This window comes from Hibiscus syriacus, unplaced genomic scaffold (assembly GCF_006381635.1).
Source record: "Hibiscus syriacus cultivar Baekdansim isolate YM2019G1 unplaced genomic scaffold, ASM638163v2 tig00110954_pilon, whole genome shotgun sequence".
NCBI classification, from domain to species: domain Eukaryota; kingdom Viridiplantae; phylum Streptophyta; class Magnoliopsida; order Malvales; family Malvaceae; genus Hibiscus; species Hibiscus syriacus.
This window is the reverse complement of record NW_024062931.1, coordinates 396278-540456: the sequence shown is the minus strand read 5'-3', so window position 1 is coordinate 540456 and position 144179 is coordinate 396278. Positions and strand designations below refer to the sequence as shown.

Genomic DNA, 144179 nt, shown 5'->3' with positions numbered 1-144179 from the left:
ATTATTAGGGGTTGAAGACAAAGGCTATTTCGATGGGGGGTAAGTCTTATATTTTTCTTATATTTCATTTTGATTAATTTTTTTTAAATATTTATGTAATTCACTAATATATGTCTTTTTTTGTAAAACAACATATTGATGCGTGGGTGTCACACGTCTTCTAATAATAAGGAAACTGAGGAAAAATAAAAAAATACGCGATATACAATTATGCCGACGTCTTTTCACGTAGTTCATTTGAAGAATCAACGACAGGAATCATATGTGTTGGCTAATGGACAAGCTAAACTTTATCTGCATGGTGGGAGGTCGATAAGGTTAGTATTTATTTTTTTTAATATTTTAAAAGGTGTTCATAAATAAGTGCGCAATTGAATTATTACTTATGATTGCAGGTGTTTATCCCTGTTTTGGAACGTACTCATTGGCTTCTCGTCGAGCTTCAGCTCCCATCCCTGAAGACAATAGTATATGACAGTATGATAAATTACATATCATTGTTTGATTTGAGAGATATTATCAAGGGATGGAGCTCTCATTTGGCTAAATTCTTGGATGCGATTAATTATTGGACTTATTCTGGAAACAAGAAGCCAAAGAAGTTCAATATTACAGTTATCAGAGACGAGACCCCGTCACAACAAACGCAGGAAGCCAAAGGGGATTGTGGTCCTCTCGTATGCATGTGCTTGGAGCGTTTGACGACAGAAGTACACAGTTTCTACCTCCCATCGATAGAGATAGAGGTGCAGTAGGCTTGTGGTTTCGGCATTTTATGGCTAGAGCGATATATGCGAGACGCTGCAGTATCCATAAACAATTGGTAAGTCAAATGCAAGTGTTGTTAAGTACCTAGAATTCAATAATTTGCTATTTGTTGGTTTTATATGTGTAGAAAGTGTTGTTTGAGAAAATGTTTGGTTTCTGCAGGTTAATCCTGAAGTGAGCTGCGTGAAATTGATGTATGGGTGCATAAACAGCTGGGGTACACTTTTTTTATTGTTTAATTGATTCTTAAAAGTCTAATTTTTTTATAATTGATGAGGAAAATAAGAATTATTAATTTTATTTTTTGCTTGTTTAATTGATTTGTTTAATTGATGTGTAAATAATTCTTATTTGTTCTTGTTTAATTGATTGAAATGTAAAAGTTGATTCGTTGATTTCAATCTGCATCATATTGAAGGCAAAAGACCTGTTGAAGGTACACTTTCGCAACGCTAAACTCAAAATCGCAATGCGATTTTATCGTTATCGCAATGCGAAAGCCAAAATCGCAACGCGAAAGTCAATTCGCATTGCGATAGTCTAATACGCTTTGATATTTTCTCATTGAGATAGTCAAATTCACGTTGCGATAATCAAATTCACGTTGCGATAGTCAAATTCGCGTTGCGATAGTCAAATTCGCGTTGTGATTTTTGCGTTGCGATAGTCAAATTCACGTTGCGATAGTCATATTCGTGTTGCGTTTTTTGCGTTGCGATAGTCAAATTAGCGTTGCGATATTGAAATGAATGTGTAATAAGTGATAACAACTGAACATATCATAGCAATGTTCAAACTCAAGTTACTAATACATGCCTAACTGAAAATGTTAAAAGTTTACACATAAAATACACATAATAGTCAAATTCGCGTTGCGATATTGAAATGAATGTGTAATAAGTGATAACAACTGAACAGATCATAGCAATGTTCAAACTCAAGTTACTAATACATGCCTAACTGAAAATGTTAAAAATTTACACATAAAATACACATAATAGTCAAATTCGCGTTGCGATATTGAAATGAATGTGTAATAAGTGATAACAACTGAACAGATCATAGCAATGTTCAAACTCAAGTTACTAATACATGCCTAACTAAAAATGTTAAAAGTTTACACATAAAATACACATAATAGTCAAATTCGCGTTGCGATATTGAAATGAATGTGTAATAAGTGATAACTGAACAGATCATATCAATGTTCAAACTCAAGTTACTAATACATGCCTAACTGAAAATGTTAAAAGTTTACACATAATACAACGTTTGCATTTAAAAACCACCTAAGTTAATAGTCCCAAAAGGTGAAGCCGGTTGTGATTGGAATTTTGATTTTGATTACGATTTTGATTTCCTTTTGCTTGACACCATATGAGCTTTGGATTTTGATGAGGATTATATTTTGGTAGAGGAAAAGATGATTGTGATGGCACTGGTGATCCACATGTCAACCTTGTATGACCACTTTCCTTGCACCGACTACATGTCGATCTCTTCTTCTCTTCACCCTTAGACGGTATACGATCGTGACTTTTTGGTCGGCCAGGTAGCCTTCTGTCAATGGCTGGTGGCAAAACTATTTGTAAGTCATCTGGTATGTCACACTCAGAAGGATGTGGAATAGGGTAGATAATCTCGGCATAAGTCTGTCGATATACTTCTGTAGTGTAGCAATCCATAGCGTATGCGCTTGAATCATCTTGGTTTAGATGAAGAGCAACTTTTATAACATGGCCACACGGATAACCAGATGTTTGCCATTTCATACAACTACACGTCTTTGCATTTAGATCGACAAGCCCATTTAAGTTATTATCCAGTACTTCAAATAAAGTGTTTGAACATGGTTCAACCTCCATGTCGTTGACTTCACAACACGTTTTGTTATATTTTTTTCAGTCCATGGTGTAACACGATGTTCCAATGTTCCTGTAAATTTAAATAAATAATACTTAGTAAAATATATGATAAGTTACGAATTTAAAGAAATAATACCTGCATGGTTTCTTTTCTTGTAGTACCACTGTTGAATAGAGGCTCGAAAAAACTCCATTAACATAGTAATGGGTAATTTCCGGGAATGACGACTTAGAGCGTTGATTGATTCTACACTATTAGACGTCATGAAACCATATCTTGCTCCAACTTGATGTACTCTTGACCATCTTTCAAACCCGACATCTTCTAGTGTTTGAGCACACTGAGGCAAAACACGTCTTAAACAATTTATATGCTTATTAAAATCCACTTCCCGATAAGCTTTTACAACCTTCCAGTATGTCCATTTGTGATTTTTTATACCAGTAGACCTTGATTTTAGATTTCTATACAAATGAACACCACAAAGTCCATGAAAAGCATCTCGGAAACACCTTCTAACAACGTTGTCAATTGAGTTTTCCCTATCGAATATGATTGTCAGATTGCTAATAGGACCTATGCAATCCCTAAGATGCCCCATAAACCATGTCCATAAATAAGAGGTTTCAGATTTGCCAACCCCGTAAGCTATTGAAAATATCCCATTGTTAGCATCCATGACTACTGCTAATAAGTTTACTCCAAGGTATCGACCTTTCAAATGTGCTCCGTCAACTATAATAACTGTGTGCAAGCAAGTAATAAACGAACGAATCTACAAAATAATATACACAAGAAATATAATCATTTAAATGTGAAATTCATGTAACTAAAAAAAATGAGTCAACAAAATTATATTGATTTACTAACCGCAGCACCAATGGCGATAAACAGCAACTCAAAGCGTCCATCTCTATCTGTTTTGATATGAGTTACCGACCCAGGATTTTTCAGCTTTAAATTGTGACAATAAGCCGGCAGTTGGGCAAACGATGCTTCTGGCGACCCCCTCAACAATTCCAAGGCATAACATTTGGCTCTCCAAGCTTGAGAATATGAGATACTAATCTTGAACCGAGCATTCATGTCAGTCATAATTTCATGTTCCCGTTATACCCTGCCATTCAAAAACATTAACTCAGCCAGAAAACCACCCAACACCTTTTTGTTTGTCTGTCTATGGTGAGGAAAAACTTGGGTTCTTGAACATGTATGTTTATCAATAAAAGTCCTAACTTGAAACATTTCGCAATCTTTTATCCTCTTTGCAATCATACACCACGTACAGTTTTTGTCAATCATATACCTTGTTTCGAAACAATCTTTGCTTGATTTGTTAACTTTTAGTTGATAGCCATCTTCCACACATTTCGTATACAAAGCTATCTTCAAGTCTTCCTTTGTATCAAAACAATCATCTTTCTTGGTACGAATAATTTTTGTGTAACAATCAACTGCTATCTTTACCAACTCTTCTTCCGGTATCTGAAGTAATTCTGGCATTTTCCAGTTATACTCCCGTGGCATTTTCTTCGGGACTTTTCTTCGGGGATTTCTTCTTCTTCTTTTTCTTCTTCAAGGTTATATGAATTACAGAATGGATGTTCAACATGTTCATTCACAGTCGTAACTTCCTCCTCATTATCATCAACAACAACTTCCTCGGCAACGGCTGTTTCATCATCAAAATTCGGGTATTGACCAATATCAAAATCATTACACGCAGGGTCTGTTTCTTCTTCTGAAACATCATCAAAATCTGAGTATTGACCAAGATCAAAGTTCGGGTATTGACCAAAGATCAAATTTCGAATACTGACTAGTACTTACAATTTTTTCTGTTGGCTCATCATCGTCTAACTGGTCAATACGAAAACTGGAATTTGGCGCTGAAAGTTGATTGAGATTTGGATTATGGAAAGGTTGTGGGTTTTGAGATTGTGTTTGGTATTGGAAATGTGGTGAAACAACATTTTCTTGGTGATGAAATTGTGGTGGAACCATTAAATTTTGAGCACCATAAAATGGGGTTGAAAAACTTAGTTGATTACTACCCGCTACTGACCCAACTTCACTACTTCTAGGTTCAACAACATACAATGTAACATCATCTTGCGAAACACTAATGTAAGCAATGAATCGTTCAACATCTTATTGTCGGTTAACAAATAAACTTTACATTTTCTCTGATAAGATAGCCTAAATCCACTTAGGGGCTCTAAATTCAATTTATTTGCAACACGTAACATTAGAGTTTAATAAGTTAACTTTTTTAATGACAGTTTTAGTTGAAGATTCATGGGTAAAGGCATATATTGTAAAACACCATGAACATTCTCCCATGACCCTCCAAAACACAAATCTATCCAAACATGATCAACATTAGACGATTTCATTATTGTAAATTAATTTACTAAACAAACGAGTTGCGAAACTAAAACCTGTTGCCGGATGGGAAAGGATGTCATTGGATATAGGATGTCGTTGGATATAGGAACGGATGTCGCCAGAGAGAGTGATAGATGGAGATGGAATGAGTTGCGATTTAGGGATTTAGGTTATGAGTTGCTGCTGCTGTGTAGTTATATACCCAAAACATTTGTGTTGCGAAACTAAAACCTGTTGCGAATTTGAAATTCAGTGTTGCGATAGTCAGAATCGCGCGTTATGATTATGTATTATCGCGTTGCGATAGTCATAATCGCATTGCGATTTTCTAAAATCGCAACGCGAATTTGGAAAATCGCAATGCGATAGTCATAATCGCGTTGCGATAGTCAGAATCGCATTGCGATTTAGAGATCGCATTGCGATTTTGTTGGTCATTTTGGCAAATCGAAAAAAAGTTGGTCAAAATCGTATATTATAAGGCATTTTCGGTCACTGAGGTTATTTTCTCTATATATATATATTAGTATGAATTATGAAAAAAAATGACAAATAATTGTAATAGGTTAACATGTAATCGAACCATTAATAATGGTTAACCGTTAGTGGTTAACCGTTTCTTAATGGTTAGGTTACGGTTAGAAATATCTCATAACCGTTATAATAGTTAACCGATTATTTAGGCTAAACGGTACGATTAACCGTTTATGAACATCCCTAATGGATACTCATTAATTTTGTTAAATAGACTAAATTGATTACAAACAATAAAATAAAAAATAGGAAAAAACAATATTTTTAAAATTATAATATTATCAAGTTTTCTTCTTTATGTTAGTTAATATGCTCTTAATACAAGATTGTTCAAGTTAGGTATTTTTGTTATTAGGATAGGTGAATTTTTCTAAATTCATCCACCGAAGGAACCAGACATGATAATTTTTTATCATACAGCTCAAGCAAAAGTCAATAGAATAAAACGGATGCAAACAAATACCTATAAAATAAATCTATATGTTATCCCCACGTATATGAATGATTCCCTATGTAAGAAAAAAGCTACCCGATCCATTTTACGAAGTTGCAACTATAAATTCCAAGGATTTCTATTTTTACAGGTAAATGCTCAATACCCAAGTAGGCGTACAAAGTTCTGAGTTGAACGTGATTATATGCTTTCTGAGTCATCTTAGGCATTAGATTCACCTTTATCCAACAAAAAAAATATATTGATATTTTTTACACACAAAGGATTTATTTGTTACTAATATAATCTAGCCTTTAGCTCTTCTCTAGTACCAGTATAATGTCGAAATAGAGTCAATCAACGCTATCTGGCTCAAAATAAAGATTTAATAAAATGGGATTTAGATAAAAAAAAAAGATCAATTCATTACGAAAAAATGATTTTCAAGCAAATTCATTACTTAATCTAGAACAAAAATATAACAAAAAAATTGAGAAAAACAAAGGATATGATTTTTTATCATATAAATCTATTAATTATCAAGATAAAAGCAACTTGCTCATGGATCACCATTCACGTAAATAAGAGGGAAGGGATTTCTTATAATTAGAAAGGGTCCGAAAAAACTTTCTAGTTATAAATTGGGTATAAAAGCAATGGGAGATGCTTGGTTACAATTTCGAATCCGTTATTATATGTTTGCTCTAATTTTTATTGGTTTTGATGTTGAAACGGTTTTTCTTTATCCATGGGCAATGAGTTTCGCTGCATTGGGGTACTTGTATTCATAGAAGCATTCATTTTCGTGCTTATCCTAATTGTTGGTTCAGTTTAAGAATGTCGAGGAGGTGGCTCACAAGCATAAAAAACCAAGGATTTTCAACTTTGTTTTAACTCTCTCTCGCCTTTAGAATTTTTATTATCCAAATAAGGCAGAGGTAACTTGAGTTACTTAACCAACGGGCTGTTGGTTGCCAGTTGCCCTTCCAATTGTCGAGAATGAATCGTTTTTACTGAGTTGATTTATTTCACCATTCTCCATTGCTGACATTTAAGCACTGTTTTTAAAAGGAAAGTATTGTTTTGAACTATTCAAATCACAAGCAGAATCAATGTCCTTTTTCCCCTGCCGTTAACTACAAAATAATAGAAAGGATTAGTTTTTATCAGCGCCTTCGTCAAATGCAGCAGAGTTCACTCGAAAATCCACCTGCTTCTGATGCTTCGATCGCCGGCGTTCATCGAAATCTTCCCACCCTTCAAACTATTCAAAGGAAGGTCTTAATCAGGCATCTCAAATGAGGTCCACTTTAACTAGTAGCTATAATATAGGAATTGAAGTATAACCTCACGCAGGAGATCCATTGTGATTTCAGTGTTGTGGAGATCCAGTGTGGCGAGCTGGAGGCGATGTTTGAATAAGGTACAAGGCAGGGATTTTAGGCCATTATTACTGAAATGCAACGCCTGCAGCCATAGTAAAGACAATGCAATAAATACACTACTTGTAAGCACTTATTTTAAGGAGGGAAAGCTCCAGACATGAAAACCAACTATTTCTATGGACCAGCTACCCATGTGAATGACCTTAATTTGGTGCAAAATTAGTTAAGCAGATGGAAGGGGATTTATTTCTACTTTTCTAGAGTTGCTACAGTTGGCTGAGATTACAACTTTTTAATTGAGGATAATCCATTTTTTATCCGTAAACATCTACTCATTTATTAATGTTAATCTCAATCATTCATTTTCAATCATCCAATAATCCAAGAAAGGTGTAAACTCAAAACTTTCATATTGCGTCAACGGATCCTACCCATTTTCTGAAAGATCAACGTGAAACATATTAAGCAGTTAAGTTAAACTATGCATTTGAATTGTTACGTGTATAATAGCTAGGTTATATTAAAGACAAGGGCCAAGAATCCTACACCTCAACAAGAGACCCACATTCACCAATGCATGCCGGAATAGTGGTTATTCTGAATAATATAAAACGGGTAACACCAACCAAAACACAAGTGAATGTGATTTTATCATGTATTGAAAAGAAGCCTATGTTACAGCCCTTTAATACATCCTAATGAAAACATCACTTACCGATTATTATCGGCCTTCAAAACTTCAAGCCGAGTCAGGAAGCCTATTTCATTTGGAAGGCTAGTCAACTTATTATTGGCAACATGAAGCTGCCTTAGAGAAGTCAGAGAGCCAAGTCCAGGAGGTAAAGTGGTCAACCTGCAGATCGGATTTGACATTAACATTTCTGTTACGTGGGAATGCAGTCAAATTACGAGTAATATAACGAGCAACCTAAAGATTTTCCTACTTCATAGAGTTTGCTGTATTGATCATTTTGTGCCAGTAATAAAGCTCTAATCAAAGACCATGAGCTCAGTAACCCTTGTAAGAACAATGTAGCCCAACAAATAACCAATGAATTATGCTTAGTACAGAGAGCAATGAGGAATTAAATGACACCTGGGAGGTAAGCAAAATGATGGGTATAACATTTCGGGGTGAAAAAAAGCATTTGCAAGGAAATTTGAATATTTGGGGAAAACAAGGTTGTGGAAGCTGGAAATTGAGTTCCCATCTTCGCAGGAGGTGTATGAACCATTTTAATGTCAAGTTTTTCATATGTCTCTTGGAATATTAGGGGTATGGGGAGGAAAAAGAATATAAGAGCAGTGAGGAGTTTGATTTTAAAGAGGAAGACATTTATTGTGTTTCTGCATGAGATAAAATTGGAATCTGTGAATCAAGCGTTGCTAAGGAAGTTTGGTGGGAGAAAATTAAAAGGTTTGGTCTCGTCTCCTTCAGAAGGGGCAGCAGAGGTTTAATTAGTCTTTGGGATGAAAATTGGTTCGAGATGGAGCATCAGTTTATTTTCAAAAGGTTCATAGCAATGAAGGGCAAAATTAAGGATAATAAAGAGGATTGTTGTGTTTTTAATGTGTACGATCCTGCCGTTGAATCAGAAAAGAGAGCTTTTTTGAGGAACTTCTAATTTTCTTATAACAGATGGAATGTTCTTTATGTGGGGGGATTTTAACTCATATTTGTCCTTGGGGGAGAAAGAATGGAAATCACATAACATACATTCAATGAGAATGTTAACAGAGTTTATTTTTTAGGCTAAACTAACAGATCTTCCTTTATCTGGAGGGAATTTTACGTGGTGCAACAATAGGGATTCCCCCGCTTTTGTCAGACTCGACTGATTCTTGGTGGATTCCATATTCTTGAGCATTTATCTAGATGTTGTTTATATTCTTCTCCCTAAATCGCTATCAGATCATAATGTGATTCTACTAGAAATGAATGTGGTTAGTTGGGGTTCAAAATCGTTCAAGCTTTTTAACTATCTGATGGAAGAACATAGTTTTCTGGAAATTATGGAATCAACATTGGAAGAGTTGAAAAAAGATAAAAGGAGAAGAGTAATTGCAAACATGTTAAATGAATCGAAGAGAGTAATTAAAAGTTGGACGAATAATAGACTTCTCTTGCTGTCGGGAAGGATTTTAGAGCTAGAGAAGTATATTTTTGATATGGAGGCAGATATACAATAGGGGTTAAATTCAGTATTGTGTGATGCTATTGTGAAGGCAAAGAAGGATATAACTCCCATAGCTCATATATGTCTCGTAATACGAGCCACATATATCACATCAATTCAATTGACATTTGTTGAACTTAAATACTTAAAATTTTTGTTTCATTTAATATATTCCTTTTTAAATTTAAATTTTTTCATTAATCATATACATTTATAAAATAATGTTTGATCATTGAAAACTAATTTGATTTCAGTCAGTAATTAGGCAGTTCAGTGTTGTTTCATATCCAAATACAACTGCATAATACTGCTTGATTTTAAATCATTTAAAATATAACATTTATACTATTCACTCATAAATAAGATTAATACTAAAATTAGACAAAACTAAATAAAATAACCCTAATTACTATTACAATCCCTTTTAAAATAAATCTGATAAAGCAACCCAACAGATATAATGTACATGCCACTAATAAGTCAAAGTTATGATGTCTTACTAATACTATCGGTAGGTTTGATTTTGCAAAAGATGTTGGCAAGCTATTCACTTCATGACCTCTATTTTATTCGAACCTACGCATGAAAATCATCACACACTAAGTAAAACTTAATGAGAAAGAAATATAACTAAAGTGATATAAAACCATAAATTTCATAATATATAAGAAATAAATTGTAATTTAAATAAAAATATTAAACTTCCAAACGGGTTAGTCAAGCCGTTTTTCCTCCTGAAAATCATCATCTCACATTTTTATCAAAAATCATGTAAGTCATCATCAAATATCATGAATAACTTTTGTTCTTTTCATTCAAACATATTTTCCTTTGTTTTCTATTCTATGTTCTTTTCTTTTATATATTTTCATAATTTTCACACTTATTGTTATAACTCAATGTATATGTAAGAGAATATAAGGTACATGAGTTTAAGGTGCGTACTAGGCACAACACGGTGTCGGATCATAACTGAAACTGTAATATGATGCACTTCAGTGCAATCATAACCTGAGCACCAATTGTGTTGAACATTGGTACATGAATGTACCAAAGCTGAACTGATAACTGAAAATTGTACACTAAATGACATGTCAAATGTACTTATGACTCTCAATGCAACATATAACCGGCTTATATGTATCATCATAGAATCATTTATTAATATGTGTCTGATAACTGTAAAATATCTTATGTCTGTAAATATTTGATAACTGTAATCATCTGATATCTGTAAATATCTGATAACTAAAAATCATCTGATAATTGTAAACATTTAGAATTCATCATCATAAATATCATAATTGGGCAGTTCATACCCAAAATCATTCATAGAACTTGATAAAAAAATTATGGAAATATTTCATACTGAAAATTTATAAATCATACTGAAAAATAAAATGAGGTTAACTTATCGCAAGTCGTCCTCGACTATAATAATCGAATAAACAAACTGCATTCACTTCAACACTTTATTTATTTATTTTTTTAATCAAAATATAAGCCTCACTAAGATTTAGATTTAAATCCTTTGCCTTCCACTATTTTCAATACAAAATTTATCAAAATTTCATATTATGGCAGTTTGCACTACATTCAAACAAATATTATTATGTATTAATTTATATACTGAAAAATTATTCTGTTTGCACCAATAAAAATTAGACTCGAATATGAATCTAACCATATAAGGAACTTTGTCTAGTTCTGCTTGTACAATTTATAGAGAATTTTCAAAGTTAACTAATAAAAGTTGTTTCGAGCATAATCTGCTGCCATGTTTTCTAACCTATCACCTATTAAAAATTCATATCTTTTTTGTATACCCATTGAAATAAGTTTCTATTTGTTCTAAACAAAACTAAATTGATATAATAATACAATGATATAATATTCATTCTTCAATTTTTTTTTTTAGAATTTCTGGTGATTTTCTAAACTTTCTGTTCAGAACATAATGTCTAAGCATATTTCACCAACTTGCATTATTAACTTATTCACTAAATCTATAAGCTTACCAATTGAACATATAGGCTTGAAGTACACTTATCATACACTAGGAGTCACTTCTTAACGCAACTCCGACACTGACTCATCGCAAGCCAATGTTTGTCTCGATAACATAAATACAAGTTAAATGCACTCACCTGGTCTCCTTAGCTTGCAATCTTCCTTAGAATTTCTCATTTCATCCTTAAGTTTTTCCTTAGCTTTAATAATATTTGGTCTTGATTTCAAGAAATCAATCTAAATGAACATCATTACCAAACATATACAAATTTCAGCAAAATGTTAGAATCTTACTAACATAGGCATACTTTGGAAAATAAATTCTTAAGAAATTTTTCAATGCTCATTCTATATAATTTCCATATCACAACATAAATGTTGACCTTAATACTTATAATTGACCACTCAAGTTCCTTTTATCCCAATTTCACATAACATTTTCACTTAAGCTCCCAACATTTCTGTTGAGTTAATCGATTGACGAATATGGCCAAGAGGGGGTGAATTGGAAATTAAAATTTTGATGGAAGCTTTTGCAGAAAATTGAAAGAAATTTACACAGCGATTTAGAGTGATTCGACTTTCTCAACCAAAGTCTACGTCCACTACCTTAGCTATCCACACTAAGGATTTTCCACAAATTCACTCATTTGTCTTTCTTTTGAGGACAAAGAGTAACCTTACAAACCCTCAAGAATTATACCCCAAATTCTTGAGAACACTCTCTCCCAAAGAGAACAATACAAATTTGCAAACTTACAAGGAAATCCTCACAAGGTAGATTGTTTGCACAATTCTAGAACAAAGAAAAGAACACTCAAGAATGAACACAATTGAGCACAATAAGTGTTCTTGAAAGCAAAATGAATATTGAATGAAAAATAGGCTTAAAATGCTCAAATTGAGGTTTGATGCTTTCTCTTTGATTCTCTCTTGATTCTAGTTGCTTGATGTTTCTTGTTATTGATCAATGACTTCTAAGCTTGCTTAAATACACCTTGAATCACTTATGAACGTTGGGGATCATTAATGAAGTTTTTGGAGACGTTTAAGTGTGAAAACAATTAATATTTCTTCTTGGAGCGTGGGGGGAATCGGTACCCCTAATGGGGAATCGGTTTCCTAGGTGTAAAATTCAAATATTTCGACCGTTGAACAGTGGGGGGGAATCGGTACCCCCTGGGGGGGAATCGGTTCCCTCCGAGCATACTGGAATTCTCAGAGCCAAACCATTCAGGGGAATCGGTACCCCCTTGGGGGGAATCGGTTCCCTCTGAGTAATCTAGAATTTTTGGCTTTGAAATGGTTCGAAATATTTTTGTAAAATCGTTTTGAAATTATTTTAAGATTAAAACTTAATTTTACACTTGAGTAAAGATTTAAAATGAACTTTGAAATACTTTGAGTAATATTTTGATATTCGATTTAACATATCGAATATGCTTAGAAAAATTATTTTCAAAATTAAAATTCTTTTAACTTAATTTGTTATATCGAAACATCAAAATGTTTTTAACACTTTCATATTTTTATTTAAACTTCAACTTTTACAAGCATTCCAAAATAATCCAATTTCACATCCTAATTTCAATTCCAACACTCAAACATTAATTTCTAGCATATTACATCAACTATTGAATAATTACACAATAATCCAAAACTTTTCCAAAATTATTGATTGGTCCCCTAATTTTTCAAAAATTATAGAATAGTCCCTAATTTTTTCTAAGGCTTGTAGAATACTTCCTACAATCAAAACCCCAACTTAGTTTCATCAAAATACATCTTTCCCCTAAATTTAGGGTTTGACCAAAACTTTATTTGTTCATATGACCATGTACAATTGATTTTAATCATCAATCATGCTTGGAAATGATTCTACAACCTTCAAAACGCAAAAATCCTTTATTAATTCCATAAACCCTAATGTGAACATAAACACTAGAATTTGGGATCTTTGAACACAAACCAAATTAGCAAGAAATAATGGTACCAAATGATAACGTTTTTCAAATAAAACAATTTTCTATTTCACATCATGATCCAAAAACCAAAGGAAATTGCTCAAAAATGGAAAATAAAATTTCTCTTACCTTGGTATAAAGAATCACGAAATGTTGGCTGAAAAATGGCTTGGTTTCATGAAATTTTGGTTAATTTCATATTAGTTTAGACTTTATTTAAACTTAAATGAATAAAACATTCATTTAATGAAAAATGCTCATTTTACCCTTAATGAAACTTGATATTTACCTTAATACCAAGCCACATAAACCTTATCATCTTCCAAAGTAAAATATGGACAAAATATGTTTTCCTTTACAACTTTGCCCATGCCATTTTCCAAAAATTTCAATCTTGCCATTTTTCATCCAATGGTCCAAATTGAACATGGAAATAAATTCTCAAATTCAATGCTCCATATTATTTTCCATCATTTTAAAATGTGGAAATAATATTTTTAATCCTAATTTATCATCCTTCAAATTTTCTAAAAATTTCTGTTTGATCCGATTTACCGAATTTTTACTGGACTTTAACACTTTTTAGTTTTTGACACAATTTTCATATCAAAAATCTGATTTCAATAAAACTCCACTTTCAAGAGTAAACTATCCATTTATGGAATAATTTTTTTGGGGAAAATTACCACTTAGATCCCTAAATTTTCCCCAATTTTATAGTCATGAATTTTTTAAATATTGCATTTTAGTCACTAAAATTCTACTATTTGGTCAAATCAGAAAAAATACAATGTTCTGAGAAAATTTTCTCTGATCTAAAATATGGAAATAATATTTCCAACCATTTTCTAACATCATTCAAACTTTCATAAAATTCTAGCTCGATCATATTATCTGATTTCAATACCAAACTTTATCGCTTTATAACTTTTAACACAAATCTCGTACAAAAAATCTGATACCCAAAAAAATTCTTGTTTTAGGCCAAACTGGTCATTTACGAGCTAAAATCTATAACTTTTCAAAATTACATTTTTAGTCCCTAAACTTTTACAAAGTTTATACTTTAACCCTCAACATCTTATTGATCAAAAAATACTTTTTTAACTGAAAAAAATGATAGGACTTAAAATGTTTAAATATAATAGTTTAAGTACTTAGTTTGATCAAAAAAATAATTTAGGTACTTAAAATAAAAAAAATACATAATTTGAACATTTATTTTTACTTTAAGCTTTACATCAACTTACGACATTATATTGTATATTATTATTTTTATGTTGTCATCCCACTCGAATTCATTTTATTTTTCAGATATTTTGTGTTACACTAGACGCAATGTTTTAGAAATACCTGCAAGAACTCATTTTATGAAAAATTTACTGAAAGTATTAGATGACTTAATTCATTTTTTAGTCATACGTGTAAGTATTTTCAAGAGAGATGGTTCGTTAATCTTGTAAATCTGAAATGTTTTAATGTTCGTCATTCTTTATTTGTTTTTGGATTATACATTAAAAATTTATATAAAACTCTTGTTCATGTGTCGTTATCGTTGTTTGATCTCGTATTTTTTTAAATATGTGTCTTTGACATGCACCGCAACCGAATATATATATATAAGATTCTTATAAATCTTTACCTTTTGACTTTTTTCTTTCTTCAATTCAAAAATTAATTTGTAATAGGTGTTAATTTAAAAAATATATAATATTTTAGTTAAAAAAGTCTATGAAAGATATAGTAAAAAAGGTCTTAGCCTAAAAATATATAATAATTTTTTTAAAATATATTGTAGACACATTTTCATCCTTATGTTATATGTTATAAGAGAGTACTGACTATTTTTAAATTGTGTTTGGGGCTTCAACTAAATTTGTTTAATAGCAGAATTTTCGGTATAAATGTTGATGAAACCTGCATCAAAGAGTGGTCGGCTTCGATTGGATGTTCAGATGGAATCTTTCCAATAGAGTATCTTGGACTTCTCCTTGTTTCAACGAAGAATTCGGTTACTTTGCGGGAACAAATAATCCAAGATGTTACCAGAAATTGGAAGGCTGGAAAACAAATATTATTTCTCTTGCATGGAGGGTTGTGTTGGTGAAGTCGATTTTAAGCGCTTTGCCAATTTATTTTATGTTGATGTTTAGAATGACGAATAAGATTCTAAGGAAACTGAATTCTATTCTGGCAAACTTCTTATGGGGGTTATCTCATAAAAATTGTATTCATTGGGTAAAATGACTGATTGTGTGTAGACTTAAAGTTCAATGGGGTTGGGTCTCATTGATTTAAACCTTATGAATAGGGCTCTCCTAGGGAAGTGGGCATGGAAGTTTGCTGCGGAAAAGGAGTCTTGGTGGAAGAATTTGGTGTGTTACAGGTATAATTTGGATAGTAGATCAATTTGGATGGATAATGTGGTACCCTATAAGTCATCTTGGATTTAGAGGGGAGTTGTAAATAACTCTTGGGTGAATGTTTTTAGAATCATTTTCAATTACGATTCGGAAAAGGGAATGATTTTTTTTGTTTGAAATGTGGATTTGTAATGTCCCTCTTAGGTTGAAATTTCCTAGGCTATTTTCTCTTTCGTTAATAAAGAAGAAGAAAAATCCAAGTTTGGTTTTTTAATACAGGGGGATGGTGTTGGGATATTCAGTTGCGAATGAATTTATTGGATTGGGAATTCAAGCAGTGGGTTGAGCTTTCGTCATAATTAAGTAATGCTAGTATTCGAAATTATGCGAATGATCATTGTGTGTGGACGGGCAATGGGGAGGGCACTTATTCGGTTAAATCATGCGTCAAATTATTGTCAAGAGGGTTTGTTGTGGATCCGATTCGGTCAAGGCTGGTTTGGATCGGTTATGCTACCCTAAGAGTGGAGGCGTTTATGTGGCAGGTTTTGCATTAGAAATTGACTATTAAATTTGAACTTATCAAGTGTGGTGTAAGTGGGATAAATAACATTTTATGTCATCTTTGTTTTTGCATCAAGAGACAGTTTTTCATCTGTTTTTTTATTGTTCTATTGCGTGGGGGCATATGGGTGAGTTTCTTAAGGTTGTGGAATCTATCCTCGGTCCATCTATAGAATCCTAATGCCTTCTTATCTTCTTGGGGAAGCCTAGTTCCTAAGTCTATTATTTGGAATTTTATTCCGGGAGTTGTCTTGTGGGCAATATGAAAGTGCCGAAACTAATTGGTTTTCGAGAAAAGAAGTCTTGATCTTAAACATTTATTCTTTATTTCTAGATATAAAATAGATACGTGGTTTTTTGACAAAATTTCCTAATATTTCAGCTCTCTTAGGTTGCTTTGTTGGTGACCTGAAGTTGGCTGATTCAAGTAATTCGTCCATGAAGGTATACTCCTCATCGGTCTCGTGGAGTCCCCCACCCTCGAGTTTCTTCAAAATTAACGTGGATGGGGGAGTGAGAAGTAATTGGAAAAGCAGTGGAATTGGTAGAATTCTTAGAAATGAAGAGAGCAAGTTGATGGGTTCCTTTTCGGTATCTATTGGTCTAGGTCTGCCTATTTTAGTTGAGTTGAAGGCCATTAAACTGGTTTAGCTATGTTTGTGGAGTCAGAGTGGTGTAGAAAGGGTCGGTTAATTATATAGACTGATTATGCAATTGCAGCGAACTAGATTAAGACTCTGGAAGTGTGCCCTGTCGTGTTTTCACAGCTAGTTAGAGAAATTGTCAGTGTTGTATGGGAGCATAGTGTTATTATTAGGTTTGTAAAAAGGGTTATGAATTGGGAGGCTGATAGTTTGGCTAAGTCGGGTATAGGGTATTTTTTTTGTAACTTTTTGTTTGGATGATGTGTTTATATAGAGGATTGAGGTTAAGTTGGTGGGCGATGTTTGTAATATTCTGTTGTTGTATGAGGTGTAATTTCTTTTTGGCAATAAAATTTGTGGTACTTTTCCTCCGTCCAATGTCCACTGAAGTACTTATGTACAGCGATGGTTACGAAGGGGGTTTTTAACGAGACCTATTTTCTTATATAAAAAATCACACTACTGATCTATGAGCTTTTATCAATGTTCCGTTTTCATCCATGACCTTTAGAAGTCACAATTATTCATCAAAAAAGAAGCTTTTACCTGGCATTGTAAGTAAAATCATAGGAAAGTATATTGGGATCACAATTTGAATCCAACGAGGAGTAAAAGGATGATAAGAAGAAGAGAATAAACTCACTGGTTTTGAGTGATGGATAGAATAACATTTGTTCTAAATATTTTTAATCATTTGACAATAAATAGTCAATTACTTGTTATAGTCATTAATGCTCGAATCCATGATATTTAGGAACAACGATGTTTCCATTAACTAGTAAAATATAATTGTAATATATTAAAATAAAGGCTTAAACTAAAAATAGGAACTCAAACTATACTTTTTTTTGTTCAAGTACTTAAACTATTTTTTGTTCAAACTAATTCCTTAAATTATTATATGTAACTATTTTTTAAATACTTAAATTATTTTTTGGTCAAAATAAGTCCTTGAACTATGACTCATTTTTGTTTTAAAGCCCCTAAATTATTTTTTGATCAAAGCAAGTATCTAATTTTGTGTGACGTGTCAACATCTTATTGATCAAAAAATACTTTTCTAACTGAAAAAAATTATAGGACTTAAAATGTTTAAATATAATAGTTTAAGTACTTAGTTTGATCAAAAAAATAATTTAGGTACTTAAAATAAAAAAAATACATAGTTTGAACATTTATTTTTACTTTAAGCTTTACATCAACTTATGACATTATATTGTATATTATTATTTTTATGTTGTCATCCCACTCGAATTCATTTTATTTTTCAGATATTTTGTGTTACACTAGACGTATTGTTTTAGAAATACCTGCATGAACTCATTTTATAAAAACTGTCCTGAAAGTATTAGATGACTTAATTCATTTTTTAGTCATATGTGTAAGTATTTTCAAGAGAGATGCTTCGTTAATCTTGTAAATCTGAAATGTTTTAATGTTCGTCATTCTTTATTTGTTTTTGGATTATACATTAAAAATGTATATAAAACTCTTGTACATGTGTAGTTATTGTTGTTTGATGTAGTATTTATTTAAATATATGTCTTTGACATGCACCGCAACCGAATATATATATAAAAGATTCTTATAAATCTTTACATTTTGGCCTTTTTTTTCTTTCTTCAATTCAAAAATTAATTTGTAATGGGTCTTAATTTAAAAAATATATAATATTTTAGTTAAAAAAGTCTATGAATAAAAAAACAAGGGTTAACGATTGAGAATTAAGATTATATATAATCAGATATTATCTTATATTTATCACGTATTAATGAATAAAAAAAATGTTAGTGATTGAGATTTAAGATTTGAGTTGCAAATATGTATTTACAATTTGCACTTGAAATTATAAACCTTTTTAAGTATACGCAAGTGAGAATCCAGATTGAGAAGGAATCCGATGAGGCCATCAATCATCATGTGGCACTCTTTACTTTCTTCTCCAACCATGTGAAACTTTTCAGACTCCACTCACTTTGGTTGGGCTTTTTCGGAGAAAATATTGGTTCAGTCCTTTGGATTAGCAGGGAATAATGGTCCCCAAACACAACATGTCGGGATTAGTCAATCTTGAAATTCTCAATTTCAACTCGTAGTAGCACTTGATAATGAAGAAGATGATGCTATTTGTGCCAAGAAACCTGCAAATACATAACTCCCATCTGCTGGAAAAATGAATGAGCTGCATGACTTAATTAGTTAGAAGCTTAAGTGAGATTTGAATGGAGTATGTTTATGTACAGAATGACATAAATGTTGGCGCAGCAGCAAGTACGGTAGTACTCATATCTCATTTTCTACTTCTACCCACACCCTTAACCCTAATAGGGTGATACTTTTTTTCCGATTCCAATGATTCGTCTTGACTAATTCAGATCGAGTCGCATCACACACTTGATTTGAGAAGGTGAGTCTCCTAACGGAGATCTTTTGCATATACAAATATTTGAACTCGAAATTTTGCTTAAGCGATATCAAGTTGCTTATCACTTGAACCACACCACTTTATTATTTATAGGGTGATATAAGTGATAAAAAATATTTATTATTTTAGAGATATGAGTCCAAGCAATTATGATTGTAGAATATATATATATATTATTAATAGATTAAGAAAATATTTTTTTGATTAATCTGATGGTGGTTATTTTGTTGTTGTAATAAAGTTTAAGTTAGGGATGATTCTTCAGTTTAGGGTCAGGACATTCTTAAGACCCAATTATGATTTACATAAGATAATATATTATAGAAACTCTAATTATTTGACAATAAATACTTAAATACCTCGACAATTGATGTCGCTTAAACTTGATATCTCTAGAAAAAACAATAATGCAAACTAAGAAAATATCTAAACAATATATTACCTCATGATTACCGTATATATTTAAAAATAATAATCAAAGGGTAAATATATATTTTGACATATAAATTTAATTTAAATGTTTAATTTGATATTTAAAATTTATAATACTTAATTTTGATTTTGAAATTTAATTAAATATCTACATGTTTTCATGTAATTGAATATTTAAATTTAAGTTATTGATTTAAATTAATATATGAATTCAATTTTTTTATCTAATAAAAAAATTGATAAATAATTTATTTTAATTTATTTTAATTAAGAAATAAATTCAAATACCGATTTAAATAAAAAATAAATTAAAAATTTAATTAAACCTCATTTAAAGCTAATAAACTAAACCCACCCTCTCAACTACCTCCCCCAATAGACCAACCGCACACCCTCCAGAGCAGAGCAAGAGCCAAACCTAGAAACACTGAATAACAAAAGAGAAATCTGCACTCATCTTTCAATCATTGCTCTTCTTCCCAAAACCCCAAAGTAATCAACCAAAACTCTTCTGAGTTTTTCAATTCCTATCGAGTCTTGTTAAGGTGAAAAAAATTGATCTTTATTTCAATTGCTAACAAATGTGGCGGCCGTGGAGCAACGAAAAACCACCGGTACGGATTCGTAACACGCCGTCTCCTTTCTCATGTTCTTCTTTCAAAGATATCCAACACCTTTGCGCGGATGATTCTTCTCCTTCTGCTCTCTCCTCCTCCTCCTCAGCCAAAAGAACCGCCCGTGTTTTCCACCGTGTCCGAGTCGTCAACTCTCTCCTCCGCTCCTGGTCCCCCGCCCGGCCAGAGCCCAATGGGAAATTCCCGGTACCGGTTCCGGATCGATCCTTTTGATCCCGGACTCCGATAAGGGCATTGTGGTCTACTTCACCAGCCTTCGAGTGGTTCGGTCGACGTTCGAGGATTGCAAGACCGTTCGATCGATCCTCCGAGGATTTCGAGTATCGATCGACGAGAGAGATTTGTCGATGGATTCCCGGTTCTTAAACGAGTTGAAAGGGACCCTTGGTAAAAGCCAGTTGACCCTGCCGCGGGTTTTCATCGGAGGGAGATACTTGGGAGGGGCTGAGGAGATCAAACAGCTACATGAGACGGGCGAGCTGAAGAAGTTGATGGAAGGACTGTCGGCAGCCGAACCCGGCACCTGCAGCGTTTGTGGCGGTTACAGGTTTGTATTGTGCAACGAATGTAACGGTAGCCGTAAACTGTTCACTGAAAAATCGGGGTTCAAGACTTGTACGGACTGCAACGAAAATGGCCTCATCCGGTGCCTTTCTTGCTCTTATGCACCCTTCTAAAATAACTTTGTTTCTTTTTCCACTATAAATTAATTTTAGTTTTGGCTTTTGATCCATTTTTGGGGAGAGCGGGTCTTAAACAGAAAGTGAAGGTCCAAGCTATGGGTCTGTTGCTTTAACATTGCATAAGATGCCAAGAAGTAAGAGCTAACCTTTTTCTTCTTCTTTTTGTTATTTCTCTTGTCTTCTTTTCCCTATTTTGTAGCCTTAAAAAGTAGTAGTGAACTTTGAAGAAAGGAGAACAGTAGCATTTAGCAGGCTTACCTTTGTGTAAAATTGTAATTGTTTTTACTATCAATGGTAGAAATTTTCTCTTTTTTTATCGCCATCACTGTCTTCGAACTCGAACTTTGATATATCGTAATTGCGGAGAGATGGTTTTGTTTACTAAATGTGTAAGTTCCTCAGCTTTACTATTCTTTACCACTGTTTTCGACTTGGCCTGTTGGCTGTTAGACTCTTGTTATTCCGTTCTTTGTAATGTTGTAGAAGAAAATATCTTGCGGTTTCTCCGGGAAATAGTGAGTCATTCAACATTCCAGCCAGAAAATCTGGGTTCCTGCATGTTACCGAGATTCTTTCCATGATTCGTAGGCTTCACGGTGAAGAGAAGAAAGCTGGTACGGAGAGTTTTCCTGTTTGACTCATTTTGGTTTTGGGTTTTCTTGTTTTATGTGAGCCGTTGATTCTAAGGCAAACAAATATGCATTAAAAGAATATCGAAGAACAAGAATCAAAGTTAGTGTTCCATTACATATCCTCCGAGACTATTACTAAATTCTCCAGTCTGAGAATAAAATACAATGATCAGTTCAAGTTTGAATTGGTTTTTAAGTTGCCTGAATTGAGGTCTGAATTGGTTTTTTTTAACATTTTACATCTTCGTTTTGATTTCTTTCTTTCCTCATATTCTTGAAGCATTTATTTTTGTTTGTCTTTATGGCATGGTAGATCGTCTAGTTATGATACTTTGACGCTTCGTGTTGCATTCATCACAACACATCTCTTGATCATGAAAGGTCGATGGTATCAAATAGTTAGATCCCCTTTCGAAATAGTTTGTTGATACATTCATGACCGTTCGCAGAACAATCTCTCATGCTAATTCTCTCAATCTCCATGCTTACATTAACATTGCGTCCAAGTTTGAATAGAAACGAAGAGATTATTGATAGTTAAGGGGTTTTTTTTTAATATGAAACGTGTATTTAATTGATAGTTAAGGGTTTTTTTTTTAATATGAAACGTGTATTTAATTGATAGTTTTGTTTTCATTTTTCTTCACATCCTTTAGGTTTTCATGTTGAGATTACGTTGTATCTCGTCTTTTTATTTAACGAAAACTTAACTTTTTGATTAAAAAAGTCCGGCTAAATAAACTATATTGTTCCATATGGAAATTTTAACTTACGTTGGCCTTTTATCTTGGAATCTTGTTTGTGACAGGACTTGTATTTTACTACTTCCATGGTTGTTCCCCGACTGCAACTTGAATGGCAAGACAGCTATTTCCAGCAATAGCAGAAACACTGCCTTTTCTCTCTGATAACTTCAAATATCAGTAAACCCCACGCATGTAAAGATGATAACTTTGAATTTACACCAGGTTCAACCATTGTGATTTTAACATCTTGGTGGAGGTAGTTTAGAGAAAACTCAATACTCAAAACATGTTGGTGAATCAATTGGGAATGGGTTGTGCTTGATGCTGGTGGATAAAACCTTGAGAGAGACTTCAAATGTAATAGATTAGCCTTCAAAAACATTTATGAAAACCCTTCAAACTTTGAAACATAATAAACTAGTAGCTTCCATTGCTTCTCTCTGACTGCATATTGAGACATAACCCAGCAAGGTTACGACAGATTTTCTGCATAAGTTTGGGACATGCATTTGGTCAAGGTTGAGAAAGCAGAGGAGTATCTCAGATGCTTACCAATAATGGAAATCTCAAATTTTTATATCAACTCCAAAACTGATTTGATAAATCCAAATTCAAATCCAATTTAGTTAAATTTGATTACAAAAACCAATAACCTAGACTTGAATTATCCGAATTTGATACCGATTTAAACTGAAATGATTAGAGCTTGAAATTAACAAAATTTGAAATGATTCAAACCTAAAATGAACTTGATATTCGGATGTTCAACACTTTCAAAGTATCATAGAGGGATTACAATACCTTACACGTACTCATCCGGACATTCCTTTCGGTGCAAGTAAAGTTGTACGATATATGTATTTACTTCATTGGATTGCAGTCAAACATATTCTGAGATAAGATATTTGAAAGGTAAGTTAGACTATGGATTGATTTTTACTCCTAATGCAACTATGAATCTTACAACTTACTATAATGCTGATTGGAATAACGATTGATGATCGTAGATAAAAAGTTACAGCTATCTTCATACTATTGCTTTTGATATTTTGTATGTAACCATTTCTCTTTAAATGTGAAAAACAGGGAAAATGAAATGTGTTTCTCCTTGTTAAGCTCGTTTTCTGTAGATATTTTGCAGATCTAGTTTTTAACGCCTGATACACTTGAAAAGAAAGGGTGGAGGGGAGAGAAGCATGGAGCATGAATGAAAAATATATATTACAAACTCAAGAGATGACAAGTTCTTTAATGGCTAAATCGTTTCTTGTGTGGCAAGGTAGACCTGATTCTGTAGGGCTGCTCGTACTTTTAAGCAGCTCGCTCTGGGTCCTCTTTACGCGGTGAGGTCATTCAGCAGCTAGGTGTGAAAGACTCCATAATTCTTTTCCTTGTAACTGACAGCCAAATCAAATAGTTCATCAAAAATGTAACAACAGTACTGCCTCTTACATTTCTTGTGGATTGATGGCTCGGTCTCGTGCTCTATTATACAGATCAAGCGTGTCTATATGATTCGGTTCCAAGCAGAGTGCAGCTTCACAATCACAAAGAGCTGCATTCATATCACCCATTGACTCATAAAAAGCCGCTCGAAGATGAAGTATTTGCAGGTCAGGCTTGAAAGCTATGGTTTTTGTAAGCTCCTCAAGTGCTTCAGTTTCTCTTTGGTCATCCATTAACACTAATAAAGTAATCATGTCAGTACTTTGAAATATATATATATATATATATATATATATATATATAATAAAGTAACAAATTGTAATTAAATGTATTGTGCCCTTTCTTATGATGATAATCATTGTAATTTTAGGCTATGGAAGTCATAAAGGAGACTTGTTTAGAATGATTGGTTACATACACCTAATTAATCTAAAGAGTGCAAGCAATTTATTTCTCACATTCTTAACTAGTTTTGTTTGTATGCAAGGAGTTGTGTCGGCAAAAGAACCATAAGGAAAAATCTGGGTCTCGTACCTGAATCAAATTTAAAAACTGAGGAAAAAGAAATTGAAAATTACCAGCTGCCCTGTATCTGTATGGATAAGTTCTTAGTGGATCCAGTTTAGTGGCCATGTTGAGATCATTCTTTGCCATCTCACGATCAGAGTATTCGGATCGTTTTTCGTATGCCGAGGCGTTATTATGTGCCTTCTCTATTAGTTTGGACATCTCGTCGTATGCAGCTTTCCGCTGATTTCTTAAAAAATATATGCGTGCTAAGCCTTGATGAGCTCTTGTGTGCTTGATTTCAAGGGCATTCATATAGCAGGTTGCAGCTTGATCTAGTTTCCCACAATCCACAAGTATTGTGCCTAAATTATTGAGTGCCTGAAAAAAATATCACCAAAAAACAATCAAATAGAATGAAAATGATTGCCAAATGAAGTCCAAGTAAACATTTACTTACTTGTCCCTTCCGAAGACCATCAGAAGGGCACCGAAGGGCCTCCTCCAGAAGCTGAATGACATAAGAAGAAGACTTGGGATCCAAACTGGAGTCTGCTAATGTGTATGCTTTCAGGAAAAAAGCTTCAAATGACCGCTGAATCGAAATGGACTTCTCGGCTCTTGCAAGAGCTTCTTCACGATGATCAATGTCGTATAGAATCCATCCTTCATAAACTAATTTCTCATGCTCGGAACTAGAAAGGTTACGGGCCAATCGCAAACATCGCATAGCCGCCTTCTGACAATTTAGCCTGCAATCATATGTCTATTCTCTTAGCTTAAATAGGCACATTCCCATTAATGTAAGACAGCACTGAATTACAATGGATTTCAGAAAAACACAATTGACATTCTAAAGACAGAAGGTTCTAGAAATGCAACAACCTTATTAAAAATCCACAGAGAAACAAGAATTGCACTTCAATAATAATTTCACTAAACAAAAACTTGATAACAAAAAGCTTACCTCAAAAGTAGAAGAGATTGCCGAAATTGAAGGAGGCCTTTTCCGGGATCATTAACCAGCATCTGGTGAATGACTGCTAGAGAGCCAATATCATCTACGGAAGACCATCGATCATAAAGCTGCATCCAGCAATCAACCTGACTTCCTTGCTGAACCTTATGGTTCAGGAGCTCAATCAACATATCCCCTCTCACTTGCTCATGGAACATTTTGTAATTTGGCTCCAGAGTTAACAGTGCTCTGATATCTCTCAAAGCACTTCCATAATCCTCAATTGCTATGAAGAACCAAGCTCGCAATTCTAGGCAATCTGGTGCAAGCTGAATCCGATGATTCTATCAATTTCTGCAATGGCAGCCCTAGTTTGATTCTCCTCTACCTTTGAGACTGCTCTATATTTATATGGGAATGGCAGGATGGGGTCCAATTCAGTTGCGGTGTCCAAATCCACAATCTTTTCCTTCCCAACGTTGTATAAAGACCTTTCTTGGTACATCCACCCAACAGCTTTATACTCCGAGATAACTGAGTTCATCAACCGGTAGGCTGAATATTGTTGCCCTTGCTTGTACCTGCATCTTGCCATACCAGCCAAAGAATAAACGTGACCCGACTCACTAGCTGCTTCAAAACAACATTGAGCACTTCCGTAGTCGTTCCTCTCGAGCAACGCACAACCCAGTTGATGCAAAGCTAGAGCCTGCTGCCACTTTTCAGAGGCGCATTCTCTCAACCTTTCTAACAGCATTAATGTTGCATTCGACACCATATTCTCTTCCATAGCCACCTGGCTTAGGAAATAATACAGGAGGAAAGAAGCATGCCCTGCTGAGGCCAATCTCTCCCTAGCCCCAAAGCTACAAAATATTTTCATCACATTGGGGTTGTAAAGAGAACCTGGGAGCTCTCTTAGCAACACTTGCAAACATGAAGCTATTAGAACATTTGCCCTTTCCTGTAATCCGTACTCGATAAGATCCAAAGCATCCTCCATGGAACTGACTAAAGAAGCCAAATGAATATCACAAGCAGACTTCATTTCCTCACAGCAAAACCTATTTGCAAAAGATAAGAGCTCCAGAACAATCTCAGGAGAAAACGAGTCCACCCTCCTAGTCCTACTGTACAAATCCACAGCTCTCATTCCCAATACAGAGATATCATTTTGTGAAAAATCGATTTTATAACTTTTCACTCCATGAAACTCCCGTATAGCATTGCCTTAAATGGGCTCGAAAGTGCAGCAATTTTAAATCGAACACAATTAATTTCCTCATTGCCAACACAAAAGAAGATATCATCATCTTCTTTCAATGTCAAAAGCTCATTCCTCTTATATATTTGTACATCTGTGGACTTAGTACACCCTTGATAACACTTGCAATGGTCGTAAATCGAATTTGGATCATACCCGGATACCAGGGCAGCCTTAGGACACTCAAGAATGAACCTACTACAATCCATTGGTGATACACCGTCAAGATCATCTTCTCTCCTCTCATACCTTAACCAAGCCGATAAAACTAACTTCGAGTGCACATCAAAGGCATGTTGCCTTGCAGCGCGGAGGCACCTTCTCAGTAACTTAGGATCACCAAGGCTACTCAAAACGGAGTACTGCTCAATGCATATAGACAATTTCCCGGATTCCGAACAGGCCTTGAACGTGCGATAGAGGTCGGCTAAGGCTTCTACCAGCTGAATGGGTTTCAAGTGAGGTTCTATAGGCGGTTCAAGAAGGTCAGTTCTAGGGAGTCCAAAAGGAAGCAGTGTTTTATCTCTTGACACGGAGCAGGCCTTGTTGGATTTGAGTTTTGAACCTATAAATTTGACTCTATGATTACTGATACTGCTGGATGTGGAAGAAGAGGCAGTAGTGTTAACAACAGTGGTATCTGGTGGATTCAAGGCATGAACTTGAGTGCTTTTGAAACTTTCTATTAGCTTAAGACCACGCATGTTTCTATTCACTATTATACCATATGTTAGTTTTCCTTCACTCACTATCTTCTATTCACATATAAATACTTATTCTAACTCAACTCAAGAATCAACAAACAAAAATAAACGAAAAAGCTTTTTTTAAAAAAAGGGGGTTGTTGTTTACCTCCTTTCTCTCATTCTTCAAGCATAGAGGGAAGGAAAGAGAGAGGGAAAGTGATGCAGTGCATAAAGCAGAGAACTTTGCAACAAGTTTTAATGTCTGAGTTTCATTCAGATTCTTCACAGTTTTTTCCTTCCCTCAATCTCTTCCTGATGGAAAATGATTTGTTTTTTTCACAGTGAAGCCTTATTGCTATTATTATTATATTATAGTTTGGCAGTTTTGGTGTTGGGGTTACCAGAAAGAAAAGTGGTTGATTTGGTGTCTACCTCCAACGCCAAAAAAAAGCACCAGTGTGCTGTGTGGAGCCAGTAGCCACTGGATTTACTTGGATACTCTAATGGTGTTATTAGTTTGGATATACTGATGAGTGATGATACAATAAAAGTGGATGGACTAAAATTATATCAAATTAAAATGAAGGGATCAATCCCTGAATTTTTAGCATAGAAGAGGAGTAAAACATAATTAGACCACGTGAATGTTAACCACGTGAATTATTAACATGATCAATTAATTTACCCTTTTCTTTCATCCATGAAGATTTTTTCAGGTCTAATTATGATTTTACTCCTACTACTATCTTGAAATTTAGAATTTTCTCTCTATTTCAATTTGGTATGATTTGATCATCTATTTTATAATGTAATTAACATGATCAAATTGATAAAAGTATTATTTGTTGTTGTTGAAGTAGTAATTTGGGTAAACTAACAATAACATTATGTAAAATTGAAGCAAATGGATTAATCTGAAATTTAAGCATAGTAGAGGGGCTAAAATTAGAATTAAAAGTTTTTGTTACGTTGATTGGGTGAATGATCAAAGGATCAGTGGAACATGTCCGGTATGTTTATAATTTAGTCATGATTACAAGTTGGGATGTATTATTATACAAAGAAAAAGTCTTAATAAAAAAATAAGTGTCTAAATTATGCTTCGATATACATTTTAGTACTTAAAAAAAATTTCGCTAAAAATAAGTGTATAATATTTTTTCTGTTATACTTTTGGGTGCATACAATTATATTTTAAATTTTTCAATTTTCTAATAATAAAGTATTTTTTCAAAAAAAAAAATCAAACCCCCTTTCCCTTCTTCGTCCCTCTCCCTCTAGTCACCCCACCTCCTACGAATAATAGTCACCATTGGTTGGGTTTTTCTTAGAACTAGGAACACAACAATGGCGGTCGTGTAATGCACGGACAGTTGTAGGTGTCAATATCGTCGGAAAATTTAAATGAAAAACCTAAAAATCCGACGACCATTCGCGACATTTTTCACGATGATCAGCGCAGTTTCATTGTGGATGGAGGATTGGATTTTGATCACGACAGTGAAAGATTCTGATGATGTCAACAGTGAAAGCCACGATCGACGGTATCCGATCAACGACGAAAAATGTAAAATTTGAGTTTTTTTGTTTTCTAATTATAATATAAAATTTTTAAAATAAAATAATTATTTAAATTTTATATGCGTAATACACATTAGATAACGGTCAAATTTAACGGTTGTTACGGTCTAAACAAGTAGAAGCGTAACGTTGAAAACTTTAAACACTTATTTTTAATGAAAAATTATTAGGTACCAAATTGTATTTTCAGACGTAATTTAGATATTTATTTTTATATTAAAACAAAAAAATGGGGTGGGGTCCAAAACAGAATATAGGTAGGCAAGGAGCCAAGAAAGTGGTGCTAGCCCCCCATGTGAGGATTCTGCATCGCTCTGTGTTATTTGATTGAGAAAATAGAAAGTGGAGCAGACCAATTTGCAGCCATTTTCAACTCACCCCCCTGCATTGTTAAATCAAGGATTTTGTGAGAATCTTTGCAATTTTTATACTTGTGATGGCCACGTTTCCGGGTTTCGAAATACTCATGTTAGGATAGACAAGTATATGTCTTAAAAATTAGAATTTTCTTTTAGTTATTTATTTTTATTGATTATACTCACTTTACGATTTTATTTATATTCACTCACATATAAAAAAATTTATATTATTAATATATGTTTATTTTTAAAAAAAAAATAATTTTGAATCATCACTAATTTTCTTTGTTGGACCAACTTGTTGCTCGAGTTCCATAATGCCCCAAAGCAACCTGTTGTTTATAATGTAATATCCAACAAAACCAATCGTGTAAATCCAAATTGGGCAATGTGCGTGAGCAATGAAAGCCTACACACTTCACGCATATGCGCAATCACGACGACTACCACGATCTGCCCTAGTAAATCCTCGAGTAATGACCTTTCGATTTCGAGCTTTGTCGCCGGTAGTCATTCCAAACTGAGACTGAAACTTCGTTCCCCATTCACCACTATAGTTACAATTTGATAAAACCTCGAGTAGTTCTTACACTTTCAAATAAAAGATGGTTTGTAGCCCAACCTGGCTTGTTGGCGTGTAAACAAACGAACGTGAATAAAATTTTATATTCGTTTAATTAAATGAAAGAACACGAACAAAGAGTTTATTCGTTTGGGAGCGTTCGATAATCCGTTTATTTATGCTTGTTTAAGTTAATTTGTTTATTCGGTGCAATCTCTAAACATGTTTGAAATATTGAGACTTAATAAATTTTAACCTTAAATCCATTAATATTTTAAATCCAATTAATTTTAAACCCAAATAAAAAAATTCTCACAAACTAAGGTTATTTGAAAAGAAAAAAAAACTCTTCTCAAATGTAAACTCAATCAATTTTATGTTTGTTTACGTTCGTTTGTAATCGTTCGTTTGTATTTGTTTACGTTCGTTCGTTTGTGTTCATTTACGTTCGTTTGTTTATGTTCGTTTATCATTTTAACGAACAAATATGTATGCGCACGGACATGCTAAATTTCTTAATGATCGAACATCAACAAAAAAATTTGTTTATTTAGTTGTTGTGTTCATTTGTTTGATTGGTTAAAGTTAAATGAACGAGCATTAACATAACATTCATTCGTGTTCATTTGGTTCGTTTATAGACCTACTGACTTGTAAAAGATTCGTGTCTAACAAGTATTTAGCTTAGTAAAACCTTGCAACAAGTGAACTCGTGTTTAACCACAGTCATCCATTTGGTTATAAGAAATACGTGATATTTTTATTTTCATTCTCTTAGAAAATGGAAAACGTTAAAAAAAATGTATTTGGTTGTAAAATTAGAAAATAATTTTTAGAAAATAAAAACATAAATAATTGAAAATATGAAAACATAAAAAAATTGATATCGGTGTTTTCATTAAAATTGTTTTGTAAATTTGAAAAATAGGAAACACAAAATCTAGATTTTTAACTTAACTTACACAGGTTCAAATCCTTCTAACAATAACTTAACTTACATAGATTTTTAACTCGATTGAATTTATTCAAAGTTTTAAAAATAATTCGAAGTTCATAAAACTTGAAGTTGAACACAAAACAATTTTTCTAGGTAAGTAGTATCGATATTGTTCTTACAATATCAATACCGTATGAACAATATTGATATTGTTCTTGCAATATCGATACCAAAGGTAAGAGAGATATCAATACTCTCATGGCAATACCGATACTACATTGTATTTTCAAATGTGTTCAGATTCCGGTAAACAAATATAATATCAATACTCAAAGGACCAATATTGTCTTTCATTTTGACCACTGATTTCAATTTCATCAATCAGTCTATATAGCTATTTAAATATTGTATTTTTTAAGTAATTGAGGTTCTTAGCTAAGTGGTTTAAGCGTATGCAGTCTAATTCTTGTGTCTCAAGTTTAAGTCTTGCCTTTTCCATTTATTTTTTTGTCTGAAGTAATGGTAACATGTGTCATCACTTTGTTGATGAAAAAACAATGGATTAAATAAATAATAATTAATAAAATATTCTCAAGTTAGGCAGTGACACGTGTCACAAACTAATTGGAGATAATATTTATGTAATTGAATTAAAATTAAAATTAAATTAATAAAATGTGTAAATATTAAGGACCAAATGTGTAAATATACCAATATTTTAATTACCACGTCACCTCTTCCTTTACAAATTAATGACTAGTGATTTAATTGAAACATTTAAATAATTGGATGGTTTGACTAATGAAATTGAAACATTGATGGTCAAAATAAAAGGAGACAATAGTTAAGTGGTCACTCTTATAATTTACCCTTTTTTTAAATCGACATAATTTTCTATTTTTTTATAATTAAAGGACACAAGAAAAACCTATTCTATAGACCGAGGACTATTGATATATTTTACCCTATATTATTTTAGAGCAGTTTATTTCTAGGGTAAACTACACGGGAGACCACTAAACTATGGTCAAAAACCAATGACCACTGAAGTTTCAATTGAATCAATCAAATCACCCAACTATTTAAATGTTTCAATCAAGTCACCGACTGTTAATTTTTAACAGAGGTGGTGATGTGTCCGTTAAAATATTTTGGTATAATTCATAATTGATCCCTATAACTTATATATTCTTTCAATTTGATCCTAATTTTAATAAATTAAAATAAATTGTAAGTTAAGGTATTTTGAAAAATATATTTTAACTGATGATAAAGATAAAATATATATTTTTAGAGTAAAATATATTGGTTCAATGACACATGACACCTCCTGATTCGATGTTTAAATTTATTTTAATTTATTAAAATTAAGATCAAATTGAAAGAATATACAAGTTATAAGGATCAATTGTGAATTATACCAAAATGTTTTAACAGACACGTCACCATCTCTGTTAAAAATTAACGGCCGATGGCTTGATTGAAACATTTAAATAGTTGGGTGGTCGGATTGATTCAATTGAAGCTTCGGTGGTCAAATTAATTTTGACCATAGTTAAGTGGTCTCCCGTGTAGTTTACCCTTAAGGTGCGTTTGGTTCACGGAATGTAAGATTACTAATGAGAATAAAAGATTACCAGGGAATTGAATTACTGGGAATGTTGTATTTTGTGTTTGGTTCGTTTAGCAGGAATATAAGATTACCGTGTTTGGTTAAAGGAATAAAAGATTATTGGAATATATATTTGATCAAATTGTCCTTATTATATATTTGTTTTTTTAATAAGTTGAGAAATATTTATATATTTTCTTTAAAAAATTTAAATTCATAAAATTTATATATATATTTTTTACAAAATTGAAAATATAAAAAGGTTTAAATTTTTTTATAGAAGTTGGAGGTCTCATTAAAAACTCCTTTGTATTCGTCCACATACTAAGAAGTACGTTAACGAACATTGGAAGGAAGAAAAGAGTACCTCATATTTTATTGAATGAAACACCCATTACATAAGAAAACACGAAATACCCTCAAACGGGGATAAACATCATTACAAAAAATATAATCACCTAAAACTCTCGCCTCTTGACCACAAAAATCAAGAGGCAATCACCATATACCTAAGATAAACCTCTATCAAAAGGTTTAATGAAAGGGTAAAATTTTATTTTAACCCCTGAACTTCATATAAAATTTTAATTATAGTTTTTTTTGTAAATCTAAAATAGTTTAAGGATAAATTTGTAATTTAACTTTCGAAAAAAATTTATTATTCAATGACAGAATAAGGTTAATTTTGAAAGAAATTTTTTTAAGGACATTTTAGTCTAACACGTCAGTAATATACCCAAAAACTTAACTATTAGTAATATAAGATTACCGAGAATGACATTACCAAACGGACCAACCAAACACATCCTTATTTCTAACATCTTAGCCCGTTAGCCGGCGATAACAGTCTAAGAGACCCAAATTTACTAATCGTTTCACTTTTCGGTCAATAGACCCCTGAAAACTTCGCAGAGAACCAAGGCCTCCGGCTGCCGTAGTGAAATTTCTCAAAATCCAGTAATGTTCGACACTTGCGCCGTCTTATTTTCCAGCTCCCTCGCTCTATCTGTCCTCCGGGTCTGGGAGGAGACCGCCAATCGCCTCTCTGTTTGACCAGGTTAAAATTCCGTCCGCATCTTTTCATTATCTTCGTCATGATTTCGTGCTGAAAACATTTCGTTTTCAATTGGCAAATGCTGACTTGGATAACTCTCTCCGTAGTCCAAAATGTTTGGCAGCTTACGAGGTTTTTTTTTCATTTATTAATATTTTACTAGATTTATACAGATCCATCGGCGAAAATTATACTCTTTTTTTTTCATTTTTTAAGTAGTGTCGTTAGTTGTTATAGATAATACTTTTTTAAAATATATAATAATTATTAAAAAATTTATATCTATAGATATATTTTTCTCTTGAAGTTTAGTATGTAGAATTCTTTCATTTTGGCTAAAGGTCAAGGGAGATATTATCTGTTGCGGTTAATAATGCTATCTGAAAACTCGCTGGCGGCTGACTTGTTCGCCGCCATGGTTTGCTGCGCCGTTATATTCGCTTTTCTCTTACTCTGGAAAGAGACTGCCAGACGAGGCGTAGATCAGGTCAGTTATATCGCTAAAAAATTCCCAAGTTTAGATTTTGGTCCTTGGATGACTCCATTAGTTTCTGGTTTGCCCAAACATGGTGTTATTGACATCTATACTTGGCTTGATTTCCTTCCCTTGACTATTTTTATAGAATTGTCACTGGATCTAAAACGAAGTTTGATATAATTCATCCATCTAAAATTCTAGTTTTTAAGGACAATTGCCCTCGATTTAGTAAAGCTTATGATTTCCTACTGACTTTTGGTTCTGGATAGCGATGTGATTTAAATGGAAAATAACAGTGAAACAGCGATGTGATTTCCTACGGCCATCTATGCTAGGATGTGATATAATTCATTCTTTTGTGAAGGACTTCTTTGTTTTGTTGTTCAGAAACTGAATCGGAAGCTTGTGCATATAAGCATCGGTCTAGTTTTCATGCTTTGCTGGCCATTATTCAGGTAGTATCCTTAGCAATACACACTAAATTGTTTGCCATGTATGGCCTTGAAAAATAGCTAATACTTATCATTACAGTCCGGGATTTCGTGGAGCAACTTTAGCAGCTATTACTCCTGGTGTCAATATTGTACGGATGCTTCTTATAGGTTCTGGAATATGGAAAGATGAAGCCACTGTGAAGTCAATGAGCAGACATGGAGACTACAGGTTCGTTTGAAATCGAAAACTTGATGTCTATGTTATGAATATCAGTAGTTTTCTTACTTGCTAGCAGTTTTATCTTGTTGGGTGTTTTCTTTCAGCCAAACTAATGCATCAAATTGTATATGTGAAGTTTTTCCTTGAGAGTTCTTGTTATTTGATCATCTGAAAATGAAATTGAGTCTTTATTGGATTCATATATTATTTATCAATTTTTAGGACTTCTTCAACTTGACCTTAACTTACTCGCTACATCAGGGAACTTCTTAAAGGACCCCTTTATTATGCTATAACGGTTACTTTGGCTTGTGCGGTATACTGGAGGAATTCACCTATTGGAATTGCTGCAATATGTAACCTTTGTGCCGGCGATGGTAACTGTTAATTAATTTATCTCTTTCGTCCTTTTTTTCTGTCTTGATTTAGCTCGACTCACAACCACTTGAGATGAACTTTTCAAGTGCTTAAAAACACTGAATGGGATGGTTTATCTTGAATTTCTATGATTCTATTCAATCATGAAAAGTGCAAAACTTTGTCATAGTTATTTTTATCTGTACAGGTTTCGCAGATGTTGTAGGAAGGCGATTCGGTAAACAGAAACTTCCTCACAACAGGAACAAGTCCATAGCTGGTAGTGTTGCAATGGCCACAGCTGGTTTTTTGTCTTCTATAGGGTAAGTTTTGTGTCGATTTTCTCTTTCAATGTTAAGTATCAACACGATGGAGCATTCGTATTAAATGCCAAGCAAAAATGTAACAGGTATATGTATTACTTTTCCTACTTCGGATATATTCAAAAGAGTTGGGGGATGGTTTTAGGTTTCTTGATTGTGTCTCTTGCCTCAGCCCTGGTGGAGTCCCTTCCGATTAGCACCGAGCTTGATGACAACCTTACGGTTACCTTAACGTCGATATTAATCAGCAGTCTCATTTTCTGATTTAAGAATCTGTGTAAAACTTGTAAGCTGCACAAGCATTGTTTAATGCTTATTTTCCTGACAATTTACTATGAAAAAAATGTTGTAACTTGGCACGACATTAAAACACTTGAAATATTTTGATTCTACTGATGGCATTGAAGTTCCAAGTATGATTGTGATGACAACGTTTGAGGCTTAATTATCATCCATTAATTTATTGTTTTATTTTTTCGTTCTTTACATCCTGTTGATGATGCTAGTTGAAATAGGGTGAAAATATGATCTTAGTCCTTTTATTATACTCAAACTTTGAGAAATTATTTTATGGTCTCAGCTCACCACGTTATCCATGGTCCCAGTTAATCACATTCATCAATTTTAAAAAATTTTAAATAATATCCGCTTTTATTTACACATAGGAAAGATGTATTATTACTTGAGACCATGGATGAGGTGGTGAGTAAAGTGACCCTAATAATTTTTCCTCAAAATTGAGAGTTTTTCTTTATTCATCAACTTGGCATAATCTGATAATCAATTTTCATAATATTATAAGTTAGTTCATGTTATATTATTTTCGATCAAATATTGATGTGGAATTTTCTTCAAAAATCTATTTCTGACGCACTTAATAAATAAATGCCAGTCCGATGAAAAGGGTATTTTCTATTTTTTTTAAAAAATACATCATCATTTTTGTTGGTATAAAATTTTGTATTCATATCGGTTGATTAATTCGAATTAAATATTGTAGAGGTTTATTAGGGGACAATCTTTCAAACTCAACTTGTTTTATTGACAATGTCGGGATTTGAACTTTAGTTATTATTTAAAGAATCTAGTGTTTCATTCTACTAGAGTAACATGTGATTAATGATTAATTAATAATATTTATAATTTAACTATTTAGATTGATTAATAACATTGAAAACAGTATAAGGACTTAAATTAAGCAAAGTAGAGGGACCAAAACTAAAATATAACCTAGAAACAATTAGAAGGAAATTTTAATCTTGAACCTGAGAATCAAAACTCCGGTTAAGTTGGAAAAACCACATGCATGCGACAAAAAGAACTCCGAGTGTTGAAGATTATCATTCGAGAATTACACGATTGAGATTCGTCAATCTCTGGTTTTTATATAAATCTGATGATTACGACAATGGTACATAACTTGAGAAAATAAGGAACTTACTCTTCACAAAGGAAATTTCCCATTGATTCTACTCGGATAATCTTCTTCTTCCCCCTCGTCTTCAGCTTTACCCTCTTCCCCCTCGTCTTCAGCTTTACCCTCAACGCCGATCACGCTCTGACCCCTCGAAGACACCAAACTACTGGTCCTCTGCCATGGAACATTATCAGAGTCCGAAGCATCTTCTTCGGACTCTGAGCTTCTACGGCATCTAGGGCGAGGACAAAAGAGAATGTAAGCAAAGAAGAGAGCAAAAGTAAGAATGACGATAAGTAGCCAAATTTCGCCATGCAAAGCGAAGTGCTTGTCGTGCGACAGGCTTAGTTCAGCCGGAGCCTGCGATTGTGAACCTAAATGCTCCATTGATGGTGATAATCGAAAGCTTGCTTCAACCCATCCTTCACATGGTTGTTTTTATATATGTCTTCATCGTATGAAACATAGACTTTAATTGCATAATATGGAACAAACAGTTCACTATAAATCTCTTGTCTTCTATTTCACTGCCTATTTTTGTCAAACTGAAAATCATTGTTACAATTATAAACAAAGGATTGACTTTTTGAATTATAAACAATTTTCCTTTTCTTCTTTGTTTTGGGTTCCTTAGCCTCATTTCACCAATAATTTAGAAGAAAAAAATATTATCTTGCTTCTTCTTTTATATATTTATATATAAATTATTCTGTGAATTACTTATAATTTTTTAATAAAATATGAGATAAAATTTTAATGCGAAAGAATATTAATTTCTGAAAGTCTATGAAGAAATTGAAAACCCCTTTAAGAATTCACTATGAAAATAAGAGGCAAATAATGTATTAACAAATAAACAGTTCATAAATGATTCGATAAAACTGTGATTAGATTAAACTATTTCGTTTTTTTTTTCTTAGGAAGGAAGGAAATTTAATGAAAAATAGATAAATAAATGTGAACAAAAGTAAATTGCCCTACAGGGGACAAAGAATAGTTGTATTTGATTTACTCATCGCTTTGTTGGACAAGGGAGTCATTGTCACATAGGTCCATAGGAAGAAGATGGGCTATATGCCTATTAAAATACTCACGTTATCTTCTCTGTTCTAATAAAATAATTGTATTTAAAATTTGTAGTATTATAAATCCTAATATTTTAATAACTAACGTTATATAACTTTAAAATTACTTATGGATTATTATTTAATAAAAAATAATTTTATAAACAATATTGAAATAATAATAAATATATTCATATTATTTTAAATTTTTAAAATAAATAAATATAACATTTATTCTTATCTTCAAGCCTACCTGCCGATAACGTACCATATAATAATTCAATGGGCTACTCGTTCACCAAACAGAAAGTCTTAAGTGTACAACATTTCCTAAGAAGAAATTACAAATATCAAACTTTAAAAAAATATTTTACAAGGAATATTCTTTTTGAAGGGAAGATTCAATTATATTCCAATGGCATCCAACAATACATCGTTTTTAATGCAATTTGGTTCATCATAGGAGAACCAGAAAGGATTATGCAATGAAAGTGCCCATTTTGCCAACGAGTGAGCAGCTATGTTAGTGCTACTTTTTTACATTCACAACCTTAAATCCTTATTTTGCCAGAAAGGATTATGCAATGAAAGTGCCCATCAACATTAATTTTGATTGTTCCATTAGTTGGCCGGTCCCCATCCAAGAGATCCCGCAACAAGGGTCCTACCCGCTATCACAACAGCCCTCGAATTCACTTCTTTAAATTCTGAGGCAAGATTCCAAGCGGCGTTAACATCTCTATCCTCCGTCCATTCCTTATTATGAACCCACCTATTCCGACAATTCCAAATACTCCACAGCAGCACCACAAGACTTGAAAAGCCTTCAAGATCGAGAATTGAGGCAGCCATTCAATGCACGAGGAGCCTTGCAAATCAATGATTGACATTGACAATCCTGAAAGAGCAAGTGTGACCTGCGACTTGGGGCAATTTTTTAGAGCATGAATGGTTGTCTCCAAATCCGAGTTGCAGGGGGGGCACGTCCCATTAGCTAAACCTGCATTCAAAAGTTTTTCAGCCGTAGGGAGAGCATCATGGCAGCATGTCCAGCCAAAGACTTTGATCTTAGGGAGGGTGGACAGCTTTGGGAGAATTCTCCAAACCTTCTCCCTATTTCTAGCAGTACCTTTCTTCATTAAGATCCAATTGTAACCAGACTTCGTAGAATAGCAACCCGTACTATGATGCTCCCAAATAAGTCTATCTTCAGAGGTTGGGGAGATCATCGTATTAAGAACTCTGTAAGCATCATCATTAGAGAAAACCGTTCTAACTTTCGCTTCCTCCCAACATGCTTAATTGATTGACATGAAATACTTGCATCTAAACGGAGACTCTACATTATCAACGTAGCTCGAAGATAGCTGAACCGATGCTGATTTGCCCCAACAGTCAAGGAAAATTTGGGCTGCTCCTTGGGAACCAATCCTCCAAAACATTCCATCTTTAAGAACCTCTTTCGCCTTGAAGAGACTTGACCAAGCGTAAGAAGCTTTATAGCCTGAGCTTCGACAAAACTTGAGCTTAGCCTTGAAGACACGATAAAGCAACGAATTAGGATCTTGAATAAACTTCCACTCCTGATTCCCCAACATAGCGAAATTGAAGGATTTAAGGTCCCTAAATCCCATACCACCATCCCTCTTTGCTCGGCAGACCTTGTCCCACGAAACATGAGCCCATCCTCTTTGGTCTTGCTTCCCAGACCACCAATAAGCTCGAATCTGAGAAGTAATAGAGTCAACAACTCCATCCGGTAACAAATAGCATGACATAACGTACGTAGGTAGAGCTTGAATGACCGATTTAAGGAACGCCTCGCGCCCTCCATAGGAAAGCATGTTCTTCGTCCACCCTTGGATTCTCTTCATTGTTTTATCTTTGATGAACCCGAAAGCATTTGTTTTGTTTCTCCCTATAATGAGTGAAAACCAAGATAAATACTCGGATCCTCTTTCTCCAAAACCTGAAATTCTTCAATGATTCTCCGACCGTGTTCAAGTAAGGTGTTCGGGCTGAAGTATATGATTGATTTATCGAAGTTAATCTTCTGTCCTGAGGACTGCTCATACATGTTCAGAATTTCCTTAAGTCTCCTTGCTTCAGCTGGGGAATTCCTGATAAATAAAAGGCAATCTTTCGCATAGAAGAGATGATTAACTCTTGGACCTCAGACGCTTGCTCTAACCCCTTTAATTGTACCATTCTTTTGAGCCAAAAAAAGCAATGCCGAAAGCCCCTGCACACAAAAGAGAAAGATATATGGAGATAGGGGTCACCTTGTCGAAGCCCTCTCTCCGGTTTGAACGAATCCGAGAGTAGTCCATTGATGTGAATACAATAAGTAACATAACAAATACACCTCATAATAAGATAAATAAATTTGTCATCGAATCCCATACGTTGCATAACACATTTAGCAAAAGACGACTCGACCCTATTGTATGCTTTTTCCATATCCAATTTAATAGTTGCTCATTTGTTATGACCATTATCAGAACTTTTAAGGTAGTGAAACATTTCGTGGGAGACTAAAAAATTATCCTAAATACGTCTACCCGAAACAAAGGTGCATTGGTTAGGGGAGATACAACAAGGCATGACATGTTTTAAACTATTAACAATAGCCTTAGACACCACCTTATAGATGATCGTGCATAAGCTAATCGGTCTAAAATTTTTCATTGATTGGGGAGAATCCGTTTTCGGAATGAGTACAATGACAGTTTGATTAACAATCTCAAAAGAAGAACGACCATTAAGAAGGTCGAGACAAAGAGACACTACATCATTGCCAGCAACATTCCAAAAGGAGCGAAAAAAACTACCTGGAAGACCATCAATTCCAGTGGCTTTGGAAGGATTGATTTGGGGGAAGGCTCTCAGCACTTCCTCGGAGGTGAACTTGGCACACAGTTTAGAATTGTCCTCCAGTGAAATACATGAAGAGATGGCGTTGAGGATTGCTTCAGCTGGTTCAGCATTGGACGACCGGACAAGAGTGGAGAAATAACTGGTGGCAACATTAAAGATGTCCGCCGTTTGATCAACCCAGCAACCATTATCATCAACCAGCCCTTTAATCAGATTCTTTTTTTTCTTCCGTTGGCTCTAGCGTGAAAAAACTTTGAATTTCTATCTCCGTTTTGCAGCCACGCCACCCTTGATTGTTGCATCCAATAAACCTCATCTTTGTTAATAAGATCACGCAACTATTCTTTAGCAACCATAAGATTTTCCACAAAAACGTCGTTGATAGGAGAAGCTTCAAGCTGGCTGATCCGAGCCCTTAATTCCACCTCATTTCTGTTAGCATCACGCTTACGTTTCCTTTGCCAAATAGAGAGTCTCGAACCCACTACAATAATTTTTCCTGACAAATTCGATCAAACCTCCTTGACCAACGCACCACAATTATCTTCTTTAGCCCAGCACGCATCAAATTTAAAGTAATCGCCCCGTTTAAATGAGCTGCTTGAATCCCCACTGCCTTGAGAATTAAGCAGCAGTCCAGCATGATCGGAAATAGTAGAATACTCCGTTAAAACGCTGAAATTGTTAAAAAGTTGGAGCCACCTTGAGTTCGCCACGAACCTATCAATTCTTTTCCTCGTATGTTTAGAGGCATGTCTACCGTACGACCATGTAAACCATCCCTTAGAAGGCTTCAAATCGCACGAATGAAGAGCTTGTCTAAAATCTTCCATATATGTATTAGATCTCCGTCTTCCTCCTTGCTTTTCATTTGAGAGGAAAATCTCGTTAAAATCGCTACCCACAATCCAAGGCAGGCTCGACTTGTTCTTAAGTTGTTCAAGGAGTCTCCAATTATAACGTTTCCTAGCTCTATCACTCCAGCCGTAAAAACCTGTAAATAGGAAATGAAATTGATTCCAAACGATTTCTGCATCAATGTGAGAATTGAGAATCCAAGCAGAGAAACACTAACATCTTCCTTCCACAACATGAGTAAACCAGTCAATCCTCACTCCTATCAACAGCAAAACAACCGAACATTCCCAACCTGATTCGGATTTTCTCCGATTTATTTTTCCGAAGGCGCGTTTCACTTAAGAAAACAAAAGGGTCCTTTTTAGAGACGAATCTCTTAAGCTCCCGAACTGTTACTGGGTTTTCAAGCCAGCGACAATTCCAGCAGAAGATAATCATGGCTCTCGGCGGGGCTGCATAGCAGCCTCCACCGCTGGGTTCAGGTTTTTTCCATGGTCACAATGACCCTCAGCCTTGCTTTCTCCCTCAGAGTCCAGTTTCGGGATAATTGAGTTAGAGTCTTCATCTTTCCCAGAGACGGATCTCTTGATTTTCTTCTTACTAACTTGCATGACCCCGATCTTCCGTTTTCCACTATTAGCAGCCGCAATAGCAGCCAAATCACTCAAAGGTTGATTCACTTGTTCATCAGAATCATTAACTTTCTCCTGCCCGCTTTCAACCATGTTTCCAATCCTCAATGAACCTTCTTTATCATTTCGTTCTGCTATGCACTTGGATTGGTCACTGTGGGTCCCATCTTCAAGCATTGCCACGACTTGTTTATCTTTCCTCAAAATGCCAGTTTTTGAAACCTGGTCTCTTGGGCGGGAGGATGATCCTTGATCTAAGTAGATAAGCCCCCCCTTTTTTTGGACCTTTAAATCCATCTGCGTTCTTAGCTTTTTCAACTCTTCGCCAATCTCCATATTGAGGAGGTTCATTCTGATCAGGAGAATAGGCAGAACAGTCTGATAGAGAATGCCCTGTTATCCCACAGTTGTGACAAAATTTGGGGAGACGTTCATACTTAATGAGACAAATACGAGGTCGTCCATCAATCTTAAAGCCCGTATTAACGCATCGAATAAGAGGGAGAGTGCTATCAAATTTTACCTGTATCCTTAGGTAATCTCCAAGTCGTCATTCTCCTTTCCTAAGGTCGACAGCAACGATTTCACCGATGGTGTTGCCAACTTTTTCTCCCATCTCTTGATTCATCAAACCCAGAGGCAACCCAAAAACCCTCAGCCGGGTTTTTAGAGGAGAGAAATCGTATTCCTCAATACCCAAGAAAGGATCATACTGACATAGGGAAAAAAAAGACGATTTAATCAAACTGAACATTTTCTTCCTTTAATTGAATATCTTTTTTTAGCATTGTTTGTTTTATATTTTTTGAAGTGTCACCCTTTCGATTGAGGTGACGAAAGACGTATCCCGGGGACGCGTTTTATCTGATTTTACGTTAAGTTGGATGTCACGTGTTTTATTAAATGTCTTAAATGCACATCTGATTTATATTTCAGTTTTATGTTGTGCAAAGACTCAATCCCGAGACAATTGTTGAGTTTGAAACTCAACATCATTACGTGAATGATCGAGTGGTTCGTGATCGCTGTCAATTCTACCGTGTCTTTTAGACTTACCTTCAGTGTATTAATGTAGTCAAGTACTGTAAACCAGTTGTCCAAATTGATGGTACTTTCTTGTATGAAAAATACAAGCAAGTTTTATTATTGGCTGTGATCCAAGATGGAAACCGCAATATTCTTCCTGCTACGTTTGCCCTCGTTCAAGGATAAGACACTGAGTCTTGGGTTTTTTTCCTTAAAAAATTACATTTACATGTTGTCACCAGGGAAAGAGTATGCATTATTTCAGACCGAGGAGCCGGGATAAAAGCAGCAATGGACTCTTTGGATACAATGTATAGACCTCCACATGTTCAACATTGTTATTGTGCCTGTTATATTGCTGCAAACTATTACGGAAAATACAAGAAGAGCGATGAACGCCAATTAGTCGTGCGGATGGGTATGTTACTTTTCCCCAATTTTTCTATCATTTTTGTATTACTTATTTATACTTCATATTAACTATTACATATTCCTAATGGCTTAGGCTACGAACTCTTACCTCAAAGGTTTGAGTCGATGCTGCAAGAGTTGTTTGGCAAAAATAAAAAGGGGTGCGAGTACATTCTGGACATCAGCAAAGAAATGTGGACAAATGCGTATGACGGGAGGTATCGCTATGGTCATATGACAACAAACTTGGGTGAAGCAATAAATTCAACCTTAAAGGGGGCGCGTCATTTACCAGTCACGGCATTGGTCAAAACGATTTATTTTCGTTTGGGTCAACTCTTTGCAAAGCTCGGTGGACAAGCTCTTACTTGGATGCAAAACGGTCATATTTACCACCCAAGACTAGTAGCTGATTTACAGAAAAAAATGGCTGCATCAAAATGGGATGTTGGTTATAAATTTTTCTCGCACCCGTGAATTGTTTCGTGTAACCGAAATGCCACCTCCGTTGTAAGGGATTGAAGCTAACTCTTTCAGAGTTAATCTGCATGAGAGGTGGTGCGATTGTGGTTTCTTTCAAGCACTCAAATATTCATGCTCTCATGTCATTGCAGCTTGCTCACATTCGCATTTGGACTACAAAAATTATGTTGATCTCGTATACCAACTTTCACAAGTATTCAAGGTATATGAATTTGAGTTTTCGCCCATAGGAAACGAAAGAGACCCAGATGAGATTCAAACTTGGCTTAGAATTGTACCAGATCCATTGCTATTGAGGGATTCAGGTCGTCCAAAATCTACTAGAATACATTGTGATATGGATATTCGGGAGAAGTCAACAGAACAAAAACGATGTGGGCATTGTAGAAACATCAGACACAATAAAAAAAATGTACATCTCTATTATCATCACATAACCGTTAACCCTTATGTAACCTAATATTTTATTTAAATGAATGTTTTTGTTTCAAATATTTAAATGTAATTGCATTTTCTATAATTTCTCGATGTATAATAATAATAACAAATTAAATGTGTAATTATACTAATTTTATTAACTTATGCATCAATATTTTGGTTAAATAATAATAATAGATGACTATATTAATAATATTTAAATAATTAAGTAATAAAATTAATAGATCGATAATCAAAATAATAATATAACAATACGTGTAATATAATAATTTTATACATTTTTCATATAACTACAATAAAATAAAAATTAGTTTTCATCTGTTGTTCTATCCGATTAATGTGGATAATACACTACACCTTTAACACACATTAAAAAAATACATTCGATAATTATTAAATTATAACTGAAACAATTTACATAATATATTACTAATTTATAATAACAATAAAAATAAAACTTTTATTATTAAAAAAAATACCACGTGACAACTGAATCAACAAAATTAAGTAAAGTGCATCTCTAGGGATACGCCTTGCACACGTGGTATTCAATTCAATGTAAAATCAGATAAAACACATTCCTGGCCTTTCAACACCTCAACCAAAAGAGTGTAAATTCAAAAAATATAGAATAAATAGTGCTAAAAAGAGATATTCAATTAAAGGATGTCAGTTTAATCAAATTACCGCTAAAATATCCGTTAAAGATCCAGGGAGTACGCCTAAGAATATTATCTTTATCCTCCGCAACAACAAACTTGAAGAGGAAGATATTCGGCTTTAAGCAGCTCGTCTCCACAAGCTTTTTTGCACCCCAAATTGCTTTAAAAGCTTTAATCACCGTGTCACCTACAACCGGTTTAGGAGATAACAGCTTTGCCAGAATCCACGTATCCATCTCATCCCTCACCTGATATTCCTGCATAAGAGGAGTTTCCACCACCGTTGCTTCAGCATCAGTGAACTTTAGGTTCTTCATAAGATCCATAACTTCATCAGCCATTGGAAGGGGAAAACTATTAGAAGGAAAATAAGGGAGTGAACCGCCTAAGTGGGAGAAGCAGAGCCAGATTAGATGACAAAAACCAGAAATTTTGCGTTTTAGAGAGAAGATACAGTGCTTCACAATCCATAAAGTTATTGAAAAAATGAAATAAAGAATTCCAAAAGTATTCTTGATAGTAAAAACTAGAGGCAAACATTTATGAAGAAGGTCGACCGTAGCTTCCCAGTTCGGTCGATCAACGGGGATATTGCTTCATTCTTTCATCTACAACGGACCTGAAATTTGTACACATAAATGCAATATGTGTACAATTGAGGTGGCTTTGATTTTGCACGTTGAAGAAAGGGGCTGAGGTGGACGTTTGACCACTTATGTCCCACACATCACATGATTGACCAGAAAACCAGGAAAGGTGTTGTCCTCGACTCCACAGTCTTGACTTGTCACGCCCACATTTGGAGGCGATTTTCATATCACCGGTATTATTGTCAATCTAATACCGGTTAGATTATTTTCGATCTAACATCCTTAGCAGGAAAGTACACCCCTTGAATCGCGCTATATGCTGATTTGGCGCCACATGGTATAGCGCGCCCCTGCCCCGCGATATACGGTGATCTGGCGTCACGTGGGTATAGCGCGCCCCCTGATCCGCACTATACCTGATATCTGACACGTGGGGTATAGCGCGGTGCAGGGGGCGCACTATACCCCTAAATACACAACCCTTCACGTCCCCATCTCCCTATAATACTCCATCCTCAATCACTTTTATCACATCAAATTCTCTCAAATTCTCTAAATTTCTCTCAAATTCTCTCTTTTTAATGTATTTTATATTTTTATTATTATGTTTTTATTTATTAATATTTTATTAATAATTCTTGTGCAGATATATAATGGAAGTCAATCTACTTTGTTTAGATAGAAATCATATATCTCTACACTTTGCTAATACGGTAACATTTTAACGTTTTAATTTAATTTAAATTATTAGTAATATTTAGTTGATTTATTTAATGCATGATTATTAGATTAAGAATTAAATATCTCGACACTTTATTGATACGGTAACATTTTAACGTTTTAATTTAATTTAAATTATTAGTAATAATTAGTTGATTCATTTAATGCATGATTATTAGATTAAGAATTAATTTTTGTAATTATTTATTTTTAGGAGAATGACCGTGTATTAGATCCTTTTATTAGGAATCTTAAGTTAGTGATACTCAGCCGTGTCTTGCCGTATTTAGTAGAGGCTGGATTCGGTTACATAAGTAGATATCAGAGTCATTGTAAGATAGAGCCAGACCTGATTTCTGCCTTAGTAGAGCGGTGGAGGCCGGAGACCCACACATTCCATCTTCCGTGCGGAGAGTGCACGATCACGCTTGAGGATGTTTCTATGCACCTGGGGCTTCCGGTGGATGGAGATGTGATATTGATGATAGCTTCCGGTTCTTGGACTACTTTGTGTCGGGATAGTCTAGGACGTGTCCCAGAAAATTTTATTGGAGGTAGGATACCGTTAAATTGGTTAGATGCCAATTTTCGGGAGTTGAGCGCAGATGCCTCTGAGGATGAGGTTAAGATGTATGCACGGGCATGCATACTGCAGCTGATAGGAGGGTTGTTGATGCCAGACAAATCGCGTAACCTAGTTCACTGTATGTGGTTGCGACATCTTAGCGACTTTCATCTCGTCGGATCATTCAGTTGGGGCTCGGCAGTTTTGGCTTTGTTGTACAAGGAGATGTGTGGAGCCACTGACTACAGGCGTAATGCTATCGGCGGATGTCTCCTTCTGCTGCAGTCTTGGGCATGGTATCGATTGCCCTTTTTATGTCCAGTTGTGAAGAACCATTAGTATTTCCACTACTTCTGAGGTAATTATAAACATGATTTTGTATATTAATAATTTTATACATCGTATAACAATTTTTTTCCTGAATAGGTGGTCTACTGATAGGAAAAATCATCAGGAGCTACCTGATGATTTAGAAAAAATTAGGGTGTTAATCGATCAGAAGACTGGCACACAGGTATGAATTTTAATGTTTAAAATTGATTTTAGAATATAGTTATATAATTAGATTATTATTTTGATAAAAATTATATATTATTTTTTTTAGTTTGAATGGGTGTCATATTCTACTGATGATGTGAGGGCGGTAATCCCACCTGAGTTGAGGGGTCCATCAGATGTTTAGATGGCGATGGTCCCTCTGATCTGTTATGCGATCGTCGAGTGGCACTCCACTGATCGCGTGCTCCGGCAGTTTGGTTGTTTTCAACCAATTCCGGAAGCACCTCGCAATTTGGACGAGTTGCATAGCTTAGATAGACGCGGCAAGACAGATACAGATTGGCTGGTGAGGCATCATGGGTGGGTCGTGTTGTGGGAGGATCGACATCGGCGCCTTCCCCATAAGAGCTCATTTATGACCTTTTGATGTATGCTGAGGATTATTATGAGTGGTTCAACAGTAACGGGAAACGTTTCTACTTCCCGAGGATGCACGAGGGCAGACCTTTCCACGACGTTGACAGAGACGCTCACCGACACAGCACCATCGTCCCTCGACTAGTGGATGGAGAGTAGGTGTTTCCGGTTCATCCTCAGCTGCACCAGCATGACCTTCCCAACAGCCACCGCAGCCATATATGATGCCACAACCATATATGATGCCGCCATCGCCTTTCCATTACCAGATGCCACCGCCGCCGCCTTCACCTGGTTTTATGACCCGGCCACCACCACCGTCACAGATGACCCCTCCTGGAGGCTATTATGGTTCTATGTTTGCAGATCTGACTTGGGGTTCATATGCTAGATATTTGGCGGGTTCATCCTCATCACCCATGGCCGCAGCACAGACACCTCCTGTACAGTTTTCACACTCAGCGATGTCTGGGTTTTCCCAGTTTTCCCAGTTTTCATATGCCGGTGGGATAGTCAGTCATACACCTCCAGGGTCCTTATTCTATGGAGGTACTTCATCGTCATCAGCTCCTTATCAACCTGATGTACCTGCTCAGGACGACGACGATGACGATGACGACGATGACAATGGTGACGATGACGATGATGATGACAGCGAGGAGTCAGAACCAGTGATACGAAGAAATCCTCCTCGAGACCGACAGCCATCGCCATGCGGAACACATTCGCAACGTAGGCATCGATAGATTTTTTGTTTAATTGTAATTTTTTATTATTTCTCATTTAATACTTACTTTATTTTGTTAAATTTGTTGGACTTTTTTTAATATATTTTAGTTAATTTGGTTTATTACCATTTAGTATCAGTTATTGTAATTTGGTTATCATTTACCATTTTATTCTTATTGTAAGTTTGTTGTATTTAAATATCAAATTGTTATTAGTTTGATAAAATTTAATAATTGTGTTCATTTTTTTAATCTTCATCAGCGATTATCGAATGGTATTAACTTGAAGTAAATGCAAATTAAAATACAAGAATTATTATTTGATAAACAAATACATCATTTCCTCATCAACTGTTACTTGATGACAACAGAAGTGGACATGTTTTTCTAGTGTGTCATGGGTTTCTACAATGACCACATCTTCTGTCTTGTCTAGATATTTCTCAAATATCCATATCGCAATGAATTCGATTGGATTTTGGACGACCACGCTCCCTCAATAAACTCGGATTTGGTACAATCGGAAGCCAATCTTGAACCTCATCAGGGTCTTTATCATTACCTATGGGGGAAACTCAAATTCATATACCTTAAAAACTTCAGATAGTAGGTATACGAGATCCACAAAATGGTTATAGTCTTGACGTGTATGCGAGCAAGCTGCTATCACATGAGAGCATGGATACTTCAGAGCTTGAAAAAACCCGCAGTCGCACGCTCTGTCCCTTAGATTTACTCTTAGCGACACATCTTCAATCCCTTGAAGAGGTCGGGGCAACTCTGTGACACGAAACATTTCATGCCTTCTAGAGAAGCTTGTTACAGACATTCCATTTGATGCAGCAATTTTTTTATGTAGATCTGCAACTAATCTAGGGTGATAGACATGACCGTCTTGCATCCAGGTTTGAGCTTGTCCCCCCAGCTTCGCAAAAAGCGCCCCCAAACAAAAATATATAGTTTTTACCAAAGCCGCTATAGGTAAGTGACGTGCACCTTTAAGGTTGAATTGATTGCCTCACACGTCCATATCGACACTTATCGATTAGGCTGATGTATTCGTAACCTTCCTCGTTCTTCGCCCGCAAATCTTGAAGCATTGATTCAAACGTTCGAGGAAGTAGTTCGTAACCTGATCAAAAAATGTATAACTTACTAACTTGCTTTCACTTACCTATGCGCACAATTAATTGACGCTCATCATTCTTCTTGTACCTTCCATAATAGTTCGCAACAATGTGTCGGAGACAATACATATGTTGGACAAAGGGTGGTTGCCACACTGGACCCAAAGACTCCATTGCTGCTTTGATCCCAGCTCCGCGATCTAAAATGACATAATTTTTTCCCTCGTGATAACATGTGCACGTAAATTTCGGAGAAAAAAAGCCCAAGAATCTGTATCTTCTCCTTCGACAAGAGCAAAAGCAACTGGAAGAATGTTGCGATTGCCATCTTGGACAACTGCCAATAATAAAACTTGCTTGTATTTTCCATATAAGAAAGCCCCGTCGATCTGGACCACAGGCTTGCAGTATTTGGCAGCATTAACGCATTGTGGGTAACTCCAAAAAACCTGGTAGAATTGGCATCGATCGCGAAGAACTCGATCATTATGGTATGCATAAGAGGGTTCGAAGTCCACAATTGTCCCATGATTCAACGTCCGCACCAGCCTAAACCAACCTGGAAGTTCGTTGTAAGATGCATCCCATTCGCCATGAAGTTTGACAATGGCATTTTGTTTTGCCAACCAAGCTTTTTTATAGGAGACGGTGTACCCATACTGCGACTGTATAGCTGAAATCAACACTGCAACAACTATATGAGAGCTTGCTTTTACCATGGGCATGATGGCTTGGCATATCACTTCAGAGTCCAAGTTCGGATGATCTTGGCTGACCCCTCCAGTACAACATGTGTGAGGACCGTTGTATACTGTTAGTTCCCATATGTTGTTTTTCCTCTTCATTTTCGATACGTGAACCATCCAATTGCATCTGTTTTCGCGTCGGACACAGTAGCATACATATTTTTCGGTCGTCGATCGGTTGACTCTAGACTTAACAGAATTACGGATATTGTAATTTTTGATAGCCATCATCGCTTATTCTTTGTTTGAAAACTCCATGCCTAAAGATAACTCACCATCATTTATTGATGAGTAATATACATAGTCACCGAGATGAGGCATATCCGCAAATTCTGGACCGTACATTGCACATAATCATCTTCATACATGTGTGCAGGAGGGTCAGTTTGTGCCATATTTCCTAGAACTTCATCATCATCGGAGTTGAATTGCGGTGATTCTGGGTGAATGAATAGTCTAGTCTCAGCACCATCCACCAGGCTCACGAAGCGGTTCTTCTGGTGGAGATATGGTTCCTCCATGCTCTCCACATTTAGGTCGAAGAACCTACTACTTGCACGCCTTCCCCTTGAACTGGAAGGCATATCGACATTGAGATCGAAAAAGCTCGCAGTCGAATGCCTCCCCTTGGAGCTTGAAGCCATCGTGTCAAATGGAAACTGCACAGATGGTTGCGTCGATGGCATCTCCATATTAAGGTCAAAGGGATTTGCAGATGAATGCCTTCCCCTTGAACTGGACGCGGTGTTGCCATACGCATTGTTCATGAACCCACCTCGGTACATATCATAAGGAGTTGCAGATGAATGTCTCCCCATTATGGCATTAAAATCATTACACATTATTGTAGTCGAGCTGTCAACTTGATCAATTGTTCAGCCAACCCATAGTGTGAGCTTAAAGATTGACCCGAACAACACGCACTTGAACAAATGTGCATACATCTCAATAGCGGCGTCTGAATAATTACTTTGAGCTTCAACCATCATTTGAACATCATTGTTCGAAAGTTCGAACGTTGTATAAGTTAATGGCAACAATGATGTTGGAAATCTGTATTGCAACGCGACATCTTCTGTTACTTCCAACATGAATCTTCCTCGAAATCTTCGTTATTAGCTCCTCAAGAGTTATGTTTCTCTTGAATGATTTTAACACGCTCATTTGATACGAAAACAACGCTGGTTTCATCTTCTCGAATTTCACCATCATAATAAACAATAGCTGAAAGTCGCGCCATTCTTTGAGTTTAAAAGTGCGACAATATATATCTGCAAAAAAAAATAACTTAAACAAACTTGATTAAATAAATTATATATGAACGAAAATATAACATAATAAATTTTTACACATCAACGTAAATAATTAAATAATATAATTTATATTTACCTGCACCGCAAACTATTTCGACGTATGCTCCACTTTTCAATTTTACAAACATAAAAATTAATTGAAAATAATTAGTATAATATTTTTTCAAATAATGATAATAAAAAATAAGTATAATTAAAAAATTATAACAAAATTACCTTATAACGAAAAATCACACGAGCTTCTAAATCAAATTTGAGAAGATTACGAGAATTATTACTCGTTGACGGAATTGTTGTATTAATTTATAAGAGAGAGAGATGCGAGGAGTGAGCCGGATGAGAGTATTTATAAGTATATAAGGCGCGGTACCTGTACCGCGCTATATTATAAAATATATAGCGCGGATTAGGACCGCGTTAAATATAATTTTGGTACGACGTATAGCGTGGCCCCTGATTCGCGTTATACCCCTATGTGGGATATAGCACGCCACGTGGCGTATAGCACGTATCAGGGGGTGCTATATCTCACGTGTACCCAGTCAGCGTATAGCGGTTCAGGGGGCGCGCTTTCCTCCACGTGGCGCCAAATCAGCATATAGCGCGGTGCAGGGGCGCGCTTTCCTGCTAAGGATGTTAGATCGAAAATATAATATGACCGGTGTTAGATCGGTAATAATACCGATCACCGGTGATATACCGGGAAAATCACCACATTTGAATTCATACTATAATCTATGCTTCATGATGAAAGCCTAATAAAAAAAATGAAGATTGAAAATTATACTCTCTTAATCACCTGGATCAATGAGTAGGAGAAAGATGATAACAAGTTTCCAAAATGTATACAAAGAGTGGTGGGATTTATGAGCATTAACATGAAAAATCCTTTTCATATTTCTCAAACTTGAAGCTCACTGGTCACTAGGGTTCGATGAGGAAAAAACTTTGCGCTCTGATCTGTTCCTACTCAACATTCTCTTCAAAGAGAGTGTCAAAGAAGATGATGATGCTGGAAGATTATCATTATCATCAATGGCGGCAACAACTTGATGATGACCAGAACCGGATGAATCATTAACATCCTCACCATTCAATATTTCCAACGAACTCACTTGAGAATCCGCATCACGCACAGGAGCTCTGCAAACGGGGCAATTCGAGTGAGAGTGCAGCCACATGTCGATGCATTCGACATGAAAACCATGGCCGCACTTGGGTAAGTTCCTTCCGACTACATTATCCACGAATGGACTTAAACAAACAACACACTCTAAACCAAGCTTGCGTTCTTCCGCTTTGTAAACAAACATTGATGAAATGGCCTAGGGATCGAGACCCTTTGACAGGGTGCTCGGAAAGTAGCGTCGAGTGTGAAGGCGGAAGCGGTCGGGTTGGAAGTGGGATGGGGAAGAAGATCGACTTCTTTGGCGAGCTTGAGCCAAGTATCATTTGGCGTAGACATGGGAGAAGCACAAAGAGGATTACGAGGAGCAAAGAGACGATGGCAGCTAGCAGTACACTGCCATCGTAGGAAGAAGGAGCTGAGGAGATGAGAAAAAGGATTTGAGGTCTCCTCTGGAGATACATAGAATGGATAACTATGACATCACAAATTGAGTAAAATACCATATCTTAGAGAAATGAAAACATTAATGGAAGGTAATATTTATAAACGATGATGTTACATATCCAGATGGTTACGTGAAAATTAAGTCGTTTGTTGCCATGGGTGATTAATAATGGGAATTCCCTTCAAATATATTATTACATATGGAGATTATCATATGTAGTGTGTATTTAAGAATGAAAAGAGAGAGAACAGGGGTTTGGAAATGGACTCGTGTCGCGAAGGCAACGGCGGCCTGAGGAAATGGGTTATAGGGTCCATCAAGTGATTGGTTTAGGGAACCCATTCCCAATGCCTAAAGGGGTAATCTTTTTGTGACATTTGAGTTCAATTGCTCCCTTCACCAGTTTTGGTGACAAGAGGTGAAGGGTCAGTTCATTTGGGACCATAAGCCCCATGTGAACCCAACCAGACTGAGCTTCCCTTTTGACTCCCACCTTTTTCGGCCAATTTACTTTTCTTGACCCTATCCCACCACCGCAATGTCCTCCAAGGCTGTCAGGGATTGGAACCTGCCGTTAACGATGTGGCACTTAAAAATATTTTGGTATAATTATAGAATCGGTCCATATTACTTATACATTCTTTCAATTTGATCCTCATTTACTAAATTAAAATAATAACACTTCTCATCATTCGATTAAATGACTAAATTTATTTTAATTTATTTTTAACTTAAAGATTTATTTTCCTTTAAAAAGATTGAAAGAAAATAAACCATTTACTTGTTGGTTGTTACCCTACGCTTTCTCATATAATAGAGCAACCCTTCTCCCTCTCTTTGAGAAATAGTTTTTTTTAACAGGATATTTCATTTATCGAAAGTCGTATCAACAAACGTCTTGTCAAGTACAGACTGAACAAATACAATTGTAACTATCGAAATAAATATAACAATGATCGATTATCTAAAGAGAAGGTGGGATTTGAAAGGAAAAATGGACAAAATTAAACCATTGGGCCAAGACATCCATTCTATTATTTTTATACAATAAATAATATATCTTGTAGCTTAGTAATTTTCTTTTTAGACAACAAATAAAATAATTAATAAATAAAATTTAAGAATATTTTTACATTAACAAAAAAATACAAATATATATATATTTTAAAATATATTAACTTAAAAATAAATATAAAATATATTTTTAATATGAATATATAAGAATATATTTTTAAAATATATTAACTTAAAAAATTATTATTATACGAATATAATCGAACATATATATTTTTAAAATATATTTAAAATATTATTATATAATATTTTTTAATACGAATATAATAGGATATATATTTTTAAAATATATTGACTTAAAATTTTATTATTTTAATATGTTTTATATATTCGTAAATTTTTAATGTAAAAAATTCATAATTTTTATTTATTATTTATTATTTTTGTATAAAGAAAAATTTACTAAAATACAAGATATATATTGTTGTATAAAGATAATCAAATGGATGTTTTGACCCAATGGTTTGGTTCTTTTCATTTCACCTAAGGGGCCCTGAATTCAAATCCCATATTCCCTGTATAGATAGTTTAATTGAAGCATTTAAATAGTTGGATGATCTGTTGATCAAATTGAAACATCGATGATCAAAATAATTTTTGACAATAGTTAAGTGGTCACTCGTGCAGTTTACCATTTTCAAAATATATCTAAATATTTAATTTATAATCAAAATTTGATTAAGATAATATAATATAATTTGAGTTTAAGTTTTATTTTCATACAAGAATTTAACTTGCAAACTTATTATAATGAAGCTACCATAAATTGCTTAAAGCCGATTTGATTTGATGATATATGTGTTAAAACTGAAATTATGGTATCATCTCACTTTGGATTCTTTATAAGTAGGAAAAACACTGTTATTTACACTTGTTGAAAAACTTATATATCATGTAAGAGTATTTTTAACTAATCATTAGTATTCGATTTATTGATCACAATATAAATCAGATATTACAGGCGATAGTGACTCTCCCAACCTAATTTACTCTATTTGTAAACGGCAGAGTTCGAACATTGACCTTACTTAAGAGATATAGTGTCTGATCCTACTAGATCAATTGGTTGTAAGAGTGAATTTTTAATTTTCAAACAAATTTTTTTGAATTGATAAAACAATTTTTAATAATTTTCAATAATTATTTTTAAGAGATTTGAGAAAATTCAAACTGATAAAATGGTAGACAACACAATTAATCGATTTTTAGAACCATAAATGACCTCATCGAATGATATTTACACTTGTGGAAAACTTAGACATCATCTAAGAGTAATTTTTTTAATTAATCATATTTTTATCTATTGATCAATTAATTCAGATCGAGTATTAATCAATTAAGTAATATTTTTTAATTTTTAAGAGATTTTGAGAAAACGATATGAATTACCTAGTTTTAGAAGACCCATCCGGGAGTCGAATCGAGGTCGCTGGATTTAAAGTCACTAACCACTGCACCATGGAGCCATTGGGAATTTTGAACAGTAAACTCTTAATTTTTTTAAAATCAATTTAATCTATACCTTTTTTATTCAATTAAATCTTTATAAAAATTTGAATCAATTAAAATCTTAAACTAAAAACTATATCAATTAAATTTGTTTATTCAATTTTAACCTTGAAATCTTAAATTTGGAGTTGATACTATCAATTATTTCTATAATTTTTTTAAATTATAAAATAAAATTTTTAAATTTTTAAAAAAGTGAGGTGACAATATCATGTAATGACACATGATACAACTTTTTTTTTTTAAAAAAAGTCTATTAAAATTATCGATCTACGTTATTATATTGTTTTTTTTATAAATAATACTATTAGCAGTTTTGTCTTTAAGGGTAATGAACTAACGAGACATCAAAAAATACATTGGGCTAGAACATGTGTGTGGCTATTGCTTGTGATCACCAGAGTTGCTTATATCCTTCAATTCTTGGAATGCACGAATGGTCTCTGCATCAAAACCACCTGCGAACTGAAATCTTGAAATGGTTGGTTAAAGGCTAAAAAAAGAATTTAGAAAGCAAAACGAGGATTTTGGTCGAGACGATTTTTGAAGGGTTACCTGGTGAACTCTGTATGCAAATCGAACTCCTTGAAGCAAGAGATTGTTTTCTTGCGAGCATTGGTCGGATTGCAGTTCTTTGGTTGTTCTTTTCATGTACTCCCTCGCCAGCCTCAATGAGCTGAATTTCATCTGCAATGCCGAAAAGAAAGATACGATGGATATCTCACCTTCGTTAGTGTTATATCTCCGGATATATCTTCCACATATTTCTCAGTCTTCACACAAATCTCTCCGTTGGTCGGAGTCTTTAAAAACTCATGTCTTTCTAGCACGAGTCCTCAAATGAACTACAGTGTGTAGACGAGACTTGGACAATATCTCTTAGAAGTTCATGTGACTTACCGGAACGAAATTAGGTCTAATCACCAGATAATTTTTAATATGATAAACCTAAAATGACGGTTTGAACCTTGATTTTTCACCCAAAATGAGTGAGTTAAATTTGTTCTCCTCAAATTAGCTGAGGTTAATTTTGTTAGTTGGACGATCCCTTTACATGCACTTCATAGTTGAATATAGGGTCTACCTACCTGACCAATCAAACCAGTTTCCAACATCCATTCCCACGGGATCTGCAAATCCCTGTACTTTTACTGCTGCTTTCTCTCACCCTTTCCATGTTGTTCACACTTTGCTCCAACCTGCAAGTTTTTGTCAAATTCTTCGCAGTTAATTTATACTGTTGATTCGAAGTGCCCAAGTTTATAGCAAGTAAGACAGTTTATACATGCTCGCCTGTCTTGCAATGCTTGCATCCTTTTAAACTCCGAATTGAATGGCTCTCTGGGGTTGGCTTTGAACGATGATACTTCCGCTTCCAGGCTCTTTAAGTCTCGGTAGCTAAACGCAGCTTCCCTCAGAGCATCGGCTTTTCGCTCTGGCCAATGCGGGAAATGCTTCAGAACTGCCCTCTCGTCCACCAGGGAAGATAGTTCTTGATCTAACCATTTCACGAATGCTTCCACGTCTATGTCTTGAATGCCGCGGTTTGGACCTCCGAGATCAAGCGATTTATGAAGTCCTTCTTTTTCGACGTCGGATTTGATCTGTTTTGTGATCGAAATCAACATTTTGTAAGAAAGAGAATGAGTGTTTTGGATTTAGGATGTGAGAGGCAAATGTACTTACAGCTGAAACGTAGGTTGATCGTTTTCAATTTCACCTATCATGTTCTTAGTAAATGCGAGCAATGGGGTTGCTGCCGTGTTGGTTTTGTTTTCGGTGTTGGCATCTTTCCTCGTTAGAGAACGATAAAGCTCCCCGACTTCGGTACACGACGGACTGATCTCGAGACAGATAACAATTTCGGTGGCAATGGTGGCGCTGGCGGTGCCGGTACCGGTACCGATGGCGCTTTAGCTTTGCTTTCACTTACTTCCTTTGGGACACAGAGATAAAAGGATGACGAGGCCTTGATGGCGGTTTTGGTGTTTCTAATTGCCTTTCTTTTCTCATACCCGATTCCTGGAAACTCGGCCTTGGATATACACTTTCCAATCCGGCAAATCCGACGGTTTCTGCAGCGACGCATTCGTAACGCAGTCGTCCTTCAAGTCATGCAACTTCTTCCAAAGCAATGATTTTCTCTCATTGTCATGTGCCTTGAGGGAACTGACCTGCGCTTTCAAACGAACTACCTCCTGTTTCAGGTCCTGATTTTCTTTCACCAATGAATCATTTATAGCCAAAGAAGCGAGTTGTTTCTTGAGGAGGCTGATCGGTTGATGGAGTCCCGATTCATCGTCTCCGAGTGGCATTTTCTCCTCTGTTTTCATCAAAATGAAGAGATAAGAAGAGCTCGAGTATATATCAATTTTGCTATTATTTTTCAACCTTTTATAATTAGTTTTGAAGCAAGCTAGGATTAGCGGCTTAGCTAAGGCTGATGTGTTGTATTTGCATGAGCTTGGTGGCACTAAATTAAGTGGCTACTGCATTGTAGTTGTCCTCTGAAAGCCATGTTAGGTGCAACATTCAGTTCTGGTCAAATGTTACCTTTAGACTCCTGTTGTTTAATTCATTCTATATTTCCCTACATTATACCGAAATTGTTTTTTGTCTAATTCTACTACAGATAGTCCCTGTACTTTTGTCAAACCCTTTTTCATTCCAAGTGTTAGCTCCTATGTTTACATTGCATTGCAATTGGCTGGAGTTTGCTTGAGAATGAAGGGTAAAATTAAAGGGAAAAAAGAGAGAATATTGATTATTACAGCTTACCAGAATAAATGTTTAATTTTACTTGAGGGTTTTCCCTTCCTTTTACATTCACATGCATCTCTATTTCTTCTAGGAAAAGAAAAGAAAAGTTGGGTCTATCAAGATTTGTTCTTGTAGATGTTAGTTTTCTCTTCCTTTTTAATCTCTACAGGTCTAACACTTATTTTAGCCCCTCTACTATTGAGCTTCAGGATATAATCCCTTTCTATATTGATTTTTTTCCATTAACCAAGATAACTAAGAGTGTTATTAATTTGAATCTACTAATAAAATAAAGGGACCAAGCTGCGATAAATTAAAACAAGCAGATTAAATCTCGAGTCTCGATCATATCAGTGGGACTAAAATCAGGATTAGACCTAAAGAGTAATTATATTGAAGTAGGGGAAGGAGAAAATATGAGAGAAGCAAAGTGGAGTTTTCAGGGGTGGTTGAATCAGATTAATGACGGGTAAGGACTTGGAATTTGTAGCACAACTTTGGGATTAATATATAAAAAAACACCCCAGAGGCATGCAATTAATTTATATTTCATAATGGGGAAGAGGGTCTACATTAACAGATCAGACTTGGTTGTAAGGGATACCCTATTTTTGCACAGGGTACATGCTTCCATCACCATCTTTAGGTCATAAATGAATGAGTTCCCTAATGACCAGGGAAGATAATGGCAAATGCCCAGTGACAAGGGGAACATTTGGTATTCATTGTGGGTCAAATTCAATAAAAAGTTCCTTGTATGTTTAATCCCTCTATTGTATTGTCATTATTTCTAATCTTTTTACTTTTCGAAATATGTGTTTTTTTATTAATTTTGTTAAATAATTTGATGTGTTTTTTATAATAATAATAACTGGTAACTTGATATATAACTTGACATTTTTATAATTAGACACGTATATATAATTTGTTTCTTTCTTTTAAATTTTATATTTTTAATTTTTTTCAAAATGTATATTTTTAATCCTTAGTTAATAATAAAAAAATAATAAAATCATTAATGATTTTCATATAATATTTTTAAGTTATTTGCTACTTGTGATATAGCATTTATTTTTGGGTTAGGATCTAATTACACCTGATATACACCCTTTTAGGATCATCGGATGAGAGAAAATCGAAGGTTGAGATTAACTCTTTGTTTTTTCTTCTCTTGATATCTTCTCATTTCCTACTATTAATCTCAGTTTGATCAACGATTTTAAAAGGGCGTAAAACATTTTAGTTTTACCCTATATAATTGGATCCTAACCCTTTATTTTATATTATGAAAACAGATCTCCATTTATTTTTGAGAGTGAAGTAATAGTAATGTTAACAATTTGGACTAGCTATTAATATTATAATAATAAGAGATTGAATTATGTAAAATTAAAACTATAGAGATTAAATCAAAATTTTAGCATAGTAGGGGGAGCAAGACCTTAAATCGATCTAATTATGTGTGCCAGTAACAAAGCTGATGGAAATTTCAAAATTATAAGAAAACTCAAAGAAGTTTTATTAGATGTATGCACAATTATGAATTTTATTACCAATCAAGCTGCAAAGACTTAATTAAAATGAAAATGAGTTTTGCATGTCCACACTGTTATTTACTGAATATTTTATGGTAAGATTACTTGCATTATAAGAATACTTGCATTATGCATCAGATCATGACACACATGTATATCATACTTTAACAAGATTATCTAACTGATATGTTCTGAATGGTTAGTATGATAAGGTAAAAGGGAAAACTGTTCAACATGAAACTACGAAGCATGGAGGAAGAAAGCTGATGGCACATCCACATCTTATTCATACAGTATCACATAGCCCTTGCATATTATTACTCAAGTTGTCAGAACCGGAATTCTCTTGTGACCGATAAATGCTTGCCGAAGCGTCTGATACCCGTTTCTGTAGTGCTCAAGACTGAAGCAAAGCTGCCTTATCGCTTCGCGTTTTGATTCCTCTCCCTCGAGTATCGTTACTCTTTGCTTCTCGATCTCATCCTCTAGTTCCTTAACTTTTGATTGCAACTCCTCCTCCAACTTTTGTGCTCCTTCAGCTTTAGCAAGTAGCTTCACATGTTCCATATGCAATTGGTGAAGATGCATGTCCATTTGAACAATCCGAACTTCCCTCGACCTAAGCTTGGCCTCCAGCGAATACATTTTGCTCTTAAGCACGTTTCTCTCCGATTTTGAAGTCTCAAGGTCTTCATTTAAGACTTTAATACAACTGCTGCTCTCAACAAGCTCCAGTTTCAACTCCGCAATTTCTCTTTGAACCGTATCGAGCTGACACTGCAAATCTTGAATTTTCTCATAAAACTGCTTCTCGTGAAGCTTCAAACTAGCATTTTCTTTCTCGGAACCCTCGAGCATTTCTTTAGTAATGCTTAATTCTTCCAACAATGCCTGCAGCTTGCTGTCAACATGTTGCTTTTCTTTCTCCAGTACGCCGATCTTATTTTGAAGTTCTAACGCTTGATTAACCTCAATTTTAAGCCTTCTGCTCTCCAATCTCGAAGTCTCAAGGTCTTCATTCAAGATTTCCATGCAGCTGCTTTTCTCAGCAAAGCTCCAGTTTCAACTCCACAATTTCTCTTTGAGCCGTATCGAGCTGACACTGCAAATCTTGAATTTTATCATAAAACTGCTTCTCGTGAAGCTTCAAACTAGCATTTTCTTTCTCGGAACCCTCGAGCATTTCTTTAGTAATGCTTAATTCTTCCAACAATGCCTGCAGCTTGCTATCAACATGTGCTTTTCTTTCTCCAGTACGCTGATCTTATTTTGAAGTTCTAACGCTTGATTAACCTCAATTTTAAGCCTCCTGCACTCAAATTTCAAAGTCTCAAGGTCTTCATTCAAGATTTCCATGCAGCTGCTTCTCTCAGCAAGCTCCAGTTTCAACTCCACAATTTCTCTTTGAGCCGTATCGAGCTGACACTGCAAATTTTGAATTTTCTCATAAAACTGCTTCTTCTCAAGCTTCAGACTAGCATTTTCTTTCTCGGAACCCTCAAGCATTTCTTTAGTAACACTTAACTCTTCCAACAATGCCTGCATCTTGCTATCAACATGTTGATTTTCTTTCTTCAGTACACTGATCTTATTTTGAAGTTCTAATGCTTGATTAACCTCAATTCGATCAGGCTTGCTCATTTCTGCACTTTCTTCTATCAATGACTCAGAGCGAGTTGTGCTGAGTTGTTCGTACTTTTGGAGTTCAATCTTCAACGAAGTGATTTTCTCTTCGGAAAGCTGTATTCGTTCATTAGCAATTTTCATTTCCTCTTCATACTCTCTAATTCTGGCAAGAAGATCCGAATTATCATTTTTTGCTGCCCTTTCAGTATTCTCTTCCTCTAGCATCCGTAGCTTCTCTTTCATTTCATGGAGCTCAATCTCCAATCAGCCATTTTCCCACTTTCACCTTGATCACCCTCATTCCCTGATGAAATGAGTATCAGCAGATTCCGATTCAGAATCTGTGAAGAAATGACTTATCTCCTTTGGGTGCACATCAGAGCTGTTCCCACCAGATGCAGGAAGACATCAAAACCAGCAGCACGTGGGCCAGATTTACGACCAGACTTACGAGGACTCGCCTTTGGTCCGGAAGGGACAACTATAGGGAAGATCAGAGCCGATTTCAGAGATGCCAGAACCCTGAGATTGAATGTCTGATGACATATCCTTCCTCAATTCTCCCGTCAGATGATCATAACGCTCTGCCAAAGAACGATACATGCGGTATAACTCCTCAACTTGAGTTATAAGTTCCGGTCTCTTCTTATAATACATCTCAGCCTTTTTCGCAAAGGAGTCTGCATCTTCTTCAATAAGCTTCAACATCTTCTTGACTCTACGATCCATTTCTGTAGTCAGCAATCTTACAGTATTTTCTCTTGTTTGACGATCAAGCAATTCAAATTATTCAGAAACAAACTCCCGTATGAGAGTATAACGAACATAAACACTTGCTACGTTAAGAACATAAACAAAATCTTCACTTTACAGATAGGAAGATCACCATAATCATTAGAACATTTAGCTCTGTATGCACATACAAGAAAGAAGAAAGCAACAAACGGAATCATGGGAGAAAGATAAGAATTAAACCCATTTTCTTCTAACATCTCATTTCAGCTGCAACGAACTAAACAACAAAAAGCATGTTGACATACCATATGTTCTTTGACCAAACGCCTTTCCCAGTATAAATATATAAGCATCTTACTCACCCTCAAGATTTTCTGCAAGCCATTTCGAGTTCTTGGGGCTGATGTGGCTGTCCCACCACCATGAATGCGACTTTTGGACTCTATTTTCCTCATACTTCTAGTTAGCTGAGCCTAAAAAAGATGAAGAAAAAAACAGATTATGCAACTAAGGAGAGATCTTCACTTTACAATGATAATGAGATACCATAAGTTATTTTGGTGGCAAATCTGATAGGACATAATGAGATAACAGTTACTTGGCAAGCAAAACAAAATGCTCTAAAGAATCACTCAATATCGGAAGACACCAGCTTCTGTAAAAGTTACAATTTGTTGAGAACTGAAGTGTTGGCTATAAATTTCAATTTGGTTAAAACACAAGTACATTTTGTAGTATTGATTCCTATCAAAACGCTTAAGTAAGGGATTAATTTCAATTCCATACCGAAGAATTCGCCATACTTAAAGGTGGTTGGAAGTGAGATGATCAGAATCAGGTACAAAAACCCTGTGTTCAGAGAAATAGTGCAGATATCAGTTGCATAATTCATAGTCTATTCAACCTGCACAACTGATTACATTTTGAACAAACGCATATGATGATAACAATACATGAAATACTGAATCAAATTCTTGTGATAATGGCAATTGAACATTATTAAATAACCAATAAAATGAATGGTTGAATTGATGAGTTCCACACCATGAAATCAAACTGTAAGACTAATATTCAGTTGTTCCCCGACTTGAAGACAAAGATTGGTACTGGTAATTCCATTAACAGAACAGCATTTCGTCATTGGTAAGAAGAAGAAAACCATAACCAGACTGAAAAGAAGAAAGTAAACCCCCCAAAAAAAACTTTATTCGCAAAAGGACAAATCTAAAACATCTGACCAAGAAAACATGTAAAAACGCTCGATTTCCAGAACCCAGAAAAGTGTTTCAAAATGGTAGAGGAAAGGGGAAAACTTACAGGAAAAGGCAGAGACTTTCGATAGGTGATTGTTGGTCGCGTTCTTTGGGATAACAAGGGGTGAGGGGAAGGTACAGTGCGTGTGTGTGTGTGTGTGAACTAAATGAGAACGTATGGGCGAGGGAAACGCCACGCCAGCTCACAACAACAAAGCAACTAGGTCAACGATTTTATTTGACCTTTTTTAACAACGCTTTTAATCTGATTGTAAAGTCGTGGACTTTAGCATCTTGAGTCAATGGCAGTGCTAGCCGTGGTATATGAATATCTACACCGACATTGGGTTAAAAAAATGGAAAGGGGTGGGGTGAGTCATTATCAAGTATGGAGGCATTGCCACCTAACCCATCTGCTTGCGTTTGCCAAAAAAACGAGTATTTCCATTTCAGTGTTGACTATTTCTCTGTTGGTCACCTAATTGATAACCTAAATCCTAAGTTCGGTTAATTATGGCATTACAAGATTTGCAGTTAAAAAATTAACCCAAAAAACGTTAGTTACTTAAAATGTTGCCGCGTAATATTAGAAAGGGTGATTGTAGTTTTTGGGTAAATTATGTATTTAGTACCTAAACTATCAGTTTTTATCCATTTTAGTACCTAAACTTTTATTTTTTCCAAAATCATACATAATGTTTAGTTCTTATTTCATTTTAGTATCTGCAATTAAAACTTAACACATTTAGTACCTAAACTATCAATTTTGGTCTATTTCTGTACCTAAACTTTCAATCCCTTCAAAACTTAACGTTAAATTTTGAATGGGATACTAAAATGAAACAAAAACTAAAGCTTTTAATGGCGGTGTACTAAAATGAAATAAAACTAAACTTTATCTATGATTTTGAAAAAAATAAAGTTTAGGTACTAAAATAAACCAAAACTAATGGTTTAGGTACTAAACACATAATTTATTCTTTGTTTTATGTTTACTCCTTTTAATTTGGGTAAAATATTAATGTACGACACTAGAATTATTTAGGTGTCAAAGTTTAGAAGAACTTATCTGAGATCGAAAAAGATAAGAGATGAGAGATAAGGGGCACTTGAATGAGGGACGTCGAGAAAATATGAGAATAAGGTTCAAATTGAATTATGAACATCTCTTTCATGAGGAGATATCTGTTGGAAAAATATGAATGAATTGATTTATTCAATCATGACTATTCAACATCTCTATTCATGAAAAATAGTTAAGTATTTTCATGAAAATAGTTAATTCATTTCACCCAAAAAGTCAAGTCTTTTCATGTTAACCTTTTCATCAAAAGATTATAATTTTTAATCAAATGATTATGTCATTTCATTTAAGGGTGTTAACCTTTCAATACAAATTCCTCTCCATATATAAAGGCTAAGTTGTGACACATCTCAAAACACAATTTTTCCTATTTTCTTTCAAATACTTTCATTTCAATTCTCCGATTCTTCCAAAGTCATTTTCCGATGATAGATAAAGACAAATATTGTGTTCGATTGTTCATTACAGTTGTGCTTACTTTTGTGAACGTTTGTTGTTGTATCCTGAGAGACCGACGTCCAACGTTACTCAAAGCACCGAGGAAATGACGAACTGTTCATACATGCCTCAACAAAACTCTTCTGCTATTTATTCAGTTTCATCCGATTACAGGTTCTATTTTAATTTCATATTTTTTAACTTTATTATTGAAACGAAATTTTTAGATTATAATAATACAACACTATTTTTCAATATTTTGCAACAATATCATCATTTTGTGTACTCCATGTCCTTAAATCTCTATGGTAGCTTCGAGTAATGGGATGAGGAGAGATAATGTTTCTCAGGAAAATAGCTAAGATTAATATGACTGAAAATAAATTTATCTTGTCAGCCATTTATGCTTCACTCTTTCTAGTTTGGGTGAAGAATTGCAGCTGTAGAAAGAAAGTTCTTGATCAGTATTCCTCTATGAAAGAGAGTCAGTCATAAGAAAAAAAGATAGAAAAATAGTATCTATGTTGTGGAATGTTCGACCTCCTTTTTAATCTTGACTAAGATGTATTTATAGTGACCTTAGTCTCATGATATCATATTTGGGTTAATTATGATTATTTGTAGATTAATAGGCTAAATAGATCTAGTATACATACTTTGAATTTCGTTCTAAGATGTTACATGAGTCTATCAATGATCTTATCATTGTATTGTACTCACTCTAGAGACTCGTGTCCAGAAGGAGAAGGCTCCTTGGAGTCTCCAGAGAGCAGAAAGGCTTATTTAAGGGTCTCATCTGGCTGGTAGTTTTCGTAGGTCATGATTAGTAAAGGCAAGTAATCTCAAGAGATATAACAGACATCATGAAATTTAACATCCTAGTTTATTACTAATCTGATTTATTCAACTAGTGAGTGTGGCCAGGTGAATCACAATCTCTTATTTATTGGTTGCCAAGTCGGCAAAAAGCATGCTTGCTAACAAGAGGTCGAAGCCATGTCATGTGAAATCAAGCCTATAATAGTGTCAAGAGCTTATAGGGTGAAATCATGGTGTTATAGAATATCTTCGGAGATTCAATGTGGAGGTATAATACTTTCCCCTTTAGATGAGAACATCATAAACCGACCTTTTTTAGACATTTTTGTGTCGTAGGATCCTAACGAAGTTGCAGTATTGAAAGCGGTCTACTCCTGATTTAGACGGAGAGTAATACGATGTAATTCTTATATCACATTAGTGTTAAGCATTTCCTAGAAGCTTTTGAAAGTTACCGAGTAATTCTCGTATTATGGGTCTAGTAAATTGTTATATACTTCAACAGATCGATATAATCAACCAGATACTTTGAGAGGTTATAAGCAGTTGTTTTATTAATTAACCTAATTATATTAAGAATATCTTAACACTTGGAACGGGCATTCAACGTAATAGTTAGGAGGTGCATCTCAACATTATTGAGCAAAGATCTTTGAACGTTTGAGGCGTTTCAACACTTTGTAGCTTACTAGGAGTCTGAGTAGACTCAACTATACATAACCCTAGGTCATCGCATTTTCAATTTGATTTTTATTAAGAGTCTGTGGGGTGATTGCGATAGGTATAATATTTGTTCACATTAATTATTAACTATTGACCACGTATATAGACCTTGCAGACGTAGCTGCTCGAACCCAAGACTTGTAAGTAAAACAACATTTCATTTAACTACTGAGGTCACTAGATGGATTCTTTCAATTTAATTTTAAAAGCATGGGCTTAAGCATTTTTAATCAATGGCAGTGATAGCATGAGATTGGTATCCATACAAAAAATGCAGGAAAGAGGTGGGTCAATATGTATTATTCAATACTTAAATTACAGAATGTTACGAGATTTGCAGGTACAAAAAAATTGCAATTAACAAAAAGAAATCCCTATGCTATGTTATCTAACCTGAGAGAAACATGGATGTGTTTGTTTTCACCTTTAAAGAGTTTTTCATGATATAACTAATTATTTGAAATAAATTTTGAGTAATTTAAATTATATATGTATATATCAATTTTAATATGATATATTAATTTATTTAATTAAAAGTCATCCTAATGGTTAAATGACACATTTCATTAAGATTTCAAACCTATTCCATCCTCAATTATAAAAAAAAAATTAAAACTCGTCGTTTAATTGGCTTGATATACAAATAACCGCTAAAGTATAATTTATGTTAACTTTATGTATCTTGAATATTTTTTATTAATAATTATCACGTAACGTTATCGCGGTCTTTACTTTTTCGTTGATCAATGACATAACATATTTATATAAGATTATGTGATAATATTATATAATGTCATGTGAGAAAATTTTTAAAAATTTTCAATAAATTTATATAAAAAATTCAAAAAAAAAATTATATAAATTTATCAACCTTTCGGCCAATCTTTTAAGACAAGATATTTTGATAAGCCCGCTTCTAATAGCGATCCGTTGAAAGTGGAAGAGAATAACGAATTACGTTATGCAGGCATCGCTAAAAGTATCATTTATGTGAATATAGAAAGCTAATAAAGACATGTGGCTTTTGTGGTGATGAGAGACGCTTCATCAAAGATTGTTTGAAAAAATTTCAGTTTCATCTCAGAGAAGTTTAGTGCCATCTGTCTCTAAGGGGTCGAGACCCTACAAGGCCTCACTCTAAATTCCTGGCTAATTCAAAGGTCAATTTGCAGACATGACTCGTCAGGAATCTAATATTTTAACTCCGATGTATCTAGATATAGCAACGGATCGGATTAGGACGAGTTTTTGGTTAATCCAATACAACCCGGATATATATATATTATACTATACTTGAACTCGATCCGATCAAAAAAATATATACTTGAACCTGATCCGACCCAATGCAACCCAATCCGACATAAAATAATGACTTAATTAAAAAAAGAAAAAAAAAGGATATTATAACAATTATTAAATTTGTATGAAAAAATACATTATTATGTCAGATCTTGTTAGAGATTTTTCACCCTCCATTCAAACCTGATCCCACCCAATCCACTTGACCTCACTCTATATAAAACACAACCCAAACCCATCTTGAACCTAAATTCTTCTTTTTTTTTAAAAAAAAAAGTCCACCGTATCAAACCAGGTCGAATCAAAATTCGTAAATTTTGATTTTTTTTCGCTATCTCTAAGGGTGTGTTTGGTTGGGGGAATGTGAGATTTCATTCCTATGGGAATCTCACATTCCCCCGTTTGGTTGGTCGGGAATGTTATTCCCGGTAATCTTACATTACAAATAGTGGAATTTTTGGTGTGTATTACCTGGGATGTCATTACCTCCATTTTCTTAGGTATTGTTGGATTACTGGCGTTTTTGACTAAAATTCCCTTAAAAAAATTCTTTCAAAAATATCTTTATTCTGTCATTGAATAATAAAAATTCTACAAAGGTTAAATTATAAATTTATCCTTAAACTATTTTAGATTTACAAAAAAAATCTATAATTAAAATTTTATATGAAATTCAGGGGTTAAAATAAAATTTTACCCTTTCATTAAACCTTTTTATATTTTCAATTTTGTAAAAAAAATTATATAAATTTTATGAATTTAAATTTTTTAAAGAAAATATATAAATATTTTCCAACTTGTTAAAAACAAATATATAATAAGGATAATTTGGTCAAATATACATTCTAGTAATCTTTTATTCCTTTAACTAAACATGATAACCTTACATTTCTGCTAAACCATTTAAACACAAAATATAACATTCCCAGTAATTCTATTCCTTGATAATCTTTTATTCCCACTGATAATCTTACATTCCGTGAACCAAACGCACCCTAAATGTATATCACGTTTGTACTCAAGATGAGCAATATGCCTGGATATGACTATGAATATATTTGAACTATTTAATAAGTTTGTGTTTACATTAATGGATATGGATTTAAACGATTATTTAATAATTTTTAATAATTAATCCATAAAAAGAATTAGTAATAATTCAACGATTATCTAACAATACGTGAATTTATAAATCATTAATAAATTATAAGATGATACATAATCAATTAGAATCTAATAATGGAATCCGACATCCTTAAGAAATGGGTTAGTCGACATTTCATATTGGAAATTTCCATTTCGTTTGTTGACAAATCAATCCTCCAATTTAGATCCAGAGTGACGATGATAGAATTTTAACATGGTTTTGTAAGCTTAAATTCTTAAATCCGAACCACTACTAATAACCGATCAACTACTTGTTATGAACCTGATTTCCAAGCATGTGCATATCTTTACCAAATGTATTTGAAAGCTTCCATGATCAATAAACGATTTACTTTTCGTTTTTAATGTAAATTTGACCATAAGAAATCTTTATTCAGTCATGTGTTCATACGCTTCCACGTTTTATTCCTTGTATTCTCTTTTTTTTTTATTGTTAATAATTTTAGTCAAGAAGGATATACATTTTATATCACCAAAAGTCAATGTTTTCTCCGCGTTGAAAACATATTTGTAAATACTTTTATTTTACTGTTTTCCTAGATTTGATCATTTGCATAAGCATACATGTAATGCGTTGCTTTTATCTCAAACTATTAAGGTTTAAGGGTTTATCAAATAAAAAAAGATTTATAGAAACATGGATTATCAAATAATTAAGTTATAAATAGATTTACAGATACTATTTTATAATCACATTATCTTAATAAAAAAATAAATATCAATTTAAAATATAAATCATAATGCATATAAGATATAAGTATGGATTATCAAATAATTAAGTTATAAATAGATATAACCTCGTATTCATATCAGATTTATAGAAAAAATAATAATTAACGAAGGGGTATGGAGTGAGTGTTAGAAAAGAAATGTAACCTTGTTTAATTCTGCAGAAATTTCGAGAAAGTGTGCTCTGTTTCGACGAAACACATTGAACCTTCGATAATCCTATTTGAATATTTCTTCGTTTGTTGACAAATCAATAATCTTGTGGGAAGAGGAAATATCCGAATGGTGCTGGAAGAAGATTCTCCTTCATTTTCTCATGGGATTGACTTTTTATTCTGGATAGATGTACATCATAAAATTTATATTTTTTATTAATATTTTAAAATATATTTTCAAAAAAATAAAATTTTAAAATATATTTATATATATATTCAACAAATTAGAATTATTTCTCATCAGCAAAAGATGCCTTAATGGAAAGGATATTTGAGAAATTAAAATAAAAGAATGGAGTTTGTGCGTTGAACAGATTCCATCTCTTGTGTGTGTTCTCAATGAAAACACTATCCTGAACATGACTAGGAGACGAGATGGAAGTGGATCGTGATTCTCCTTTCCATGTACAACCATTATGGTATTGCTCGTCATCTTACGTATAAAATTAGCTGGTCCTATTCTCATTTATAATAGGGTAAGAGAATGTAAGGTAGTAGATTGTCCCCTAACGTCAGGTTGAAAGTAACTTTCGTTATGAATTAAATGTCGGTTTATAAAATTATTGATATATTATCAAATTCAAAAATAAAGATCGATTTGGGATTGAAGCAATTTTGAGGATCAGAACCAAAGGCAAAGAAGTAAACAAAAATCACCAATAGAATTAAATGTAATAATTACAGAATAGGTGACTCTCAACCCCCACTTCTCCACCGCAAACCCAACCTTTTTGACCCATACCCACAGCTGGAATCAGCCAACATCTCACCCCTCCACCCACCGCACCGTAGGTCTCTCAATGACGATTTTACCCTTATCTCATTCTTCGTCTTATCGCATTGCCGGTAAACCGAGTTGCCACTGTCATCGAAAGAATTGGAAATTTCCAAACGTGTCCTCGTCAACTCCGGATATTCCGTACTTGTCCCTTCCTCGCAATTCACACATGGTTCAATAGCGTAACTCCTTACCGTCGCCCAAACTTCCGATTCCCAGTTTACCCCTCCTCCCTCTGCTGCTAATTTACCGATCCTTTCTCTCGCCGACGATTCGAAATTCTCCGTCTTCTCTTTGAAATCCGAGCTGGCGAAATCGAGCACGCAGCGCGGAGATGATTCGCCCATCATTTTCGGCGGCGAAGCGGATGCTACGAATGGATGCTGCAGCAGCTGATCGCAGCTCCACCTTTGATTCGGGTCCCTTCTCAAACACTTGTCCACGAAATCCTTGCCGAGTTTGGATAACTGAGTGGGCAACTCGGGCAATTCCTCCGAGTTTGCAATTCGACGTAGCGAGTCCAAACCGTGATCCTCCCAAGCTGGCTGCCCGGTGATCATCTCGATGACGGTGCATCCCAATGACCAAACATCACTCTCCGGTCCTTGATACTCGCCGCGAATCACCTCCGGCGCCATCCATAGAGGGCTTCCACGTGGCGTGATCAGGTGCCTAGAAATATCTTCTTCGCTTTTCTTTTTAATCTCAATCGCCGAGCCGAAATCCGCGAGCTTTACGGCAGTGGAATCCATGCCCAGCAAAACATTTCTCCCTTTCACGTCACAGTGTACAATTCCTTGGTCGTGCACGTGCTTCAAAGCCGAAACCAAGCAACGCGTGTGACACCGCAGCATCATTCCGTCCACGTCAGCCAACCGTCGTTTAACATTCGCCACGTCAGAAACGGTGCCGCCTGGCAAGTACTCCAAGTGAAGGTTCCGATAAGAATTCCCCAGAGTGACGTCATCGCCGAGATACTCAACCACGTAAGGGGAGGAAAGTGAACGGAGGACCCTGATTTCGTTCTCTAAAGACTCCACCTGGTTGGGAAGAAAGGCTTTTAAATCAACGGACTTGACTGCAAAAACGGCACCGTTGGCTTCGTTGATTGCTAAGCTTACGTTGCCAAAGGAGCCTTTGCCTATACACTTGCCTCTTGTCCATGAAGTGATCTGGGTTTTGCTCTGTTTCTCCATCTCTCGAACTCTCAAAACTTATGTCTATGTTCTAATGCGTATGTTATTGTGAACGCCCGAACGTGGGTATTTAAATACGAGTGAGCTAAATATTTCAATAATGATATTTGTGTCTTACGTGGAAATTATAGGTGGATAAACCGGAAAACTGTTTATCATGTCTTCCATTTTTGATTTAGGAAGTGGACTTGTGTTTTGACGTAGAAGGATACTGGAGGATGATTCTGGGTTTATCCTTATCTTTGGGCCAATTGTAGTTCATCTAAGCCGTTGACTAGTTAATAGTTTAAAATGGACAAATATATGTATAATTATAGATAAAAAGTTTGAATTCAAATTATATAAAAAAATATTTTTTTACTATTGAAACCATTCTTTGAGTTCTAGTCAAGAGTTCTTTCATTTAACGGTATGCTTTTTTAACATATGATCATTGAACTAATAGTATATATTGAACTATAAAAGTTTAACTACATTAAGTGATCTTAATATAAAAGAAAATATTATTTTATTTGTAGATGTAATTAAATAAATATTATCTTTAATCACGAAAAATTATTAAAAAGTGGTATTTTATTATTTGAAATTTAATGTAATGAGCATTTTATAAAGGTAACTTATAGGGAGATGTGAGTAAATGAGGGTGCCAAGTTGAAGTTTGGTGGCCAAAACCAAAAATGCCAAAGAGACAGATGTATGGGTTGGATACTGTTGTTCCAAATGAAAACCTAACGATCAGCTCACGTGGCACCAATCCAAAAACATGAGGCTGTTGGTTAGGAGATCTAACGATGCTTGTCTCTGTCTTGTTTGCAGTGGAGAGTCTGTTGACGTGCTCCACCTGTCTCCATTAAATAAAATCTCATTCACCTAAAAAACATATGTATATTTTTAAATCCAATTAGCTGCTGGATTAATTAAGAGTCTAGTTATTCGTACTCATACTTGACATGTACGAAGATAACGAAACTCAAAATTGCGAGTACGCATTGTCTCCGAACTTTGGCCTTTTTAAAACCAGACGTTGATGCTATTTGAAGAATAGGACATGCTCTTCTTCTATTTTTTTTTTTTTGGAGATCATCATTCATCAACAAGGATCTTCTTTTTGGTTCTTTTTCGAATGAATGGTTAAAGTCAGGAGACCTAATGCCATGCCGTGTTTCCCTATGCTTATTATTCCGGGCCAAATAACAGTCACCATCCCTCGACTATACCATAGATGGATAGAGGATTGTTGAGGCACGTGTTCTTTCTGGTATTTTCTTGTTGTTGTTGATAATTTAATTTTACATTTTGTTAAAATTTTATAATTTTAAACACCTTAAATTTTAATTTAACTTTTTAAATTTATGCTCATAACATAAAATCTTTCATTCAGTCTTAGACCATACAATCGATAAAAAAGGGCCACTTGAAAAGATTCCACTATAATCTTAATCTAGCTTCAAAGGGTTGGATTGGATAAGGTAGAGGAATTCACGTACCTAAAGAAGACAAAGGAAAAGAGAGAAATTCTAGTCCAATCAAACTACAAATGGGAAAGAAAGAAATGAAAGCGAAGGAAATGAACATGGGTTTGGTCAATTTGAAGTCTTTGTTTTAAGCCACTTGGATGGCAAATAACCAAGTGAGCTTGTTGGGATGTTGTCGGGTTTGCATTCGGAAGGTGATTCAATAAATGAACCAAACGCAAAGACCGAACCCCATAGGTAAGCTTTGGAGTGTTGTGTTGGGATTATTGCGTTTCTCTTTGGTGCGGAAAGTGTTTTAAATCACACCACACCTTTCCTACCCGCTTTAGTAAATAAAGCCGGCAGTCTTCATGTCTATCGCATTATTGTCTGCGCGCCTCATTCTTATCCAAATCGCCAATTTTGGGTTTGGCTTTGGGTCTTCAAGTTTTCTTATACAAATAACAGGTGAATTAGAACGCGCGGTACATATTTTTAATTTGATCTCTTTTTTTTAGGGTAAAGTAAAAAAATATCCTAATTATAGAATGTTACTTTGTTAAGTACCATGATTATTGAGAGTTATAAAATTAACATTCGACTTTTTATACGTTATGATCTCGGTTTTTTTCAATAAGAAATTAATAGTCATTTGAGTTGAATGTTAAAAAGTAATACTAACTATCAATCATGTGGATCCATACTTTTTTTAATGGTTCCTATCTAGAGGGAGGGAGAAGGCAAATTTTACTCCTAATGGGTATTGAACCCACAATCTAAGATATGTGTCAACTAAAAGTTTTTAACCTTCCACTTTAGATATTGTTAAAATGCGAATCCATACTTTTGAATCTCAATAGTCAATCCATATTCAAATTAGTTTTTAGTTCGACACATTTGAATTTGACACTCGAATTCATTTCGTTTCAAGTTTTGTTCATTTTAAGTTCAAATCGATCTACATTTGAGTCATTTCTTATTCAAACTGTTTTAGTTCTAATAAAGTTGAATTCAAGCTGTTGACCTAATGTCAAATTACATCAGATCAAATTTATATATGAATTAATCAGATTTTTAAGTTAAAACAAAAAGAAATAGATGTAGTTAAACTCATATAAAAGAAAATTAGTCCATTTGAATGGTGCAAAAATTATATAAATCCAGAGAGTGAGAATAAGTAATATAATGGAATATTTACTACACTTACCGGCTAGCAATGAAAGCAATGGCAGAGATTTGTTGCATGGGAGACAAATTTGTGAAGAAAGGCAGGAAAACAGCGAGGCAATGTTGCCAATATTTGTTGTAAAACCAGATATCTAAGGAAAGGAAAGAAAACTTAATATAAGGCTAAGAAAATATGCTACAAAAAATGTTATTATTTTTTAATATTTTCGATAGTGCGCTACCGAAATATTAATAGCAGACGCTACCTAAATATTATTTTTTTCTACCGAAAATGTTAATATAAAAAATATTTATTTTAGATAACATTTCTGATAAAAAAATAACATTTTAAGTAACACTCTAAAAAATATTAAAATAATATTAATATTTTTAATAACACATTTTTTTTATACTGGCTGAGTACAACAACACTACCCAAAACAACAAGACAAAGACGCAAACACATGAAGCGGGTGGTAGTTCGAGTGGGTATCACCTATCAACAGAAACCATACGATCAACGGATCAGAATCACCTATCAACAACTAAAGTCAACGTTTACAAGTCAAGTGGGTATCACCTCAATAAGACATCGATTCGATGGTAGTTAGAGGTTTAATAACTTCACGATTACATCAACATGTGTTTGTTGATTTGAATTTAATTAATATTTGTAATGATTAATTTTATTTATTCTAGTATTATATTTATAATAATTTTACATTCAATCCTTTTCTCTTTTTTGAATAATTTATACTTAAATATTTTAAATCATTGAAACATTTTTATACAATATTTAAACTATTCAAATATATTTTTACCCTATAAATTTAAAAAATATTGTGCACGTAAACAAATTTTAATAGTCAAAATAATAATGCTTATCGAACTAAAAATTAAGAGTAAAAAATATTTAAACATAGTTAAATATGAAAGATATAGATGTATTGTATTATTTGCCATCATATTTTGTTAGCATATTATCCTAAGACTGCATACTTTTATTAACATACTAAATAGTAAAATATTAATATCCAAACTTAAAAATTTAACATATTCTGAAGCCTGTATGGATTGAACATTAGTCCGATTAATACTATTGTTGTTGTTGTAACATCTTATTGGTCGACAATTTTTTTAATGGTGTTAATGATTTGGGACAAATGAGATAACGATTTAAAATTAAAATAGCAAAACGTCCCTGAAAATATTTTAAAGGGCAACTAGATACATGGTATAGTTCAGGGGACAACGGGTCCTATATATATTCATTTGTGATTTAAAAATTAAAAATTATGAATAAATTTAGATATTATAGTTTGACAAAAATGAAAGTGAAACAAACATGATGCCACTCAAATTGCAATCCAACCAAAACCAAGTTGCTGGTAAGGTGCTAAGAAGGATTAAAAAGAAGTTTTGACATTTGGTCGTTCTCAACCTCAAGTGCTATTTATTGGTCGAGATTTTGGTTTGACATATTTTTATCATTTCCTGTGATAAAGATCGGTTGAATGTGTAATTATAAAGTTTTGTGCCACACTATCTGTTTTTTTGGGTTAAATTACATTGATCCTCACTTAACTTTACTTTCTCCACTATTTTACTCACTGTACTTTCTATTTTTCTATTTTGGTCATTAAATTTTACAGATTGAATTATTTTGCTCTCTCTATCGTTAACTCTCTAACGGTGTGATGACATGTCATTTATTATTATTATTTAATATCAAATAATTGAAAATATAAAGGTTAAGTTACATTATTCTTTACTGAAATTTACTCTCTCCCCTATTTTGCTCACCGTTAAAAAAAGTTAACGGCATAGTGAACAAAATGATTCTATCTGTAAAGTTCAGTGAGCAAAGTAGAAAAATTGAAACCACGGTAAGAAAATAAGAAAAATAGTAAAATTCAAAACGGTAGAATTTACCTTTCTTTTATGATGGTTGTTATTAATACGATGAATCCAGCGCATAGTTCAAAAGGATGCACAGTGAAGAAGAAAGATGGTTGACACCTTCAACGATTCATATCCCGAATTGACCCATAATTCCATTCCCCCCAAGTTGTAGTTTTTAGGGCAACAAGTTGATGTTTATATATCTTCCATTTGGTTCAAATTGTATTTACACATAACTCACTTCGAATCTCAAACTCTTTGAAATCCATATTCCCACGGCATACGCAAATACCTCAAACTCATCCAAAATGCTGAAATTCCCCATCCTCAACAGCGTCAAAATGCATGACATCCCAGATTTCGACTGATCTTAAACCTCAATTGATTAGAAAAAACCCATATTTAGATCTACGGATGGGCATGGGTTGGGTTTTTGGTCCACTCGACCCAACCCGACCCGTTCCGAGAAAAAGGGATCCTCCACCCGAGATCCGACAAGACCTGACCAAAACAAGGTTTCACCCAACTCGATATGTAACTTAGAAACCCGACCCGACCCTAAATAATAAAAAATATTATTTTTATTCAATAAAAATAGTGACTTAATTGAAAAAAATATATAAAGGGGTATTATTGTAATTATTCCTAAATATATAAGGTAAAATTATATATTTTTCGAGTCGGATCGGGTATTTTCACCCTAAACCCGAACCTGACCCGACTCGACCGGAACCCGAATTTTTTATACTCGGGTCGGAACCCGTCGGGTTCGGGTCCCACGCCCATCCTTATTTAGATCCAAAATCTCCCTATTCGAAGAGAAACGAATTTAGAAGATATAATATTAAAAATACTTCTAATATTTGATTAAATAATTATTTTAATTTTTTTTTAAATTTTGATCACTTTAACTCCTAATAGTTTATTTTAGGATCAAAATAATCCTCATTGAATGAAAATCGTTAATCTAGTAACGATCAACCCTTACTGCTTACGTGACACGAGTCTAAAGTAACGATGTAGCATTACCAGATCAACAAGTGATTCAATCCGAAACCAATTCAATACACCAATTGTAGAATCATGCTTTGGCAACGAGTGACATACCATCTCGTGAACTAGTTCTTATTCAGGGTATACTTTTCCCACTGATTAAGGGATGGGAAAATCTTGAGGGGAAAAAATCATTTAAAAAAGTTTAATGAGATGGGAACATTGAATTAAATTAATAATTTCATAGTTTTTTGAATAAAGAATGCCCTAACTTAGTTTAATATACAAACAATGAGGCTGGGAATCATCAAGAATCCCACAAAGAATTGTCAATAAAAAGACTTGAACCAAAATAACTCATCTCCACCTCTACTTATCTCAGAAACACCTCTGACAATTAGCTCTAAATAAATGATTCTTGTATGAATTATGGTACATGTTAATCCCACGAGTTAAATTGGTATTAAGCAAATCAAACATAGTGCCCCAACTGAATCAGCATCACACTGATATCATCGGACGAGCCTCGAGAAAGAGAAAGGTCGACTAGTTTCTTACAAGCGGACAATGGAACCGGTTTATCGATGCCCGTACACGACCGGCGAGCGATGTCGACTGCTTCTTGATTACTAACCTGGAAAAGTAGAAGGAAGAAAGAGAAGATTTAGATTCATATGAAAAGTCATCCATTGTAAGTACTTGAGAAGAGAAGAAGAGCCTCATACCTTGTCCCATAAGCCGTCAGAGGCCAATATTAAGAAGTCGCATTCGGGTTCGATTCGAACGATCTTTGTCTCGGGCTCGGAGATCACCCACGGTTTAAGGTGATGATCTCCGATCCCTCTGGAGACAGCTAGAGAACCGTGAACTCTCCAAACACCACGGCATAAATCCACATAGCCGCCCTGAAAGAACAAATTCATACCATGCATGCATTATAATCACTGACGGTCTTATCAAGTTCGTGGGCATGGGTCATTTATTTATGGTAAAATTGCTCACCGAACTCTGAATTCTGCTCCTTTCATCCTCCCTCGAAGGTCGGTGATCGGAGGTGAGAGCTTCAGCCACACCACCTCTGCTCAAAACGGCATGGCAATCGCCGGCGTTAGACGCAACGAGGTTCCCGTTTCGGATCAAAGCTGTCACGCAGCATGTGCCACCAGCGGCATCTTCCTTGAAAAAATCAGCATCTGTTTTTAAATAACCTTGTTTAACAGCTTCCTTTACAGTAGTTTCGTCTTTATTTCTAGCAACCTCGGCTAAAATGTTCTTCTCCAATTTCTGGGCAGCAAATTCTGCAGCTTTAGCTCCTCCATGTCCATCAAAAACGCCAAAAAACGCCTGCAAATAACATGTAAGAAACTCGTTCTAAATCAAATTCAGATTTTTAGGCCAAATCATCCATTTTGTTTAAAATTCAGTCACCACTGTTTATGTAAGAAACAAAAGTAGATCCGGTTGTTTTGGATCAGGGCAATCTGGATCGGATTAATTAGAGTTTTAATGATCAAATTGAGGCAGACCATCAAAGACTAAAGAACTCAAACTGTAAATGATGAAGAAATCTGAGAAAAAAAAATACTATAAAATGTAAAAGGTACCTGTTTGGGATCTCCTTGAAGTTCGACAGAAGCTGAGAACCTATCTTCCATGGCTTCTCTCCTCCCTCTTTTACAATAAACTGCGTATCCTTCTCCCTCGCTCTCCAACTCTCTCCTTACTTCACACGGCGTCGCCGGCATCCCCAAACACATAGACGGCGTCGCAACCGGTATGTCCAGCCTCGCCGGTCTCTTCCTCTTCAAAATTGCCGACACCGATCCCGGTCCCTGACCAGCAGACGAGCCGGAACCCGAGGTAGGCGATGATGATGAAGCGACTGCAGAAGAAGATAACAACAAAGACAAAGGTGGCGGCTTTTGAAGGTGGAGCCTGAAAGGAGAAGAGGGCGAAGAAGCAGACGGAGAAGCTGGAGAAGACGAAGGTTTGAGGTGAGTCAACGTTATATTCCGAGCTTCAGCCGACGGAGAGAGGGTGGAAGTTTTGTTACAGAAGAGAGACGACGACGGAGAAAACACCGGAGAGTTAGATACGGCAACGGAACACGACATCTTTTTGTTTTGTTTTGTATTTTTCCCCTTTGTTTCTTTTGCAACGTTCGAATTTGGGCTTTGTTTCTTTTCTGTGATATATATATATACAGAGAGAGAGAGAAAGAGAGAGAGAGACAGAGAGAGGGAAGTTGAATTCAACGAAGACCTTTGCTTAGGCTGTTAATGGCGGTGTGATTATGGCTTAGAGATTTTGACTTTGGGACTTGAGTTTTGGACACTCTGTTTCTATTTTGTGAAAACGTCACGGTTACCCTTGTTAACGGAATGTAATATTATTGTGAAAATATTATATTATATTATTTTATTTATTTAATAAGAATGTAAAATTATAATTATTTATTGAACGAATATAAGATTATTTGATTTTATATTTTATTAAATTATTTTTGTGGTATATATATTTTAAAAGAATTAAACTTTAGTATTAAATTGTAATTATTTGAATGAAAATTCATAAAAATATTTTAATCATTATACAATCTAACTTTTGATAAAAATATATTTAATATATAATTAGTTTATTAAACTTATATTTTTAAATAATTTTCATAAGCATCATATTTATTTATATATAATATAATATGAAAAAAAATAATATTATGATCTCGAGTGAACAATGATATTGGGGGGTTTTGTAAACAACTGATAGTTGGTAGGTGATTTCAGTAGTTGGTTTGACCAACTGATTTGATTAACTAATTTGAGAAATTAATTTAATTAATTGTTTATAAAAAGGTGTTTGGTAAAATTTAGTTGATAACTGATATGAATAAAATGATAAATGAGGGTATAATACATTTAGTTGTTAAGTACATATATGTTCTATAATACTTTAGTCTTTATTGGGGTGAAATTATTCGAACAAAATGATTTTGACAATGAATTAAAAATTTCTTAAGAAAATTAGTGAATATTTTTTAAAATTTTGAATATATTTTTTAAATTTAATATTTATAAATATTAACATTGTGAGATTGATACATATTATTAACCTTGTATAAAATATCAACACTAATTTTTTTACTTTCATGTTTTGCTATATTTTCTTAACTAAAATATATTTAAGAATCTACAACTAAAAATAGATAATAAAATAATATTTCACTAATTCGTCATTAGACATTGCATAAAATTTGTTTTACATAAGTTCATTGAAAATAAATTTAGATTACATAAATATTCAAGAAAAAAGATATATCTCTAAACAAGTACAAACAAATAGGAATATTCAAACGGATTAGGTTGTAGATTATTTCATTAGATTAGGTTTTATGGCAATGATGTAATTATAAAAATAATAAGGTCGAATATGTCATTTAACATCTTATTTTATAATCAGGTCTTCTAACCCGTTGGATTTTCCAACTTTTTCAGTTTATTTTGTACAATCAACTTTTTTAAAAAATTATTTATCAAACACTAAAAATAGAGAGTTTAACTATCAATCGATTATTTATGCTCAAATAAACTAAAAGTTCTTCAAAAAAGTTATTCACCAAACACCCTCATTATTTTTCAATGTATAAGATCTATTTTTTCCTTTCCTAATTTTATTTCATACAAATCGCAATATGATTACTTTGTTATAGGTAAAGTATATAAATAATTCTTAAACTTTTAGGACGCTTGTAACGTCAGTATTTACTTAACTCTGTTAACCCATTTCTTCTTCTTCTTTTTCTTTTATCTAATTAATGTCCTTTCTCTTTCTTTTTCAAAAAAGAAAAGAAAAAAAATATTGAAACTCTTTTTACGACGCCATAGAAGATGTGTGGAGGTGCAATCATTACCAATTTCGCCGTCGTGAAGCGTGATCGAAAGTTAGTTGCCCGAGATTTTTGGTTTGAACTCGACACATTCTCGGACCTGTTGAGTCTAGATTGCAGCAATGGAAAAGACTCCTTCAATAAACTCGACAACAAGGTCAGTTCCAAAGACAAACAACTCGACAAAAGTATGATTTTTGATTCCTGGTTTTCTTCAAATTATGGGATTTTATTATGATTTTTGATTCCTGGTTTTCTTCAAATTATGGGATTTTATTTATTTATGCAAAAATCCTTGTTTTTCCATTTATTATTGCATGTTCTTGATTTTTTTCTGAATATTTTTTATGGTTTTAAAATCTTAAACTATGATTTCATGTAAAAGAAAATGTTGAAGTTTTGATTTTTCAGTTTAAAGAAATAAAGTATCAAGTAAGAGAGAAGACAAGTTTAAAGACACAATCTTTACTGTTGTTTTTAATGAGGTGATTTTCAGTGACGAACGAGGAGACTCAGAAGACAAAGCGAGGCAAAGAGAAAGAGGGGAAGACTGAGTGAACTCGGAAGAACATCTACAGAGGAATCAAACAAAGACCATAGGGGAAATGGGCAACTGAGATCAGAGATCCTCACAAAGGCGTCCGAGTCTAGTTTAATACCTATAAGGCTATAACACAGCTGAAGAAGCGGCTCGAGCCTACAATGAAACCACTAAGCGCATCCGTAGGGACAAAGTCAAGTTCAACTTCCCTCATCAAAATCTGAAGTTGATATGATTAGCCTTGGGGGATAACTCTCTGTTTTGACTATACCCTTTAGGTGTGTATCAATGTTTTTAATTTGGGTGTTCGTTGATTTTGTTTACCCTCAAATAAGGTCATGCAATCCACTGTTAACTGGTACATTTTATTCTATTAATAAATTGATTGGTGTGCTAAAAAAACTGAAGTTGGAATTGTAATGGCTTTTAATGATGTTGCATTGTGTTCTGCAAAGTGTTCTGGATGATCATAATGGAACTGTAATGGCCTATGGCCAAACTGGAACGGGGAAAACTTTTACTCTTGGACGATTGGGTGCAGGGCCGTGGCTGGGGGCGCAAACTGCGCGACCGCGCAGGACCCCCCAAAAATGGGCCCCAAAAAATATATATATAGTGGCATTTTACCAATAAACGTCACTATAGATGGACCTATTGTGACGTTTTTTCAAAAAATCGCCACTATTATTGCGTCTTTATTGATAAAACGCCATTATATATGGATCTATTGCGGCGTTTATCAAGAAAACGCCACTATTGTTGCCCCGAAATCGAATATATCTAGAAAATAGGGCCCCTTTATACGAATTTGTACAAGGCCCCCGAAAACCCTACCACGACCCTGATTGGGTGAGGAAGATACCTCTGCTCGTGGAATAATGGTCTGCTTACTGAAGGAGATTTTAGCAAATGTTTATTTCAAAATCGATTTTGTCTCCATTTCATATCTGCAGGTTGTTAGGTTCATGATTTTAATTCTATTAATCTGAGGGTTTCTTCTTAAGATTTTCCATCAGGAACTCAAGTTTTTCGTGTCCTCATTATCATCTCCGGGTTCCTCCATTCTCATTGACTTTGAATCCTTCAATGATGTACTTAAATCTTCTGCAACATAAACAAGTTCCCCAAAAGGTTAGGGTTTTCAATGAAAAAAAGAAGAGAGTTGACGGGAGGTTAATTGCCACGTCAACAAAAAACTAACGGAGGTAACGACAGGGACCTTAGTGGAAATGAACTAAAAGTCCGATGACTGTATTATAAGTTTCAAAAGTTGGGTGACCAAAATGCAAGCACCTTAAAAGTTTTGTGACTATTCATATACTTTACTCTTTTTTTATTTACATATTCATAATTAAGTGTATCAGTTCAAGACTTATGATGATGTGATCATGAATAATTGTTCAATTATAATGATTGAGGTGCATCTCAACCCAACGATTGAGGAGCATCTCATGCCAACCAGAGCCGGCTCTTGGCAGGAGCACCTTGGGTAATTACTCAGAGCCCCGTTCCTTTAATATTTATACTTAGGGCTCTATACTTTTAATCTTTATAATTAGGCTCTCACTCTTTTAATCATTACAATTATGGCTCCATTCTTTAGTAATTTATATTGTGTTTGATAAAGTTCAATTATTTTTTATAGCTTATTAATAAAATATTAAATTAAGTGTTCAATGTAATAAAATATGTTTTCGTTTTACAGAGATTTATTTTTAAATTTTCGTTCAGAACCTCGAAAATATCTTAGGCAGCTAAGATGCCAATACCTTGAGCTGAGGGATTTCAACTTTGCAATTAGAAAGCATCTCATGTTATCAAATATTTAAACTTGTAAATTGATAAAGATCTCGCACTTTCCGAAATATCTATGTATTCATAATTATGTATTTACGAAACTCGACCATGTGATCAAGAATTCAACATCTCACAATTTAAGTGAATATTTATGATGAATAGATTTCAACCCTGCGATAAGAGAAATGTCCCTCACTCGTGGTGAAAATTTTGATCATAACAGTTGTTGATATGTAAGTACAACATATGATATCATCTAATTAGCATAGCATAGAATGTTTTCTAATTAGTTTCTTTAATCAATTCTTACGAACAAGCAAATAGTAATAGAGGTTACTGAGTTTGTAATCTTTTGATATGGAACAAGTCTCATACAACAACTGTTAACGCGTTTGTTTGCTTTCCAATGAAAGAGGCCTTTTGTTCACCTTCTTTACCTCGTTGTATAGAAAATCAATGCAGACTTCTTCGTTTGTCCTGTACATGGTACTCTACTACAAGAGCCATCAAAGTTTCTTCCCTTATCTTGTCTATGGTATCTTCTGGTGGATTAAAATCTATAATTATGGGCACATAGTTTTAATGTACTTTGTTATCATAAAATATAACATAAATTTAAGTAGCCAACTATGTTATAAAGTCAAAAGATATTAGAAGTGTCATAGAAATTAAAGTGTAGATACTATTAAAGTTGCATTTATAATTTGATGAGGGCAGAGTTATAAATACATACAATAATTGATTCTTAAATTAGCTAAATAAAAGGGTTACAGTCCCCAAGAAATAACATGTCTCGTATTTTATCTTATCCCCGTCAGATAGTTTATACTCAATAGAATTCTATATTCTTGGTAGATCACAAATCAAAGAAACACTTAAAGATTTCAACCTATTAATTAGTCAACGTAAGCTTCCACATCCAATATTTTATTTTTGATGATTTGGTATAATTAGATCATTGTTTGTTTTCATATTTATTATGGTTTGGTTCTAACATATTCGTCAATGATTTTTAACCTGGGTAGGTACATGCTTACTACACCAAAATGTTGATATACAATATTGAAGGCTAGTGATTTTAACAGTTCTTAGCAATTTGTTTCTTCTAATTTGGACCGAAAATATCTTTAAAATGATCAGAAACGATGACGATACAATCATCTCTTTAACCACTAAATCCAGTGCATGCCCTGGGCCAAGGTTGGAGGAGTACCTGCTCAGGTACTCCAATCTTGGCCCACAAATTTTAAAAATAATATAATATTTTCTTTATTTTTTATAATAAATTTCAAAAAAATTGTAAAATAAAATACTTGGGTCAATAAGTTTATTAAAGGGTCATTTGCTATTATTGAATTTTTATATTAATATTAATAAATTGTTCAACTTCTCATAAAATTCTAATTTAATATTTCTTTCTCAAAATTAAAAAAAATCAATTGAATCATTTTAATTTGGGTCTTTCCTGTAACACCTTAAACCCGATTGGGCCTAAAGTGTCACACTCGGCTACCGAGACAACCCCTATTTTTGCAAAACATGTTCATTTTCCTTTAAAACACACCAAATGGTATCATAAATAAAACATAAATAACTTATATAAAACATTTTACAAAATCAGAGCTTAGTGACACAAGATTTAAATCAAAATATTATAAATTATTTCTTATAAATCTGAATACAATAACAAGGTCATATGAATACACATGACCACTACAGTTACAGTACAGTACTCTGAAGGTGGATGTTGGAAGTCCTACCGCATCAGTGCTCCTTGAACTGCACAATCTACAGACCTACCAATGGAAAACATCTGAAGGTCGAGCTTACAAAGCCTAGCAGTATAATCGCTAATCTAAAGTAGCATAAGAATTTCATAAACGCAAGCATGCTGAAGACGTGGCTCTAAGAAGTAGGTTGATGCATGATCTAGATCAAGTACTACCTACTTAAGGCTTAGTTGTTCTATCTCTGAAGTAGGGGTCTCACCATGAGTATACCTCTAAGGGTCTATAACACTAATAATTATAACTGCTACACATTATCTAAATGCGATACTTTGACTCTTGCATTATCTGAATGCAAATCTGATTGTATTGTGTATTATCTAAATGCAATGCTAACTCTACTGTGGTAATAACTAGTATCACATATCATCAGATACTGGCCTACTGGAAAGGAGTACCAATATCGCATAGCATTGGTAAAGTCCCCTCTAATCTGCTGAATGATCACCTGGTATCACAAAGCATCAGGTAGACCATCGATATGGAATCCTAGTATCACACAACATCGGATATTCCTACTCAACTGAAGCGTTGTCTTGGTATCACACAACATCATGCCAAGTTTTTCTAATAACTTAGGTCCTGGACTGATGCAATTATACATTTATATTTAAGGCTCAAAGGTCATACAACACTAATACCGATAACCCACTCATTGTGAGTGTTCGGGCCTCGAGCCTTAACCACCTCCTAAAGTGCCTCGCACACTAACAATACCCCACTAGGGAAACTAAGGTAACATGGTTATATCCTAGCTTAGTTGGACTCACTAAAGTGAGGTCATCCTCTCGCTAACTACTATTTCATTCTTTCTCTCATCTAGAATGTTATGCTAAGGCTTATTAGTATGTTATTGTTGTTATTTATTAAGCTACTCTATGCTGGTCATTCATTACTTAAGGGCGTTTTAGTCATTCTCTGCCTCTAGTGAAATTTCTATGTGTGTCGGGGTTTTTACGATGATTTCTATGGTTGTTGTTCATTGGATGTACTATTCGATAACCCAAAAACTGACTCGGTTTAACTCTGAGTGGAGACACTCTAGTCGCTCTTGCTACATTTTCCTTTAATTCACCCTCGAGTTAGAGGGACAATTGTAAGTCCACCATTCGCTAACATTCTCGTAATACATGATACCTATAATTTATAGTTTGATTAATCTATCATACCGCTTGTCGGTATTTCCTCTATAATGATCCTTCGTTCTTAGTTACTCGCTCTAAAGCACATAAGGGTAATTTGGTAATTTTATCCCCTAATGGCATTTTAGTCATTCTCTCGTACCCAAGATAGATGTCTGATCTCAAATTTTATTAAACTCCTCAATCTTGTGTGTATTTGACATCTTGAAGTCACTTAACCACTTTGAGTATTGATACCAAGCCCTCAGTATGGATATCCGTTTATTCGGTATGGAGAGCAGTTTTTCAGTATTGAGACCAGTCCTTCGGTATAGAGACCAGGCGATCTTGATTACGAGCATCTGGTATCGATACTACTTCCCTTAGTATCGATACTCCCTGGTAGAAACCCTAATTTTTACCCCAATTCATCCAGTATCGATATTGTTCATCCCAATATCGATATTTTGGGTTTGGGAAACACCCAAAAATCATCGTAAAGGCCATGGTTTGGTTTCTAATCTTGTTTTAAAGCTTTAGTAAGTTGTTTAGGGTCCTGAGGTGTCGTAAAAACACATTAATAGCACATAAAACGTCCTTCAAAACATAAAATCAACTATAAACCCTAAAATGTTTAAATACTCAAATCCTAGAAAATACTTGAAATTTATGAAATATTAATACTCCAAAGGATTAGAAATATACTACCTTAGTGTTAGAAACCTGAAATGAAGCCTCTTTCTTAGCCACACTTCTTCCCTTGGTGATTTTGATTCTTTCTCCCAACTTTTCTCTTAACTATAAAAAACCCATGGCTTGAAACATCTAAAGATGATGAAGCTGGACGAAATAGGAACAAAATTGAAACATAAAAAGGTTCAAACTCTTACCTTGGCTTAACCCTTGGAGAGTAAAAGAAGAAGAAAATATGGAAATGACGGAGAAAAGAATATGAAGGAAATAAGTAGGCTCCACATTTGCAAAAATGAGAAATTTACACTCTTGGTCCTTCTCATCTTTCCACTATTTAAGAATCTCATTCTCATAGCTAATATGGCACGGTTAAAACCCAAATTAAGCCCAACGACTTAAAATATAATTTTTGGGGTCTACTTACCTCTCAGGTAAACCTTAAACTACTAGCCCGAAATTTGGGGTGTTACATTTCCAAATTCCCACAATCAATTCACTAAATCTATTTCTTGATTTTTTATATCAGTCAAAAAATTTATTATAATGTTATTTTTTTCTTCAAAATTCAATGGGAGCAAAAATTAAGTATAATTAGCATGTTTCTTTTCTCTTCCACATTTCACAATTCCTCTGAAGATTTTTACTCACTTTTAAATTTCTCATATTTCTCACAAACACGAAGTCACAATTGTTTATCATGAATTGTGTTGCTTGAATCATATTGAAGATTGTTTTTAAAATTTTAGGTAGATCATATTTTCAAATTCTTTCTTTTGATTTTTATATATTTCCAAATTCTAGAATATTGTTCTTTTATTTCCAAATGATATTTTATGAGAAAAATATGTTGGTAAGCATTCGTATTGACACTATCACCAATGATTTTACATCAAGAAATGCTCGAAGACAATTTTATTTTAGAAGTATTTATATATGCTTATATATTGATATTGTAATGAATTACTATTTGTTAATTTAATAAAAAAATTCTAATAAAAATTTTATATAGCATATTTCTTAAATTTCTTTTTAAATTAGAAGCCTAATTTTAATTTTCGTCCCGAGCTTTAAAATCGTTGGGACCGGCCCTGATTGAATCCTAAGTTAGCATGATTAATATTAAATTGATATTTTATTAAAATAATATTTAGAAAAATAGAATTGATAGAATCTTTTAAGTTAATAAAAATAACACATTAAATGTTTTGAGTTATGAATTTAATTTTTTTTAAAATATTATAGAATATGCAAATGATTGATATAAAATAGAATTTAAACGAAATTAAAAATCTCAAAATCTTAATCTTATCAATAAAACTTCATAGCCGAATGTAATTTCTTTTTCAATAATATTGAATTGGAATCTAAATTATAAAGGAAGGCTAATTGGCTGAGAATATAATAGGCGAAATTTTCGAAATAATGCTGTTGGTTTTTTTATTTCGTAAAATAATGACGTGCGACTCTCTCTTTTACTGTAACAATCATTATATTTCACAAATTAATTCCCAAAATACATTATTTTACGAAATAAAAAAAAAACCAAATTCATTATTCTGAAAATTTTGCCAATATAATAGAAGGAACTGCCCATAAAAAATTAGAGGTCAACACGTAGTAGGTTTTATGAGTAAAATACAGTGTTTAAGGAACCCGTGTGTGTCTTGTGTTTCACACTTTGAGTTTGACTCCTCACTCGACTCAACAAAGGCCGACTTAAATATATTCTACATGTTTTAATTTGATTATTATAAGTTTAAATAAATTGGTTTAATAACGCTTTTTAGTGTCTAAATTATATCTCAAAAAATGATTTGGTATCTAATGTTTAACGTTTTAGTTGCTTACTGTTATAATTTTTAATATTTTAATAATAAAAATATTATTTTTTAAAAAAAGAAAAGAAAAAGATTTTTTTTTGAATTAATCATTGATATCTAATCTATTAACCGACTAATCCAGATCAGTACTGCAGAGACAAGGGGACCCTCCCAACCCAGTTTGCTCCATTCGTAAATGCCAAGATTCAAACCTCTAACCTTGTTTAAGAGATCTAGTGTCTTATCTTACTAGACCAGCCGGTTTGTTGGTGAAAAGAATTTTTCTTTAATTTAATTGAATCAGAGTATTTTTTTGGCTTAATTTTTCCACAACTAAACTCAACATAATAATAAAATAAAATCTTAACAAGTAAGAATCACGTGGGTTCAATTTCAACGCTAACTTGGTTTCCTTGAAGTCTACTGTTGCCTAAATGCATTCACATTTACTATGTTGTGGTGTTACTTGGTCAAAACAATGTTAACGCGATCAAGTATATGCTTAATATTAAAAAAGCGACTCATTTTTTCTCTAAAAATTTGGACCGGTTCAATATATAGTTTATTGTAACTCTAATTTCTTTTTCGGCTTAATGTTCAAATAAGTATTCAAACTATATTTTTTGTGTCAAATAAATGTCTGTATTATTTTTTGGCCCATTCTGGTTCGTAATGTTATAAACGTTAGCACTTTAGGTGTTCGGACCGTCAACGCATTAGTTTTTTCTGTTAATTGACACATGTCACAACCTGATAATTTTAAAAAAATTATATAAAATTTTAAAAATAAAATTATATATATTTTTAAAAAGAAAACACATAAACTTCAAAATAACCCCTAAACTTTGAAAACCTTCATTTTAACCCCTAAACCCAAGTTAGGGTTTTTTTTAAATATAATAATATTTTCAATATTTTAAAAAATAAATTTTAAAATTGCCAAGTTATAATACGTGAAAAAACTAACATTGACGACTCAAACACCTAAAGTGCAAATATTTATAACTTGCATGCTAAAAAATATAGACACTTATTTACCATAAAAAGTATAGTTTAATCACTTATTTGAGAATTAATTTTTTTTATTGTTTAAGATTTTATAGAAGAGAGAGAAGCAATCAATATGAAATTTGTATTTTTCTTGTGTGAACTGAATTACTTTTTATTTTCTAAACATTATAACAATTAAAAACGCATAACTTTAACCTTTTTTTTTCAACTTTGTTTCATGTATATCAATTTAGTAATGAAATTAATTTTTTTTTTAGTTTCGCATATGTCTATTATGGGGCAATTCATCAATCCAATTTACTTTATATCCAAACATGAGAATTCGAAATGTTGATATTGTTTAAAAATCTAACGCTTCTACTAGATTAACTGGTTGTTGGTAAAATTGAGACTTTATTCTTACATACAAATACATATAGCATTGCATCAACAGTACAAATACCAATTATTTTTCATATCAATTAAACAAAGCTAAAATGAAAGATAAATTAAATAAATAAAAATCCGTACAAAACAAAAATTGTAAAATGTACTTCTCAAAGCTCAAATTAGAGGAACTGGACTGCAAAAAGAACAATAATTCCAGGCTACTTTTTTTATCATTAAAACCCAAATTATAGCATTATTAAAATCAGGTCTTCAAAAATCAAAATAGAAGACAGTCAATTATATATAAATCAGAAAAAGAAGGAAATCAGGAGCGTATTTATCAGAGAAGAACTCAGTCCCTTAGATGTTCATAAGAATCTGCGATCATATTCGCAAATCATTACAGGTCTGTTATGGCTCATCATTGTTCTTCAGATAAAAACGACACTCCCAGAAACAAACGATTTAAAATATAGTTGCTCGATTGTACTCCCTAAAGCAGAGAGAATAAAACTTTAGGGATAGGAAAAAACCAAGCAACGCAATGAATCTCGCTTCAAGGGAACGAGTCATATGGGAACGGATTGAATCCACACTGACCAGATAGTGAAGCTTCAAAAAAATAGATAAGAAAAAAAGGGCTTCTTTTTTCTGAATCGCTATTACAACCCTAACTAAAGAAACCCTAGGGTTTGAAGGCGGAGCAGAACGGCGACATTGTGGGATGGAGGTCAATTATATAGTGGAAGCGCTCGGAGGCTTGGCTTCGGCTTTAGTTTAGTTTACCCTAATTTCGGCCCATTTATTGGGGTTGTTAGGTGTAAATTTTGCCCAATACTGTACGGTATCAGATTTTTTATTTTTGAGAACTACGACATCTACTAATTGCTAGAGCGACTTAAAATTCATTATGTCGAAGTGACGAGTTTTAATAAAATATATTTTTTATTAGAATTTGTCCTTCTAACTAGAAAAAATCAATTAAAAATATTTTATAAGAACTCGTCATCCCGACATGATGAATTTAGATAAAAAAAATATTATTTGGACAAACTCGCCATGTGAGCATGACAAACTTGCCTGTACCGTAGCTTTTGTCATAAATCTCAAATTAATTTTCGAGGTGACTTAATGAATTAATTTTTTAACTCGCTTAGTTTATTGGGCCAATTTTGCCGTTGTTGGGATACTTTAATTTGGGCCTTAAAATTCTTAGTTGTTGGCAAATGGGTTATTCAAAGATAGCACAACCATGCATAAATTAAGATTAGTTCATGGTTATTGAAATTTACATCCCTAAATTATACTCTCATATTTCAAATTGACTCTCCAAATTTAAAATATTATTGATTATTAAAGTATAATGTCATATAAAAATCATTCATTGTTATTAGAAGTTACGTGTTCGAGCACCAGTGGTTCAATAGAGTGATTGAACATTTATTTTTGAGAGTATTTAGAAAATACACTACTTTATAATCACCTTAGCTTAATAAAAAAAATGTCAGTTTAGATATGTATTTAGTTATTGTTTGCCCAACTCAAATCTAATGTCTTACAATCTTTTAAAACACTTTGAAACATTTTTAACTTACATAAAGTGTGAAACATTTTTTCTTATTTTATCAAGTAAAATTGCTACCTAAACCCTTCCTTAGGTACCGATACTATGTGTATGGATACCTTCAACTACTGTTTTAAGCTTCGATATTTTAAACAATTAAACAGAAATTAAAGTGTCGATACCCTTTGAAAAGTGTTAATACTTTCTCATAGATTTTGATACATTATTCTTATATTAATATCATTTTAGAGTTTGATGTTTGAAAATATAAAGAAAAAGAGTGCTCCTAGATGATGCCATTGATAAAGCAGTTCAACACACCAACTGAACAAACGCACAAGACAGCCAACTACAGCATACAAATACACTAAAAACAGTGCTTACAAAATGGCCTGAAACTCATCCCACACTCTTCACGAGAAGGCCCCAAAAGATCAAGAATGGATGAACAAATGCCTGATACATCACGCCGCAAAAGTATAAAAAACTCAAACGTGGGGCTAATGAAACAAGCAAAAGTCGGTCTGCACTAAGACTGCTTCACTAGTAAGTTGCCCAACACAATGAACCTCGGTCCAAGCAGTAAACCTAAACAAATTAATAATCAGCACCACCGGTGAGAAGCGAGTCGTTCCACCGGGTTAAACTACCCTCCGCTGTCTAGCTTTTTCAGACCAGATCCCATGACTTGACTACCATGAGAGCAATCACTTTAAACGTCCCTTCATTGTCATAGAACTAACTTCTTCGTTTGAACCTTTTGCAGACGAAACTCCTTCTACAAGTTCCACATCTCAAACATCAAGGTATTAACAACAATTATAACACAGTTACTCCAAAATCTTGCTTAATACTCGCATGGAAGCCAACCGCTCCCTACCAACTACAAGAGCAAGCACAACCCAAACAACCACGAAAACGTGCCCCAGTCCAACCAAACAAAAAAGAAAATCTGTCTTCTGTCCCAAGACATGAACTACTGCAAACTCAAAACCGCAAACCAACCCAAGCAGCAGAGCATTGAAACTAAGTGAAACATAAACATTACCCACGAAAGGGAACAAGACACCAAAACAAAAAAAAAACATATAGCTCGAAAAAACTACTAGCTCACCAAGAGGAAATATCTACCCTGAGTATCTAGACAGTGGGAAGTTTGCTTACCTACTCCCAACACAGTTTAATCCCGAACAAAACTACACTCGAAATGCAGCACAAGCAGATAAATCATCCAAATCAAAAAATAACAGCCTCCAACATGGCACACGATACTTGGGTTACCTTCTAGAAGAAATTCTCCGATAGAGCCCAAAACAGAATTTTAAATAAAGGAATTGAAATATACCTTAAGCCTTTATACTATTGCTGATTGTCACATGTATTTGTATGTGTTGTGTGTTCCTCAAAGCAACAAAAAAAAGTATGTGTGTTTTGTGCTTAAGTCTCCGAGGCCGAGTGACTCAGTCCCCGAGGCTTTTTTCATCATTTCAAAAGCAAACAGAAAAGGAAGGTAAAAGCTCATACAACAAGCCTAGTTTAATAACTACGACTTTCAATCATGTCATGTGAATATTTGGATTTAGGGTTCTAAGACATCACCCACTTTTTTTCTTTTTTTATTTTTTATTAATCACTGGTATACGATCTATTAGCCGACTAATCTAGATCGGATACTGTAGACCCAGTTTGCTCCATTCGCAAACATCAGGATTCAAACCCTAGACCTTGCTTAAGGGACCTAGTGTCTCATCCCACTAGATTTTCTAATCTTTTCTGACGTTTCGTTCATCTTTCGGCAATTTCGAACCTTACCCTTCGATCTTCATCTCCTCGATAAAAATGGGCAACTGTGAAACTACACTAAGTCTGTTTAAAACATCTACATATTTTCGACACGTACCCACGCACGTTATTTTAAATGTTATTTCAAGCATGTTATTATATCAGCTGTTATTGCTGCTATTATTCCGTATGGATATATGTTGTGTCGTATTCAACCTATAAATACCGAGGTCTTTTTAATAATTTGTATAATCTTAAACAACATTTTTATCTCTATATTTTTCACTGCTTTTCAAAGCTTCTCCGTTCTTGCCACCATCACCCAATCTAAATTTTGGGGTATACACTTTTTGAATAAACTATGGTAATCTCGAAAGGCATCGACACTAATCGGGATTAATTTATTTCTAAATCAATTATTTACCACGACAGAATGTCTGTCGATTCATTTTTCGATTTATGTTTCTGTCCTATCAGTATTAAGACATCATTTTGCAGTTATATTTCAAGAGTCTGGTCCACTCAACCCTGCATTGACAACTGTTGGAATATCGCGGGGTCAATCTGCTGATTTCAAATTCAACAATAAAGGCACTTTGCATTGACAAAGACGCCCCCACTAAAGAAAAACAACAGACATGATACTCGAAGTGGAGCCATCCCACTAGGCAAAAAGCTATGTGGAAGTTGGGGTCTTTTTGCTTTGACCTTACAGTCAAACAAAAACATGCAAACAAAAGGGGCTCCTAAGCACAGGGTCAACCTGAAAGTGAACTACATAGGATTCTAAGCTCTCAAAACTGTACCTCATTCTCCAAGCCTAGCCTCAAAGGTAAACAGCATCCTAGGAAGCCAAACTGCCTCATTCAATCAAGACCAATATTTCCTTTGAATGTAGCTACTAGCTATGTTATTCGCAAAACTAAATATATCCGGGACAAATAGAGCGCAATCAGTGCAGTTTTTGTATCTTGTGGTAAAAGTAAAATAAAGAATGCTTGTAGTTGCATAAAAGGAGAATCTCATATATGAAAGCTGAACAAAAAATTCACTCCTTCCATCTGGTGCCATATCTACCTTTCTCTTTCTTTTTTGTAGCTTTCCAGATATACAGAATCATCCAATTTGACCCCCCCCACAAAATATTATCTAACATAACATTGTTTGAAATTCAAAACCAATTCTGAATTACATTGAACGAGATTTCTCAAAAAAGGATCCAAGGCTTGATCTTTACCTTTAACATGCTGCTCCCCTATGAGCAACCAACAACGGTATCACAAGGCGCCTTGGATTGGATTATAACCCGAGCGCCTGAAGCAAGCCTGTTGAGGGAAATCATGTGTTAGTCAACTAATACGAAACAAGAAAAGTCGTATGTAAAATTAATTTTTGATCTTCCGTCCTGAAAATTCTAATGGAGGAATTTATACTTAACTTTCTTCAATTTTTATCACCTGCTGCTCTTCTCTGAATGAATCCAACCTATTTGATTGCTTGTGATTAACAACAGGCTCAGTCATTCTTCTACTGCTAACAGCAGATGTGTTACTCGATACAGAGCGCGGGTTGTCGATCCCGTCAGAGGAGTTTCTTGGTTTATCAGAAATAGGAGATCTCATCGACTCGCTCCTTGGTTGCTTGCTTAGTGAAGCTTTGATAGAGCAGGGGATGCATTTTGTGTGTCCTGAATTTGTCTCTTCTTTGTCTTCAGCTGATTCCAGCTCCTTACATGTCCTATAATTCAACTTAGTTTCATGAGTTTAGCATGAGCTACAAAAGAAATGTAGCTGACGCTACATTATATACATGAAACAGAGCACATTTCATTCTAAAGAAGCCTAAACCAGTCGGTCTATGTGCCCAATTCTAATCATAGTTCTCACCTCAACTAAGAAATGCCTTCTGACATCAAAGAAGATGCAAATATTACCTAGAGTATTTATAACGCTTTCAAATTCTACATTGATGAATGATGATTACAGACATACATGGAGGAGGATCTTTATTACTATATATATGAGGCTTCCTAAGTAGAACAAGAAGAAGAATCTTGTTGCAATGAAAAATATCTCTACATGATTATCTCTACATGATTGAAGCACAAAAAGAATAAAGTTTAATGCATGGCCTTTGCTATATTCATAGGCAGTCAGACTCTCCAATATCAAAGGTCTAAAAGATTTTATCTGAAGCAATTGGATGGAATCTTATTGTGCTAAGCACATAGTTATTTTGAACTATGTTCCCATTGCCGTACTCTAGGTCTAGAGTTGTCACAACTGAATTATTTATGAGCACATTTGACCATTAAAATGCTTCGCATTTGTTATCAAAATAGTTCATTCATTTACTGCCCTAAAAGACCAACACAAATGGATTTAAACAGACTTACCGATCATCACTATAAGAAGAAGATCGTTTCAGAGTGGTATGTCTTTCTTGCTTGAGCATTTTTGTCTCAACCAAACTACCACTGAAATATTCTTTATCTTCCAATCTCAGGCCCATCAACCTTGGATTCTCTGATAAGCAGTCAAGCTCTCCCAACATGATTGAAGTAGAGAACAATGGTGATGAAAATTTTGAATGAGAAAACCTAGGCCTGTAGGTTGGAACAAATCCAAAACTATGGTTTTTCACGGATAATGACCCACACGAGATCAACTGCATCAACATACTTGTACCCTTGAGCCTAGCATTGCTTGGCATTCGGAATTCTTCCTCTTCAAGGATCCTAAAACTACTGATTTTACTTGCATCTGCTCGGATTAGAGATTCCAATGTTTCAGTTTTTCCCCCGGTAGATGATGCACTAGATGTGGACGGTGGAGAAACTGAATTCCTGCATATCTCTGAATTATCTTTCACACGAGGGTTAGGGACATGGTTCTGGAAATTCTCATTGCCTCCGGGTTCTAACGACCCAACATCAGTTGAAACACCCCTTGTACAAGTTACCCTTGTCTTAGGTCTGTCTGTGTTTTCCTCGGTCTGTGTCGAAGCATCCGCTAGTCCATCACTTTTACAAACCTTATACTCAGTCAAACTAAGTGAACAACCCAAGGAAGAATTCTTTCCATATCTAGACTCCGGTGATGCGCCAGCAGAGCCATGAGTTGGACGGTTAACCGGAGATGAGAGTTCATCATCCTGAGAATTTTTTGTTATCTTCCCATTCATACTGGAAGAGGATGAAGAATCATCTTGGCTTCTAGAAGAAGATGGTGGTTCAGGTAATTGCTTCAGATTTTGCAATCTACTGCTATTCCCAACTGGACTAATGCGATCTGAACATAAAATTCACTAGCATCAACCCTTTACGCTTACATTTCCTTTTTATCCTCCTATGAAATATAATACAAGTAAATCATAAAATGATATTAACCTGAGTTAGATTCTTCAAATAGTTCGGAGCCCTTGAGAACGTATTCAGTTCCATGTGCAGGAAGTATTAAATCATCTTCAGAAAGGTCATGCCATACAAATCCATTCCTATAGCTTCTGCAACAATTAATACTCCAGAATCAATAAACCGGGAGGGGGGGGGGAAGCCTTCTTTGTTTTTTCATTTACTTTTTTGATATTTTGTATCTATTATTTTCCCGCGGTTTCTCAGCAACCAAAGAGCATTTAATTTTTTCGTAGTCTATTTCAAAAAAAAAACTGTTGCTACCTCTTGCAAGACCAAGAAAGCAAAGATGCCATTCCTCTGCCTCTAAGATTATTAAGCTTCTCAATCACATCTACGGAGCAATAAAATTACGAAAATAATCAATCAAGAAAAAAAGTGGCTGAATGAACAAATTTGAAAGTTAATTAAAATTACCTCTCAAATACAGTCCGTCAGGAGAAGAGAGAGGAACTTCAATGAAATGAGGATGCTCGAGCTGGCGATTTCTACAGAGATAATAAACAACCGGAACTTTCCGGTTATGCTGATGGTACTTGGGAGATTTCTCAGTCCAAACTTTAGCTCTCTCTGGACTCATTTGTCTATATTTCTTCATTCTCGTCTCCATTTCCGATCCAAACACCGGTTCAAAAACCCAAACAGCTTTAAATCTCTAGATCAAATATCTTTTAAGAAGGAAAAAAAGATCTAGTCTGGCTTCTCTTTCAGTAAATCAGATTTGTGACGTAAATCAACCAAACAAAAAAAGAGAAAGAGAGAGAAACAATTGGTTTATAACACTGGCAAAAAGGGTGAAGGAAAGAAAGGAGACAGTTGCTTATTGTAAAAAAAGGAGGGACTGAAGAGAAAGGTGCCAAAATGTTTGTTTGAGTGATAGCGATTGGGGGTGAAAAGGAAGATGAAAGGGGAAAGGTGAGGGGAGGGGAGGAAGATGACTCTGTTACTTTGGCTGCTTTTGACTATTTTTGGCCGATTCGATGGCAGTTTTGACTGTGAGAGCTTAGCTTTACTTCTGGATTTATCGTAGCTTTTGGCATTGCACACTACACTGCCAAGCAGGCTGCATTTATACTATTGGTTTAACAGCGAAGAGAAGAATAAAGAAGACCAAGAAGATGCGATTAGACATTAGATTATTCGAAATTAAAATTGTTACTTTTCCGCAAATTTTGTATCTAATTTTAGGGCCATTTATTGAAATGTACTATTAATAATATGTATGAACTATTAACTATATAATATGAAATAAGGAATTAATTTAAATAAGATAAAAAATTTATAATAATTTTATTTTTAAATTTTTAACCCTCAATTATAATTAAATTTTCACTTTAATATTTTTCAACGTTTTTAAGTAGTAATTTAAAATTATAACTTTTTAAAAATATATGAAATAAATTTTTTTTAAAATTAAAAAATATTTCCAAAAAAATTAGTTATCAAACAATGAAATTAATTTTTTTTATTAAGCAAAAATTATTTTATAATTAATTATTTAATTAATTGTTTTTGTATTTTTAAAATAAAAAATATATAATTTTTGACGTTCGAAAATATATATTATCAAATAATAAAATTATTATTTTTATTACTGATGTGATTTAAGTATTTAACTTTTTATTTAACAAATTTAAATGTAATTTAGAAATCATGCATTCATAGTTTTATAATATCATATCAAATAAATTTTAATTTATATAAAATCAAAAGATGATATTAATTTTATCTATATCTATTTTATTTTATTTTCAACAAACCTAATAAGAATTATTTCAATTAAAATTAAGAGTGAAATTAAATTTTAATTATAATTGAATGGTCAAATGAGATATTTTTAATGGTTTCGTGCCCATTTTATAACAAAATTAACATTTAATATTCATTATGTAACTTTTTAAAGTTAAATGTTCAAAAAGGATAATTTTGACATAGTTTAATGACTATTTGTAAATTTTATCCTATAAAATCAATGGTGAATTACATAATAGCATGCATTCTAGAATTTTCCCAACTTTAACATTCCTGAAGATTTGTTGGATAATACATCCCAAATTATGGCTTTATATTTTGAATTGGTTTCTAGACTTGTGTTATAAAAAAGTATATAAAGTATGCTATTTTTATATAAATAATTAAAATATTAGTATGAACTAAGTGAATTTGATTATTAAAATAATTATTATTACTTTTAGAGACTCGGGATTCAAGCACCGAAGATTAGGGATAATCACAAGGTTTTTATGTTAAGATGAATTTATAAAATTCTAAGGGTGAAAATATTTTTTAATAGAAAATACATAGAAAAAAACTTAAAATATATAATAATTTTAAAATTTCAAGGGGCAACTGTCCCTGCTTAAGTTCATCCCCACCAGCGACTGCAGAGTATTTGATCATTCATTGTTAAATGATTAAGAGTCAAAATAAATATTTAAATTATATTTTTTTTTTATCAAAATAGGTATATAAAGTATTCAATTTTTTTCATTAAATCTTAAAAAGTTGATACTTGATATTATTTAACGAATACTTGAAGTACTTAGATGAAAGAAATTAATTATTTTAAATATTAATTTTGACTAAAAATGTCACTTTAAATATTTATTTTGATAAAAAAATATTTTAATTACGTAGAAGGAAAAATGATATTCTTTATCTTTCACAACCCTAAAAAGTTCTCTCCGTTAACTTTTTTCTCTTTATGTGATAGGCGACGCATTGGCTTTAGTATTGATCGATGGTGGTCTTTATTCATTGTTTTTCTTTATTTTTTTTATATCACATATTTTTTTCTTTATTTTTTAAAATAATCATACTTCTGTGACATATTTTTCTTGGCATTCATGATACGTTTTTCCTATCTTTTGATACAATTTTGATTATTTTTATTTGTTTGATGAATTCATATAATAAATATTTAAAAGTGTTTATATATGTCTATTTTGAACTTAAAAAAATAATTTGGGTAAAGTACACAAATGGTCCCTCAACTGTAAGGAATTGTTTATTAAGTCTTTCAACTATTAAAAGTTATAAAATGTTCTTCCGACTATAGAGTGTTGATTTATTGGCCCTTCGACTATTAAAAATTACAAAATGATCATCTAATTATTCATATGTTTCAAACTCGTCATTTTTGTTAAAAAATTGACGATAATCTAAGTTGAACGTTAACTTATTGATTGTATATGATAAAATTTTATCCCAAACTTGTCACCATATTAATGTTCAACTCAAACAACCGATAAATTTTTAACGGAAAATGACGAGTTTGGAACATAATGAATATACGGGTAACCATTTTGTAACTTTTAATAATCGACGGACTCAATAAAGCAACACTCTATAGTATAGTCATAGGACCATTTTATAACTTTTAATAGTTGAATGACTTAATAAAGTAATACTCTATAGTCGGGGGACCGTTTATGTACTTTACCCTAATAATAATTTTATCATCCCAAATTTATAAATTATCCAATAATTTGAATAATCACATGTCTTGATTAATGTTTTATTTTTAAATATAAAATTCTAAACAATAGACAATAGTGAGACGGCCAGTCGGAATTGGAGGATTTGAATTCAAATTAAGATGAATACAAGATATTAATAATTCCTTATGACTAAGGGTACTACTGCTTTAAATATTAATTTATTATACACCGGATAAAGTTTCGAACAGGTTTTTTTTTAAGTTGGACCGATTTTTAATTCACTAGTTTTAAATATAAATATCAGTATATATAAATTATAAAAATATTATCCGATTTAATATTGAATTGTCAATAAAGAGAATATAATTAAACAGTAACTAAATTCAATTTTTTTATTTATTCCTTTTATTTGATAATAAAACCGATAATGATTTAATCAATGAAAAATATTATTTCTGTAATCAACTTAATCTAAGCTCAAGTGGATCGGTATAACAAATAATAAAGAATCAGAGAGCTAAAAACAATATATTAAGTATTAAATGGAATGAATAATGAATGAAGAGGTTTTATTATTAAATAAAATAATCATATGGTGATGTATCGATAGTGAAAGGCAGGGGAATGTCTCAGGAAAGGCGGGTTAATATATGGTTAATATACAGTATTACCGGATACATTAAAATGTATTTAATAAACTCGGTTTAGCGGTACCTATTATATTGTAAATTATCTATCCTTTTTATAAAAGTGTCCATACTTTTCACTGTGAAATATATTTATTATTATCTTTAGTTAATATTGTTAAATTTAAAATCTAAATAATATTTATATATCAAAACACAAATAATTTTTTGTGTAAATGAAATTATTAAATTAATATTGTAGGTGGAAAAAAAACACTATTAAAAAAATTGAAACATAAATTACATAACTTTCAAAAAGTATATATCATTTTATAAAAGTCCATACTTATTTCACTGTTGAAAACATATTTATTATTATATTTGGTTAATATTGTTAAATTTAAATTCTAAATAATTTTATAAAATATCAAAACAATCAAATAATATTTTGTGTAAATTAAATTATTAAATTATATTGTAGGGAAAACATGAAACACTATTAAATAAATTGAAACATAAATTACATAACTTTCAAAGAAGTATATATCATTTTTATAAAAGTGTCCATACTTATAAAAGTAGGTCTAAGTCATGAAGAAATATTAAAAAATTGTGCTACGGTTCGTGTCGATCCAAATTAAAAATGTGTCGATCCAAAACGATATAACAGGTAAAACTATGACAAAACCGGTATAGAAATGATAAAACCGGTCAAGCGCTACCGGATACATTTAAAGTGTCGGACTTTAATATAAGGATCGACACTTCGTGAATTTAAAAGAGAAGCAGTTTTAAATCCTATAAAGTGTCGATACTTTTAAAAAATGTATCGATCCAAAACGATATACCAGGTAAAAATATGATAAAACCGGTAACAAAATGATAAAACCGGTAAAACGTTACCGATATTAAAAGTGTCGATACTTATATAAGGATCGACACTTTGTGAATTTAAAAGAGAAGCAGTTATAGCGCCTATAATGTGTCGATACTTTAAAAAATATATCGATCCACACGATATAACAGGTAAAAATATGATAATACCGGTATCAAAATGATAAAAACGGTAAAATGATACCGGATATATTGAAAGTGTCGATACTTTCGTAAGTACGTGTAATAAATTATCGACACTTTCAAAGAAATAGGTAATTATCCTTTCGAAAAGTATCGACACCTGACAAAAGTATCGACACTTTTGTATTTGTATCGATTAAATATAAATAACATATCGATGAAATATAAAGGCCATAGCTAAATATCCTCTGAAAAAGATAGAACGGACGAGTTTTTGAAATCGAAGCGTAATGTGCTGCATTTCAGAAGGCGTTTCTAAAGCGAAGTTTGTTTGTTTGTTGCTGCAGTCGAATCGAAAAGTATGTTGTCGAAACCCTAATTTTTTATTATTACAGTAATCGCGATAGGGTTTTTTATGTGTGTTTGGGGTTTTGGAGTAAGGAAGCATTTGGGACCGATTGCAGGTAGAAATAGATATTCAAGGAAAATATAAATGTCGATACTTTATTAAATATTATAGGTAGAAAATGATATTATAGGTTGTATAAATGTGCCGACACATTTGGTGTGGCCATTCAAATTCTTTTGAAGAAACCGTTTTACCACAAGAGTAGTTATCTATATTTGTATATTGAATAAAGTGTATGTAAAATAATTTGATTTGCGTAAACTGATATATGAAGGAAAAATGGAGTCAATGGGTTGGAAAATTGTTGGTGGAGCAGATGACTTTGAAATTGAGGCCGAGACTCGAAAGCAACCAAAGGGTGGATATATACTTCTAGTAAGTATCAATGTCCTTTTGTTATTATTGTTGAAATGGTAATTGGATTAAAGTATCGATAAACTTTAAATTGATTACAAATTTTAAATGTTAACAGTATGGCCGAATGCAAAAGGATGAAGGGAGATGGCACACAGAGCGGTTCGGTATGTAAAATGAAATTGACATTGAGTAGTATTAGTATTTAGTGTTAATGTATTGATTAAGAAACGTTTATGTTTAATATTAGGTGAAAAAGATGTGAGGTCCAAATGGAATTCAATGATGATGCTGAAAAGGAACCTTACATCACACAGTCAAGGAATGATAGTAAAGAATACAAGAACGGAGGAAAGCACATGAAAACAAGGTATTCATTAAACTTGAAAATACGTTGATACAAAATATATAAGAACTATAACATTATATATTGTTAAAAAATGTAGGAAGTGTCGACAAGATGCAGCATTAAAAGGGTGAATTTATTAATTAAACACCTTAAGGAGAAGGGTCAATTAAATGTGCTGGGAGAAATAGGTTTTGGATCGTTGATCGGAGTAAGGGATCGACCTATTCGGAGGGAATTGTGTCGATCCTTGATGGCACAATTTGACGTCAGTTAATGTATGGCTAAGTATGGTGATTATTCATTCCCTCTGGGGTATCGACTGCTGCAGCCGTCTTGGGGGTACAAAACAAAGGCAAAAGTGTTAGAAGTCTGTAGGAGTAAGAACTGGAAAGCACTTGCCTCCAAATATGGTTTGAATCATAAGGTGACATATGCTGAAGTTGAAGAGGATATCAAAAGTGGATCTTACTGGGGGGATGAGCTGAAGGCCCGAGTTCTATTGTACCTTGTCGGGATATTTCTTTGTCCAACGGGTGATACGTCAACGAACAAGGAATATATGAAGCTCATTTGTGATGAAGGCTTGAAGGGTGAATTCAATTGGGCTGAATATATCCATTCGAGATTGATTGAATCAATAATCACCTTTAAAAAGGGCAGCCAGAGATACCTCAAGGGTGCATAGTAATCTTAGAGGTAAATGAGTTGAATCACTTTTTTGTGCATTATATAAAAATATAAATTTTATTATAAATGCAGGTTGCACTGTTCGATTTTTGGTCGGGCTGTGAGGCAGTGTCGGCTTATGAAAGACCGGAGTGGCACGCATCCGTGCATGGGGGAAGGAAGAGGTGGTTAGAGTGATGGTGAAGTTGAAGTTAGATAGAGGGAAGAAGCAAGAAATGGTAATAAATGTAATTAAATAATATTAATAATATAATCAATGTCTTAATATTGTAATTTAATTTTGAAGGTTATTGGCAAGGATGTAGAGGAGGCAGTGGAGGCAGAGGAGAAGAAAGGAGAGATGGTTGTATTGGGGATGACGGTGAGGGGGACGACGGTGAGGGAAAACAGAGTAACTTCGACATTTTGATGTCTGAATTGGCTTATATCAAAAAAATCCAATTTGAAATCATGCAAAGACAATCAAGAGTCGAAGAGAAACTTGATCGAGTCGTAGAGAAACTCGAGAGAGTCGAAGATACACTTGAGAGGCATAAGGGGGTAGTGGAAGGAAAATAGATGGAGTGGTGAAAGAAGTAAGGTGTTGAGGGGTGAAGTGGTGAAAGAAGTTGGGGTGTTAAGGGGTGATATTAAGATGGTGACGGGAGAAAAATTTGAGGGAGTGGTGAAGGAGGTTGTGGATTTGAGGAGTGAACTTACGGGGGTGAAGGGGGTGGTTGATAAATACTCGGATGAAGGAGCTCAATTGAAGGGTGAAATAAAAGAGATGAAGAGTTATGTAGAAAAAAAGTACGATTAACTGAAAAAATATGAAGAAGAAAAGAGGGAGGAGGAAGAAGAAGAGATGGAAGAAATGAGAGGAAGGAAGTCGATGTCACTTATACACCGGAGAGTGTTATAGCAGCAGTTTTGGATTCGGAATGTCCTGCACCCCAGAAGAAGAAGCAGAAGGTAAGTTTAATAAACGAATACTTAATTTGATTTTTATTATGTTGGTGTGACAAAAATTTGTATGCAAAATTGTAGGTTGAAAAAGCGGATATTCCAAGCGGAATAGATGACATCGAAGCTGCAATTTGTGATTATTTATGGAATAGCGAGTTAGAATCGGGGTAAGTGAAATATATTGTTTTGTGAGTGATATTTAAATATTTCATGACAACATATTAATCCTAATGATTCATACAGATATTCTGTAATCTCAATGGGAAATCAATTCGCTACTGTATACGACGTTGCAACGTTGAAGCCTACGGAATGGGTTGGCGGTGTGGTAAGTAGAAAGTAGAAAATGTTAAAACTTATTGAATATGTTCTGATTGTGTAATTAATTTTGTTAGGTTATCGATTTGCTCGCCTGGACCATATGCTACGATTCTCAAAAGTCACTCCGGAGGATTGGCTACCTTCCATACCTTTTAGTGGTGAGTTTAATTAATAAATATTGAAAAGTAGTGTTATAGACGGTAAATTAATAATGTTTGTTGCGTAATTACAGCAACAGGCGTTGGATGCCAACAACAAAGAAAGCGTTGAGGGTATTTCTACCTTCTGGGGTGTCATATTGGATAACTATGTGAAATTCACCGACTGTGAGAAGGTAAGACACCATACCAATTGCAAATGATGTTTTCGGATATAGAATGTTGAATTTTGTCAAATTGGGTGTGAAATTTGTTGCAGATCATGATCACAATAACTACCATAATTCACATTGGTATCTGTTGGTGTTGGATATGGTAGATCGTGTTGTAACAATATATGATAGTATGTTTACAACTGAAGCAGCTAAACAGAGAGTGAAGGATGCTAAGAGATTTGTATGTATGTATGTATGAAAGGACATTATGTAAATTATAATGCATAATTTTTTTGGTGCATAACTTCTTCTATTTTAATGCAGATTAAAATATTAGATTCTTATAATAAGAAACGCATTTGGGTTGAGTCATGTGGATCTCTAGGAAAGTATCCCTTGAAAAATTTCAAATTTGTGGAGCATAAGAAGAATAAGCAATTGAATGGGTATGAGATGTTATCACAAATAGAAAGCTTAATTTATGCAGTATCCATCATAATTGACATGTGTGGTTTTCAAATTTTGTAACAGATATGATTGCGGCATGTATGTGATGATGTGGATGGAATTGATCGGTTCTACAGGGGCAACTGGTGATTTTGTAAGTGGATAGAAAAATCGTTTGTGGTAAAATTGTTAAAAGTCGTAGATTGAATGCTGTAGTTGACAATACTTAACGTTCTGACAATTTGAATATAGGTTGTTGGAGACTGGGATCGATCGCGAATATTAAATGATCTCGTAAGCCACAATCAAAATGAACGAAGACAGGAGATAACAAAAGCTGCAATATTACATAAGAATAACAAAAGGATGCAATGATGTAAATGTAGGGTTAATTTTGTATAAGATTTATAATTTTGTATACGATTTATATTTTTGTATGTGAATATAATTATGAATGAGATGAGAAAAGTTAGCAGTATGTTGTTGTACATGTTTCTTATACACATTAAGGGTCATGTTGATACTTTGAAGTAAAGGCAAATTTACCATAAAGTGTCGATCCATATAAAAAGTGTCAATCCCAAAAACATCGAAAACCAAAAGTATAATGTAATATGTAATTTTTCAATCTAACCGGTACAAGTCTACCGATTTTATGAGAGAATATGTCTAAATAATGTGTCGACACTAATATAGTTTGTGTCGCTATTTTTTTTCCAGAATTAATGGAAAACATGGTGCACCCATAAAGTGTCGATCCATATATAAAAGTGTCGATCCGAAAATCATCGAACCCAAAAGTATAATGTAATATGTAATTTTTCAATCTAACCGGTACAATTATACCGGTTTTATGAGATAATATGTCTAAATAATGTGTCGACACTAATATAGTTTGTGTCGATATTTTTTTTCCAGAATGAATGGAAAACAGGGTGAACCCATAAAGTGTCGATCCATATATAAAAAGTGTCGATCTCAAAATCATCGAACCCAAAAGTATAATGTAATATGTAATTTTTCAATCTAACCGGTACAATTATACCGGTTTTATGAGATAATATGTATAAATAATGTGTCGACACTAATATAGTTTGTGTCGATATTTTTTTCCAGAATGAATGGAAAACAGGGTGCACCCATAAAGTGTCGATCCATATATAAAAAGTGTCGATCCCAAATCATCGAACCCAAAAGTATAATGTAATATGTAATTTTTCAATCTAACCGGTACAATTATACCGTTTTATGAGATAATATGTATAAATAATGTGTCGACACTAATATAGTTTGTGTCGATATTTTTTTTCCATAATGAATGGAAAACAGGGTGCACCCATAAAGTGTCGATCCATATATAAAAAGTGTTGATACCAAAATCATCGAACCCAAAAGTATAATGTAATATGTAATTTTTCAATCTAACCGGTACAATTATACCGGTTTTATGAGATAATATGTATAAATAATGTGTCGACACTAATATAGTTTGTGTCGATATTTTTTTCCAGAATGAATGGAAAACAGGGTGCACCCATAAAGTGTCGATCCATATATAAAAAGTGTCGATCCCAAAATCATCGAACCCAAAAGTATAATGTAATATGTAATTTTTCAATCTAACCGGTACAATTATACCGGTTTTATGAGATAATATGTATAAATAATGTGTCGACACTAATATAGTTTGTGTCGATATTTTTTTTCCATAATGAATGGAAAGCAGGGTGCACCCATAAAGTGTCGATCCATATATAAAAAGTGTCGATACCAAAATCATCGAACCCAAAAGTATAATGTAATATGTAATTTTTCAATCTAACCGGTACAATTATACCGGTTTTATGGGAGAATATGTCTAAATAATGTGTCGACACTAATATAGTTTGTGTCGATATTTTTTTTCCAGAATGAATGGAAAACAGGGTGCACCCATAAAGTGTCGATCCATATATAAAAAGTGTCGATCCCAAAATCATCGAACCCAAAAGTATAATGTAATATGTAATTTTTCAATCTAACCGTACAAGTATACCGGTTTTATGAGAGAATATGTCTAAATCATGTGTCGCCACTAATATAGTTTGTGTCGATACTAATTTAAATATCAAGTGTTTTTCCACCGTTTACGATATAGTACTCTTAATCGAGAACCCTAAACATAAAGGCAAGCAGGCAGATCTTCCTCTTTCTTCTACCGTTATCATAAGTGACGATCAGATATTCAGGTAAATTTATCGATATTTTATGGGTTTGATTGATTTCTATATTGGAGTTTTTATCCTGAATGTGTTTGTGTTCCATTGTAATAGGGGTAGCATCCAACCAAAATGGCTCCAAAACGTCAGCGTCAGAAGCGAGGTCTTTCTCAAAGCTCTTCTCAACCCAGTTCTTCTCAACCACCTCCTTTTGTAACAAACGATTCTTCTGAGGAAATCAGGTCCTTCGAAACTCTGAACTTTAGATCCGACATGGAGAAACAAAGATGGCAGACGAGTTTTAAAGTAAGGAAGATTCGTCCCGAACGTGTCATTGACCTGGGTTTCTTGTTTGATGATAAATATGCATTTAGTTTTAAATCCACATTTACATCTTGGGGTTGGCTTGAATTCCTTGGTGTAGAACCAAGATATTATCCCAACCTAGTTAGAGTCTTCTACAACAATGCTTCCTTACAGCACGAGCCTAATAAGACTAATATATAGGAATTAATACACATGTCATGGGGAAGGATATATATATGTCCAGAAACTATTGCGGAGGGTTTAGGTGTAGCGAATACAGGGGATTCAGATGAAAATGGTGTAGATTGGTCTACAATTAAACGGGTTACTAGAAATAGCCCAATTCACCTCGATGTAGAGTCGAGAGTGTTTCACAAAATGCTCACATGGTATATCCGGCCTAGTGGGGAAAACATTCAACGCTTCGAGACAACGATTATTGGTGGATAGCAAAGTATAAATCCAAAACGGCTCCAAACATTGCAAAACTCATATTTAATACAATTGTATATATGGTCACAAAGGGAGAAACAATTTTAACTACACTACCATATGGATGTGTCATCACCCATCTGTTGAAGAAGAAGGAAGTTGATTTTTCGCATGACGCCCCTGTTCGATTAACCCGCAAGATTGACATGGTATTTATTAAAAAAGCGGGATATGATTTTGTTGAAAAACTCGGTTGGAAGCGTGTCAAGGAGGTCGGATTAGATCAAGAGGGAGGAAATGGACCCCGTTGGCCATGAAGAAGAGCAACCAAGTGGAGACGCAATGATGGAAGAAGATCCAGTTGCACAGGATGTCACAATTAAGACCGTGATGGAATACATGGTCAATTTTCGGGAGCATATTGATTCCCTTGTGAGTGGAATGTGATCCGATATTTCATCATTGCAACGTGAAGTCTCCATGTTGCGTAACGAATTACGTCAACGACATCAAACGAGTTAGGTAATTCATTATCTATGTTTCTTATCATTTACACGTTCTGAACTTTATTTTATTTTCTTTTAACAGATGTGGACAACCAAGCGGTCGCAGAAGATGAAGCTGACGATGAAGATGACGATGATGATGACGATGAAGCTGGCGATGAAGATGATGACGATGATGATGATGATGATGAAGATGATGATCCAAACAAGTATATCGTGTCTGCAACGCCGCCTTCAAGAAAACTTTTAATTTTTGATCTCAATGGTGTCGTTGCCTACATCCCAAGACTGCCGACAGGTTTTAATTCTATTCTTTTGTATCCATTATTTTAACATATAAGCGTAGAACTTTATGCAATTTTTCTTCATGTTGTAGATGTTGTCCTCAGAAGAGGATTATTTGAATTTATGCAATTTTGTGTCGACAATTTTGTTGTTGCCCTTTGGTCTTCAAAGATGAGGTTAGAACATGTTTGAGGCAATTGAATTACTGTAGTCAAAATCGTTAATATACATTTGAATGTTAACATTCAAACTTGATTACAATCTCAGGCATAACGTCGACCGTGTACTTGACAAACTACCTGTATTTTCCGAGCATTTTCTATTCGTGTGGGTAAGATGAATGTCATTACAGTTTGCTGACTTTTCGTTGTCTATGATTCCTACATATTTATGTTCGACTGTTTGTGAACAGGATCAAAAAAAATGCAAAACATACGATTCTGTTACCTACTGTAAAGATCTCAATGATGTTTGGAACGCGTGTCCAGATTTAACGAGCTAAATACACTTTTGGTCGATGATTCAGCGGAAAAAATGATTTATAATCCGGTAAGTTGCATTTATGCAATATGTTTTTCCAGTTGAACAGGTGTTCAGACATTGATTATTTTAACAACTTATGTGTTTATATAGAAATACAATTACATATGTCCACATACCTTTGACGCTGCTTCCCATTCGAACGACAAAGCTCTAGGTATGACACAAATTTATTCATGCTTATGCGAATTTAATTTATTGTTAGTAAAATTGCACCTCATTAGTTTGATAATTAAAATTATTTATGTATGTCCTCAGAAAAAGGCGGAAACATACGAGAGTATTTGGAAAATTTGTTGAAGGCCTCTAATGTTCCGGACTTCGTTAGAAACAACCCTTTTTCATCGGATTAATTTTGTTTATCGGTACATTATTTGAACAATCTTGTGTATTATATTTTGGTCTAAATATTGTGTGTATATTTTCATTAATTATTCCATATTTGCTTCTATGTGTACATATACATTTGAGTGTCTATACTTTTTTAATATATTGTAAAGTATCTATCCTTTTTATAAAAGTGTCTATACTTTTTCCACTGTGGAAAACATTAATTTAAGGTTATCTTTTGAGTGAGTTTTAAGATATTAATTTAGTATTATAGGCGTCTAATGATTTATTTTTACGTTACGGTATATATTATTAAATTAAAAATTCTTAATATATTTTATAAAATATCAAAACAATCAACTAATTTTTTGTGCAAATGAAATTATTAAATTAATATTGTAGGTGGAAAACATGAAACATACTTAAAAAAATTGAAACATAAATTACATATCTTTAAAAAAAGTATCGATCCTTTTTATAAAATTATGGACACTTTCAACATATTATAAATATACCGGTTTTTTTGCGCGAATAGGTCTACAACCTATATCGACACTTTTTAATCTTGTGTCGGTACTTTATGTCCAGATTGGAAGAAAAATGTGTCGATACATTGTTAAAAAGTGTCGACATTTACACATCGGAACCCATAATTATAATGTAATAGATAATTTTGTAATATAACCGGTATAAATATACCGGTTTTATGCGCGAATAGGTCTACAACCTATATCGACACTTTTTAATCTTGTGTCGGTACTTTATGTCCAGATTGGAAGAAAAATGTGTCGATACATTGTTAAAAAGTGTCGACATTTACACATCGGAACCCATAATTATAATGTAATAGATAATTTTATAATATAACCAGTATAAATATACCGGTTTTATGCGCGAATAGGTCTACAACCTATATCGACACTTTTTAATATTGTGTCGGTACTTTATGTCCATATTGGAAGAAAAATGTGTCGATACGATTTAAAAAAGTATCGACATTTACACATCGGAACCCAGATTTATAATGTAATAGATAATTTTGTAATATAACCGGTATAAATATACCGGTTTTATGAGCGAATAGGTCTACAACCTATATCGACACTTTATAATATTGTGTCGGTACTTTATGTCCAGATTGGAAGAAAAATGTGTCGATACCATTTAAAAAAGTGTCGGTAATTTTAAGTAACGCGGTTTTTCTTCCTTCATTCAAATATTTATATGTACATACAATAGGAGTCATGTTGATACTTACGATATATATATGGAGATCGTTGTCATTCCATTCCGTCTTCGAAAAATCAGTTGATGTAGGTTGTGTGCTTGTACTCAAACTGAGCTTGACTTGAGGACATGTTAGTTTGTTATGCCCCTCACCGTTGCAGTACCCACATCGCCTAATTTTCTTCTCGACCTTGTTCTTCGGCACTTCTTTTCGCTTGCGTTGTTTTCGTTGAGGGTCACGAACATTGTTTACTACAATGCTCTGGTTGACTGAATGATTCAAACCAAACGAGTTTTCTAATTCTTCTATTAGTTTTTTCATCTCATCTCTTGCGGTTTTGAAAGACTCGTCTGTCTTTGATGCAATGTAGCATAACCTACTTGACGTTGAACGTAGAGCAGCGAACCTTGCCATTTGCATCACTTCTGGAGACACATTCAAATCAACATAGCTGGGTGTAGAAGCCTTCGCATCATTAGTCCACCTACTTTGAATCAAAGTCCCGGAAAATATGTGTAGTCCAATTGCTTCAAAATGTGAAGTTGATGGCGACACGGAAGTCCAACGGTCTCGAATTTTTTGCAGGAGCAAATTAGAGTTTTCGTACGAGAATCAAAACTAATTTCAAATTTCCTATTTTTTTCTGCGTACTTTGACAAAATATAATGTTGACATTCATCTGATAAGGACTTAATCTCTGCCTCAATCCGGTACAATGTCTCCCGTATAAGTTCATCTTGGAACACACGAAAAGATTCGCAGGTAAAAATCGCAGCGGCATGGCTTTCAAGGTCGACCAGTTTTGTGATCCGGAAGGGCTTCGTATGGGAACTTAAGTAATCCGCTTTCAACTCGTTCATACGCATTCTACTAATTCCATCTTCAATTGCACGAACAACATCTAAATATGTCTTCTTGTGTTTCAGTGCAATAGCTAGTGAAGCATTCATAGACTCGCACCTTTGTGTTGAGCGAATATTGGCAAAGAAATAACCGGTTAGATATGCTTGTGCCCATAAGTGTCGTGTATTTCCCTTCTCAATCACCCATGGATGCTTTTGGACGTTGAATTCTGAAACAATCGAACGCCATTGAATATCAAATTCCTTGGTTGTCCACCAAGAAGCCATGCATTTTGAGAATGCTGCTATAAACTTTGGGTCACCAATGTTAGCTTGTGCATTGCGAGAAAGATGCCAAGAACATAATCTGTGCTTAGCATAAGGGATAACAGATTTGATAGCCCTCTGCATTGCCCTATCCCCATCGGTTACAACGGAAATAGGTGATTTATTCATCATGGCTTCTAAAAAATTCTGTAGCACCCACTCGAAAGATTGAGATGTCTCGTCAGCGATTATGGCAGTGGCAAACACAATTGTGTTATGGTGATGATTGACACCAACAATAGGCATAATTGGTCGACCATACAAATTATCTTTGTACGTTGTGTCGAACGCAATTACATCACCGAAACATGTGTAATCCGATCTCGATGTAGAATCCGACCAAATAAGATTATACAATGCCCCCGATTCGTCTACCAAGTATGTCATAAAAAACCCGGGATCATCATGTTTCTTATAATCAAAGTAGGCAATAAGCGCATTCACATCCCCATCGACGATTTCCTTTGCTTTACCTCTTTGAAGTGCATTGTAGAGGTCTTTATGTGTAAATCCAACATTATGATAGCCCCCTGCCTGCTGCGTTAAATAGTTCATTACTTGTGACGTGCCAACACCGACCTCTTTCAATGTTGTTGCCTCATCGATATCAGCCTTACTTACAGCTCTATTAGAACGCATAAATGGTGTCATAGCAGATGTGCACAATGCATGATTATGTTTCTGATCAGACTTACTTATAACCCACTGATCGTTTGTATTTGTTGCTATAACTACGACTCTAGCCTTACATCCTGTTCTTGTGACTGGCGTATGAGCACGTTGACGATCAACAGTATTGACTTTTGATACTCGAAACCCTTCTTTGGAACAACAAAATTCTTGTGTCTTCAAATTCCCTTCCACGTCAAGCCGTATTGTTCCCTTACGTGCACTAAACCCATGTTCCCGTGCGAATCCCTTGTAAAAGTGCCAAGCTTGATCACGTGAACAGAAGAGCTGACCAACCAATCTGTCAGATTCATCAACATTATGTACTTCATGGCATTCCTCGGTTGGCTTAACATTGTCTACATCAGTATTATCCATGGCAAAAATTTTGTTGTGCAAGTTCAGTGCTCCAGGAGTTGATGGAGATGTAAGCAAAGGTTCATTTTGAACATGTTTCAGTCGTGCTGCTTTCAATAGGATGTGGCATTGGTAGTGGTAGTTAAAGGGTGGGTACACCATTAAATTCGCAGTACATATTTAGGTATGTACAATAACTACAAGTATATATTATCATTAAATTTAGGTATGTACAATAACTACATATTTAGGTATGTTTGTTAACTACATATTTAGGTATATACATCTTTTGAGTGAGTTTTAAGATATTAATTTAGTAATTATAGGCGTCTAATGATTTATTTTTTATGTTACGGTATATATTATTATTAAATTAAAAACAATAAACATATATGCAATAGGTAGCGCTTATAAAAAAAGTATCGATCCTTTTTATAAAAAGTATGGACACTTTTAATATAATAGGTAAACATATGATGTAATAGGTAGCGCTTATATAATGTAATAGGTATCGTTTATATAATGTAATAGGTAGTGGTTATATTGTAAAGTATCTATCCTTTTTATAAAAGTGTCCATACTTTTTTCACTGTGGAAAACATTAATTTAAGGTTATCTTTTGAGTGAGTTTTAAGATATTAATTTAGTAATTATAGGTGTCTAATGATTTATTTTTTACGTTACGATATATATTATTATTAAATTACAAATTCTAAATATTATTTTATAAAATATCAAAACAATCAAATAATTTTTTGTGCAAATAAAATTATTAAATCAAATTACTTTATTCCAACCATGTGACAAGTGTGACAACTCCATCAACTCACAACTCAGCTTTGAACTCAATCAATATTGTCTTTTAGCTTGATGGTTCATAAAGCATGTTACTTGAACAGTACGAATCAATTATGCAATTTTCATGTTCAATTTAACACTGCATTTCAAATTCATTTCATATGTAATTGGAGTTTGAATTTAAATTTCAATTTGAGTTTGAATTTCAATATATTTCGGCTCCACTATAAATATTAGCCCAAGCCAATATGCATGTTATCATTGATTATTCCTAATTTCCATTGTTTTTTTTCCAACGTTTAAACGCGAGGGAAATCCCGACCATTGTATTTTTTGGTCAACTTTAAAGCGTCAGAAACGTTTCGGGCGTATGATCTGAGTGGTAAACAAATAGCAACTAAAATCATAAGTCCGAAATGCTTCTGAGTACCACCCAAATCATAAGTCTGAAATACTTCCGATGCTCATCAAAATCTAAAGCTCATATGGTGCTAAGCAAAAGGAAATCAAAAATCTCATATGATGCCAAGCAAAAGGAAATCAAAATCTACAACTTGAGTTTGAACATTGATATGATATGTTCAGTTGTTATCATGTTGGGATTTTCTCGTTTTTGATTGCTTGGATAGTTGTTCTCTTGCTTCTTCAAGTGTCCTTAGCTTGTAATTTATAGCTTGGAATGTGTTTGATGTTGTATATTATTATTAAATTAAAAACAATAAACATATATATTACATATTTATTATTATCTTTGGTTAATGTTGTTAAATTTAAATTATAAATATTATTTTATAAAATATCAAAACAATCAAATAATTTTTTGTGTAAATGAAATTATTAAATTAATATTGTAGGTGGAAAATATGAAACACTGTTAAAAAAATTGAAACATAAATTACATAACTTTTAAAAAAAGTATCGATCCTTTTTATAAAAAGTATGGACACTTTCAATATAATAGGTAAACATATGATGTAATAGGTAGCGCTTATATAATGTAATAGGTATCGTTTATATAATGTAATAGGTAGTGGTTATATTGTAAAGTGTCTATCCTTTTTATAAAAGTGTCCATACTTTTTTCACTGTGGAAAACATTAATTTAAGGTTATCTTTTGAGTGAGTTTTAAGATATTAATTTAGTAATTATAGGCGTCTAATGATTTATTTTTTACGTTACGATATATATTATTATTAAATTAAAAATTCTAAATAATATTTTATAAAATATCAAAAAATCAAATAATTTTTTGTGCAAATGAAATTATTAAATTAATATTGTAGGTGGAAAACATGAAACACTATTAAAAAAATTGAAACATAAATTACATAACTTTAAAAGAAGTATCGATCCTTTTTATAAAAAGTATGGACACTTTCAATATAATATAATGTAATAGGTAAATTTGCAATACTATCGGTATAAATATACCGGATTACTTATAAAATAGGTAAATATAAGCGCTACCTATTACATTATATAAGCGCTACCTAGTATGTTATTGTACTTTATAATATTTCCGGTTAAATAATATAACATAACCGGTATAAATTTTAACCGGTCAATTGTTTAACCGGTCACGCCGTATATTAGCCGTTTTTTAGGCGCCACACCGCAGAACTACCCGCCATTGGATAGACTATGGGAACATCGATGAATCTAAATGTGTACTTCCTCTAAATGTTATGGAGAACGACTCAAGTCATTGGACATTTTTGGATGCTCTTACAACGTGGAAATGAAATAAATACCAATGGAATACATGTTCGTCTCCTCAAGAATTGGTCAAGGATGATTCGATATTGGTCAGATCAGCTGGTGCAGTCAGTAATAAGAAGTGAATAATAGTGAAGTATCAAGGTCCGAATGATTGACAAATATCACAATGTTAGGATCGTTGGTTTAATTGGACATAAAATCCTTATCATTCAATATATATTATTAAATACCACAAATCATTGATCTTCTCATTAGATTAAATTACTAAGAATTATACAATAATCAAATGTCTAAAATGCCCCTGACTTGCCAGAATAATTGGAACACTCATGTTATGTCTAAATCTTTAAAAAAAATCTGATGTAAAAGATTATGAATGCCTTCTTGATACTCAATTACCTCCGAAAAATATCGAATACTATCCTCCAGTGTGTTCCTTATGTGACTCTAAAGATTTTACTTGTTTTAAATGTAATTTTCTAAAATCACTGATTTACTGATTTACTATCTTATGAACTATGGCTACATAGTATATGTTCTCTGGTTACGTATTTTCACAGGAAAAAAAAATAGTTCTTCATTTAAGGATCATGGAATATACCAGTTTATAAACTTGGTTATTTGAAATGTGTTATTTGGTTTCCTATTTTCAGTAGAAAATATGATAGTTCGTGATTTATGGATCATGGAATCTATTGGATACTACTTGAACTATTTTATTGGGATATTATTCGTGGTAGGTTGGAGTATGGAGATTCAGCTCTGATCAAGTTAGGAAAAATCCTTACAGACCTAAGGTGACACTTGGGTAGGCTCCGAGGCCCTGAGAAATTTTCTTGGGTAGGCTCTCAGGTCCCAAGACACTACCTTGGGTTAATCATTGGACTACATATGGTGTACTGGTGGAGGGCATTTATATGGTGTATTTCATTGTCACACTTACAAGATTTTACTGGATCACGATCCAGATATATTGTTTACTATTAAATCTAATTTTTATTGGATATTGTACGAGTAGGATTCTAGAGTATGAAGGTTCAGCTCTGATCAAGTTGGTAAATCCGTACGGACTGGCCCATAGGCCCCAAGGCATTACCTTAGTATGGCTCCTTTGTTGTGTGCTTAGGGTAAGACCTTATATGTAGTTCTAGGGAACTTCATAAAGTTGTTCGCTTAGAGGGTTCTACTATGGTTTTAAAATATGTTTTAAAATGTTATTGTTTTAAAAAGATCTATATCTTTTCACTGGATTTGGTTGGAACACATTATACATCCTATTTCGATCTCCTGAAAACTTGGTACTCTGATTATTTCATATGAACTGAAAAATTTATGGCTTCTACTCGATGAAATATCAGTGGAACCTCAGCTCGTTATGAAAACCTGCAGAGGGTTGAGTCAATAAGGAAAACTTTTTATGTTAATTTTATCTACATGTCCTTTAGCATCACTTGGTAGTTCTATATTACTGAGCTTCCAAATCCCACTCTTTTACTCATCAAATTAGGTTAAAAGAATCAAACTAGTGCATCTATCGACATCAATAAATCAGTTCCACCGCCGTTGCTTGTGGAGTATGGCGCATGTGATTATGGGGCATGAAGATTGTATTTTGTTTTTTTATCTAAGTCTGAGATCTATTTTATTTCTGAATATTGTTAAATTATACTTTTGTATTTATAAATTATTTTATGATTTTAGGTGTTTTAACAAAAAATAACATTTCCCAGATTTTTATTGTGGGTCACTCTAGTGGCCAAAATATTACACCTCAGATCGGATCGGGTCACCTGCACTGGGCTATGGGTATTATATTTAGTGGTATCAGAGCCTAAGTTGAATTGATTCTTCTGGGTAGATCGACCGATCAATTGTCATAGAATGTCTGGTCTGTACACGCCCCTAGATTATGGTACTCTTTGAACCGAAAATCTGATCTTAAGAAATTATTATGTAATAAGTATACCAAAGTATCTTAAATTTATTGACTTAATCAGTGTAAAAAGGGAATAATGCTCACATTCGTCCCAATCTTTTGAAGTTACCCCACGAGTAACGTGGGAGATTTTTCGTTCGAGAATTTTGACATGACTCCCGACCTAAATTTGAGTTGTTACCCCCAAATACGCTGCAATGATAAACTCATAATCAAACTTATAAGTACAATTAGTGTGATTAAGATTTACTACCCAAGTAGATTAGAGAACAAGGTATTTGGTCATAATCTAAGTAAAGTGTTATGCCTCAAAAGGTTCTGCATTAATGTACTGAATTGGAGAATTTTGAAATCATGATTGTTCTAATTTTATGAGATTTAAACCCAATAGGTACCGAGCCATGTGCCTTAATAATTTTACTTGTATGAGATTAAAGTAAATGTACGAACATTGGGAAAAGTATAAATCTCGATGTGATGCTGCTCGTATAAAGGAAAACAATTATGTCTGCATGTTGTATTGAATGTAAGCAAGTGTTATTTCGATTAAGAATGGGTAATTAAAGTAAGTTTGGTTCTACGAAGATAATTATGTTCAAATTCTGGAATTTTGATAAGAAAAGTTTTTCCTAGAACTCTTATTCAACCAGTAAGGTCTAATAAAGGAATCATATATCTGAAATGAAACCGGAGAGAATGAAGACTAGATAGAATCTCAGTTTCTACATTTTTATCACTTGAGTAAATTTCAAGGATGAAATTTTTTAAGGAAAAGAGAATTGTCACACCCCAATTTATGAGATAAATTTTATTGATTTAAGTAAATTTAAGGGACTAAATTGCATGTTTTAAAAACTTGTCGCTCGAGTTGAAACTCTAGGAAGTTTAAGGAGTTAACCTCAAATTTTTCCATTTTATATTAATAAAGAAAAATAAACCTGTCGGTGAAATCCCTAATTCTTAAAATTTCCCCTAAATCCCTAGCCAGTTGTGCCCCTCCCCCTTACCAACCCAAATTCACCATCTTCCGACAACCGTTCAACCTGCCGTCGCCACCATTGTAGTCATCAATCGAAGACCAAAGCCCGAGCATCATCGTGTCATGAAACATTGCATATCACCGTGAATCGATGTTGATCGTGCGATGAAAAAATCCCCAAATTTATTGCCCTATTCGTTCGACTTTCCATCGATTTCGGCCAATCCGGTAACCATATTGCATCACCGCTGTCACCAATGTGTTCCTCTCTCTATTCCAATCAAAACCCATGCAACCTTGTCCCCTCATCGTCGCACCATCGCCATGCGTTGTACATCAGTTGTGGAAAGCTCTTCGTTATAATATTCAGTTCCTTTTCTTTTGTTTTTTGCCTAGTATTTAGAGTGATTTTGGACTGATTATTATGTTGGTTTTTGTTTGGAGTAATCGGTCGCCCGAAACTGCCTCTGTCACCGTCGCATGCATCGGTACGCACCGACAATGCACGTGGAGATCCTCTGCCGGTCTAGAAAACTTTTAGAACCGATCCAGTCAGCATGAACAGACCCAAACTGTGTATGTTTGACCTGAGTGAGTCTACTCGATCCGAGTCAACCCATTTGAGTCAACTCATCATAGTCAACTCGTTGACTTTGGTCATTGACATTGACCGTTGACTTTGACTAAAAAGTTAAAATTTTTTAAAATACATATTTTATGTTATTTGACGTCCTGGGTCCGAATCCGAAGTCTGTTTGCGAAATTCGCACCTAGTAAATTGTTTTTCAGTGATTTATCTTCGAAATCAAATTTGGTTTCCGATTACATTTAGTTTTTGACGGAAAATTGTTTTCTATGTATCTAAGAAATTATTGGACGTTGAATTCAAGTTTGAGAATGATCGAACGCATTTTTAAATGTTCGATCAGTAGAGCACAAAATCTGAGGTAATTCTTTACTATCGTTTTGTATGCTTTTCGGAACATGTTGATAATTGGTAATTACATCGATGAAATTAGTGGTGCTTTGGGTAAAATTAATTACTATTGGACTCGAATAGAATTTCAGTAAAAATGCAGAAATTTTATAAGTTCAATGATTCATTAATAAACGAATTGACTTCAAGATACACAAATTTTGATAAATTTCTTTAAAGGCTAACTACATAAAATATTTGGATAAGAAATTATCAAAAATAGCCCCATGAGTAAAATTACGAAAATGACCTCGTACTGTAAAAGACCAAGACTTCCCTGATGATGAAAAATAAACTAGAAAGACAGACTTGAACAATTATCAGAAAAAATGCATATGTTTGGATTGAAAGGAATTATCCAAATTTCCTCGAGCTACAAAATGACTAAAATAACCTCCAATGATCAAATGACAAAAGTACCATGAACTCTAAAGGAACTAGAATACTTTGAAGCCTAATTTATCGAAAGTAATGCCACTAACAGAATTCAATGGAATGACTATGATAATGGAAATGACCTGAGAACTCAAATTTTGATTCACTTGAACCTTGGAATCATCGATTAAATTTTTTATCTATTTGAAAAATCCCAAAAATAAACTTTTATATTGTGAAATTCTTAATACGACGATCCCCTTATTTTTGAATAATCACTTGAGGATTAGATTATTGGATGTGCGACACGTCACTAAAGTATTTAAATGATGAATTATTCTCAAGTTTCGAAATAACTAAATTGCATGGACCGTAAAATGACTAAAATAACCCCGAATGTCAAGATTACCTAAATACCTTTATGACTTAGATTAAGTGAATGTCATTGGATAGACTATGGGAACATCGATGAATCTAACTGACGTACTGCCTCTAAATGTTATAGAGCATGACCCTAGTCGTCAGATATTTTGGGATACTATTACAACGTGGAAATGAAATAAATACCAATGGAATACCTATTCATCTCCTCAAGAATTGGTCAAGGATGATTCAATTTAGGTCAGGTCAGCTGGTGCAGTCAGCAATAAGAAGTCAATAATAGTGAAGTATCAAAGTCCGAATGATTGACAAGTATCACAATGTTGGGATCGTTGGTTCAATTGGACTCAAAATCCTTATCATTCAATATTTATTCTTAAATACCACAAATCATCACTCTACTATTATCAAGTTAAATTACTAAGAATTCATACAATAATCAAATGTCTAAATTGCCCCTAACTTGCCTGAATAATTAGAACACTCATGTTATGTCTAAATCTTCAAAAAAATTATGATGTAACAGATTCTGAATGCCTTCTTGATACTCAATTACATCCAAAAATATCTAAAAATTGTATGATCTTGATTCTGAAGTCCTATTAAATTATAAAAGTTTTATTCTTACCTACATGATAAATACCAAGTATCTCCGAATAATATTTGAATCCTCTAGTGTGTTCCTTATGTGACACCTAAATATTTTACCTGTTTTAAATATAATTTTTTAAATCACTTATTTTCTAATTTATTGTCTTGTGAACTATGACTACATGGTATATGTTCTCTGGAAACCTGTTTTCACTGGAATGTGTTATTTGGTTTATGAATCATGGAATCTACTGGTTTATGAACTTGGTTATCTGAAATGTGTTATTTGGTTTCCTGTTTTCACTGGAAAATATGATTATTCCTGATTTATGGATCATTGAATCTATTGGATACTACTTGAACTATTTTATTGGGATATTATCCAGGGTAGGTTGGAGTATGGAGATTCAGCTCTGATCAAGTTGGTAAATCCTTATAGACCTAAGGTGACCCTTTAGTAGGCTCCGAGGCCCTGAGAAACTTTCTTGGGTAGGCTCTCAGGTCCCAAGGCACTACATTGGGTTAATCATTGGACTACATATGGTGTACGGATGGAGTGCAGTAATATATGGTTTATTTCATTGTCACACTTACGAGAATTTATTGGATCACGATCAAGATATTATTGTTTACTATTAAATCTAATTTCTATTAGATATTGTACGAGTAGAATTCTAGAGTATAGAGGTTCAGCTCTGATCAAGTTGGTAAAAATATGTTTTAAAATGTTGTTGTTTTAAAAAGAACTATATCTTTTCATTGGTTTTGGTTGGAACAAACTATACATCCTATTTCGATCTCCTGAAAGCTCGGTACTCTGATTATTTCATATGAATTGAAATCTTTATGGCTTTTACTCGATGAAATATATGTGGAACCTCAGCTCATTATGAAAACCTGCAGTGGGTTGAGTCAATAAGAAAAACTTTTGATGTTCATTTTATCTACATGTCCTTTAGCATCACTTGGTATTTTTGTATTGTTGAGCTTTCCAAAGCCCACTCTTTTACTCACCACATTAGGTTAAAAGAATCAAACCAGTGCAGCTATCGACATCAGTAAATGAGTTCCACCGCCGTTGCTTACGAAGTATGGCGTATGTTATTATGGGGCATATAGGTTGTATTTTATTTTTTTATCAAAGTTTGGAATCTGTTTTATTTCTGAATATTGTTAAATTCTACTTTTGTATTTATAAATTGTTTTATTATTTTAGGCGTTTTAACAAAAAAATTAAATTTTCCCAGATTTTTATTATGGGTCACTCCAGTGGCCATAATGTTACACCTTAGTTCGGATTGAGTCACCCGTATCGGTCTATGTGTGTTATATTTAGTCATATCAGAGCCTAAGTTGAGTCGAGTCACATGGGTAGATCGACCGATCAATTGTCATAGAATGTTTGGTCTGTACATGCCCCTAGATTATGGTCGTACTCTTTGAACTGGAACTCTGATGTTAAGAAATTATTATGTAATAAGTATACCAAAGTATCTTAAATATATTGACTCAATCTGTGCAAAAAAGGGAATAATGCTCGCATTCGTCCCAATCTTTTGAAGTTACCCCGCGAGTAACATGGGAGATTATTCGTTCGAGAATTTTAACCCGACTCCTGACCTAAATTTGAGTTGTTACCCCCAAACGCTCTATAATAATAAACTCATAACCAAACTTATAAGTACAATTGTTGAGATTAAGATCTGCTTCCAAAGTATATTAGAGAACAAGGTATTTGGTCAAAATCTAAGTAAGGTGTTATGCCTCAAAAGGTTTTATACTTATGTACTAAATTGGAGAATTTTGGAATCGTGATAGTTCTAATTTTATAAGATTTAAACGTAATAGGTGTCGAGCCATGTGCCTTAATAATTTGAACTGTATGAGATTAAAGTAAATGTACGAATATTGCGAAAAGTGTAAATCTCGATGTGATACTACTCGTATAAAGGAAAACAGTTATGTCTGCATATTGTATTGAAAGTAATCAAGTGCTATTCTGATTAAGAATGGGTAATTAAAGTAAGTTTGGTTCTACGAACATAATTATGTTCAAATTCTGAAATTTTGATAAAGAAAAGTTTTTCCTAGAACTCTTATTCAACCGGTAAGGTCTAATAGAGGAATCATATATCTGAATGAAATATGATAGAATGAAGACTGGATAGAGACTTAGTTTCTACATTTCTATCACTTGAGTAAATTTCAAGGACGAAAATTCTTTAAGTAAGGGAGAATTGTCACACCCCAATTCAGGGGATAAATTTTATTGATTTAAGTAAATTTAAGGGAATAAATTTCAAGTTTTAGAAACTTGCAGATCGAGTTGAAACGCTGGAAAATTCAGTGACTTAACCTCAAATTTTTCCTTTTGTGTTAATAGAGAAAAATAAACCCCCGATAAAATCCCTAATTCTTAAAATTTCCCCTAAATCCCTAGCCAGTTGTGCCCCTCCCCCTTACCAAACCAAATTTATCGTCTTCCGACCACCGTTCAACTCGTCGTCGCTACCATTGTAGTCATCGTCGACCGCAGACCAAAGCCCTAGCATCGTCGCATCCTAAAACCCTACATATCACCATGAATCGATATTGATCGTGTGATGAAAAATCCGCAAATTTTTTACCCCATTTATTTGAATTTCGATTGATCCGGTGACCGTCTTGCATCACCGCTGTCACGAATGTGTTCCTCTATATGTTCCAATCAAAACCAATGCAACTGTGTCCCCACATCATCACACCATCGCCATGCGTTGTACATCCATCGTGGAAAGTACTTCTTTATAATATTCATGTTATTTTCTTCATGTTTTGCCTAGTATTTATAGTGATTTTGGACTGATTATTGTGTTGGTTTTTGTTTGGAGCAATCGGCCGCCCGAAACTACCTCTATCATCGTCTCACGCGTCGCCACGCACCGGCAGTGCGTGTGGAGATCATCTACCGAGCCATAAAACTTTTGGAGCAGGTCCATTCAGCCAGAACCGGCCCAAACCAGGTCTTTTTGACCTGACCGAGTTAACTCGAACTGAGTCAACCCATACGAGTCAACTCGTCCGAGTCAACTCGTTCGAGTCAACCCATTGACTTATGACTGAAAAGTTAAATTTTTTTAAAAGACATATTTTATGGTTTTCGACATCCTGGGTTCGAATCTGAAGTCTGTTTTGCCAAGTTTGCACCCAGTAAGATATTTTTTAGTGATTTATCTTCATAACAAAATTTGGTTTTCCAATTATGTTTAGCTTATGACAGAAATTTGGTTTCTATGTATCCTAAGAATTATTGAACGTTGAATTCAAGTTTAAGAATGATCGAATGGATTTTTAAATGTTCGATCGGTGAGCAAAAAAATTGAGGTAATTCTTTACTACCTTTTTGTATACTTTTTGGAACTTCTTGATAATTTATAACTACATCGATGAAATTATTGTTGCTTTGTGTAAAATTAATTATTATTGGAATCGAATAGAATTTCAATAAAAATGTAGTAAACGGTATAAGTGTAGTGATTAATTAATAAACAAATTGACTTCAATATCCGTAAATTTTGATAAATTTCTTTAATGGTTAAGTATCAAAAATATTTGGATAAGAAATTATAAAAATAGCCCTATGGGGTAAAATTATGAAAATGTCCTTGTACTGTAAAAGACCAAGACTTCCCATGATGATGAAAAATAAACTAGAAAGGACATACTTGAACAATTATCAGAAAAAGTGCATATGTTTGGATTGAAAGGAATTATCGAAATGTCCTCGAGCTATAAAATAACTAAAATAACCTCCAACAATGAAATGACCAAAGTACCCTGAACTCTAAAGGAACTAGAATACTTTGAAGTCTAATTTATCGAAAGTAATGCCACTAACAGAATTGAATGGAATGACGATAATAAGCTTAAAATGTAAAAATGGTTATGATAATGGAAATGACATGAGAACTCAAATTTTGATTCGCTTGAACCATATAATCATTGATTAAATCCCTGATCTATTTGAAAAACCCCAAAAATAAACTTCTTCATTTGAAATTCTTAATACGATGATCTCCTTATATTTGAATGATCACTTGAGGATTAGATTATTGGAAGTGCGACACGTCACTAAAGTATTTAAATGACGAATTATTCTCAAGATTAGAATAACTAATGTGCATAGACCCTAAAATGACTAAAATAACCTCGAATACCGAGATGACCTAAATACCTTTATGGTTTAGATTAAGTGAATGTTATTGGATACACTAACATTGATGAATCTAAATAATGTGCCGAGTCTAAGTGTTATGGTGCACGACCCAAGTCGTCGGACATTTTGGGATACTATTACAACATGGAAATGAAATAAATACCAATGGAATACCTATTATCTCCTCAAGAATTGGTCAAGGATGATTCGATATTAATCAGATCAACTGGTGCGGTCAGTAATAAGAAGTGAGTAATAGTGAAGTATCCCGGTCCGAAAGATTGACAAGTATCACAATGTTGGGATCGTTGGTTCAATTGGACTCGAAATCCTGATAATTCAATATATATTCTTAAATACCACAAATCATCGCTATGCCCTTATTAGATTAAATTACTAAGAATTCTCCAATAATCAAATGTCTAAAATGCCCCTTACTTGCTTAAATAATTAGAACACTCATGTTATGTCTAAGTCTTCAAAACAATTATGATGTATAAGATTCTGAATGCCTTCTTGATACTCAAGTACCTCCGAAAAATATATGAATACTGTATGATCTTGATTCTGAAGTCCTATTAAATTACAAAAGTTTCATGGATCCCTACCTGATAAATACCAAATATCTCCGAATAATATTTGAATTTTCTAGTGTGTTCCTTATGTGACATCTAAATATTTTACCTGTTTTAAATGTAATTTTCTGAAATCACTGATTTACTATCTTATGAACTATGGCTACATGGTATATGTTCTTTAGTTACCTGTTTTCATTGGAAAAATATAATAGTTCCTAATTTATGGATCATGGAATCTACTGGTTTATGAACTTGGTTATCTGAAATGTGTTATTTGGTTTCCTGTTTTCACTGAGAAATATGATTGGTCCTGATTTATGGATCATGGAATCTATTGGTTACTACTTGAACTATTTTATTGGAATATTATCCGGGGTAGGTTAGAGCATAGTGATTCAGCTCTGTTCAAGTTGGTTAATCCTTACAAACCTAAGGTGACCCTTGGGTAGGCTCCGAGAAACTTTCTTGGGTAGGCTCTCAGGTCCCAAGGCACTACCTTGGGTTATTCATTGGACTGCATATGGTATACGAGTGGAGGGCAGTTATATGGTTTATTTCATTGTCACACTTACGAGATTTTATTGGATCATGATCCAAATATTATTGTTTACCATTAAATCTAATTTTTATTAGATATTGTACGAGTAGGCTTCTATGGAGGTTCAGCTCTGATCAAGTTGGTAAATCCGTATGGACTTAAATTGACCCTTGGGTTGGCCCATAGACCCCAAAGCATTCCCTTAGTATAGCTCATTTGCTGTGTGCTTAGGGTAAGACCTTATGGATGCAGTTCTAGGGAGCTGCATAAGGATGTTCGGTTGGAGGGTTCTACTATGTTTTTAAAAATATATTTTAAAAATATATTTTAAAATTTTATTTTTTAAAAAGATCTATATATTTTCACTGGTTTTGGTTGGAACATAGTAGACATCCTACTTCGATCTCCTAAAAACTTTATAGTCTAAATGTTTCCTATGAACTAAAATCTTTATGGCTTTTACTTGATGAAATATCAGTGGAACCTCAGTTCATTATGAAAGCTTGTAGACGATTGAGTCAATAAAGAAAACTTTTGATGTTCCTTTTATATGCATGTCCTTTAGCATCACTTTGTAGTTTTGTATTACTGAGCTTTCCAAAACTCACTCGTTTACTCACCATTTCAGGTTAAAAGAATCAAACCAGTGTAGCTATCGACATCAATAAAGGAGTTCTAACGATGTTGCTTGTGGCGTACGGTGCATGTGATTAGGGGGCATGCAGGTTGTATTTTGTTTTTATATTAGAGTGTGGAATCTGTTTTATTTCTGAATATTATTAAATTATACTTTTGTATTTATAAATTGTTTTTTGATTTTAAGCATTTTAACAAAAAAAATTAAGTTTTACCGTATTTTTATTGTGGGTCGCTCCGATGGCCATAATGTGACACCTTAGATCGGATCATATCACCCGCATCGGTATGTGGGTGTTATAATTATTTTCTTTTGTTGTGTTGTTTCGAAGCACTCTTTTGATGCTATTATGAACTTAAAAAGTATTAATATCATGTCTAGTTTTAATTCTTTATTTTCTTATACTTCATGACATCTTAGGAATAATTATAATATTTTTTTTAATAATATAATTATGGTATTAGTCCCTCTGTTATGATGAAATTTAAGCTTTAGTCCCCACACTTTAATTTGACATAATTTAATCCTATAATCTAAAAGATTCTTTATTTTCTTTTGTTATGTACTTTCGAAGTACCCTTTTGATTCTATTATGAACTTCATAAGTATTAATACAATGTCTATATTTAATTCTTTTTTATACTTCATGCAATTTTAGGTATAATTATGATATTCTTTTCTTATTAATATAATTATGATATTAGTCCCATTGTTATGTTGAAATTTAATCTTTAGTCAACACACTTTAATTCGACTTAATTTAATATTGTAATCTAAACATTTCGTTATGTTATTTTGTTATATATTTTTGAAGTACTCTTTTAATGCTATTATTAACTTCAGAAGTATTAATACCATGTATAGTTTTAATTCTTTATTTTCTTCTACTTCAAGCAATTTTAGGTGTAATTATGATATTATTTTTTATTAATATAAATATGATATTATTCCCTATGTTATGCAGAAATTTAAGGTTTATTCTCTACACTTTAATTTAACATAATTTAATCTTGTAATCTAAATGCTTCTTTATTTACTTTTTTTATGTATTTTCGAATACTCTTTTGATGCTATTGTGAATTTAGAAATATTAATACCATGTATAGTTTTAATTCTTTATTTTCTTATACTTGATGCAATTTTATGTATAATTACGATATTTGTTGGGATTTGAAAAGGCTCAATTGAACAACTAAAAATGTGCAAAGAGGGTTAACTGAACATAAACTACATTCCTCCTAATTACATGCACCACACTCAGCAAGCAATGCCAGTGGAACTCCTTTACAATCAAACTCTTTAACCTTAAATGGTAAGTAATAGAATGAGATTTGGAAAGATCAATAATACATAACTATCAGATGAATGCAATAGGTCATAAGATATATAATAAATAATAGATTTCCTTAGTGGGTCAGATATCATCAGATTCTATCGATAATTTCAAATTTCATTAGCTAAGTCTTCAATTACAAAAAGGGATTTACTGTCTGAAGAAAATAATCAGAGAGACATATTCAACAAATTAAATTGGGGAGTCCAGTGTGTTCCAACAAAACAAAGAAATGTATACATATCCTTTAAAAAGATTAATAGTTTAAAACAAATTTTAAATCCACAATAATACCCTCCAACCAAACACCAATATACAGTTCTCCATAACTACAACCATAAAGACTTACCCTAACTGCAACCAAGCCTCTCCTTAGGGCAGTAAGGAATTACCATGTTGATCAGAGCTGAACCTCCATACTTCAAAATCCTACCCATACAATATCTAGTAGAAAATAGATTGAGTAGTAACTTTAATATCAAAATCATGATACAATAGAATGTTGTAAAATGATAATGTAGTTATTTAAATCACATGAATGTCCTATATTCGTACACCAAAATACAATCCTCGTACTAAGAGTTCATAAAATAGTTCAAGTAGTAACCTTAGATTGGGGCCTTAGAGCATACCCAAGGAATACATAAGGTGCATAAGGAATCACCAACTTGATTAGATCTGAACCTCCATACTCCAGCCTACCAGACATTTTTCCTTATAAAACAGTTCAAGTAGTAACCAATAGATTACATGATCCATAAATTAGAAATGATTATATTTTTCCAGTGAAAACAGATAACCAGAAAGCACATATCAGGTACCATAGTTCATAACCAGTAAACCAATACATCAGTAAATCAGAATATCAAACAGTTAAAAGATTCATTAAAGCAGTAACTTCAGTAAATCATATTTTAGGATAGATAAAAAATATCATATAGCACATAGGGAACACAGTAGAAGATCCAATTATTCTCTGGAGGTACTTGGTATTTATCTGGTAGGGAACCACGAAACTTTTGTAAATTAATAGGATTTCTGAAACAAGATCCCTATAAAAAAGAGAGTTTGATAGCTAACGGATTCATCAGTCATTCAAGAAGTGATATATCAAGATCATATAGTATTTAGATATTTTTGGAGTCACTACATAATCAGGAAGATAATAAAAAGGGAGTTCATGATATCAGGGCATTTTAGACATTTTGATTCTTGAAGAACTTTTAGCAATGTAACCAAATAAGGATCAAGCTTTGGTTTGTAGCGTTCGAGATTTATATTAAATTATCAGAGTTTCAAGTCAAGTAGACTAATTAGATTTCAACAGTGCGATACTTGCCAATCATTCAGACCGAGATACGTCACCATTATTCACATCTCAAAAGTGATTACTCTATTTTAACTAATCACCTTCAGCATCATCGTTGAATGAATTTTAGGGAGACACACAAGTATTCAAATGGTATTTATTTCATTTATGTATTGCAACGATATAAAAAAATGTCAATGTGCTTGATTTAGGGTTTTTAACTGTTATAGAAGGTAAAACATATATATTCATCAGTATTTCCAAACTTATCCAAGTCATCCACTTAATTCCAGGTCATAGAGGGTTCTTAGGTCATTTAGTATTCAAGTTTATTTTAGTCATTTAAGAGTTTCTAGAGTAACTCGATCATTTTAAAAATTCAGATATGTACAATACTTCCATTCAATCCAACTTTTTCATATAATGTAGTAATTTCAAGAAATTCAGACGTGTTAAGTACTTTTGGTAATTTAGCCCCTGGGTGTTTGCTCAGAAATTATAAATTCTAAGTCATTTTCCCATTTTGAGGATATTTCAGTCATTAAATTTTATTCAATTTCCCCAAACAATTCAAACATAAATAGTACTTAAGATGTTTTAGCCTTTAGTTGTTAGCTGATAATTCAACAATTATAGGTCTTATACCTTATCGGATGTTAAGATCTGATTATCAATGACTTTCTAAACAGATCACAAATTGAATAGGTGAATTAGTAGTTTATCAGATTAAATATGAATTTTCAGGGTACTTTCATAATATCTTAACCAGGTGATTTCGGTATTAAAACCTTTAACAAGAATAATTAGAATTTAAAGATTATAAGATTGGTTGCTTTATCGTTAATCACTAAACCTAAAATTATTTCTTATCAGTCTTGTTGCATCTTATACATGTAACCGGAGTCCTATTCAGTTTAATTATTTTACATCACATTCGGATCGAGTTCAGAAATATTTACATACATTTAACCAAACATATTTATCCATGAATTAACTAATACCAACATGTTCCATAAAGCATACTTAAGGTAGTAATGTGTTACCTCAATTTTTAAGCCACGTTATTTAACCAATTAAACTCCATTTGATTACACTCGAACCTGAATTCCACTTCCCATAATGTCTTGGATACATGGAAAAACCAATTGCATTAGAAGCGAAGCTTAAAAATGAAAATTCGTATTGATTCGGGATGTAAAATGTCAAAAAATAGCTTACCAAGATTGAATTTGGTAAACCAGACTTCAGATTCGAACTCAGTACATTGAAAAATATAAAAATGGACTTTTTAGAAAATTTAACTTTTTGGGTCAAAGTCAACTGCCAACATTTAACTCTGGTCAAAGTCAACAGTCAACGATTAACTTTGGTCAAAGTCAACTGTCAGTCAAAGTCAACAAGTTCATTCTGTTCGAGTTGACTCTACCAAGTTAACTCAATGAGTTGACTGAGTGAGTTGACTCAGCTCGACCCAGTTCGATTCTGACTAGACCGGTTTTAGAATGCTCTTGGACTGGTTAGAGTCCCACATGCACATCCAATTCATTGCAGTGCTGCGGCGGCAACGGGGGCCGTTTCGACTTGACAATCTCCCTTAGATCATCCACGCACTCTAATTAATCCGATTTCAACCTAAAATCACCCCAAAACTCACTAATTTCACCATAAAATTAAAATCGATATTACCTCTCTAACGATGATGAAAACGATGGTAAACTTTTTACCCACGGGTTGGGTTACGAGTTCCCAGGGATGATGTTGCTAACGACGCAGACGGTGAGGCAAGGCAACGCCTTAATCGGTGGTTATCGAGTGGAAATGGAGTGGTGGGAGTCTTGGAAATATTATAGCTTGGTCGGTCCTTACACCTCAATCGAAAACTGAATCTGGAGCAACAAGGGAGGGGTTTGGTCAGGACGACGTGACTATTTGAATGTAGGTGGCGGTGTGCCTAAACGGTATCAGAATAGCTCCCAATCAACGAAAATCAATGGGGGAGTTTTATGTGAAGCTTTCGAGGGCTCTCCACGACAGACAGCAACGAGGTTTGACGAGTGGGACATTGGCCTTTGACCGGACGAGGGAGATGCCTCCAGCGGTGGTGGTGGTGTATATCACGTCGATCGGAGGTGGGTTCAACGGAAATGGACAAGCAGTGGGGTTGAAGGTTTTAGGGATTTGGTTCCAATTTTGGATTTTAAAATCCCCACCTGGCCTAAGAGATATTTCGAATATAAAAATACTAACTACAATAACCTAATATAGTTGGTATGAGCATGGTACACAATTCTTTATGTTACAGGTTTAATCTCTGGTGGCCTCAACTTCTCCATTTTTATTTTATTTTATCGGCTAGCAAGAGATGGGCAAAATGCAAGCTCAAGTCCTTGAACCTTCAAGATTTGTGAAAACTACCTTGAACCTTTTAAAACCTTATGGATTGCTCACCAAAAATTATTGAATTAAAAGTAAATAAAAAATAATAAAAATCGGGGTTTGACCTATTCGTCTCTCGGTTATGCTGAAATTTAAGTTTTATTCCCCACACTTTAATTTGACATAATTTAATCATGTAATCTAAACCCTTCTTTATTTTCTTTTGTTATGTATTTTCATAGTACACCTTTGATGTTACTATGAACTTCAAAAGTATTATTACCATGTCTAGTTTTAATTCTTTATTTTCTTCTACTTCATGCAATTTAAGGTATAATTATGATATTATTTTTTATTAATATAATTATGATATTAGTCCCTCTGTTATTTTGAAATTTAAGCTTTAACCCCACACTTTAATTCGACATAATTTAATCATGTAATCTAAACCCTTCTTTGTTTCATTATGTTATGAATTTCTGAAGTACTCTTTTCATGCTATTATGAATTTGAGAAGTATTAAAACAAGGTCGAGTTTTAATTCTTAATTTTCTTCAACTTCATGTAATTTTAAGTATAATTGTGATATTATTTTTAATTAATATAATTATGATATTAGACTCTTTATTATGCTTAAATTTAAGCTTTAGTCCCCACAATTTAATAAAAATTGGCGTGTAACATATTAGTCCCTCGATTATGCTGAAATTTAATCTTTATTCCCCACACTTTAATTTGACATAATTTAATCGTGTAATCTAAACCCTTTTTATATTCTTTTGGTATGTATTTTCGAAGTACTCTTTTAATGGTCTATGAACTTCAGAAGTATTATTACCATGTCTAGTTTTAATTTTTTATTTTCTTCTACTTCATGCAGTTTTAGGTATAATTATGATGTTATTTTTATTAATAAAATTATGATATTAGTCCTTATCTAATGTGAAATTTAAGCTTTTGTCCCGACACTTTAATTTGACATAATTCAATCATGTAATCTAAACCCTTCTTTATTTTATTTTGTTATGTGTTTTTGAAATGCTCTTTTGATGCTATTATGAACTTCAGAAGTATTAAAATCAGGTCTATTTGTAATTTTTTATTTTCTTATACTTCATGCAATTTTAGGTATAACTGTCATATTATTTTTTAATTATTATAATTATGATATTAGTCTCTTTGTTATGCTGAAGTTTAAGTTTTAGTCCCCAAACTTTAATTTAACATAATTTAATAATGTATTCTAAACCCTTCTTTATTTTCTTTTGTTACGTATTTTTGAAGAACTCTTTTGATGCAAATATGAACTTCAGAAGTATTAATACCATGTCTAGTTTTAATTCTTTATTTTCTTATACTTCATGCAATTTTAGGTCTAATTATGATATTATTTTTTATTAAAATAATTATGATATTAGTCCATCAGTTATGTTGAAATTTAAGATTTAGTCCCCACACTTTAATTTCACATAATATTTAATCCAATAATCTAAATCCATCTTTATTTTCTTTTGTTGCGTATTTTCGAAGTACTCTTTTGATGCTATTATGAACTTCAGAAGTATTAATACCATGTCTAGTTTTGATTCTTCATTTTCTTCTACCTCATGCAATTTTAGGTATGATTAAGAAATTATTTTTTATTAATATCATTATGATATTAGTCCCTCTGTTATACTGAAATTTAAGCTTTTGTCCCTATAGTTTAATTTAACATAATTTAATCATGCAATCTAAACCCTTCTTTATTTTCTTTTGTTATGTAATTTCAAAGTACTCTTTTAATTAGATTATGAACTTCAGAAGTATCAATACAACGTATAGTTTTAATTCTTTATTTTCTTCTATTTAATGCAATTTTAGGTGTAATTATGATATTATTTATTAATATTATAATTATGATATTAGTCCCTCTATTACGCTAAAATTTAAGCTTTAGTCCCCATACTTTCATTTTCTTCTACCTCATGCAATTTTAGGTATGGTTATGAAATTATTTTTTATTAATATAATTATGATATTAGTCCCTCTATTATGCTAAAATTTAAGGTTTGGTCCCCATAGTTTAATTTGACATAATTTAATCATGTAATCTAAACTCTTCTTTATTTTCTTTGGTTATGTATTTTCGAGGTACTTTTTTGATTAGATTACGAACATCAGAAGTATTAATACGACGTCTAGTTTTAATTCTTTATTTTCTAATATTTCATGCAATTTTAGGTAAAATTAAGATATTATTTTTTATTAATATAATTATGACATTAGTCCCTCTATTAAGCTAAAATTTAAGCTTTAGTCCCCACACTTTAATTTGACATAATTTAATCTTGTAATTTAAACCCTTTTTTATTTTCTTTTATTATGACTTTTCGAAGTACTCTTTTGATGCTATTACGAACTTCAGAAGTTTTAATTCCATGCCTAGTTTTAATTCTTTATATTCTTCAGCATCATGCAATTTTAGATATAATTATGATATTATTTTTTATTAATATAATTATGATAATAGTCCCTCTGTTACGCTAAAATTTAAGCTTTAGTCCCCACACTTTAATTTGACATAATTTAATGATGTAATCTAAACCATTCTTTATTTTCTTTTGTTATGTATTTTTAAAGTACTCTTTTGTTGCTATTATGAACTTCATAAGTATTAATACAATGTATAGCTTTGATTCTTTATTTTCTTGTACTTCAATGAATTTTACGTATAATTATGATATTAATTTTTAATTAATATAATTATGATATTTGTCCCATTGCTATACTGAAATTTAAGCTTTAGTCCCCACATTTTAATTTGACATAATTTAATCTTGTAGTCTAAACCCTTCTTTATTTTTGTTTGTTATGTATTTTCGAAGTACTCTTTTAATGTTATTATGAACTTCAGAAGTATTAATACCATTTCTAGTTTTAATTCTTTATTTTATTCTACTTCATGCAATATTAGTTATAATTATAACATTATTTTTTTATTAACATAATTATGATATTAGTCCATCTGTTATGTTGAAATTTAAGCTTTAGTCCCCACATTTTAATTTGGTATAATTTAACCCTGTAATCTAAACCTTCTTTATTTTCTTTTGTTATGTATTTTCGAAGTACTCTTTTGATGTGATTATGAACTTCAAAAGTATTAACACCATGTCTAGTTTTAATTCTTTATTTTCTTCTACTACATGCAATTTTAGCTACAATTATGATATTATTTTTTATTAATATAATTATGATATTAGTCCCTCTGTTACACTAAAATTTAAGCTCTAGTCCCCACACTTTAATTTGACATAATTTAATCATGTAATCTAAACCTTTCTTTATTTTATGTTGTTACGTGTTTTTGATGTACTTTTTTATGTTAATATGTTATTACCATATCTAGTTTTAATTCGTTATGTTCTTTTACTTCATGCAATTTTAGGTATAATTGTGATATTATTTTTAAATAATATAGTTATTATATTAGTCCCACTGTTATGCTTAAATTTAAGCTTTAGTTCCCAAACTTTAATTTTACATAATTTAATCATGTAATCTAAACCCTACTTTATTTTCTTTTGTTGTGCATATTCGAAGTACTCTTTTGATGCAAATATGAACTTCAAAAGTATTAATACCATGTCTTGTTTTTATTCTTTATTTTCTTCTACATCATGCAATTTTAGGTATAATTATGATGTTATTTTTTTATTAATATAATTATGAACTTAGTCCCTCTATTATGCTGAAATTTAAGCATTAGTCCCCATAGTTTAATTTGACATAATTTAATACTATAATCTTAACCCTTTTTTTCTTTTGTTATGTATTTTAAAAGTACTCTTTTGATACTATTATGAACTTCATAAGTATTAATATCATAAATGGAGGGAAGAGCAAAAGAGAGTTGAGGATGTGTTTACTATATGAAAAGAAATTACTTGTACTTATGTACAAGGAAAGTTTATTGAAGACTAACCAACTTGATCGCACTTTGCCTTTTATTGTATCTTTGTTGCAGGAATTTGACTTTATTTCCAGAGGAGATACCAAGTGGGCTAGCACCAATCTGTGCCATTATACATCAAATAGACTTCGTTCCCAATGCCGTCATTCCCAATCGACCATCTTACGGAAGCAATCCCAAGGAAACCAAAGAGTTATAAAGAAAAGTGACCGATTTGATGGCAAAAAGATACGTGGGGGAGAGTCTTAGTCCTTGTGCAGTGCCAGTCTTACTTAAGCCAAAGAAGGACAGAACTTGGCGCATGTGTGTGGACTACCAAGTGGAAAATAAGATTACGATAAAGTATTGTCACCATTTTCCTCATTTGGATGATATGTTAGATGAGCTTAGTGGTGCTAATCTTTTTTTCTAAGATTGATCTTAAGAGTGGTTACCACCAAATAAGGATGCAAGAAGATGATCAATGGAAAACAACGTTTAAAACAAAACAAGGACTATACAAGTGGTTGGTTATGCCATTTGGCCTTACTAACACACCAAGTACATGAGGTTAATGAACCATGTTCGTAGACTATTTTTAGGTAAGTTTTGTGTGGTTTACTTTGATGACATCTTAGTCTATAGTAAATCAATGGATGAACATATTCAACACTGAAGGTCAGTTTTGTTGGTTTTAAGAAAAGAGAAGTTGTATGCTAATTTACAAAAGTGTATGTTTTATACTGACAGAGTTATTCTTCTAGGTTTGGTTGTGAGTTTCGAAGTCTTGGAAGTTGATAAAGAGAAAGTTGAAGCCATTAAAGAGTGGCCACGACCAGCAAGCATTTGGCAAGTACAGAGCTTATATGGACTCACCAGTTTTTACTAGAGATTTGTTCCCAATTTTAGCACCATTAATGATGTATGACACTTTTACCTTTGATTGTGGATCTAGTGAGAGAAAAAGTACCAACAAGAAGATGGGCTCAAATGAAGGGCTTGGTAGTTGATGTAAAGGAGAAATAGTGGGCTGTTTATGATGAATGTAAAAGAGAATAGTTGCATAAGTGTTTGGGGCGTGGTGACGGGCTTGTAAATGAAAAATGGAAGGGTTGGAAGGTATCTTGAACAATAAAGGAAGAAACTATGTTATATGAAAGCCTAATACCAAAACTTATGAATTAAAGAAGGGGTGGTAGTGTAGGACTCTGACAACTTTTGTATTTTAAACCAAAACAACTAAGAGTATCAAATAGAAGAATGGGTTGATGCCACAAGATCTAAAGGAACTTGATAAGTTGATATAAGTCAACATACCTTAAGAAAATAGGAAATCCTCACAATTATATTTGATAAGCAAAGAGAGATTAAATTGTATGCCTTACAAAGGTAAGTGATATCACTGTCAAAGACAGGGACCCAGAGAAGTACCCAAGTGGCCACATCACACGTGCAAGAACCAAGGAGTTTCAAGCAGCCATTGATGTGGGAAATAAGAAGTAATAAGGGAGGAATTTTTACCATCCTCCTACACGCATTTTCACGAGAATATAATTATTTCATAATGATATGACCTTGATTACGTCTTCCAAGTCATATACGATGTTGCCCGATTGTGATTCTAGTAAGAACTTCATAGTGCTTTGATTGAAGACTGAAAATATACAAACAAAGTTATAATAAGGGAAATATGTATATATAAATATGTGTATGAAAGTAATGGAAATGATAGAATGAAATTGATGTGGATTGTAAATGAAAGAAGTGTGGTGGTGATAATGGTTGAATGGATGTAACAAAAATGGTGAAGGATTTTGTCGTTAGCGTGGAGAATGATAGTAATTCAAAGGATGGATTGTGACCCTCTAACTATATATGAGTTAGGAACCAACAATATAATAAAGATGGAATCGAAGTGATAGACGGTGGAACGTGGCCCACTATCTATAGTAGAGCTAGGAACCAAAGCTATAACAGGATGAAATGGATGAAGGCTTCAAGACCGACAAGAAACCGATAGAGTTTTAATCCAAGAACTAAAATGAAAGCAACCTTTCAAAGAGTTTATTATGCCAAAAAAAGTTCTATGTACAAATGCAATGGAGGTGCCTATTTATAGTGTTGACAGGCACCATATGAAGAGTTTTTACAATTAAAATAAAATAATCACCTAAATGCAATTGAATTCAATTAAATGACTTGTCATTCTCCTTATCCTTTGATGGTTGGCCATGTAGATTGAAAATGGATGAATTAAGCTTTATTTTGAGATAAGTTCAGCCTTAAATTCGTCCAAAAAGGAGGGTGACTCTTGGGCTGCCTTGCTTTGCTTGCAAATGGAAGAAAAGAGGATAAATGAAGTCATAGGATGAATGTGGACATCCTACATGTCTAAATTAGCTTGTCCCTTCAAATTCTTTGCTGATTTTATCAATTAATTTGATGATTAAATGAAATAAAATCATCCTTCATTGTTTGTTCCTTGGTAACATGTGAATAGCCTTCAAAGAATGATAAGTAAGACTTGAATAGGTGAATTATGAAGGATTGAATGCATTGTCTCTCCAAGAATATGAACAGCCTTGAAATGATGAAAAGAATTCATACTTGAATTGATTTGAATAGAAGAATTAAGATAGTATTCAATTTCTTGTCTCTTGGTAGAAGATGAAAGGACTCTTCCTTGGATCAAACTCATCCAAATAATCCATGCATGAAATTCCCGTAATGAAAATTTCAGCCTGCACTATCTTCAGTAAATCTATCATATCTCAAGCTTCCGTTATCAGATTGAGGTGATTCAAAAGGCATTGGAAAGCTAAGAGATAGAGGAATAATTTCAAATTGAATTTTGGACCCAAACACGTCTGTATCGAATGCAGAATTAGAAGAAATTCTGACTGATAATCTTGCATCTGTTGAGACAGTTAAGCTTCCAAATTGCACCTAAACATAAAGATAAACTTTATTCAATAATAACATGTAAATATGCATGGGATAATTAATAGTTAGTTTGATTAATGAAATAACATTATTCAATGAACTAACTTTATTTAATGAACTAAATGCATGAATGAATTAGTTTATTAAACAACTAGATGGATAAATGAAATACTTCCCTAAATGAAATACATGCTTAATTGCAATGCATGCTTTAATGAACAACATACTTATTAAATGCAATGAATGTCATGCAACTAATTAAACTCATGCAAATCCATGCAATGAATGATATCATATGATAAGCATATCCTAAGAGGTAAATACAAACGTATGATAAAATATAGTGCATAAATGAGCAGGTATAGGATGAAGTAAGGTAAAACTCCCTTTGAATCATCATTGGTGAACTTATATGTTTTAATATGATCAAGAAGAAAGTTAGCGCTGATTGGAATCACATCATTCCCTCCCTCTTGAATGCGATTTATCCCCAAATCGACGCTTACTACAAAAGAAAACAATCTCGACTTCCTTTTAGCTGGGAATTTCTTCATTCTTGTTTTGCACAAACACCACTCTTTGGAATTAAGTTTTTCTTGATTGTGCACTTCATTTCCATGTTTTTCATCCGAATAGGTATATGTTCTTTGCACTCCTTCTTTGTGTTCCTTTGCATCATCATGAGGGTGGGTGGAAAATTTTGGCCTTTGAACTCCTTGAAGTAGGTAGGTTACATCATCTCCTTTAATCTTTGTGCCCTTACATATGATGGCTCTTGAGTAGGTGGATATCATTTTCTTCAAATCATCTATTTGCAAATGGTGAATGACAATTTCATCTCAAGATTGCAAAGAAACTTATCCTCGCAACTCAATACATCGATTCCTTGTTTTTGAATCATCCCTCTGAAAAGTAAATGAAAGTTAGAAGTAAATAATTCAATAACAAAAGAAATGGAAAAATCAAACCATGGAGGATGCTTGATGATATTATTGGGCACTGGTTCCTTGGTGATAGAAAACTTCATTGGATCCTCCTTTGAAACATGATTAAAGCATGGACGATGTTCGATCATCATTATAATTGGTGATGTGTTTGACATGTCTCTTGAAGTGCTATTCTCGTCATCATGCAACAATGAAAATTCAAGAATAAAAGAAGAATGGTTAAGGTTGTTAGTGCAAAATGAAATTTGACTATCTCTCTCTTTTGCACAAACAATTTCTTTTTCAAACTCATCATTTTCACTCTCATATTCTTTTTGAATTTCTTTTTCAATGTCATTTTTTTCTATTTTTTTTGGAAAATCTCCTCTTTCCCCTCTTTCATAAAATTATTTTTCTCCACTCTCAATGTCTTTTTTCAACTCTTATTTCTCTTTCTTTGTTAAAAATATTTCCTTTTTCTAGTTGTTCTTGCAATTGTGTTTCTTTGACAAAAGTGTCAAAACACTCTTGAAGACGAGCTAGAGTGAAAGATGAAAAACTACTTAGCTCACTCAGTGTTGAAATTCTAACATTGCTTCTTATTCGAAAATTGAGATCATCCTTGTATGATCTTTCGCTCCAATTGGATGTAGAATTAGAAAAAGATCGATTGTCGCCTTTCCTTTTTAGTTGTTTTTTGATCTTCGATTGACGCATTTGTGAACAAGAAGGTCGTTCAATCATTCGCTCTAATTTCTTTGATATTGGGTCAAGATGCTTTTGAAACAAACTCCTTATATCTCCTTTCATGGCTTGCATTTGCAAGTTTGGTGCACTACCATCATTTTGATCGTCACCTCCTGAAATATAAGAATTGTCTCTAGAAGTACGAGACATTATTAGTAATAAAAAAATGAAAAATAGACCACACCAACACAAAACCTCACCAATACTCTCCAAAGAAAAAATTAATGTCACTCCACTCGTGTTTCACTCGGGATGGCTTTTACCTTTATGTTCACTCTTGCCTTTTATCGCTCTTGTTTTCCTTTAAAGTTCTTGTGGAACTACCTCGAGGTTTACAAGGCGTCTCTTAAACTTCGGCTAAAACAATTATGGTTTGGTAGTAATGATAGTGAAACGAAATTGGCTACAAGGAAAAGAGATAGTAAGTAAAGGTAAAAATTGAATAATTGAATATAAACATGAAGTAAATATTTTTTTAAAGATGAAAAGAATTACTCCCTCCCTCTTTAATCTCTTTCTTTTTTTTGTTTTGTTTTATTTTTATTTTTATTTTTTTGGATTTTTTTACGAACCCGGAAGAGAGAAAAACGATAAGCTTACTAAATCGACTAGCTCTGATACCAAATGATATGATCCTGGTTACGTGTTTCGAGTCATATACGATGTTGCTGGATCGTGATTCTAGTAAGAACTTCACAGTGCTTTGATTGAAGATTGAAAATGTACAAACAAAGTTATAAGAAGAGAAATATGTATATATAAATATGTGTATGAAAGTAATGGAAATGATAGAATGAAATTGAAGTGGATTGTAAATGAAAGAAGTATGGTGGTGATAGTGGTTGAATGGATGTAACAAAAATGGTGAAGGATGTTTGTGGTTGGCGTGGAGAATGATAGGAATTCAAAGGATGGACTGTGACCCTCTAACTATATATGAATTAGGAACCAACAAAATAATAAAGGCGGAATCGAAGTTATAGATGGTGGAACGTGACCCACTAGCTATAGTAGAGCTAGGAACCAACGCTATAACATGATGAAATGGATGAAGGCTTTAAGACTGACAAGAAACCGATAGAGTTCTAATCCAAGAACTAAAATGAAAGCAACCTTTCAAAGAGTTTATTATGCCAAAAAGATTTCTATGTACAAATGCAATGGAGGTGCCTATTTATAGCGTTGATAGGCACCATATGAAGAGTTTTTACAATTCAAATAAAACAATCACCTAAATGCAATTGAATTCAATTAAATGACTTGTCATTCTTCTTATTCTTTGATGGCTAGCCATGTAGATTGAAAATGGATGAATTAAGCTTTATTTTGAGATAAGTTTAGCCTTAAATTCTTCCAAAAAGGAGGGTGACTCTTGGGCTGCCTTGCTTTGCTTGTAAATGGATGAAAAGGGGATAAATGAAGTCATAGGATGAATGTGGACATCCTACATGTCTAAATTAGCTTGTCCCTTCAAATTCTTTGCTGATTTTATCACTTAATTTGATGATTAAATGAAATAAAATCAGCCTTATTTGCTTGTTCCTTGGTAACATGTGAATAGCCTTCAAAGAATGATAAGTAAGACTTGAATAGGTGAATTATGAAGGATTGAATGCATTGTCTCTCCAAGAATATGAACAGCCTTGAAAAGATGAAAAGAATTCATCTTTGAATTTCTTTGAATAGAAGCATTAAGATAGTCTTCAATTGCTTGTCTCTTGGTAGAAGATGAAAGGACTCTTCCTTGGATCAAACTCATCCAAATTACATGCATGAAATCCCCGTAATGAAAATTCCAGCCTGCACTATCTTCAGTAAATCGATCATATCTCAAGCTCCCGATATCGGATTGAGGTGATTCAAAAGGCATTGGAAAGATAAGAGATACTGGAATAATTTCCAATTGATTTTTGGACCCAAACACGTCTGTATCGAATCCATAATTGGAATACATTCTGACTGATAATCTTGCATATGTTGAGACTGTTCAGCTTCCCTATTGCACCTAAACATAAAGATAAACTTTATTCAATCATAACATGTATATATGCATGGGATAATTAAGAGTTAGTTTGATTAATGAAATAACATTATTTAATGAACTAACTTTATTCAATGAACTAAATGCATGAATGAATTAGTTTATTAAACAACTAGATGCATAAATGAA

At 33.5% G+C, this 144179-nt stretch overlaps 6 protein-coding genes, 1 non-coding gene and 5 pseudogenes across 7 annotated transcripts; 2 read left to right on the top strand and 10 right to left on the bottom strand.

Annotated features, from left to right (window-relative positions):
* Positions 1–7035: 7035 nt before the first annotated feature.
* LOC120148148 (LRR repeats and ubiquitin-like domain-containing protein At2g30105) lies at positions 7036–8449 on the bottom strand. Its single transcript, XM_039161331.1, has 3 exons — positions 8090–8449; positions 7337–7505; positions 7036–7253 (listed from the first exon to the last, which is right to left on the bottom strand). Exons 1-3 carry the CDS (start codon positions 8251–8253, stop codon positions 7146–7148), a joined length of 441 nt encoding a protein of 146 aa, XP_039017262.1. The 5' UTR covers positions 8254–8449; the 3' UTR covers positions 7036–7145.
* An 11875-nt stretch (positions 8450–20324) lies between these two features.
* On the top strand, positions 20325–21405 carry LOC120148216 (annotated as a pseudogene).
* Positions 21406–23782: 2377 nt separating this feature from the next.
* On the bottom strand, positions 23783–27904 carry LOC120148214 (annotated as a pseudogene).
* Positions 27905–33920: 6016 nt separating this feature from the next.
* Positions 33921–35840, top strand: LOC120148215 (probable phytol kinase 3, chloroplastic). Its single transcript, XM_039161385.1, has 6 exons — positions 33921–34102; positions 34481–34548; positions 34625–34756; positions 35009–35124; positions 35313–35427; positions 35514–35840. The coding sequence occupies exons 1-6, from the start codon at positions 33989–33991 to the stop codon at positions 35689–35691; spliced, it is 723 nt and encodes a 240-aa protein (XP_039017316.1). The 5' UTR covers positions 33921–33988; the 3' UTR covers positions 35692–35840.
* Positions 35841–42825: 6985 nt separating this feature from the next.
* LOC120148146 lies at positions 42826–45636 on the bottom strand. Its single transcript, XM_039161330.1, has 3 exons — positions 45321–45636; positions 43332–43357; positions 42826–42987 (listed from the first exon to the last, which is right to left on the bottom strand). The coding sequence occupies exons 1-3, from the start codon at positions 45634–45636 to the stop codon at positions 42826–42828; spliced, it is 504 nt and encodes a 167-aa protein (XP_039017261.1).
* Positions 45637–52913: 7277 nt separating this feature from the next.
* LOC120148145 lies at positions 52914–54027 on the bottom strand (annotated as a pseudogene).
* Positions 54028–56489: 2462 nt separating this feature from the next.
* On the bottom strand, positions 56490–58471 carry LOC120148144 (annotated as a pseudogene).
* Positions 58472–60638: 2167 nt separating this feature from the next.
* LOC120148143 lies at positions 60639–63361 on the bottom strand (annotated as a pseudogene).
* A 7823-nt stretch (positions 63362–71184) lies between these two features.
* On the bottom strand, positions 71185–80373 carry LOC120148211 (mitogen-activated protein kinase kinase kinase 18-like). The gene is made up of 2 exons (XM_039161381.1): positions 80363–80373; positions 71185–72515 (listed from the first exon to the last, which is right to left on the bottom strand). The coding sequence occupies exon 2, from the start codon at positions 72511–72513 to the stop codon at positions 71236–71238; it is 1278 nt and encodes a 425-aa protein (XP_039017312.1). The 5' UTR covers positions 72514–72515; positions 80363–80373; the 3' UTR covers positions 71185–71235.
* On the bottom strand, positions 78312–80193 carry LOC120148212 (probable protein phosphatase 2C 25). The gene is made up of 5 exons (XM_039161383.1): positions 79634–80193; positions 79032–79373; positions 78755–78934; positions 78484–78663; positions 78312–78452 (listed from the first exon to the last, which is right to left on the bottom strand). The coding sequence occupies exons 1-4, from the start codon at positions 80141–80143 to the stop codon at positions 78502–78504; spliced, it is 1194 nt and encodes a 397-aa protein (XP_039017314.1). The 5' UTR covers positions 80144–80193; the 3' UTR covers positions 78312–78452; positions 78484–78501.
* Positions 80374–91397: 11024 nt separating the features above from the next.
* Positions 91398–91483, bottom strand: LOC120148239. The gene has a single exon (XR_005518352.1). It is a non-coding gene; the product is annotated as a small nucleolar RNA SNORD25 (small nucleolar RNA).
* A 4148-nt stretch (positions 91484–95631) lies between these two features.
* On the bottom strand, positions 95632–98434 carry LOC120148207 (protein UPSTREAM OF FLC-like). Its single transcript, XM_039161377.1, has 6 exons — positions 98227–98434; positions 98074–98143; positions 97786–97901; positions 96793–97687; positions 95835–96134; positions 95632–95722 (listed from the first exon to the last, which is right to left on the bottom strand). Exons 1-6 carry the CDS (start codon positions 98417–98419, stop codon positions 95653–95655), a joined length of 1644 nt encoding a protein of 547 aa, XP_039017308.1. The 5' UTR covers positions 98420–98434; the 3' UTR covers positions 95632–95652.
* Positions 98435–144179: the final 45745 nt, after the last annotated feature.

Bases quoted from the DNA above. Each gene is read 5' to 3' on its own strand.
- LOC120148146 (XM_039161330.1), bottom strand. From the start codon at position 45,636: ATGGCTGATGAAGTTATGGATCTTATGAAGAACCTAAAGTTCACTGAT. The intron at 43,358-45,320 runs GTAATTTGATTA...ACTGGTTTACAG, and splicing joins CTTTAACGGATATTTTAGCG to TACTTGACTACATTAATACA. The intron at 42,988-43,331 runs GTAAGTCTAAAA...TCCCTATGTCAG, and splicing joins ACTACATTAATACACTGAAG to TATGATCCTTTCTTGGGTAT.
- LOC120148215 (XM_039161385.1), top strand. From the start codon at position 33,989: ATGCTATCTGAAAACTCGCTGGCGGCTGACTTGTTCGCCGCCATGGTT. The intron at 34,103-34,480 runs GTCAGTTATATC...TTTGTTGTTCAG, and splicing joins CCAGACGAGGCGTAGATCAG to AAACTGAATCGGAAGCTTGT. The intron at 35,125-35,312 runs GTAACTGTTAAT...TTATCTGTACAG, and splicing joins TAACCTTTGTGCCGGCGATG to GTTTCGCAGATGTTGTAGGA.
- LOC120148148 (XM_039161331.1), bottom strand. From the start codon at position 8,253: ATGTTAATGTCAAATCCGATCTGCAGGTTGACCACTTTACCTCCTGGA. The intron at 7,506-8,089 runs GTAAGTGATGTT...CTCCTTAAAATA, and splicing joins TTGAAGGCCGATAATAATCG to AGTGCTTACAAGTAGTGTAT. The intron at 7,254-7,336 runs GTTATACTTCAA...TCCTTTGAATAG, and splicing joins CAATGGATCTCCTGCGTGAG to TTTGAAGGGTGGGAAGATTT.
- LOC120148207 (XM_039161377.1), bottom strand. From the start codon at position 98,419: ATGGAGACGAGAATGAAGAAATATAGACAAATGAGTCCAGAGAGAGCT. The intron at 98,144-98,226 runs GTAATTTTAATT...ATTGCTCCGTAG, and splicing joins TGACGGACTGTATTTGAGAG to ATGTGATTGAGAAGCTTAAT. The intron at 96,135-96,792 runs GTAAGTCTGTTT...GTTGAATTATAG, and splicing joins TCTTCTTATAGTGATGATCG to GACATGTAAGGAGCTGGAAT.
- LOC120148211 (XM_039161381.1), bottom strand. From the start codon at position 72,513: ATGGAGAAACAGAGCAAAACCCAGATCACTTCATGGACAAGAGGCAAG.
- LOC120148212 (XM_039161383.1), bottom strand. From the start codon at position 80,143: ATGTCGTGTTCCGTTGCCGTATCTAACTCTCCGGTGTTTTCTCCGTCG. The intron at 78,935-79,031 runs GTGAGCAATTTT...TTGTTCTTTCAG, and splicing joins GGAGCAGAATTCAGAGTTCG to GGCGGCTATGTGGATTTATG. The intron at 78,664-78,754 runs GTATGAGGCTCT...CTACTTTTCCAG, and splicing joins CTGACGGCTTATGGGACAAG to GTTAGTAATCAAGAAGCAGT.